Source organism: Hyperoodon ampullatus, assembly GCF_949752795.1.
Source record: "Hyperoodon ampullatus genome assembly, chromosome: 3".
Taxonomy (NCBI): Eukaryota; Metazoa; Chordata; class Mammalia; order Artiodactyla; family Ziphiidae; genus Hyperoodon; species Hyperoodon ampullatus.
In genome coordinates, this window is record NC_136916.1 from 177,066,375 (window position 1) to 177,208,176 (window position 141,802).

The 141,802-nt window shown below is 51.3% G+C and overlaps 2 protein-coding genes and 1 pseudogene across 3 annotated transcripts; 2 read left to right on the forward strand and 1 right to left on the reverse strand.

The window, feature by feature from the left end:
* Positions 1-12,534: 12,534 nt before the first annotated feature.
* On the forward strand, positions 12,535-94,371 carry TECPR2 (tectonin beta-propeller repeat containing 2; the record flags this gene model as incomplete). Its single annotated transcript, XM_079700367.1, has 19 exons — positions 12,535-12,753; positions 21,982-22,110; positions 22,492-22,623; positions 26,684-26,841; positions 35,491-35,803; positions 37,277-37,409; positions 40,343-40,648; positions 41,566-42,539; positions 44,555-44,738; positions 47,062-47,235; positions 50,842-51,022; positions 52,215-52,356; positions 55,787-56,027; positions 56,698-56,787; positions 58,323-58,556; positions 68,934-69,082; positions 93,247-93,388; positions 93,750-93,899; positions 94,220-94,371. The coding sequence occupies 19 exons, from the start codon at positions 12,535-12,537 to the stop codon at positions 94,369-94,371; spliced, it is 4,203 nt and encodes a 1,400-aa protein (XP_079556493.1).
* LOC307051031 (mitochondrial import inner membrane translocase subunit TIM14-like) lies at positions 34,290-34,625 on the forward strand (annotated as a pseudogene). The gene has a single exon. The product of its transcript is annotated as a mitochondrial import inner membrane translocase subunit TIM14-like (transcript).
* Positions 94,372-101,611: 7,240 nt separating the features above from the next.
* Positions 101,612-104,462, reverse strand: ANKRD9 (ankyrin repeat domain 9). Its single transcript, XM_079699969.1, has 3 exons — positions 104,307-104,462; positions 103,263-103,337; positions 101,612-102,692 (listed from the first exon to the last, which is right to left on the reverse strand). The coding sequence occupies exon 3, from the start codon at positions 102,643-102,645 to the stop codon at positions 101,701-101,703; it is 945 nt and encodes a 314-aa protein (XP_079556095.1). The 5' UTR covers positions 102,646-102,692; positions 103,263-103,337; positions 104,307-104,462; the 3' UTR covers positions 101,612-101,700.
* Between the last annotated feature and the right edge of the window lie 37,340 nt (positions 104,463-141,802).

Below are 141,802 nucleotides of genomic sequence, written 5' to 3' on the forward strand. Positions count from 1 at the left end.
GTCTTTTTCAATAGAAGATTGGCTCCTACTGGATTTGTTTTCAGTTTTCTCTTAGAGAAATTACACTTCAAGTTTGAGGAAGGTCTCATTTCACATTAGCTTCTATGTAGTTTGAACAAAATGGCTCCTGGAACTTAACGAGGAAAAATGGAAGGAAACAGGCGTCAGGCAGAGCAGTTCATTAAACTTAGAATAAGTGAAGAACAGATGAGGAAACAGCTACACACATAATGAAGACAAGCTTCAGAGTCAAGCATGGAGAGATTTCTAGATATAGTGGAGCTCAAGGAGCTTGGTAGAATCCTGAGGGAGTAGTTGACGGCTCTGTGAACTGCTGAGGTGGAAGTGAACTGTTGTTCAAAGTGTGTCTCAATTTTAAATGAACGTATTCTTTGGATCCAGACATAAGAGACCAGTGAATTTTTGCATAATGATGGACGTAACTGAGGTAGAGTGGCTTTATATTTTGTTCTGTCATACTTGGGGAATTCTGGCACAGTGTTTTGAGGGAGATTAATTCAACAAATATGTGTTGAGCGTTGATTGTACCACACTCCCTATTGGTCTTTTGAAGCGCTGCAAATTTGTGGATGAACAGGATGTAGATGAAGACTAGAAAGAAGCCATTGAGGAAGATAGAGAACAAATCATGATGGTGCCGTGTGATAACTGCCCTCATAGCGGTCTGTGAAAGAGGGAGGCTGAAGGCTTCCTGTGGAGAACTTGTTCTTACAAGATGTGTATGGGGAATGGGGAAGGAACGAAAGGGACTTTGCAAAGACACACAGGTCATGGTGTGTTCGGGGACTGTGGTGGGAAGCTCACTGTGGCTGCAGTGTGGAGTATGTGGATGGAAGAGTGGCCTGGGATGAAGCTGGATGCAGACCGGTTTGCTGAACTGCTCAACTTCATGCTGTCATCAGGCTTTAGACTCTGAGCACTGGCTAGCCAGCGGGCTTGGGATCAGAAAAGTGACAAAACTTCATCTGGAAGATAAATGACTGCGTCCATCTCATTATGTTCAGCCATAAGATTTTAACATTTGAAAGAACAGTGGATGTTGTAGCCAGACTTTAAAAATAGACTGTATGGGAGGAAGGCGCAAGAGGATGTGGATGATTTAGACTATGTGTTATTAGTCCTAGCTCCAGTTTTTAAAAACTGCCCATCAGGCATTCGGGTGCTATCAGTCGGCGTGAAGGTCAGCTCCCACCTTCCCAGTGTATGGGATTGTGGTGTTAATGGGGAGAGAATTATCCTGCCTCAAAGAAGAATGTTTTGATGTTTTATATTTTTAATGGAAATATTCAGGACCAGGGAAGCATTCTTGATTTTAAAGATTGGATTGAGAATATTCTTTTGCAGTAAGACCTGAAGTTAACATTTTATTTATTCATTCAACAAATCTTTACTGAACATCTCCTCCGTGCCAAAGATATTGTTACCTATGAGGCTTTTCATTGGTAAACAAGAGAGGGTTTATGTTGCTTACATTCTCATGAGAGAGATGATCATTAAACTGTTTATCAAATAAAGTAATTAAAGGTTGTGATGAGAATTATGAAGGACATAAGCAAGATGATATGTTAGAAGGAAGAGGGGACTGATGGATAGTGTAAGTGATCTGATCAGGGAAGGCCTTTCTGCAGCCTGGTGTGTGGAGAGAGATGAACGATCGGAGGGGGCGTAGTCAGTTCTGAAGCCTGAGGAGGGGAGAGGGGACCAGTGGAGCTAGAGCTTGGGGCATGAGTGGAGAGAGGTGGAGGTGTTATGGGGGAGCCAGGAAGGGGTCAGACCACACAGCCTGTAGGCCACAGAAAGGTGTTTGGTTATTCTCGGAGCACTGGGGAACCACTGTAGAATGTTGGATAGGGTGAGTGGTATGAGATCCACCCACTTCTCTTTCAAAGAACTTTTTTTTTTTTTAAACACTTTTTTTCAGAGCAGTTTTAGGTTCACAGCAAAACTGAGGGGAAGCTACAGAGATTTCCCGTATAGTCCCTGCCCCACCCGCATGCATAGCCTCCCCCTTGATCAGCATCTGCCACCGGAGCGGGGCGTTTGTTACAACTGATGAACCTGCACTGATACAGCATAATCACCCAGAGTCCGTCGTTCACGTTAGGGTTGGTGTTGTGTGTTCTGTAGGACTGGGCAAATGTATATGGTGTCAGTATTTTTATTGCCCTAAAAATCCTCGGTGCTCTGCCTACTTATCCCTTCCCCTCCCCCACACAAACCCTGGCAACCACTGATCTTTTTGCTGTCTCCATAGCTTTGCCTTTTCCAGAAGGTTACAGAGTTGGAATTATACAGCATGCAGCCTTTTCAGATTGCCTTCTTTCACTTAGTAATGTGCACTTCAAGTTCCTCCATGTCTTTTCATGGTTTGATAGCCCATTTCTTTGTAGTGCTGAATAATATTCTAGTGCCTGGATGTACCAAAGTTTATTTATTCATTCACTTACTAAAGTGCTAGTTGCTTCCAGATTTTTACAATTATGAATAAAGATGTTGTAAACATTCTGGTGAAGATTTTGTGTGGGCATAAGTTTTGAACTCCTTTAGATAAGTACCAAGAGCTGCAACTGCTGGATCATATGATAAGATTATGTTTACTTTTGTAAGAAACCTTCAAATTGTCTTCCTAAGCAGCTGTACCATTTTGCATCCCCACCAGCAATGAATGAGAGTTCCTGTTGCTCCACATTCTTACCAGCATTTGGTGTTGTCAGTGTTCTAGATTTTGGCCATTCTACTAGGTGTGTGGTGGTATCTCGTTTTAATTTGCATTCTCCTGATAGGTGATGTGGAGCATCTTTTCATAGACTTATTTGACATCTGTATGTCTTCTTTGGTGAGGTGTTTATTAAGATCTTTGGCCTGTTTTTTTGTTTTTTGTTTTTGCGGTACGCGGGCCTCTCACCGCTGTGGCCTCTCCCGTTGCGGAGCACAGGCTCCGGACGCGCAGGCTCAGCGGCCATGGCTCACGGGCTCAGCCGCTCCGCAGCATGTGGGATCTTCCTGGACCGGGGCACGAACCCGTGTCCCCTGCATCGGCAGGCGGACTCTCAACCACTGCACCACCCCCTGGCCTGTATTTTAATTGGGTTGTTGAGTTTTAAAAGTTCTTTGTATATTTTGGATAACAGCCCTTTATCAGATAGGTATGTTTTGCAGTTTTTCTCCTAATCTGTGGCGTGTCTTCTCCTTCATTTGACATTGTCTTTTGTAGAGCAGAAGTTTTAAATTTTAATAAAGTCTAGCTTATCAGTTACTTCTTTCGTGGATCATGCCTTTGGTGATATTATTTAAAATGTCATCACCATACCCAAGGTCATCTAGGTTTTCTCCTTATTGCCTTCTAGAAGTTTTATAGCTTTTGTGCTGTACATTTAGGTCTGTGATCCTTTTTTTTTGGCTGTGTTTGGTTTTCGTTGCTGCACGCGGGCTTTCTCTAGTTGCTGAGCGGGGCCTGCTCTTCATTGTGGTGCTTGGGCTTCTCATTGTGGTGGCTTCTCTTGTTGTGGAGGACGGGCTCTAGGCGCGTGGGCTTCAGTAGTTGTGGCTCACGGGCTTAGTTACTCCGTGGCATGTGGGATCTTCCCGGACCAGGGATGGAGCCCGTGTCCCCTGCATTGGCTGGTGGATTCTTAACCACTGTGCCACCAGGAAAGTCCCTGTGATCCATTTTTAATTTTTGGGAAAAGTCTATGCCTATATTCACTTTTTTACATGTGTATGTCCAGTTGTTCCAGCACCATTTGTTGAAAAGGCTGTCTTTGCTCCATTGTATTGCCTTTGCTCCATTGTCAGAGATCAGCTGGCTGTATTTATGTGGGTCTATATCTGGGCTTTCTCTTCTGTTCTGTTGATCCATTTGTTCTTTTGCCAGTACCACACTGTCTTGATAACTGATGCTTTATAATAAGTTTTGCAGTTGGGTAGTATCAGTCCTCTAACTTTGTTTTTCTCCTTCAACATTGTGTTGGCTATTTGGGGTCTTTTGTCTCTCTATACAAACTTTAGAGTTAGTTTGTTGGTATCCACAAAATAACTTCTTAGGATTACACTGAATCTGTACATTCAGTTGGGAAGAATTGACATCTGAACAATATTGAATTTTCTTATCTGTGAACATGGGATATCTCTCTATTTATTTAGTTGTTCTTTGATTTTGTTCATGTGAGTTTTATACTTTTCCTTGTATAGCTCTTTACATATTTTGTTAGATTTATACCTAAGTGTTTTGTTTGGGGGCATGCAAATGTAAATGATACTGTGTTTTTAATTTAAAATTCCACTTGTTCATAGCTGGTATATAGGGAAGTGATTGACTTTTGTATATTAATCTTGTATCCTGAAACCTTGCTATAATTGCCTATTAGTTTCAGGAGTTTTTTTTATTGATTCTTTCAGATTTTCTGCATAGATGAACATGTCATCCACAAACATAGTTTTATTTCTTCCTTCCCAATCTGTATACCTTTTATTTCCTTGTCTTATTGCATTAGCTGGAACTTCCAGTAAATGTTGAAAAGGAGTGGAGAGAGGGGGACATCCTTGCTTTGTACCTGATCTTAGTTGGGGAAGCTTTTTTTTTTTTTAATTTATTTACTTATTTATTTTTTATTTTTGGCTGCATTGGGTCTTCGTTGCTATGCGCGGGCTTTCTCTAGTTGCGTTGAGCAGGGGCTACTCTTCATTTCGGTGCATGGGCTTCTCATTGCGGTGCCTTCTCGTTGCGGAGCACGGGTTCTAGGCGCATGGGCTTCAGTAGTTGTGATACATGGGCTCTAGAGTGCAGGCTCAGCAGTTTTGGCACATGGGCTTAGTTGCTCCGCGGCATGTGGGATCTTCCTGTACCAGGGCTCGAACCCGTGTCCCTGCATTGGCAGGTGGATTCTTAACCACTGCACCACCAGGGAAGCCCAGTTGGGGAAGCTCTGGGTTTCTCAACATTAAGTATGATGTTAGTTGTTAGGTTTTTTTTTTGTAGGTATTCCTTATCAGGTTGAGGAAGTTCCCCTCTGTTTCTGGTTTACTGAAGTTTTTGTCATGAATGCATGTTGGAGAGCTGATTCTTCTTTTTTTTTGGGGGGGGCGGTTTGGTGTGTTTTTTTGGGGTAATAGCTTCATTGAGATTTCATATACCATGTATATTAACCATTCAAGGTGTGCAATTCAGTGTTTTTTAGTATATTCATAGAGTTATGCAACAATCAGTTTTAGGACATACCACCCTAAAAAGAAACACCATACCCTTTAGCAGTCATCCCCACCCCCACTCTCTTCTCTCGGCTTCAGGCAATCATTGCTGTGCTTTCTGTCTATAGATTTGCTTATTCTGGCCATTTGCTATTTCATATAAATGGAGTCATGCAAATGTGTGATCTTTCGTGTCTGGCTTCTTTCACTTAGCATAATGTTTTCAAGGTTCATCATATTGTGGCATATATCAGTACTTCATTCCTTTTTATTGCTGAATAATCGTCAGTTGCATGGATATACCATGTTTTGTTTATCCATTCATCAGTCGATGGACAGTTGGGTTGTTTTACTTTTTGGCTTTTATGAATAGTAATATGAAATTCTGTATACAAGTTTTTGTGTAGACATATGTTTTCATTTCTCTTAGGTATATAACTAGGAGTAGAATTGCTGGGTCATATGGTAGCTGTATGTTTAACCTTTTGAGGAACTGCCAGTGACTGCCGCAGTTTATTTTCTGCCAACAATGTATGAGGGTTCCAGTTTCTCCACATCCTTGTTAACACTTATCTTTCTTTTTGGTTATAGCCATCCTAGTGAGTGTGAATGATATCTCGTGGTTTTGTTTTGCATTTTCCCTGATGATTAACAATATTGAGCATCTTTTCATGTGCTTATTGGCCATTTGTATGTCTTCTGGGGAGAAATGTCTATTCAGATCTGTTGCCCACTTAAAAATTACCTTTTAATTATTAAGTTTTAAGCATTTCTCATATATTCTGGATACAAGTCCTTTGTCAGATGTATGATTAACAAGTATTTTCTCTCATTCTGTGGGTTGTCTTTTTACTTTTCTTGATGATGTCCTTCGGAGCACAAAAGTTTTTAATTTTGTTGAAGTCAGAGAGCTTGTTCTGACTGCTCTGTATGAATCTGGATTCCAGGGACAGGTGTGGAAGCAGGAGAACAGTTGTTACAAGAACAATGCAGGGGTCCAGGTGAGAGGTGTACTGGATTTATCTCAGACACGGCCACGGAGCTGGTGAGAAGGGGCCAGCTGTGAGGCAGGTTAGTACATAGAGCTGATGGAACAAGGTGAGGGGTTACTGTGGGGGTGAGGGAGAGGGAGAAACCATGGATGAATGCTAGGGTTTCAGCCTAAATAATTTTGATCCAAAATTTGATTATGCTGTCTGTTACCTGCTACAGAATTGTGATCGTTTTTAATGGAGTTTGGCCAGCGAGTCCTGCACTCCCTTCTTACACATTCGAAGTTGCTTTTGGTTGTATGATCACTGATTGTGCCAAGGAGATGGTTCCAGAGACTCTGACCTTCCATATTATCCTCTAATACTGCCTAAGCCAACTCAAATAAACGTATTTTCTAAGTGAGGCTAGTGTGCCTGCTTTACAAGTGCAGTTTTGAGGCAAGTCCACTGCCCCCTTCTAACCAGACTGCAGCCTCAAAGCCCCGTCTGTGTAGAGATTATGGAACTCTCCGTGAATAGTATCAGTTCAAGGGAATGAGCTTTTGAAATCTGAATGTCATAATTTGACAGGGCTACTTTGAGGAAAAAGACTTTTAAAGGAGGAATTAATATCAGCTGACATTTGTGAAGTGCTTAGTACTTCTGCTTGCTTCCTAAGAGATCTCATCAGCTAAAGTGGAAGTTAAAACACTTTGAGAAAATCTTGGTTTATGAATATAGCATGTTCTCTTGGTTTATGACTATAACGTGTTCTCGGCAGTTTTTTTATATGGTCACTAAAAATCTTATTCTAGGGAAGTATTTAATGACATGGCAAATGCTCATGATTTATTAAGTGAAAAACTTTGTGTGTTTACACACATATATATGTAACATGTGTCTATGATGGGATTATGAGTGCCATTTATTTCATTCTTTGTACTTTTCTATATTGCAACATTTAGCGAACATTTATAAAAATAAAATTTTATTTTAAAAACATCACGTAAATTATGGCACATCAGTGTTTGTGTGCACACACCCATCAAGGAAATACATCTTTTCCTGCTCCTGTGATGCCCTTCTGCTTGAAGGTGGAGAGGAAATGTTGAAGTGAGAACATTTCTCACCTGTAAAGTGGAGATAACAGTGGTGCCAACCTCCTGAGGTTTTTTGTGAGGATTTAATGAGTTCGTGCGCTAAAACAGTTTCCGTTAAGTAATAGTGTTCACTATTACCATTGTTGCTATTTTCATTGTTATTTTGGCTTTAGTGTCCTCCTTAAAATGGTCTATGTGCTTTCCCAAGGTGTCTGACTGTGGCTGTTCTCGCTTGTGTTTGCCTGATAGCCGTTTCATTTTCATTTGATTTCGGGGTCATGTGGGTTTTGCCCACCTCTCTGGAGTACTTGTACAAACCAAAGATTGGGGAGCATGGATATCTTTTAGCCAAGACAGTCTTGACCTTACAGAGTTGTAAATTTATGAAGTATGCTGCTGTATGGACAGGATCAACATTTACCGTCAAAATTTCACTTAAAACTATATGACCCTGGGCAAATTTCTGAACCTCCCAGAGCTTCAACTTCTGCTAAAAGAGGGTATATTAATGTTCTTAACCATCATAGAGGGACTTATTACTGTTTACTTACCTTTAGGAAAGCTGTTTGTAAGTTACCCTGCCTGCTTCACTGTTTGTATTGTCTATTGTGACTGTCAAATGAAATAGGAGTCTGAAAATGATCTAGAGGATTTTTATTCCGGCATTGAACTGGGGCCTTATTGGAGAAAAGATGAAATTTTGTTTCTTTTCCATTCTTCAACTCACTCCTTCCTTGCAGATTTTCCTCTTTTATAACTCATTCATTTATTCAATGTATACTTAGTGTGGGACTTCCCTGGTGGCACAGTGGTTGAGAGTCCGCCTGCCAAGGTAGGGGACACGGGTTCGAGCCCTGGTCCAGGAGGATCCCACATGCTGCGGAGCAACTAGGCCCATGCGCCACAACTGCTGAGCCTGTGCTCTAGAACCCGCGAGCCACAACTACTGAGCCCGCACATTGCAACTACTGAAGCCCGCACACCTAGAGCCCGTGCTCCACAAAAAAAGAAGCCACTGCAGTGAGAAGCCCGCGCACTGCAACGAAGAGTAGCCCCTGCTCGCCGCAGTTAGAGAAAGCCTGCGCACAGCAATGAAGTCCCAATGTAGCCGAAAATACATAAATAAATAAAATAAATAAATTTATTAAAAAATTAATTAATACTTAGTGCCTCCGATGTGCCTGAGCCTTTTCTAGGTTCCAGGGGCTAGAGGGGTAATGAGGTGGATGTGGCCTCTGCTCTTGGGCTTACAGACCAGTGGTGGAGGGTACCAGGCAGAGATGGCCATCAACAGGAGAGGAAGAGGATGTGTGGAGAAAGAGAAGCAGGGGGTGGGGATGTGATAGAGAGTCCTTTGGAAAGGGCTGAGGACTTGAAGGGCAACGGTCTAGATTCAGGTCTTGCCCGTGTGGTCTCGAGCAAGTCTTGTGACCCTCTGGCCCTCAGTAGCTTATGTAAAAGTTTTTTTTTATTTTAATTAGAATATAATTGCTTTACAACGTTGTGTTAGTTTCTGCTGTACAATGAAGTGAATCAGCTATATGTATACATATATCCCCTCCCTCTTGGACCTCCCTCCCACCCCCTCCCAACCCACCCACCTAGGTCATCACAGAGCACCGAGCTGAGCTTCCTGTGCTTTATAGCAAGTTCCTACTAGGCTATCTGTTTTACGCATGTTAGTGTATTTATGTCAATTCTAATCTCCCAGTTCATCCCACCCACCCCTTCCCCTCCTGTGTCCACATGTCCATTCTGTACGTCTGCGTCTCTATTCCTGCCCTGCAAATAGGTTCATCTGTACCATTTTTCTAGATTCCACATATATGCGTTAATAAACAATATTTGTTTTTCTCTTTCTGGCTTACTTCACTCTGTATAACAGACTCTAGGTCCATCTACATCTCTACAAATGACCCAACTTCATTCCTTTTTATGGCTGAGTGACATTCCATTGTATATATGTACCACATCATCTTTATTCATTCATCTGTCTTTGGACATTTAGGTTGTTTCCATATCCTGGCTATTATAAACAGTGCTGCAATGAACCGGTTGGGGTACATGTGTCCTTTTGAGTTATGGTTTTCTCAGGGTATATGCTCAGTAGTGGGATTGCTGGGTCATATGGTAGTTCTATTTCTAGTTTTTTAGGGAATCTCCATACTGTTCTCCACAGTGGCTGTATCAATTTACATTCTCGCCAACAGTGCAAGAGGGTTCCCTTTGCTCCACACCCTCTCCAGCATTTATTGTTTGTAGACTTTTAAAAAATAAATTTATTTATTTTATTTATTTATTTTGGGCCGAGTTGGGTCTTTGCTGCTGCCCACGGGCTTTCTCCGGTTGCGGCGAGCAGGGCTGCTCTTTGTTGCTGTGTGCGGGCTTCTCATTGTGGTGGCTTGTCTTGTGGAGCACGGGCTGTAGGTGTGCGGGCTTCAGTAGTTGTGGCTTGCAGGCTCTAGAGTGCAGGCTCAGTAGTTGTGGCGCATGAGCTTAGTTGCTCTGCAGCATGTGAGATCTTCCTGGACCAAGGATCGAACCCGTGTCGCCTGCATTGGCAGACGGACTCTTAACCACTGCGCCGCCAGAGAAGCCCTGTAGATTTTTTGATGATGGCCATTCTGACCGGTGTGAGGTGATACCTCACTGTAGTTGTTTTTTGTTTGTTTGTTGGCTGAGTTGGGTCTTTGTTGCTGCTAACGGGCTTTCTCTAGTTGCCAAGTGGGGACTACTCTTTGTTGTGGTGTGTGGGCTTCTCATTGCGGTGGTTTCTCTTGCTGTGGAGCATGGGCTCTAGGCACACCGGCTCAGTAGTTCAGTTCGTGGGCTCTAGGGCGTGCAGGCTTCAGTAGTTGTGGCACGTGGGCTCTAGAGTGCAGTGCCCAACTAAGCACATGGGCTTAGTTGCTCCGTGGCATGTGGGATCTTCCAGAACCAGGGATCGAGCCTGTGTCCCCTGCATTGGCAGGTGGATTCTTAGCCACTGTGCCACCAGGGAAGACCCTCATTGTAGTTTTGATTTGCATTTCACTAATAATTAGTGACGTTGAGCATCCTTTCATGTGCCCCTTGGCCATCTGTATGTCCTCCTTGGAGAGATAGATGTCTGTTTAGTTCTGCCCGTTTTTCAACTGGGTTGTTTGTTTTCTTGATATTGAGCTCCATGAGCTGTTTGTGTATTTTGGAGATTAATCCTTTGTTCCTTTGTTTGCAAATATTTTCTCCCATTCTGAGGGTTTTCTTTTCATCTTGTTTATGGTTTCCTTTGCTGGGCAAAAGCTTTTAAATTTAATTAAGTCCCATTTGTTTATTTTTGTTTTTATTTCGTTTAGGAGGTGGATAAAAAAAGATCTTGCTGTGGTTTATGTCAAAGTGTGTTTTTCCTATGTTTTCGTCTAAGAGTTTTATACTGTTTGGTCTTACATTTAGGTCTTTAATCCATTTGGAGTTTATTTTTGTGTATGGTGTTAGGTAGTGTTCTAGTTTCATTCTTTTACATGTAGCTGTGCAGTTTTCCCAGCACCACTTATTGAAGAGGCTGTCTTTTCTCCACTGTATGTTCTTGCCTCCTTTGTCCTAAATTAGGTGACCATATGTGTGTGGGTTTATCTCTGGGCTTTCTATCCTGTACCATTGATCTATATTTCTGTTTTTGTGCCAGGACCATACTGTACTGTAGCTTTGTAGTATAGTCTGAAGTCTGGGAGCCTGATTCCTCTAGCTCCGTTTTTCTTTCTCAAGATTGCTTTGGCTATTCAGGGTCTTCTGTGTCTCCATACAAATTGTAAAATTTTTTGTTCTAATTCTGTGAAGAATGCCATTGGTAGTTTGATAGGGATTGCATTGAATCTGTAGATTGCTTTGGGTAGTATAGTCATTATCACAATATTGATTCTTCCAATCCAAGAACATGGTGTATTTCTCCATCTGTTTACATCATCTTTGATTTCTTTCATCAGTGTTTTATAGTTTTCTGAGTACAGGTCTTTTGTCTCCTTAGGTAGGTTTATTCCCAGGTATATTATTCTTTTTGTTGTGATGGTAAATGGGGTTCTTCCCTCAATTTCTCTTTCTGATCTTTCATTGTTAGTGCATAGGAATGAAAGAGATTTCTGAGCATTAATTTTGTATCCTGCAACCTTACCAGATTCATTGATTAGTTCTAGTAGTTTTCTGGTGTCATCTTTAGGATTTTCTATGTATAGTCTCATGTCATCTGCAGATGGTGACAGTTTTACTTCTTTTCCAATTTGTATTCCTTTTATTTCTTTTTCTTCTCTGATTGCTGTGGCTGGGACTTCCAAACCCATGTAAAAGTTTGTAGGGTAAGGATTAAATGGGTGAATGAACGCTTCATAAAGTATAACACGCTGTGTGATGATATATAACACGCTTCCCTTTATTGGAAGCTTTGAATCCAAATTTTCAAGAGGTGTGAGTGTCAGTGCAGAACAGATAGGAGGTGTTGTGTAGCCTGAGGTTCTGAGTGCTGTGGAGGCTGCGGCTATCCAGCGGGGGGACATGTTTCTCCACCACCTCGGCACAGTGAGCTTATTCCTACGTCTGGATTGGTCCACTGTTCTCCTAGTACAGTGTCTTTACTGTTTCTTTTCCACTCGCTTTTTTTTTTTTTTTTGGCCGTGCAGCTTGCGGGATCTTTGTTCCCCGACCAGGGATCGAACCCGTGCCCCCTGCAGTGGAAGTGCAGACTGCCGGGGAATTCCTCTTTTCCACATTCTGTCCTTCCTGGTGGGCTTCAGAATTCTGGATGTTTCTGGTGAAGCTTTCTCCACTCTCTAGTCCACACTGCTCTCTCCCTCTTCTCATTGAGACCCACAGATTAGCACCTAATCACATCTGGTTTTATGTCTCTTCAGTTTCTTTTGCCTCCCTAACTAGATCATAAGCTACTTGAGATTAAGAACTGTTTTTAATATTCTTTCTACCCCTTCCCCTCCATAGCATTTATCACAATCTAAATTACAGGGGCCAGCACATATTGAAGTGAGTTTTGAATTAAAATGCCCAAAGGTGATCTTAATGACACTTGGTTACTTTCTCTGTTTAATTCAGCTCTGACTATAATCCATACCCATCTGAAAGTTCCTCGTTCCCACTATTATACCTGACTTCTCTTTGCATGACTAGATGTTGAAAGCATTATAATGCCTTGTTCTTTAGCCCCCAGGTTTCCCTAGATGCCAGTTAAAATTCCTTGTCCTGCTTGAAGATCATCTGTGGAAACGTTGGCCATGGCATCCGTATCAGAGTCTATTACATTCAGAGAGTTCTGCCCTTTGTACTATCTCCTCAATGCCATTCCCACAAAGATCCAGAAGGGTTTCCGCTCCATAGTGGTCTACCTCACGGCCCTGGACGCCAACGGGGACTACATTGCCGTGGGCAGTAGCATTGGCATGCTCTACCTGTACTGCCGGCACTTGAACCAGATGAAGAAGTACAACTTAGAGGTGAGTCTTGCTTGTCCTCACCTAAGCATGTGTGAGCCCTGGCTAATGTTTAACATGCTTGTGAGTTCCAGGATGGGGTAATTTACTTCTGATTTGCTAGAATATGGCCTGAGTGCCCTTCCCAAACAATATTTTACGACTTTTTTTTTTTTTTTTGCGGTACGTGGGCCTCTCACTGTTGTGGCCTCTCCTGTTGCGGAGCACAGGCTCCCGACGTGCAGGCTCAGCAGCCATGTCTCACAGGCCCAGCCACTCCGCAGCATGTGGGATCTTCCCGGACCGGGGCACGAACGCGTGTCCCCTGCATCGGCAGGCGGACTGTCAACCATTGCGCCACCAGGAAAGCCCTGACCATTCTTAATTGAGGTGGAGTACAGCTAAAAGTGTTGATTTTTTTTTTTTTTTTTTTTTTGCAGTACGCGGGCCTCTCACTGTTGTGGCCTCTCCTGTTGCGGAGCACAGGCTCCGGATGTGCAGGCTCAGTGGCCATGGCTCACGGGCCTAGCCGCTCCGTGGCATGTGGGATCTTCCCGGACCAGGGCACGAACCTGTGTCCTCTGCATTGGCAGGCAGACTCTCAACCACTGCGCCACCAGGGAAGCCCCAAAATGTTGATGTTTTAACTTTTTTTCCTGCCTCCAAAAATCCAGAGTTACTTTAAAAGAGAACATTATAGTGTTTAACACTTAATAGAAAACTTTGAAAGTAGGCATGTTTTTCTAAGTGTTTTCTTTTTTGTTTTGGTTTTTTTTTTTTTTTTTGGCTGCACCATGCGATATGCAAGATCTTAGTTCATCGACCAGGGATCGAACCTGGTCCCCCTGCAGTGGGAGCATGGACTCTTAGCCACTGGACCACCAGGGAAGTCCCTCTAAGTGTTTTCTAAGTGTTTTGTTTCTCAAAATACCTTACCTGACTCACTCAAATAATCACTAGCTATTCTGGTGAAATTATTGTGAAAAAAGGATCAGGATCAGTGTTGGCTAGCTGCCAGAACACGTACGTCTTAAATGAGGTCACTTCTGTACAACACTGCCAGTGGGGTCCTGACCGACCTCTGTTCTGTGTTGGTTGAATCAGGCATCTCTGTGTATTGTAGTTATTGGGGAGGTGGACTGAATTCACCCGCTGAGTTGATATCTGTGATTTATGAGTGCTCGGGTTTTGTGAGAGACTCAAGGGTGACTGAGTTGTGGCTCCTGCGTCACAGCCTCATGGGGTTCTACTCCGCCTGTGGTTAGTGGACTTTGACCGCCTAAGACAAGGCTTTTTTTGTTTAAGAGAAGTATTTACAAGTATCTATATTTTAATCAATATTCAACTTACATTAAAGTTTAACTTAAAAAGTTCGTTTTTGTTAAGCCTCTATACTCAATTTAAAATAACACAAATGGGGCTTCCCTGGTGGTGCAGTGGTTGAGAATCTGCCTGCTAATGCAGGGGACACGGGTTTGAGCCCTGGTCTGGGAGGATCCCACATGCCACGGAGCAACTGAGCCCGTGAGCCACAACTACTGAGCCTGTGTGTCTGGAGCCTGTGCTCCGCAACAAGAGAGGCCATGATAGTGAGAGGCCCGCGCACCGCAATGAAGAGTGGCCCCCGTTTGCCACAACTAGAGAAAGCCCTCGCACAGAAACGAAGACCCAACACAGCAAAAATAAATAAATTGATTAATAAACTCCTACCCCCAACATCTTAAAAAAAAACACACACACACAAATGGTTAACATGCATATAGCACTTACTGTGTGCCAGGCATTATTGTAAACCTTTATATATATTAACGCATTTCATCCTCACAAGACTCTGTGAAGTAGATGATGTTTTCTCATCCCCGTTTTACCAGGGAGACAACTGAGGTACAGAGAGGTTGAGTGACTTGTGAGGTGGTTAGGAAGTGGTGGCACCATTGTCTGAACTTGGGCAGATTTGCTCTAGAGTTTACATTTGTATTTTTTGTATGAAAATGAAAACTATTGCTATTTCTTTTCTTTATTTAACAGCTCATGGATTTGACTGCTCAAATTCCCCACACATTTAAAACCATTACATAATTAATCTTTAAAACTATGGTTATGGATTAATATATCTGAGATCTCTCAAATACTTCAGCACTTAACAAAAAAGACTTATGAATCCAGCAGTGAACCCCTAACAGGATAGACCAAAGAAACCCATGCCCAGACATATCCTAATCAGACTTCTAAAAACTAAAGACAAAGAGAAATCTTAAAAGTAGCCAGAGAATGACACGTTACCTGTAAGGGACAATGATTTGAAGGACCGCAAATTTATCATCAGGAACTATGGAGACTAGAAGACAGTGGTACAACATTTATAAAGTTTTGAAAGAAAAGAATGGTCAGCTCAGAATTTTTACCCAAGAAACATATCTATTAGGAAAGAAGGTGAAATAAAAGTATTCTCAGATGAAGGGAAACTAGGGGGATTCATTGCCAGCAGACCTGCTCTAAATAATTGCTTCAGGAAGTTCTTTAGGCAAACGAGAAACGATACCAGAAGGAAACTTGGAACATCAGGAAGGAAGGAAGAATAATAGTAAATACAGTAGACTGTTTCTCTCCTCTTGAGTTCTTTAAGATATACTTGACAGCAAAAATTATAAGACTGATCGAGTTTTCAGTGTGTATACATGCAGTAATATATAAGATAACTATAAGAGGGGAGAGTAGGGGACCTATATGGTAGTAAGGTTTCTACATTCTTTTTTTTTAATATGTATAATTTTATTTATTTATTTATTTATGGCTGTGTTGGGTCTTCGTTGCTGTGCACGGGCTTTCTCTAGTTGCAGTGAGCGGGGGCTACTCTTCGTTGCGGTGCGTGGGCTTCTCATCGCCGTGGCTTCTCTTGTTGCGGAGCACGGGCTCTAGGTGTGTAGGCTTCAGTAGTTTTGGCACGTGGGCTCAGTAGTAGTGGCTTGTGGGCTCTAGAGCGCAGACTCAGTAGTTGTGGCGCACGGGCTTAGTTGCTCTTTGGCATGTGGGATCTTCCCGGACCAGGGCATGAACCCATGTCCCCTGTGTTGGCAGGCGGATTCTTAACCCCTGGGCCACCAGGGAAGCCTGGGTTTTCTACGTAGATGATCCTGCTTGCCTCTGAAGAAAGAGTTTTACCTCATCTTTTCCAGTCTGTATGCCTTTAATTTTTTACTTGACTTACTGTGCTGGCCAAGACCTCAGTATGGTGTCTGCAGTGAGAATAGATATCTTTGCCTTAGCCTTGGTCTTCACCATTACATTAGCTATAGATTCCTCACGGATGCTGTTTATTTCTGTTTCTTTCTATCCTAGTTTTCTGAGAGTTTTTATCATGAATGAGTATTGAAGTTTGTCAAATACTCACTTGAATCTGTTGTGATGATATGATTTCCTTCTTTATTTATATGTTATGTTACATGAATTGAGTTTTGATTATTATTCCAACTGTGCATTAATCTTTTAAACCCCATTTTGTCATGATATATTATCCTTTTTTTTTTGGCCTCGTGGCACAGCTTGTGGGATCTTAGTTCCCTGAACAGGGATTGAACCCAGGCCCTGGCAGTGAAAGCACCAAGTCCTAACCACTGGACCACCAGGGAATTCCATATTATCCTTTTTCTTTTTAAAAATCTTGCTGTATTCCTTTTAGTAATATTTTGTTCAGATTTTTTGTGTCTGTATTCATGGAGGAATATTGGTCTGTAGCTTTTTTATGATGTTTCTGTCTGGCCTTTCTTATTATACACATAACTATCTAGTGTTTTCATTCTATATTTAACTACTCAAGTTGGACATTATTATTCTTATAGTTTATAGTCACTGTTTAGATTCCCTCACAGTTTTGCCAACGTCTTTACTCACCATCCCTTGTTACATCTCAGTTCTTCCCTTTGCAGCCATTTTGCTTCTTGCTGGACTACATCCTTTTTTTTTTTTTGGCTGCGTTGGGTCTTCGTTGCTGTGCGTGGGCTTTCTCTAGTTGCGGTGAGCGGGGGCTGCTCTTCATTGCGGTGTGCAGACTTCTCATTGTGGTGGCTTCTTTTGTTGCAGAGTGCAGGCTCTAGGTGCATGGGCTTCAGTAGTTGCGGCTCACGGGCTCTAGAGCGCAGGCTCAGTAGTTGTGGCACACGGGATTAGCTGCTCCACGGCATGTGGGATCTTCCCTGACCAGGGCTTGAACCCGTGTCCCCTGCATTGGCAGGCGGATTCTTAACCACTGCGCCACCAGGGAAGTCCTGGAGTACATCCTTTAGTAGTTCTTGTGTTGAAGTCTTTTGGTGGTAAGTACTCTTGATTTTTTGTTTGAATGTCTCTCTGTCTTTGAATTGTTTAGAGGTATACTATTCAAGGCTAACAGTTTTTTCCTCTTAGCACTTTGAGGATGATACATCTCAACATCCATTGTTGAGATGTCTTTTGTTAATTATTGTTCATATTTAGTTATTTCCCTTTTTTCTCTGACATATTAATATCTTCTCATTGCCTTTGAGGTTTTACTGTTTCACTACAATATGTGTATGTGTGTATTTCTTTTCATAAGTCTTGATCAAGGCTTGTGCTCCTGAGGATATAGGTCTTTCATCAGTTTTGGATAATTTTTAGCCCTTATCTCTGAAGATGTTTCCTTCTCTTATCCTCTGTTTTCTTTCCTTCTGGAATCCCAATTACATGTAGGCTGGACCTTCATATTCTATTCTCTGTGACTCTTAACTTATCTGTCATATTTTTTATCTTTCCTTTGCCGCACAGATCTGTCATCTAGTTCAGTAATTTTCTTTCATCTGTGACTAGGCTGCTATTCAGTCTACCCCTGAGATTTTACATTCTTTTGATTCTTTTTCATTTCTATTATTTCTGATAATAGTTTGGTCTTATGTTTCGATTTCTTTTTACATTTCTTTAACATTTTTAAGCATATTTCTTTTTTATTACTGAAGCATAGTTGATTTATAGTGTTTCAGGTGTATAGCAAAGTGATTCAGTTATATATTCTTTTTCAGATTCTTTTCCATCATGGGTTATTACAATATTGAATAGAGTTCCCTGTGCTATACAGTAGGTCTTGGTTGTTTATTTTATATATAGTCGTGTGTATCTGTTAATCCCCAGTTCCCAATCTTTCCCTCCCCTTAAGCATATTTCTTTTATGTTCTGGGTCTCCTCACTCTAAGTGAAATACTTGAGTCGGGATGAGGAGTTGTCCAATTCTGTTCTTGCTTTCTTTAGTTGATTCTTCTTGAGGGGACCTGTTTCCCTGTGGTCATGTCTAATTGTGAGGTATGTGGCTGATCCTAATATGTGAGAGTGCTGAGGGGCCTGGGTTGAGACTGTGTCCACAGATGGGGTTGATGGTCACTCTGCCAGCCACCTTGGAGTGCTACAAACACGGAAGCATGTCAGGTGAAGTGCCTGCCATGAAGGTTCTTTTCAGTGGGAAGGGAGAATAAATTCAAACTCTGGTGCTGGATACGGCAGCTTTGTGATTACAGAGTCTTAGGAACCATTCTTTTTTATTCACTCCAGTCAACGCCTGAGATAAGACAAAGATCCTTGTCAGCTTCATTTCCCAGCAAATTGATTTTTCCCTAGTTTACACTTTCACTGAGAGTTAGGTCTTCAGGGATTCTGGCTTTAGCAGGGGATATCAGTTCCAGCTCCCCACCTCACCTGGCCTGAAGCCTTGTCCTCATTAACCACGCTCACCTCAGAAAGTCAGGGGTCTAGGTGTTGGCCAGATTGCCCCCTGTAGCCTGTAGCTTCAGGGCTGGCTTCTGTTCTAGTTTGACAGTATTCTTTTTGTTTTTGGCTCTTGTAGATTTTCTTTACTTTCTAGAGATCAGCTATGCATTTAAAAGAATGTTTTATGTATCTTATTCAACATTTCTAGGTGTTTGGAGAGGAATGTTTTTCAGAATAGCTAGAGAGTGTTTTTTAAATAGCATTTAAAAGAATGTTTTATGCATCTTATTCAACATTTCTAGGTGTTTGGAGAGGAATGTTTTTCAGAATAGCTAGAGTGTTATACTGTGAGAAGTTGAAACTTCATATTTTGTTTCTGTCTGAAGTATAGTTAGATATTGATAAGCTGATTCTTCGGATGTTTTGGTTCTTAAGTCAAGAACCAAATCTATTTAATAATCATATTAAATAACGTTAAGTCAAGTTTAGTACATTGGTTTATTAAAAGCACGTGTACAAGCATTGCATATAAATATTCAGGCTTCCAGCCCAGCTGAGCAATGATTTTTATTTTGAAACCATTCATTCAGAAAAATTACACAACCGTTTTGATTTTGTGCTGTGATGTGGCAAGATCTCCAATAAGTGATTTTGGTTCCTGATGTAGTAGCAGTTTTTATAATTACAGATTCCCAGGAAAAATATTCTCTCTTTAACATTCTGTTGCCATGTCAGACGATACACATCTAAAGCATGTTACGTCACTTTCTTCCCTCAAAGCAGAGATGGAACCATCACTCACATTCCCGCACTCTCCTTTTCCACAGCCGACCACACCTTCCACCTCCACGGCCGTGGATCTGCTCAGAAGGCATAGGGCAGCGAGGCAGCACAGGGCCTCTGTAGGGTCACACTCGGGCGTGAGTCCTGACTATCGATCGTCTCTAGCTTTGTGACCTGAGACAAATCACTTCACCTTTGTAAAATGAGGATAACTCCAGCACCTGCCCTCTTGGTAATTTGAGGACCCCAGGAGATAATGCCTGTGAAGCACTGAACAGGGTGCCCAGCACAGGACACGCGCGACTGAGAGAGCGTCCCTTTACAGAGAGAGTCGATGTGCTCTGTTCATCACTGCTGCCCTCCTTCTGACCGGGTCTTCATACTCTTCTTTCCTCGTCAGGGTTTACTGCCCTTGCACCTGTTCAGTGTGCCACTTCCCTTGACCGGGCGCGTACTACCTCCACCTGAACTATCGCAGGAGGCTCCCAGCTGGTCCTCCTGCCTGGTTCCACGCCTTCCTCCTTCCATCCTGTTCCTCACGGGGTTACCAGAAACACCTCTGACTGATACACCTGCAAAAGCAGGCATCTTCAAGGGTCCCCCTTTTCCTTCCTGTAGCTTAAGATCCAGGTCCCTTACCCTGTATCACGACGTGGCACCAAGTGTATTTATAGCCCATGAACATACGCTGCAAGCTGTAAAGTGACAGATGAAAGTGAGCTCAGTCACTGCCACCCCCACTCGGCGGGGGGCAGCTCTTCATGTGCACGTCTCATTGCTACAGCTCAGCTGTGAGAGGGCGGGCCTGCGCCCTACTGTGTATTACCATAGCAGCTGACTCAGTACCCTGAATGCAGAGGGGATGCTTGCGTATTTGACAGATTGATTACCATCTAAGTTACTGCAGCCGGGATCAAGATGGCTTATTGAAGATCTTGCCATGTGTCTTAGCGAGGTCGAAATGGTTGTGTAATTTTTCTGAATGAGTGGTTTCAAAATGAAAAATGATCATTCAGATGCTCTGGAAGCCCGAATATCTGTATTCAGTGCTTGACTTGTGCTTTTTAATAAACCAATGTATTAAGCTTGAGTTAGTGTTATTTAATGTGATTATTGATCTGAGAACCAAACCACGCCAGGAATCAGTTTATAAAGCACTCTCAAATGTATTGTCTCATTGATCCTCAAGCCAGCCTGTGTGGCAGGTACACACCATGGACTACAGTCGGTGGATGACTTGTCCACGTTGAGAGAGAAGAAAGGAGAGCTTGCGACTGGGATGTGGCTCTTCTGACTCCGGACTCCAGCTTTGAGGGGAGCTACCTCTCTTATCCAAGTTCCTTAGAACTCTCTTGATAAGAGCTCAGTGTATTCATACTTGATTGATCAGTATTTCCTTTCTCAGAAATGCAGTTTTAAAATTTTGTCATTTCAGGGACTTCCTTGGTGGTCCCAGTGGTTAAGACTCTGCACTTCCAGTGCAGGGGATACAGGTTCAAATCCTGGTCGGGGAACTAAGATCCCACATGCTGGGATTGTCATTTCCAAGATAAAAAACCTGGAAAGAAAAAGAGATTAATTATCTTTCTGAACTGTATACATTTTCAATCAGGAATATATATAGGCTGCAGTCCAATGAGGTTTTCCATTCCATTGGTAGGTAATGTTTCATAGTCTGAAAGCTGGCCTGGTGACAGGCCCATTTGTTTTGTTTTTTTGTTTGTTTTTTTAACATCTTTATTGGAGTATAATTGCTTTACAATGTTGTGTTAGTTTCTGCTGTATAACAAAGTGAATCAGCTATGCGTACACATATATCCCCATATCCCCTCCCTCTTGCATCTCCCTCCTACCCTCCCTATGCCACCCCTCCAGGGGAGCACAAGGCACCTAGCTGATCTCCCTGTGCTATGCGGCTGCTTCCCACTAGCTATCTATTTTACATTTGGTAGTGTATATATGTCCATGCCACTCTCTCACTTCATCCCAGATTACCCTTCCCCTTCCCTGTGTCCTCAAGTCCATTCTCTACGTCTGCATCTTTATTCCTGTCCTGCCCCTAGGTTCTTCAGAACCTTTTTTTTTTTTTAGATTCCATACATATGTGTTAGCATACGGTATTTGTTTTTCTCTTTCTAACTTACTTCACTCTGCATGACAGACTCTAGGTTCACCTACCTAACTACAGATAACTCAATTTCGTTTATTTTTATGGCTGAGTAATATTCCATTGTATATACGTGCCACATCTTGTTTACATCTTCTTTTTCTAAAATATTTATTTATTTATTTTTGGCTGCATTGGGTCTTTGCTGTGCTCTGGCTTTCTCTAGTTGTGGCGAGCGGGGGTTGCTTTTCATTGCAGTGCGTGGGCTTCTCATTGTAGTGGCTTCTCTTGTTGTAGAACACAGGCTCTAGGCACATGGGCTTCAGTAGTTGTGGCATATGAGCTCAGTAGTTGTGGCTCGCAGGCTCTAGAGCACAGGCTCAGTAGTTGTGGCACATGGGCTTAGTTGCTCTGCGGCATGTGGGATCTTCCCGGACCAGAGGTTGAACGCGTGTCCCCTGCACTGGCAGGCAGATTCTTAACCACTGCGCCACCAGGGAAGCCCGTGCCACATCTTCTTTATCCATTCATCTGTTAATGGACATTTAGGTTGCTTCCATGTCCTGGCTATTGTAAATAGTGCTGCAATGAACATTGTGGTACATGACTCTTTGAATTATGGCCCATTTGTTTTTGAACGTTTCCTCTTTCAGGGGAAAACGGAATCCATCACTGTGGTGAAACTGCTGAGCTGCTTCGATGACCTGGTGGCTGCAGGCACAGCCTCTGGGAGGGTTGCAGTCTTTCAACTCGTATCCTCGTTGCCAGGGAGAAATAGACAGGTAAGTACTAATCATTTTAGCATTTCTTAACTTCTTGGCAAATTCCTCATGTCTTTTAAAATGAGGAGTCGTCATCTGCCAAGAAAATACTTGCTCCGAAAAGCCTCACTCTGTGCTCTTTATAATCAGATGACATTTTTGTTCCTGGTAGGACACTTGGCAAAAAGCATATATGGGTAATTTTGCTTAATATTCTCTGGCTCTTCTCTGTCAGTTTTAAAGGTAAATAGACAGGTGGACCCTTGTGCAGGTTTTTGCATGGAAACAACTTGGGAACACCAGCTTTTCCATAAACAGGAGGGATTGCGTACCACCTTGTTCACATCTCACAGCGTTTATCCTTGTCTTTTTCTTGTGTGTATTTTCATCGTTTATTCATAGCTTCGGAGATTTGACGTCACTGGTATTCACAAGAATAGCATAACAGCTCTGGCTTGGAGCCCCAATGGAATGAAATTGTTCTCTGGAGATGACAAAGGGAAAATTGTCTATTCTTCTCTGGATCTAGATCAGGTAAAATTATTTTCAGAAATACTGGTTGTCTTATATTTGGAGAAATTATAGTAGTTGGTCAACTTGAATTCTTGATTATTGTCCCTATTTTTTTTTTTTTTTTTTGTCTGCCATGCCGGTTGGCCTGTGGGATCTCAGTTCCCCAACCAGGGATTGAAGCCAGGCCACAGCAGTGAAAGTGTGGAATCCTAACCTCTAGGGCACCAGGAACTCCCTGTCGTCCCTTTCTAATCTCAACTGTTGTTTGTAACATTTTCTTTCAAGGGCTTTTCTAATGCTTTATAAGCTCCTACTTCTGTATCTAAAGAATTGGCCTTTGTTTCTTCTGGAACATACACTTTTTTCATTCTCCTGTTTTCTATTGCTACCAATTAGAAAAGTAGCCACTATCAAACCTGTTTCCTTGGAGAGTTTGTAGGAGTATGTGAAGCATTTCACAGTCATGACTATTGTCGACTGAAAAAAAAAAAAAAGCACAACCTAAAAGTCGAGAATTTTTATCCCTTGGACTTACTGAGGACTTAAGCCTGATAGACAGTCTCTCACATGACTCTGAGGGACTGCTCCAAAGAGATAAGGGAAGAGCCGGGATATATAGGAGTTTTGCAAAAACAAACCAGGTAGTTGAACATCAAGATTTCTGCTAATTAAAGAAAAAACAAACATCTCAAGTTAATGACTTTAGCGCTTTTCTATGTATGGGAAGGTACCAGAGTCTGGGCTCATTGAAATCATTCCTCTGCTACACACCTTAACTGTCTAGGGCCAGTCAGTATCCTGTTCTTTTCCGTCTTGAACCCCTCCAGCTGCACTGTTGGGGGAGGCTGCAGTGGCTGATAGCTGCATCATCCTTTGTTCATCTGTATGGCGGGCAGCATTCTTTGTCCACATTGTGGACAGAGGTCAGTGCTTCCCGTGGGTGGTGAGCTCGCCCCAGCCAAGCTCTCTGGTTGTGTGGGAGAGAGTGGTGGGAAAGGAGGAGGGTTGGGGGCAGCAGGGAACCTAGCCCCCACCTCGTATTTGTCATTTTATTTAAGCCTCACGACAGAGCCCTAAGCTGTGTGTGCTGATCTTCAGTCGGTAGATAAGAAACCCAGGCTCCAAGGGATCCAGTTGTGAGCTGATGCCTGGCCGAGCTCAACTTCAAACCTAGGGTGTGCTCCTACTGCACATGTGGCTTTATGCCTGCCTGTGCTTTGTTCTGTCGTACCTCTGCTCGGTTAGAATGAACCCCTTGGCGGCACAGTCCTGTCGTTTTCTTATTTGTAGCCATCATGCCTAGTGCATGTAGGAGTTCAGCAATTACTGGCTGGATGACTTTTAGTCCCTCTGATCCAAGACTGACCTGTCTTCTACGAATATTCTCTAGCAGTAGTTCTCAAACATTTTGGTCCCAAGACCCCTTTACACTTTACACTCTTAAAAACAGGATTCCAAAGAGGTTTTGTTTGTATGGGTTTTATATCTACTGAGTGTACTATGTTAGAAATTAAAACTGAGAAATTAAAATTTTTTTATTAATTTTATTTTGAAATAATGAACTCATTATATGTTAACATAAATAACATACTTTTGTGAAAATAACTATTTTCAAAACTACTGCTGAGAATTCCCTGGTGGTCCAGTGGTTAGGACTCCACACTCTTACTACCGAGGGCCTGGGTTCAATCCCTGGTCAGGGAACTAAGATCCCACAAGCTGTATGGCGTGGCTGAAAAAAACAAAACAAAGCAAAACAAAACTTCTACTGCTGTTTGCAAGAGTAGCATGGGTTTACATTTTTGCAAATCTCTTTAATGTCTACCTTAATAGAAGACAGCTGGATTCTGCATTTAGTCTGTCACAATACATTGTTTTGGTTAGAGTATGTAAAGAAAATCTGGCCTCACACAGACATGCAGTGGGAAACAGGAGGAGTATTTTAATAGCCCTTCCAGAGGATTGTGGGTATTCTTTAATCACACCCCCAAATTGACTAATGGTAGTTTCTTTAAAGGTTGGTTACAACGTGGAATCTGAAAGCACATACATGAGTTTTTCTCACTCTGTTACAGTGAAATCCATTGGTCTGTCTTGCACTTAGAATGGCTCCTTGACCCACGTGTGATTTTGTAACATCTTGCATTGATCACTTGGAAAATATTGATCTACTGAGTGATGCACATCTTCCAAATGTTGAAACATTTAATCATATAATATCAAAGAAAGCACCTTTGTTAATATTGCCATCATTCTGATGAGAAAGGTTCAGGTTCACAAGGGTGGATACAAGTTTTCAAATTCTAATCTTCACTTGTAAACTTGCATTTTATTATCAGCAACAAACACTATCACTTATTTTCCCTGAATTGACAGGCTTACTTTGTTCTTTCTGAGAAAATGCCTGCCAAATACCCAAGTTTGAATAATTACAGTATTTCAAGTAAAAATGTATTTTGTGAAAAAAAGCAGCCGGTTGAGCTCACAGCTCATACAATCGCACAAGTGCTTCCTCCTTGAGAGAATCGAAGTATTTCAGCATCAGCAGGAGGGCTGCGTGCATGCCCTGTTTTGTCACACAGAATACAAAGATAGGCGTACACAAGGGTCAAGATAAGATGGAATTATCATTTTCCTGCATCAAAGACCTTCTGAAGTGAAATTCATGTTTTTGCTGCAAGTGCACAGTGGCTAAGGGCACCGTGGCAACTACCGGATTTTGGTGCCCTGCTCATCTTGGGCCCATTTGAGCTTTCAGTAGCTCTACCAACTATCAGTACAAACCACAGCTTGGTGGAAAAGGCAAATAAAACCTAGTATTATAATGAAAATGGTCTTGACCTCGAGAGGTCCTAGGGACCCTCAGGGACCGTGGACCACACTTTGAGAACTGCTACTCTCCAGGAAAACATTTTGTTAAGGTTTTAAGGGTCCCCATATTTGTACTTTCCTCCTGTCACTCCCCCAGCCTGAGTTGCACCAAGGGGACACTGCTCATGCATGATGTCAGAAAATGGAGAGAAAAATCAGATGCAGAAAGCACTATCCTTAGCTTACTGATCATTTTTTTCCCAGCTTTATTGAGGTTCTGATCATTTTTTTTAGAGACACAGGTATTTCATGAGATTTGCAAAAGAGACGTGTGTTTTTGCACAATATGGTACAATAAAATTCCATTACAAGCTAAGTCAAAAATTGAAAAGCTACAGTCTGCATAACTACAAAGGTGGGAGGGAAATCTGGCTTGATGTCCTTGATGTTTGCGGGGTAGTGGGGATTTCCCTGTCTTGATTGTGCTGGTGGTTACATAACTGAATGCATTGGTCAAAATGCATAGAATTGTATATCTAAAAAGGGTGAATTTTACTGTATGTAAATCTTACCAATGGATCTGATTGCTGCTCCCTCTTTCCCTGCAAAGGTCTATGACATTGCATCAGTATTTCTAAGCAATTAAAGAAACGGGTTCAGGAGAAGGGTGGCTTATAGGAGCAGATATCTGACACCAAGAAGTATAGTTTGTGTTAGCAGTAAAATGCCTTCTAGAACTTTACTTTGTTCTTCAGTATACTTAATACCATTTTAATTTCTTTCTAACCTGTTTCCTCTGACCCTTTCAGTAGGTGAGGGTATCATGTCCCCACCATTGCTTTGAACTCTTTGTGGAGGAGGAGTGCGATATGGACTTGGACCGTTGTCACAATAATATTATAGAAAGTCCCATTGTGTTCTGTTGGAATTAATAATACACATGGCACAACATATTTCTGCTTAATCTTTATGGATTCTTCTTTGAATCGTGTACTGAGAACATTTAAAAAAAATTATACAGAATTTTTAAGTGTTTCTTGGCCAACTTGATGTAGCCTGACATAGATGGTAACCCTGGCTATTTTCTCATTAGCGAGGACTTTTGCAGATAGTTTCATTGCCGTGGGTTGACATTGACTCCGGTGAGAATTAAAGCATTCCTTTTAAGGTAGACATAGACCAAAATGCAGGCCCAGGAGGGACGCGGGGTCGCTGTAGCCTGCCGCGCTGCGCGCCTCCGCTGTGGGCCTCACCCGGCGTCCCTCCACAGGGCGTGTGTCACTCCCTCCTGGTGCTGCAGGAGCCGGCTTCCGTCGCGCAGCTGGACTACAGCCAGAAGGTGCTGCTCGTCTCGACCTCACAGAGAAGTCTGCTCTTCCACACTGAGGAGAAGGCTGTCAAGCAAATCGGAACACAGCCAAGGAAAAGGTGGGCATCACTGGTGTCGAGGCTCGTGGTGACGGGCTTCCAGGCAGGTCCCCAGCCCGCCCGCCACATGTGGCTGCTCCAGTCCGCTCCCTGCGGGCCCCCTCCTCCGCGGCCCGGGTAGGAGGTCAGGGGTCAGGCTCAGGGTCGGGTGGGAGCTTGCCCCTCACTCCTTCCGCGCACCGCGCCATCGTGAAAACGGAGTGACCTCGGCAGGGGAGGTGCTACTGGTTGTGTCACTTGCTGTGGAGCCGAGTGCGGGGCGCGGGAAGAGTTCACACGGGCTGTAGCCCGGCCTGGGGCCGGGAGGCGTCCTGAGGGAGGGGATGGCTCTGGAAGGGGTCAGGGCTCCCGGCTGGGAGAGGGCCCCTCCCTTGACCTACTCCCTGGACGAACAGCGGCGAGCAGGGTCAGTCCAGTGCCAGCCCGCCCGGGGGAGAGGCGGAGGGGCCGGGGGCACGCGGGGGCTGGGTGGCGTGGTGGTGGAGAGTGGGGAACAGGCGGCTAGGAGGCGGGCGGGCGTCAGTGAGGGCCGGCTGGTGGTGCTGGGGGTGCCAGCCTCCGGTCCTCTTGGTGTCCGTTGTGCTGTGTCCCGGGCTTTGCAGCAGCACAGTGCAAGTTTATTCTTTTTCTGCGTGGCGGTCCATGGCTATTAATAGACACTCGTGCTTCCCCTTCGGTGTCTACTTTCCAGGCTGAATACCCCCTTAATTCCACCAACAATTTGCTGTTCTTATAACAGTAATCTCCCTATCGGCCCCTGGGACACCCAGCAGAATTTGTAACTTGGGCTTAGTGGCTTTGCAGCACTTGGTCGTGACTTTCCCTCTGCCAGGGCCCCACTCTTCTGCTTGACGTCTCGTCCTGGCTTGTCTGTCGGTGTCTTACTGCCTTGTGTCTTTTTGGAAGGAAGGTGGAGTGTAAAAAGAGAGATTTAAAAACCAATTACCTCCACGTGGATCGTATACCCAACAGTCTTTCTCTTCAAACCTGGCCTTCTAACCTCCTGTGTGAAACCTGAGCAACTTTGCGTGAACCTCTCCTGGTGCGTTTGTGTAGCCAAGTCTTTTGGCAGCTTCCTTTAGAAGCCTACTCTTGGGCCAGGCACCGTTTCAGGATGCAGAAACAGATAAACGGGGCCCGTTTCTCCTAGGGAGCTGTATTAGAGAAGTGAGGGGTGACAGAATGAACGGAAACGTTTTTAACTTCTGTGTCCTGAAGGCTTGTGTCTGTCGTGTGCCGGGTTAGGTTGTGGTTAGAAAAGGACGTCGGCCGTGTCTGCCTCCTGGAAGTGGTGCTCCATGCAGCCGTGTCCCTCTGGGTGGCACACGGTGGGACAGCGGTGAGCCAGGGGACGGGCCTCTGCCCTCAAGTAAGATAAAGGTCTAGGCTGCGGTCAGTGCTATAGAGGCAACGTCAGGGTGAGGTGTCGGCTGGGGGCAGGGCCTCTCTTAGACAGAATGGTCAGGAAAGGCCTCTGGGGAAGAGATCTGTGGGCTGAAGCCTAAAGCGTAGGAAGAGCATTCTGGTCTCAGGGGACAGCAGATGCCAAGGCCCTGGATCGGGCCAGGGCCTGGAACGTTCGAGGAGCCAGAAGGAGGCTGGGGTGGCTGCGGAGCAGTGGGCCGGGTGCTGGAAAGGAGGGCCTGAGCCAGCGCAGGGCGAGGGATGCTGCCAACCGCGTTATTCTAGGCGAGACGGAAAACCAGTGTAGGGGGGGCTTCAGGCAGGAGAAGGACTGTCTGGGCTACCCTGGATCTGCCTGGAGACTTCGCTGGAGACGGGCAGGCAGGGCACAGTGAGGAGGCTGCTGCAGGAGCCCAGGAGTGGCACGGAGGCCTCGCCTGGGTGCCCGGCCGAGAGGAGAGGGGAGGGGGATGGAGGGTAATGGGGTGAATCGGACGCAGGGGCCAACGGGGAGAAAGGAACAATAAGAAGGGGTTTCCGTGCCCTTGGCTAAAGCAACTAGACAGATGGTGAAGCCATTTAACTGAGATGGGAAGACCAGGGTTCAGGTCTAGGCTTCAGGAATTCTGTCCTGGGGCTGTTGCATCTGAGATGCCTGTTAGGTAACTAAGCAGGAATCACAGTCCAGCGTAACATATACAGGTTGGAAACTCAGGGAAGGGGTTTCGGCCAGAAATGAAAATGAGGTCATCAGATGCAGGTGACATGGAGACCTCTGGCCTTGGATGAGGTCACCCAGGGGGAGTGTTTATTCATTCAACATTGGAAAATCCTTACTGAGTCTCTGCTGTGTGCCGGGCGCCCTTCTTAGTCTGGGGATAAATGGGTATGGAGCTAGCGAGGATGCCTGCCTTAGCAGGTGTGTGTTTAGGGCAGGCAGGCGGGTGGAGCCTGAGCAGACTCCTGAGGGAGGATGGGGGGGCGGCAGAAGCACTGCCTGTACGAAGGGTCGAGGAGCACAGGCCAGGTGCTGGGGGGCAGGGGCGCTGGGGGCGGCCCATCCTGTGGGCCCTGCTCAGGGGCTGCTTTATGCCAGTGCCATCAAGAGTCACGAGCGGCCGTGACCCCGGGGAGTCAGTCCTGCTGCTGCGTGAGGGGGGCAAGGGCAGCTGCTCAGGGAGGCTGGCGGGGGCTCCCGGGCGAGTCAGGTGAGAGCAGGGCCTCACGCCAGGCCGGGGTGGTGGGGGCACTTTGAAGGCAGAGCCGACGGGTGTGTTGGCTCCGGGGTGTGAGAGAGAGGATCCCTCGGAGACGGTGGCCTGAGCACTTGGCCAGGCGGGGCTGCCGGATACTGGTGTCGAGAAGGCTGGCGGAGGAGCCGCGGCCGAGCTCGGGAAGCAGGTGGGGCCGCAGCTGTGCACGCGGGGGCGTTAGCCGTTAGACAGTGTTCAAAGCTCTGGGACAGAGGAGCTCACCTGGGGAGTGAGTGTCACTAGGGAACAGGGAGGCCTCGCATTCCGGGGCACTCCATTGCTTACGTGTCAGGGAGAGCCGTGTCGGAGCCGCTGATCAGCCCCGAGAGGTGGACTGAGCCGGACCTTTGGCTCTGGCAACGTGGCGGTCGCGCGTGCCCGCCCTCGTGGGGCACAGGCCATGGCATTGGAGGGGCTGAGGGAGGGCGAGTGGGCAGTGAGTGTAGGCAGGACTCTTTCTGTGTAGATGGGAGCGCAGAACTAGGGGGTGCCTGGAGGGGACCGCGCGGGCTGGCGAGAGGTTGGATGGAGCGTGTGGCGGCATGTTGGGTGGCTGCTGTGGGCGAACGGGGAAGCCGGGCTCGGGGACAGGCGCAGGGAGTGCCGGGAGACAAGGTCGTCCTCTCCTGACCCAGTCTGCGAACCGCCTCAGGCTGGACAGAACAGCGTGTATGTTTCTCCCAGAAAATCTCAAAGTCCCCAGCCATCCCCCGAGGTGTGTTCCGTCTCGGTTCTCTTCTGTGTGTATGTTGGCGCCCTCCCCATGCCAGTCGCCGTGTCCCGCGGTCCAGTCGGGAGGACCGTCCTGGGTCGACAGCGCCTGCGTGTTGCAGTCCGGGCCGGGTGTGGGGTGTGGAGCCTGCGCCCCCGCCAGAGCCACGTCGTGCCCGTCTGGTGGCCTTTGGGCATTTGGCTGTGGAGACGATTGTCCCGCCTGTGGCTCGTTCTCCCGTTTCAGGCTCTCTGTCTGTGCTCAGTATTATTATACATAAGTTAGAAAACACCATTTGCTGGTTAGAATTTGATCACTGGCAGCACTTCTTTCATATTAATGTGGCTCATAAAGGGAATTAAGGTGTCTTTTAAAGTCACCAGTGGTTTTTCTAGAAATCATCTCCACCAAAATTAAGAAACTAAGTTAATGGGTTTATGATTTTAGAATCCTGCAGTGCTTAGACCTTAAAAGCTGGAGTTTTTTGGGCTTCCCTGGTGACGCAGTGGTTCAGAGTCCGCCTGCCGATGCAGGGGACACGGGTTCATGCCCTGGTCCGGGAAGATCCCACATGCCATGGAGCGGCTGGGCCCGTGAGCCATGGCCCCTGAGCCTGCGCGTCCGGAGCCTGTGCTCTGCAACGGGAGAGGCCACAGCAGTGAGAGGCCTGCGTACCGCAAAAAAAAAAAAAAAAAAAAAAGTTGGAGTTTTTGTGTCTGATTCAGAATGACAACAGCAAGTGTTGCAGAATCACCCTGCAGGCAGGTGGTGGCCGAGTCTGGGGTGGAGGACAGTTTGCACCCGGCTGTAGCTAGTTATCCCCAACTTAACTGCCTTCCCCCAACCCGCTCCCGACACATTTCAGCAGCTCCTCAGAGGCAGCCCCACGCCAGGCCCCTGCTCAGCCTGTCCTTCCCTGGAGTGCCCACTCCCCTTTCTCAATCTGGTCATTGTCCACTCAGTGACCGAGGTGTAGCCTTTGATGCCCAGGTCAAAACGTGTCCCCTTTGTCTGTAGTCCTCGAGCAGCCCTCTGAGCCTCAGAGATGGCACCTCGCAGATGTACATCTGCTGCAGGGCGTTCTAAGACAGGGCCGAGACCTTCCTTTTCTGCATCCTTCACGTTGCCTGCAGCGTATAGTCTCTTACATGGTTCAGGAGCTCACTAAATGTTTGTTAAAATGAACGCTTTAGTCACCTAAGGTGAAGTGACAGGAGATTTTTTTTTTAATAAATAAATAAATCTTTATTTATTTATTTATGGCTGTGTTGGCGTCTGCACGCGTGCGTTCTCTAGTTGCGGCAAGCGGGGGCTACTCTTGGTTGCGGTGCGCGGGCGTCTCATTGCAGTGGCTTCTCTTGTTGCAGAGTGCGGGCTCTAGGGCGCAGGCTCAGTAGTTGTGGCACACGGGCTTAGTTGCTCCGCGGCATGTGAGATCTTTCCAGACTGGAGCTCGAACCTGTGTCCCCTGCATTGGCAGGTGGATTCTTTACCACTGTGCCACCAGGGAAGTCCGACAAGAGATTTTTAAGAGGACTTATTAGTAGAAGGAAAATAGATTTGAAAATTGGATCACCAAATAGAAATTGATTTGACAGGAAAGGCAGGAGGAAGAGGTTATAGGCTACCGTGCCAGAGCTCCTTTGGGTGTCTCTATTTAGAGAAGCTTTGCAGAACAGATCACTAAAGAAAATAATCAGAACAGGATGCTGATTACGGAGCTGTCCATGAACGGTCTACAGTGTTCGGTTAGTCTAACGATCTCCATTCTTGTTTAGTCTAACAATTTTCAATTCAAAGCTGAATTGGATATTCAGTGTCCTCCTTGGACCCTGTCTGGAAGGATTTAGTTACTGAGGTGCCAAAGGGGTGTAGTGAGACGCTGAAGTGCAGGGAAACACCCAGATAACTTTATCTGCGTGCCTTTGTGAGATGGGCCCTGTGGATGCCTCCCTGGGGGTCGGGCGTGCTGTGTGTGCAGTGAGGGTGAGGAGAGGGCTCAGCACCCACGGGAGACACAATGGTAACAGGGGGGAATTAGAGGCAGTTGAGCATTTGTGGGGACTTACAGTGTCACAAGCATTGCTTTCTTGTGTCTTCATAGATTGTCATTCAATCCTCACATCAACCTTTGAGATGGGAATTATTATCCCTGGTTTACAGACTAGGAAACTGAGATCCATACCACGTAGCTATTAAATGTCAGGGCTGGAAATTGAGCCCAGGTGTCGACCTAAAGCCAGTCCTCTTTCTACTGTTCAAAATCAGAGAAATACTTTGGAGAGAGAATCAGCAGGACTTAGGGTTAAACTGAAACTCTTCTTTAAATCAATCAATCAATTTATTTATTTATTTATTTTTGGCTGCATTGGGTCTTCGTTGCTGTGTGGGCTTTCTCTAGTTGCAGTGAGCGGGGGCTACTCTTCGTTGCGGTGCGTGGGTTTCTCATTGTTGTGGCTTCTCTTGTTGCAGAGCACATGCTCTAGAGCACAGGCTCAGTAGTTATGGCACACGGACTCAGTAGTTGTGGCACACGGGATCAGTAGTTGTGGCACACGGGCTCAGTAGTTGTGTCTCATGGGCTCTAGAGTGCAGGCTCAGTAGTTGTGGCACATGGGCTTAGTTGCTCCACCGCGTGTGGGATCTTCCTGGGCCAGGGCTCGAACCCATGTCCCCTGCATTGGCAGGCGGATTCTTAACCATTGCGCCGCCAGGGAAGCCCCCAAACTGAAACTCTTAATATTTGAATTCTGGTGGACGTCTGAGATTTGGCAAAGATGTGGAGCAATGAGAACTCATAGATTGCTGATGAGAGTATAGGCTGGTGTAAACACATTGGAAGAAGTTTGAAGTTGTCTTCCAAACTTGAATCTGCTTTTACTCAACAGCCCAGCAGTTACCCAACAATCCAGCAGTTCCACTTCTGAAGTATCCTTGACAAACTCTTAGCCTGTGTCCTCGGAGGTTATTTGCAGAAATGCTCATAATGAGCACTATTCAAAGCGAAGAAGTGGAAATAATTCAAATACCCTTCAACAAGAGGGGGAATAAATTGTGGAACGCTTTATAGCAGTGGAAATGAATAAGCTACAGCTTTTTTTTTAATCAACAAGGATAAATCTTAGAAATATTATGTTAAGTTAAAAGCAGTTGCAAAAGGATGCAAATAGCATCGTACTATTATTTTTATACAAATGGAAGGCAAACAGTACTAAATTATGTAGTGTTTAGGAGTACGTAGGTATGTGGTTAAACTATCGATAAACGCAAGGGAATAATGAACACAAAATTCAGGGCTCACAGGGCTTCCCTGGTGGCACAGTGGTTGAGAGTCCGCCTGCCGAGGCAGGGGACACGGGTTCGTGCCCCGATCCGGGAAGATCCCACATGCCGTGGAGCGGCTGGGCCCGTGAGCCATGGCCGCTGAGCCTGCGCGTCCGGAGCCTGTGCTCTGCAACGGGAGAAGCCACAGCAGTGAGAGGCCCGCGTACCGCAAAAAAAAAAAAAAAAAAAAAATGTAGGGCTCACACATGGGGAACGGAGTGGGCAGGGACTCTTGGAGCCAGAGAGCATCAGCGATGTGACTACCGATTTATTTCCAAAGTTGAGGGATGGGTTCCTGGGTGTATATTTCATTATTAGGCTTCAAAGCACATATATTCTTTTGTTTGTGTTAGATATTTCATGATATTAAAAATAGAAGGAAAAAAAACCCAAGCCGGAGGATCAGAATGGAGACTGGTCCCTCTGACGGGTTTAAGAGAAATTCTGAAAGTGCTGCCCCAATTCTGGACATAAAGCTCATTCACTGGGATGTTGGGATGAGCACAGCAGTCAGATGTTAGAAGGAACAGAATTTCAGAGCAGGGAGAGGATGGTCAGGCCTGGGTCTGTCACTTCTGCCTCCGTTTCCTCTTCTCTGAAATGGGAGTCGTGATACTTCCCTCACAGGGCTGTGTTGAGGATTAAAGGAGAGTGGAGATAAAGCACTGTGTGCAGGGTAGAGGCATAGAGTTGGTGGGTTGGGATGAGCCACGCTCCAGGTGGAGCCGGGGAGCTGAGCGGGAACCACGGCCAGTACAGTGGTAGCGGTTGGACTGACCATTGCTGCTGCAGGATTTGCCTGGGGTTACGCTTTGCAAGCCATGAAGCACATGGAACCTCAAGTAAAACAAGTTGTTCAAAGTTTACCGAAATCTGCCTTCAGTCGTGGCTATTACAGAGGTGGGTTTGAACCCAAAATGACAAAATGGGAAGCATCATTAATACTAGGTGTAAGCCCTACTGCCAATAAGGGAAACATAAGAGGTGCTCATTGACAAATTATGCTTTTAAATCACCCAGACACAGGAGGATCTCCTTATATAGCAGCCAAAATCAATGAAGATTTACTAGAAGGCCAAGCTAAAAAATGAAGTAAATATGTGATAAATGTTAAGTTCTTACTCATTTATGTATGTGAGTACCAGCTTTTTATAATAAAACGCCTCAAAGCTACACATTTTAAAAATTAGCATAAGCTAAATGAAAGCCTTGGTATAAATTTGAGGATTTAAAATCGGATTATAGAATATTTGTAGGTTAATACTCAGCAATTATGGATAAATGCATGCCATTTGAAGTGTTGTTCATTACCCATTTGTCAAATAATTTGGTACCTATTTCAAGACAAAGTGAACAAGGTAGTCTCTCCCTGAAGGAATCCCCAATCTGATGGGAGACTGATAAAGTGATAATTAAAGTACAGTGTGATAAATATGATGGAATTAGCACAGGTTGTTATCGTAGGGGCTCATCTCATCGGGGCAGGAGGCTGTTCAAGGCACAGAGGACTCCGCCAGTCACTTAGAACCTTGAACTTAAAAGTGAATTTAGCCACAACTTAACCTCAGAAACTGATCTAGGTATGTATTTATCACTGTGTCAGTGATAAATCTAAATTGTTTCAGATTTCATACATTAAAAACTATAACAGCATGATTTAAAAAAAAAGAAAAAAGTACTGTGTGCAGTAACTGGAACGTGTGCTCAGCGGGGTGCACACTTCTGAGGATGCTGTAGGGAGTGCAAGACAGAGACCGGGTCCTCTGTGGCCTCAGGGTTGGCCAGGCGGTTCAGTTAACTAAAAAATACACTGTAGAAAAGGGTTCGAAAAAGAATCGATCTTGTTTTGGCTTAGTCCAGAAATTCTTGTTCGAGTTTATACGGGGGTTGACAGCTAGCACTTTAAATCAGTCCATTCTCTTTCTTTCTTTCCTCCTTTTTTTCTTGTAATTTCAGCACTGGGAAATTTGGTGCTTGTTTTATACCAGGACTTTGTAAGCAAAGTGATCTAACCTTGTACGCATCACGGCCTGGGCTCCGGCTGTGGAAGGCTGACATCCATGGGACCGTTCAGGCCACGTTTATCTTAAAAGATGTCTTTGCTGGAGGAGTCAAGCCTTTCGAGCTTTACCCGCGCCTGGAATCCTCTGACGGGGGAAGTTGCAGCTCACCCGAGAAACACCTGGGGCTTGTTTCATGTTTCTTTCAAGAAGGCTGGGTGTTGAGTTGGAATGAATATAGTATTTACCTTCTAGACACCGTCAACCAGGTAAGTAAAGTGATTGTACCACATCTTTGGTGTCTAGAGGCAAGAGAATGTTTATGGACTATTCTGCTTCATTTCTCAGATGATAGAAGGAGTGGTGTTGATTCTGATGCTTTGCTTTTTCCATTGGGCCCGTCAAGGAATCCAAGTGAAGGTTTGGTTGTTTTTGTAGATTTGAAAAAATATTTGGTTTAAATATTCATAGTCCTGTCCCCTGCTAAGAAAGTGTGTGTGTTTTTTATTTAAGCACAAAATTAAACTTGTTCTTTATAATTTCTTTGGATCACGTGTTTTCTGCCTACCAAATTACTGTGAGCGTATTAAATGAAAACTCAAACATGACGGAAACAGTAAGATAGGGACTCATTCCCCAAGGCCTCCGCAGGGCAACGCTGAGTTGGGCAGGGGGCTCTTTCTCTAGCTTTCTTTCCACCCTGTTCTTTTACCCTTATTTCTCCTACCCAAATGGAGCCACATTGTTTTGCCATTTTTTTCCCCACTTTACTTAATGATGTATTTGGACAACTTTCCAGTGTTATTTTTTTCCCCAGCATTATTAAATCATGGTAGAAAACATTTTCTGTTTAAATCAGGATGGTAAGAGGTTATTGCCAACAGAGGTGGAATTAGGAATTTAAAAAAACCAAAACTGTGTAGTTTCAGTTTATTCTTAAGAGCAGAGCTCTTGCTGTTTGTACGTCATCTCTTCACCCCACATTCCACCCCCATCCTACTCTCACGTTCTTCCTTCTTGAAGTCAGCAGGCCTCTAACAGACGCCCTTTTCTTTATAAGCAGAGCTTCACTCTGCTTAGAAATCAAAGGGTTTTCTTAGTTGTGTGAACAGAAAATGAAATTCATCTGCAAGGCTTCTTAATGATTGTTATCAGCCATGCCTGGTACTACTGGTTTAGTAGAAAGAAAAACTGACCTTCTTCTTCCTGGGAGCACACATTCCAGCCCAGGAGAGATGTGCCAGGTGGGGGTTTGTGTAAAGTGCTGTGAGCTCTGAAGAGTCCTGGGCATTGCTGAGGAGGGTGAGCTTGTCAGGGACGCTTCCTAAGGAGGTGGCCTCTGAATCAAGTTGGAACTCTCCCAGTGAGCAAGGGTCAGGAAAACAATTCAAGCAGAGCGTGTGACGTGGAGGAACAGGGCTGGGGTTTGGACAGGCCAGTTGATGCACCTGAAGCCAGACGAGGGCGACCAGGGAGCGGGGAGCAAGGCGGGGACCGGTTCAGAGGGTGGCTGAGAGGCGGGGAGAGACGGCTCGCTCAGTCTCATAAATTTCCTGGCAGGGGGTACAACTCAGTCACACATCCGTCAGATATTACCTAACTTTGGATTGAATTACCCTAAGTTTCAGAAGTCATGATAACGAAGAGCACTTGTTGGACTTCCTTGGATTCCTACACACACTTGTACGATTTGAACTGTTACTATTGCCTGGTTTTGTGATTTTTTTTTTTTTTTTGGACAGGCCACAATTGCTGGTTTGGAAGGATCAGGTGATATCGTGTCTGTTTCCTGCACAGAAGATGAAATATTTTTCTTAAAGGGAGACAGGAACATTATAAGAATTTCAAGCAGGCCTGAAGGACTAGCATCAATAGGTTTGTATTTGTTGTAAAATGTTATAAAATGTATTTGTTATAAAATGTATGTAATTACAGTTTGTGATGTATAAAATGTACCATTTTTTTGCTCGTTAAATGATTGTAGCTTTTTCGAAACACGGAGGTGTTCAGAGGGCTTCCTTTGATTCTGAAAAGACGGTTTGTGAGACTTTTCTTGAAGGTTACTTGCTTTCAGGCTTACATCAGCCAGGGTTTCACATTTGGTGGCGTTGCTTCTGTGGGTCTGGAGGTCAGGGAGGTTGGGTGAGTAGGCAGGAGAACTCGGCGCCCACCTGTCTGATCTCCGTCCGACACTCTGAGACAGCCTGTGGGATTGATGCATAAGATTTTAGAACATTTCAGTCTGTCACCTGGGACATGTTTTTTTACCTTTAACATAGTTCTTCCTTATAGTATTGATTATTCTCTGTGCTTTTGACTTTTTTTTGGTAATTCATATTTAAGCCCAAATTCTAATGAGCAAAGAACCTTTCTCTGTGTTGTCGTGCACGCACACGGCCATGGTACTTTATGTATTTGTTCCTGGTGGTCGCAACAACAGCTGTGTGGCCCCTGCCCCACTGCCCCTCCCCATCTTGTCATTACTGAGTTGTGCTCACCGTCTTCCAGAGACTCTGCTAAGCACTTAACATTCACAATTTCGTCCAGTCCTCCGAACAGCCCTGTGCGGGAGGGCCCGATGCCCGAGGTGAGGGCAGTGCCCACAGATGCCAGCACCTCGTGGGGCCTCTGAAGTTCACCGGGCAGTTGCACAGGCGTCCTGCCCCCGCCTTTCCCTAACCAGGCCGCCTTCCTCCCTGGGGCTGGAGCGGCCTTGGCCCTTCCTCGCTCGCTGTGCCCCTGTCCTGACACTGCTGCTGGGGTCTCCCCGACGAGGCCTGCCCTCCTCGGGTGCTGCCCTCTGCACCCCTCCCCCTCATCATTCAAGGCTCGGTCGATATCGCCGCGCTTTTGATAACTTCTTCCAGTCGCCTTAGTTGAGTCAGTCTCTCCTCACCGTGTTCCTGGGGCCCTTTTCCTGCTGCTCCTTGACTGCAGAGTCATTGACTTACCACTTACCTTACGAAAGAATAGATTTTTGATTGCAAGGCTCTCGTGACTCACCTTGTGGCCCTAACGCAGCACATGGTTTGAAGAAGGCCCTAGCACGTTAGTCAGTGGTGTCCTCCTCTCTCAGATTAGAAAACTGAGGATTGGGGTAGTGCGTGACAAGCCCCAAGTCACCGTCCAGATTTCCGCTTCAGCCGCTGTCTCCCCTGCCTCGCCAGGTTAGTCAGGAGGGCCCGCCCTGTGCCATGGCTGTGGGCATGCCACCGCTTCCCTTGGGTCTCTTGGACACAGGGCCATCCTCGGTGTTTCTCCTCTGACCAGCGTCAGCTAATGTCTGAGTGACCGCAAGAGAGGCAGCGGGGATCCTGGGCAGGAAGTGGGGCTCCCTCCCTCCAGCACGGGAGGGAGCGGCCTGCCTGGGACACGGCTATAGAGTTTGTCTTTTAAACGTTAGAATACGAGGTTTGGCTGCTGGGAGAATATAAAAAACAGCCTCACTTTAGCCAGATATTTAGCCTCAAAAAGACGAAAATGAAGTACTAGCTGTCTCTGTCCTGAATTTATAATCTGCCAAGAGATGGCAGGAAGAGAGTGAATTACCTCTTAAGTCACAGAGCGCAAGTTGGGGCGAACATCATTCCAGGGCCGTAACTTTCATAGAAAGGGACTGAGCTCTACTCTTGAGCCTGTGAGCTGGGGGCCTTAACAGTGTCACCAAGGGGCAGTGCCACTTACAGGGGAGAAGTGACCAGGAGCCACGAGGCCAGTAGACTTCCTGCAGGCATGAAGATGCTCTGTAACTGCACTGCCCACACGTGGCTGCCGAGTACTCGAAATGTGCTGAGTGCAACTGAGGAACTGGATTTTAAGTTTTGTTTCATGTCAATGAATCTGAATTTAAGTAGCTACATGGCTGGTGGCTACTGTACTGGACGGTGCAGCTCCAGACCAAGATCTGCCTGTGTAATCTTGTGTGACCTTCTGCAAGTCACTTCCCTGCCCTGCTCGTCCCCACTGTGTGCTCCGGAGCCTGCAGGCTGCCCTTGTGGCCCCCGGCCGAGGCAGGAATGCCCGCCCGTCTGGGTAAGGACCGTGTCTCCATGCCTAGAACGCGTCTGGCACGCAGTAGGTACTCGGTAACAAAAGGATGGCTGGATGGATCAAAATGGGCCCCAGTCCTGCGCTGAGGGTCCTGTGGCTGGAACCTCCTGGTGTCGTGTTGAGAGGAGGACGTGTCCATGGAGGTGGGGGCAGAGCGCCAGGACCCACCACCCCACGGCCAGTCCTGCTCTGCGCTCTCTCCTCTTCACACATGACTCCTTTAATGAACTCCTCTGTTTTGAGTTTGCACTAGTGAAAAATTACCTTTCCCTCCTTGAACTTTGAGAATTTTTATTATAGGTACATGTGTGTTTTTCAAAGGCCCCTGGAGTAGTTGTTTTTTGGCTGCACCACGGGGGCCCCGGCAGTGAAAGCACCGAGTCCTAACCACCGCACCACCAGGGAATTCCCTCTAAGCCCTTTTTACTTCCTTATTATTTTTTTTTTCTAAGCCCTTTTTTAATAGGCATCTCACCTTTATATATTATTTGTGAGTTGAAGTGAGAAATGCTCTACCTTATGATAGTCCCTTACTTTGAGTTATTTACAAAAGACAGCTACTGCGAGTTATTTTACTGATTTTGATACATGAACTTCCTGGAGAACAAAAACCATGTGTTGGAACCTGTTGTACAATCCTTTTAGTTTTGCTGGTTTCTCTGAATTTAGCAGGCTGGTATTTAGGGCTGGCAAACCTTAATAAGAGCACTCGATCTTTCCCTCCAGTAACCATGGTAAAACTGACTCTTCTTTCTCAGTGCGGGACGGTCTGGAGACGTCAGGATGCCCAGAGCAAGTCCATGGGCAGCGTGCGGAGAAGCCGCCGGGGGCCACGCCTTCCGAGACGAGGCTCAGAGGCTCCTCCGTGGCCAGCGAGCCCAGAAGCAGGAGCAGCTCGTTCAACTCCACCGACAGCGGCTCCGGGCCGCAGGCGGCTCCCGAGCTGGGCAGGAGTGGCCAGCTCACCTCGAAGAGGTTCAGTGTGATCAGCTCGGAGGACTTCGACCAAGAGCTCATTGTGAAGCCCCTCAAAGTGAAAAAGAAGAAGAGGAAGAAGAAGACAGGTACCATCCACGGCAGAGCACACACAACCTCCTTCCGCCCCCGTGGGGCCTTTTACCAAACTCTGGGAAGGCTGCTGCTTGCTGAGTGAGCACTGCCCGTTCGATGGAAAGCACAGCAAGCGAATGTCTTTCTTCCTCGAAGGAGTTTTCCTGTGAAATAGTTATACATTATACACACACATAAAGCATTAAACTATAATGTAACATACCACCCTGCTTAACAGGTCTGGGTGTTACACTTTTCAATATTTAAGTAAAAATTTCAGTTTATTCATGTACATCATTTATTAGACCAGAGATTCTATAAACCTGGAAGGAAGGTCATGGAAATCTTTAGATGGATCAATTTATGTTCAGTGTAGGGTATGTCATCAGATACGGGCTTTTTTTTCTCTTTTCTTTTTTTTTTTTTTTTTTTAGGCCGCACTGCATGGCTTGTAGGATCGTAGTTCCCCAACCAGGGATTGAACCTGGGCCCTTGGCAGTGGAAGCATGGAGTCCTAACCACTGGACCGCCAGGGAATTCCCAGATATGGGATTTAACACTGAGTTTTAAAAAATTTTTTACTCCTTGGTGCCTGTTGAGCCTCTCTAGCTAAAGATCACTGCGATGTTGAAGGAAAATGTTACCAGATCCCTTAGCATTTTAATAATTAAAAGAAATTGGTCTGTGATCCATTTGTTCCTTTGTTTTTCTTAGTTAACATTTCTTGAAGGAGGCCTCAGAGCCCATCAGTGTGTACAATATTTGCATCCATTTAAAACATCCCTGCATTGGGATAATTTGTACTTAAGAGTATTCTTCACCTATTAGATATCCTTCATTTAAAATGCTTTTATCTTAGGCCCAAATTTTGTTTTTTAGTTAGTGTCTTACTAGATTCGTACCTAATCTTAAACGTTCTTCTTTTAAACAGAAGGTGGAAGCGGGACTACCTGCCCCAGTTCCCTTGAATCGACTCCCTGCTGGGAGTGTCCTGGTGATAGCCCCCAGTCCTCGAACACGGACCTGCTGTCCACGACCTCGAGTTTGGGCAGCATCGTGGATCAGTCCAGCACAGGGTCTCCTGACCAGGAGTGCAGTCTCAGTGGTGAGGCCAACAGTGTCCTGCCAGAATATAGCGACCCCGAAACGTTTAGTGTCTTGGAGGCGCCCCTCCCCGCCCCTGACTCACTGAATGAAGAAGGTGACGGAAGAACCAAAATCCCGCTATGTGACGGCACAGGCGAGATGCAGCCGCCTGGCGGGGTGTTGAGTTCACCCTGGCATCCGAGGGAGGACGCGGAAGGGAGTGATGACGTCACGGAGCTCGAAGAGGAGTCCTGCCCCGTGGGCGGTGGGCCAGGGAGCACACAGTCACCCTGCCGAGAGCGGGGCAGCTCAGTGGAGGCCCGGGAGGCGGGGGGCACGGAGCCTGCTGAGCCCCAGAGCACTTTTCCGGAAGCCCCACTCCCGGGCTCCCCCCCGGTGCCTTCCAGCCTCAGCTGGGCGCCCAGTGCTGAGCAGTGGCTTCCAGGGACCAGAGCTGAGGAGCCCAGTGAAGAGCAGGGCTTCCGGAGGCACCTGGGGGCCCCAGGCCACCTCGGCTCGAGTCCGCAGCACGCTGCTGCTGACGATGACACAGGGCAGAAAGCAGTGGCTGCTTCCGAATGTGACTTGGGGAGTGCAGGAGGACGACGGCCTCGCAGGGTCTCTGCCTCGGTGGCCAGCGCCCGTGAGCAGCCCTCTCGGGACCAGGCGTTGACGTCCAGTGACGAGGAGGACATCTATGCCCACGGGCTGCCCTCTTCTTCCTCAGAGACGAGCGTGACAGAGCTGGCAGGGAGCCGCTCCCTGCAGGACCTGCGCCCGCCGGGCACAGACGAGCCCGGGCTGCTGAAGTCAGAGGAGGTATGTGCGCTCCTTTCTTAAGGGAAATCATTGGCAAACTGATTATATTTTTCTGTTTATGCAAAGAAATTATATTCCTACTGTAAAACCCATATGCCAGAGGTATTTGGAAGTCTGGCTTTGGGGGATTTCCAGCGCAGGGATCTAGAATGGCTTGGACTCCTGCTGACCTGTCACCCCTGCTCAGTTACCCACTTTACCAACAAAAGCAGCCTCTCCTTGTTGATTCCGGCGGGGCCGGCCTAGCACGGGCAGCTAGTGCTAGTCATCCCAGAGGACGGCTGGACTGGCCTGGGGGCCGCTCCCAGGAACCAGTGGCGAGAGGCCCGTCCACTTGTGGAGGGGAAGGCTCTGCCCCTCAGACACGCGTCTCGAGGAGCCGTGTCTCCCTGACCTCCAAACAGTGGCGCCAGGGCTCCCCTGCAGGCTGTGCAGAAACCAGGTTTCGAGTGTCCAGTTTCCTGGGTCGGGTTCTACCTAGCCTATGCAATTAAGAGACGATTATTAGCTATTCTTGGTCATTTTATATAAAAAAGTGGCTTTTAAAAAGTGCTTGTTTTCCTTAACAAGTAATTATTATTTAGATGTATTTGGTTTCAAAACTAACTGTGTATTGTAACCCTTCCTGCTAAGTGGATGTGAGGTGTGGATTATGCTTGTGAACTTACAGCCACGTGTGCTTTCCCCAGATGTGCCTCTGGATTCTCTCCATCCTAATGATGTGTGGCATTGGGGCAGCTCTCACCATGTGCCAGGTGCCACGCTAAGCACTTTACAAGTTTAACTCATATACTTCTCTAAAAACAAAACCCACGAACTAGGTGCTCCCGTTTCACAGGAGGACGTGGAGACTCAGACAGTTAAGTGGCTTCTCAGCAGGTCGCATGGCAGGTGGGGCCAGGGCCGTCTCTCCCAAACCTCTGTGCTGTCTGTCCTACCTCGAAAGTGAAACGTCCTGCTTATTTGTTTTAAGACAGAATGCCCTTTCACTCAGTCTTCCGCGCATTCACCCTTTCGTGAGTGCCTTCGGCTGCCAGACTGTGTCGGGCGCTGGGGACACTGCAGTGCCCGTGACAGGCAGTCGTGGATCTCAAGAGTCCTGGACATGTGTGCAGATCCTCCCAGTTGAGTGGAACTGGGCGATGGTGATGAGCAAAGTGCAGGCGGGGCACGGCGCCCACAAACCATGGCAGGGGCCAAGCAGCTGAGGCCAAGTGTGTGGGCAGTTGGCATTCTAGACCAGAACTTTAGAAAAGTCCTAGGTGAGAGGGCACCTGGTACTTTGAGGACCTCCCCCAGCCTTCACCACTCCCCCGCTTGTCCCCCTCCAGAGAGCTGGAAAGCCATCTTTTGTTGCGTTGGGGGTGGGTAAGGCGTGTCCTGGTGAGCCAGGGCCAGATCGAGAGGGGTTGGGTGCCATACTCTGCGAAGCAGTGAACGTCCATGTGTGGGTGATTGTGCAAATACATGGGTTTCTTTTGCAGTTTTGGAAAGCTGTTAAAGTACACACTTTATTTAGCTTTGATTTTTAAAAGAACCCTAACATCTAAACCTTAGTCTACAAGATTCAGTCAGGCAGTGTCTTGGCTAGATTTCCATCAGCCACATGATGTGCCACGTGTCCAATGATCGGATCAGCGCTTAAAAAAATATGGTGAAAAAAACAAAGATAGTGGTAATGCCATTTCTCCTAACACATCTGTAATGATTAGCTGTGCAAAAAATCAATTTGCATACAAGTGGGAAGTGAGGTATCCCTGTAGAATAAAACCAGATCCTTTGAATGTAAGCATTAGGTGAGGGAAGAGGCTGTAGTATCTGTGACAGAGTGTTATCCAGGAACGTTATGGGGTCTTTGTAGGGGACAGCTGCTCCCACTTCACTGTGTTTCTCTTAGAGGTGGTCCAGAGATAGAGGGCCGACTTGAGTGATTGCACACTTTTCTTATTGACGACAGTACGACACATGCAGCTGTGTCCTCTGCCGCAGAACTCAGCAGGCTCTGTCCTTGTTAGTTTGCAGAAAGCTGGATGGGTTACTCCGGGCCGGGCTACGGCATTCTCAGCTTGGCGGTCTCCGAGAAGTACATTTGGTGCCTGGACTACAAAGGCGGCCTGTTCTGCAGCGCGTTGCCGGGCGCTGGGCTGCGCTGGCAGAAGTTTGAAGATGCCGTCCAGCAGGTGGCAGTCTCGCCCTCAGGTTCGCCTCCCAGCTCCCTACTTCTTGCCCCAGGTGTAGACGCCCGAGCACACAGGGACCAGTCCATTCAGCAGACTTGCCTTTTCCCTGCAGGTTTGAGGGGTTTTCTCCAAAGAACGCGGATTGCTGCATTTGACATCAACTGAAAATAGTGTAATTGCAGTTCAGTTTTTGGTTTTTTATTAATTGCAGTGGTAACACATGAACATGTGTTTTAAGTTATACAAATAGCTTGCATTTTTGAGGGTTTTTTATTGCTTTTTTTTTTTTTTGCGGTACGCGGGCTTCTCACTGTCGTGGCCTCTCCCGTTGCGGAGCACAGGCTCTGGACGCGCAGGCTCAGCAGCCATGGCTCACGGGCCCAGCCTCTCCGCGGCATGTGGGATCTTCCCAGACCGGGGCACGAACCCGTGTTCCCTGCATCGGCAGGCGGACTCTCAACCACTGCGCCACCAGGGAAGCCCTGAGGGTTTTTTAAAGAAATATTAACATACAAATGCCTTATAAAAATAAATCTGTTTCTGTTTCTTAGTGTTGTTGTTTTAAAACTTATTTGTTTATTTATTTTTGGCTACATTGGGTCTTTGTTGCGGTGCACGGGCTTCTTGCGGTGGCTTCTCTTGTTGGGGAGCACAGGCTCTAGGTGCGCGGGCCTCAGTAGTTGTGTCACGTGGGCTCAGTAGTTGTGGCTCCTGCGCTCTAGAGCACAGGCTTAGTAGTTGTGGCGCACAGGCTTAGTTGCTCCGCGGCATGTGGGATCTTCCTGGACCAGGGCTCGAACCCGTGTCCCCTGCACTGGCAGGTGGATTCTGAACCACTGCGCCACCAGGGAAGTCCCTTAGTGTTGCTTTAAAGCAACTGAACTAATGAAGATGGGCCCGTGGTTGTGTTGGATAAGTTTGGATTGTTTGGTTTCTTTCTTAGAAATTATTCTGTAATGAGCTATATATATGCTTTGGGTGAATAATCTACTCCCTGACTGTGAAAAGAAAATGCCTTCCTTCCTTCATGCCATGATCAGGCCATTTTCAGTGAGCTGGAGCAGACGCTTCCTGGATGAGGTTCCACCCCCTCATCTGTACAGAATAATTTGCTTCTTTGTCACAATGTTGGCCGCTTTACCTATTTGGGGGATGGCGAGTGGAACAGAAGTGTGTATGTGTATCGTAGCTGGTTTACTGTTAGGACGTTGGAATGCAAGGCAGACAACACTGAGCCTGTGACCTCTCCTCGCCCTCTGTGCTTTGAGATGGATTTCCTCTAACTCTCCTGGTCTTTGTCACTATGTAAAATACCAGTTTGTTCAGGGTTGTTTTGTTCTCTTTACCTCTTTGAACAATATTTTTCCTTAGAGACTAAGATAATAGCCTGTCCCATTAGCTGGCTTTATATAATTATGGGTTTTAATTCTTTTCCTCTCATTTACCTTTGGGTCCATCTCCCCAGCCATTTATCAACTTTGTTTTTTTCCTGATTATATGAATTAACTGTGTGTTTCCAAACCGTTCAGTCTCGCGCTGCTCTAGCAGGAGCTCTGTCTCCACCAGGGTTGGTGCTCTGGCTGAGCGGTCCTGCAGGGCCCCGTCCAGCGTGGGCACCCCAGGGGCCGCGGGCTTGGCCGCCGCCTCGCTTCCCACGCCTCCCTCGGCACCTCGCGCCGGACCCTCTAGTCCAGCCCTCCGTGCTCTTGGTGACTCTGGTGGTTTCTTAGACGCCACCTGCCTCTCCATAGACGGCCCTGCTGTCTGCCCTTCCCCTTCCCTCCCCTTCTTCTGTGTATCACAGCCCCTTTCTGAGTGAAAAAAGGGACAGCCCAGCTCAAGTGCTTCCTTTCCGTCTGCACCTTATCCGTTTGGCTGGTCCAGAATTGACCCACTCCCTTTGAGTCCCTGTAGGACTTTCAGACTTTCCCAGGACACTAACTGTGCCTCCTGAAGGTCGTTCTGGGTCCTCACCGGGCACACCTAGCAGTGCTGGTGCTGCCTCTCTTCCGTGTGATGAGTGCCAGCTCTGTGTGCTGTGTCCTTGATACAGTCTCACCTGCAGCCTTCCTAGCAGCCTGTACGGGGCACACGATCCCATTTCACAGATGAGGAAATGAGGCTTGGAGACACTGAGTGACATGACGCCCGAGCCACACGGTGGGGGTGGGGCGGTGGCAGGGGTTCAGACCTCGGCGCCGCAGGCTCTGTCCCCATTCGGGGTAGAAGCAAAAGGGGGGGTGTTGTAGAAATTTCTCTTCCCCACAGCACCCAGAATGGACTTTTGGGGGTGAAAATTCTCAGTATTTATTGGTCAGTGAATATAATTTTTACTTCCACAGGAGCCCTTCTCTGGAAGATTGAACAGAAATCTAACCGAGCCTTTGCTTGTGGAAAAGTGACCATCAAGGGGAAGCGTCACTGGTACGAAGCTCTGCCCCAGGCGGTGTTTGTGGCCCTGAGCGATGACACGGCCTGGATCATCAGGACAAATGGGGACCTGTACCTACAGACAGGTAGCTGCAGGCGGCGCCCCAGCACCCGTGGGAGCTGGTGTGATTGTGCTTTGGTAGCGACGTGCTTAGAGACAGTGACCAAGAAGCTAGAAGTCAATTTAAATGAAAACACTTCTGGAAAGAGAGTATTTGCCGTTGGAATCTATTAGCAGTTTTCTGCTACTGACTCACATTCAACCCAGGACAAATTTAGGGCAGGAATTAATAGAATTATTTAGCGAGGCACAGAAACAGAATCTTATTCTCCTTACGGCTCACCATGGCGTATCCCTTATCCTGCAATATCAGATCTGAAGAGGAAAGGATAACGGAGAAATGGCCTTAGAATCATTGTTGCCTTTAACTTATGGCTGGATTTTTCAGCCAGGTCAAAGCCCTGCTGCTATACGCTTATTTACACGTGGGTCAGGAAAAAACAATGAGAAATAATTTGCTCTAAATAGCAGTTTATCTCATCCCAGGAAACTGCCCTGAGCGGGGGGACCTTTAGCAGCTGGAAGAGACACAGTGGGACTTGTTTTTTAAAAATAAACTGTAATGAGAGTCAGTGTTTACGTACTGTCAGCAGAATGAGATACGGGTTTCCAAAAGCAATGTGATTCACCAGTACCTGGAAACGATTACGGGGCAGGAGCTCTTTTTCGGATGTCAAGAGGCCGTATTAGATTTATGTAAATATCAGTCTTTTAACCATTTAATATTGCTGATTCCAAGAAAAGGTTTTTTCTTTTTTTAATAGATTTTATTTATTTATTTATTTATTTATTGGCTGCATTGGGTCTTCATTGCTGTGCGCAGGTTTTCTCTGGTTGCGGTGAGCGGGGTCTACTCTTGGTTGGGATGTGAGGGCTTCTGATTGTTGCAGAGCACGGGCTCTAGGCGTAAGGCTTCAGTAGTTGTGGCATATGGGCTTCAGTAGTTGTGGTTCATGGGCTCTAGGGCACAGGCTCAGTAGTTGCGGCGCACGGGCTTAGTTGTTCCATGGCATGTGGGATCTTCCCGGACCAGGGCTCAAACCCGTGTCCCCTGTGTTGGCAGGTGGATTCTTAACCACTGCACCACCAGGGAAGCCCCCCAAGAGAAGGTTTTAATCTCTGTTATGAACTGTCAGCCAGACACGATTCTCTGAGATTTTTTTTAACATCTTTTATTAGAGTATAATTGCTTTACAATGGTGTGTTAATTTCTGCTTTATAACAAAGTGAATCAACTACACATTTACATACGTCCCCATATCTCCTCCCTCTTGCGTCTCCCTCCCACCCTCCCTATCCCACTCCTATAGGTGGTCACCAAGCACTGAGCTGATCTCCCTGTGCTATGCGGCTGCTTCCCACTAGCTACCTGTTTTACATTTGGTAGTGTATATATGTCCATGCCACTCTCTCACTTCGTCCCAGCTTATGCTTCCCCCTCCCCGTGTCCTCAGGTCCATTCTCTACGTCTGTGTCTTTATTCCTGTCTTGCCCCTAGGTTCTTCAGAACCTTTTTTTTTTTTTTTTAGATTCCATATATATGTGTTAGCATACGGTATTTGTTTTTCTCCTTCTGACTTCACTCTGTTATGACAGACTCTAGGTCCATCCACCTTACTACAAATAACTCAATTTTGTTTATTTTTATGGCTGAGTAATATTCCATTGTATATATGTGCCACATCTTCTTTATCCATTCATCTGTTGATGGACACTTAGGTTGCTTCCGTGTCCTGGCTATTGTAAATAGAGCTGCAGTGAACATTTTGGTACATGATTCTTTTTGAATTATGGTTTTCTCAGGGTATATGCCCAGTAGTGGGGTTGCTGGGTCGTATGGTAGTTCTATTTGTAGTTTTTTAAGGAACCTCCATACTGTTCTCCATAGTGTCTGTACCAATTTACATTCCCACCAACAGTGCAAGAGGGTTCCCTTTTCTCCACACCCTCTCCAGCACTTACTGTTTGTAGATTTTTTTTTTTTTTTTTTTTTTTTGCGGTACGCGGGCCTCTCACTGTTGTGGTCTCTCCCGTTGCGGAGCACAGGCTCCGGATGCGCAGGCTCAGCGGCCATGGCTCACGGGCCCAGCCGCTCCGCGGCATATGGGATCCTCCCAGACCGGGGCACGAACCCGTATCCCCTGCATCGGCAGGCGGACTCTCAACCACTGCGCCACCAGGGAGGCCCTGTAGATTTTTTGATGATGGCCATTCTGACTGGTGTGAGGTGATACCTCATTGTAGTTTTGATTTGCATTTCTCTAATGATTAATGATGTTGAGCATCCTTTCATGTGTTTGTTGGCAGTCTGTATATCTTCCTTGGAGAAATGTCTATTTAGGTCTTCTGCCCATTTTTGGATTGGGTTGTTTGTTTTTTTGGTATTGAGCTGCATGGGCTGCTTGTAGATTTTTTTGGAGATTAATCCTTTGTCAGTTGCTTCGTTTGCAAATATTCGATTCTCTGAGATTGAAAGCCCTTGAACATCTGGCTCGCTCTCAGATGTGGGAGAGCCGGCATCCTAGCAGCTCCTGCTTGAGCCCAGAGGGCAGCCTGGCCAGCTCTGGGCCACATGCTGGCCCTGGTCTCTCCAGCCTTGTTCCTATGTCTCCCTTGAAAGTGAAAAATAGCTGGAAAAACATATGCATGTCCAACTTCCAGTGGCATCTGAGTTTCGTTCCTGCTGGGGAAACAGGGTACTTCTGGCCTGGGGGTGAGGAGGGCCTTAGGAGTCACCTGGGCAGTGGTTGCAGACAAGCTCAGACCACCCAGAGTTACTGGGTTAGAGTCTCCAGGGTTGTCCTGAGGGTTTACAGTGTAAGAAGTCCAGGAGGTGATTCCTACCTAGCTGAGTTTGAGGAAATGCAGCCCAAGGACTGTGATACCGTAGGGTGCTGTTGTGATCAGGCAGGAAGCATGCTGAGTTCCGAGACCTGACTGCAGGCTGAGGCTGCGGAATAATACGGGGCCTTAGGTAACAGCTGTTGTGCCAGCTCCCTTGGGAGTGGCCTTGAAGCTCGTTAGACAGAGGTTGCAGAGAGGCGGGGGAAGAGCCCTGGATGGGGAGTCGGGGACCCTGAGCTCTGGCCCTCACCTTCCATCTAGGAAATTCGGGGTTTTCATTTTAGTAGTGGAAACCCCACGTACCACATACAAAGCAGGGGGAGGGGAACCACCCTGTTGGAGGTGCCCTGCAGAGGATGCCTGGACCCCTCAGATCCCTGTGGGTCCAGTGGCAGCTGAGGCTCCGAGGGGCGTGGCCACAGAAGACGTCTCTCGGTACTGGCTCCTCTCGGCCTGGGCCCTCCTGGCTCCAGAGCTGGCTGCTCTCCCGCACTGGGCTTTCACGTTCTTTTGGAACATTTTTAGCTACTCTGGGACACCAGAGGATTCGGAATTGTTATTCCTCCAGTTTTCAAAGAGCGTCTGAAAACAGTTCAGGTGGATATTATATTTAAGCACAATCTAACTATTTTATGTTGACTAGACCTTAAAAAGAGAAAGTACTTATTATGGATATATTAAGGATATAGCAAAATACCAAAAAAGAAAAATAAGCAAACGGAATGAAAATGAGGTGTGAAGTCCTGATTGTGTGTCTTTGGGGGCTTTCTGTCCTTCTCCCCGGCAGGTCTCAGCGTGGATCGCCCCTGTGCCAGAGCCGTAAAGGTTGACTGTCCATACCCACTGTCCCAGGTCGCAGCCCGAAACAGCGTGGTGTGGGCGCTGACGGAGCAGAGGGTCCTCCTGTACCGGGAGGGTGTAAGCAGCTTCTGTCCCGAAGGGGAGCGCTGGAAGTGTGACATCGTCAGGTATCGGGGAGGAGCACACCCAGTTGCAGCGTCCTGTTTGTCCCACTGTCTGTTCTTTGTCAACTTGACTCCTCTTAAGCGACCCATGTGAGCCTCTCCTGGGCAGAGCTGGTTCCCTGAAGGTTTTCAAGGTCGTGGTGTTCCCTGGGATTGCCAGAGCCAATTTCAGCAGCCTGACCTTGAAGACACTCTGTGCCTCCTTCTGACTGACTGGCAGACTGGACATTGGGTCAGAGCTCAGTTTTAAAAATGTTACTGCCCTCATGTGTAACCTCAAGCCCCACACGGTCACAAGTCTCTCGTGATGGTCTTTCTAGAGAACTGCCCAGTGTCAGACAGTTTCTGTTTAGAGTCTCAGATGACTTAGGGCCAAATATTTTTCTTTATTATCCTCCTAGTCAGTTGAAATTAATCTCTGAATTGCAGTTTATTTGGTTACTTTCTACCAGTCAAAATTTTAATTAAAGAATTACTGTCAGATCATTTTGCTGGTGTGAAATTATCAGTAGTCTTTAGAAAAATTAGATTAGGATACTCTCGGTTTGAATTGAGCAACCCAGTAAACTTGAGGGAACACCTGTTGTGAGCGCTGAGTGAATGTGACCCTGCCCTGCCCTCGACAAGCTCCCCATCTGGGGCAACCAACGCCAGTTAGTGTAGATGGTCCTGAGCCGGAGACGGACGCACAGCGCCGAGGACGCCTCGGCTCCCCCTGCAGAGGTCAGGCAGGCACCGCGCGGAGTGGACCCTTAGCTCAGCCTCGAAGCTGGCGGGGACGTCACCGGCTGGGTGGGAGGAGGGCATTGCCCGCAGAGTGAGCAGCATCTGCCAGGCTGCAGCTGCCCAACACAGCCTGGCACGCTGCGGAGTTTCTGTTCACTTAATTGGTGAAGGCAGGGGTTGGGCCGCTCGGGGCCTGGAATCCCTCACGCGCCTGCTCTCTTCTTCCCTGGGTTAGTTTCCCTTAAGAGCTCCCCCTACCGTCCTGGGCCTTCAGGGAATCTTTCGGACACCCCCTCGCTTCGGAACAGTATATGTCGCACAGTCGTTTAACTCGAAACTCGAGCTTCCTTCCTCGGATCTTGTCTCTTGTCCCTCACTGAGCCCCCCAGGATGCTTGATGCCGGCATCCTAGACACACTGGGGGCCATGGATGCGGGTGCTGACTCCACGCTCTCTTCCTCGTTTCCAGTGAAAGGCAGGCTTTGGAACCTGTCTGTATCACTCTCGGCGACCAACAGACCCTGTGGGCCCTGGACATCCGAGGACACCTGTGGTTCAGAACTGGCGTCGTTTCCAAGAAGCCCCAAGGGGATGACGACCACTGGTGGCAAGTAGGTGTTGAGCTCCCGGGCCACGTGCCTGGGCGCCTCCCTGAGTCGGGGGCTCTGCTCTCCCTCTTACAGCCCCTCTCTTTTCCCTAAAGAGATCGGGGGCTTGGAGTAAATAAACAGTGTTCGCTTTTACTATTGGATGAGTTAGACTTTGCTGTATTTGAGCACACGAGAAATATCAGGGCACAACAAGGCTCTACTGTATTCCATATCCTATGATAAACCGTAATGGAAAAGAATATTAAAAGAAAAAGAATGTATACATATGTATACCTGAATCACTTTACTGTACAGCAGTAACTAACACAACATTGTAAATTAGCTATACTTCATTTAAAAAAAAAAAGAATTATCAGGGATTTCATCACAGGAGGTAACTTGTGAAGCTCTCTTTGCTTAAATATGTAGGCTTTGTTTATTTATTTTTTAATTTTGGTGTTATTTAGAAATTTGTCATTATATGCCAAATAAATCCAGTGATAGCCATTTGAAGACCTAGATAATAATAATGATTAATTCTGGAGGAATGTACTAAGAAGAAAAGAGATTAGATAATAGATGTGAAAAACCCAACCCACAATTAAAATTCACTATCTCTGCTTGTACGAAAGGCCTCGTAAGTAAATGGTATTTCAACAAAGGAAGGGGAATTTTCCCACATGCCCCCAGAAAAGTAAACACTTTGAGAAATAGTAAGTTAGGGGCTTCCCTGGTGGCACAGTGGTTAAGAATCCACCTGCCAATGCAGGGGACATGGGTTCAAGCCCTGGTCCAGGAAGATCCCACATGCCGCGGAACAACTAAGCCCATGCACCACAACTACTGAGCCTTCACTCTAGAGCCTGCGACCCACAACTACTGAAGCCCGCACGCCTAGAGCCCGTGTTCCACAACAAGAGAAGCCACTGCAGTGAGAAGCCCGCGCACCGCAACCAAGAGTAGCCCTTTTCCGCATGGGGGCCCGGTGCGCAATGGCTGCAAACAGCAGCCTCCTCAGTAGTGTATGCAGCCTGTTGCCTGTGTGGGTTGCCCTAAGGGACCTTGGAGACAGCCCTTTCCAGTGGACATTAATGACTGGCATGCTGTCCCCAATCTAGGCTCCAGACAGGTATGCATGGTGCCTTTGGAAAGCCCCAGGGCACAGTGGCCAGGGTCCGCATTGGCCAGCTCATAGTGTCCATCCGCACCAAGCTGCAGAACAAGGAGCATGTGATTGAGGCCCTCCGCAGGGCCAAGTTCAAGTTCCCTGGCCGCCAGAAGATCCACATCTCCAAGAAGTGGGGATTTACTAAGTTTAATGCAGATGAATTTGAAAACATGGTGGCAGAAAAATGGCTCATCCCATATGGCTGTGGGGTCAAATACATCCCTAATCGTGGCCCCCTGGACAAATGGCGGGCCCTGCACTCGTGAGAGCCTTGGCGCGGCCCCCTCCCTACCCACGCCCACCCATAAACCCTACTTTCTTGTCAAAAAGAAAAAAAAAGAGTAGCCCTGCTCGCCACAACTAGAGAAAGCCCGCGCGCAGCAACGAAGACTCAACGAAATCGAAAATAAATAAATAAAATAAACAAAAAGAAATTAAAAAAAGAAAGAAGTAGTAAGGTATAATCAAGCTAACTTTTGCCCTTTTGGCACCATTCAGTGTAAATAAACGTAGCGCCCGTGGTCCCCCAGCGTGGCAGGTAAGGCTGTGCTGGCATCGGCGGCTGTGGGGTGCACAGCAGCTCTTGAGTGTTCTGTCTCCATTGATGGGTTCAGGTGTTATTGTCGCCTTAGACTTGCCTCATCGAGGGCAGGTCTTCCAGTGGCTGCTCGCAGGTCTTTCAGATGAGGATGTGGAAAAGCAAGTTGTGTTTGCTCTTTGATGAGTATGTGTGTATATACACAGTCTCGAATTTAATATGCCAGATACTATTTGAAAAGTTATACAGTTGATTCAAATTTATCCTCCCTGTATTTGTAACCATGTTATATGGTTTTATACACACACACACACACTCAAGTGTAGTATGTGTACTAAATTCTGTCTTAAGTAGCCTAAAGAAAACTAGTTAGCATTTTAATCATAATGTTCAGAACACTGTCTTCAGAGAAATTTGACAGAATCATCTCTGAAGTGTTTGGAAACAGAGTTATTTTATTTACTATAAGATTGATTTCTCTGTAGTGCTAGAGCCAGCACTATGTTTGGCTGTTAAACCTTTCTTTTCTTTTTGTTAATTTGCATCCTGCTTATCTGCCAATCCTGGGTGCTGGGACCGAGCCTGTCACAGACTTTCTGTGTGGCCTGGCGTCATACACCCCGAGGAAGGGCAGAGCTCCCGGGCCGTCACACGGCAGCGTGGCACTGGTCCCCAGGTGCCTGCCCAGCGTCCTGTGGTCTCTGATGGGGTCCGCCTAGCCAGGCTGGCACGTGCTCTGCTCTTCAAGGGAAGCGGGGCCGCGGGCTCCGCAGCAGGGCCTTGGGGCTGACGTGCTGACACCGTTTGCTGAAGCCTCAGTGCAGGCAGGAGCTCACAGTCAGTGCGAGCCCTTTCACAGAAAAGAAGGGCCGCATCGCACATGGACTACAGTGCTGGGTTTTAGGATAGTTTCCTTTCTGTGTGTTTTATTATACGTTAAGTTCCCTATCCTAAGTGATGTCACTTTCACTCCGCACTTCGCTGTGCGTGACCTGGGAGTGTGGCCTGCACGAGGCTGTCCTAGGCGTAGGGCGGTGACGTTCTCTGTAACCCGACCCGGCAGGGCAGAAGTACGTGGAAAGTCTCGCAGAGTCAGAGACCTTTCTGACAGCCAGAGCTGGCCGGCAAGGGAGAGGATTCCTTAGAGGGCAGCACCCTGGAGAAAGATCTCTTGCAGGAACGTGAGAGCAGCGTGTCTCGAATCTGAGCCCGGGTGCGTTCTGCACGTCCAGGACAGGCCCTGTCTGTGCTGCTGTTCTGGCCTGATTGTTAACAGTCCCATTTGGGTCATGGATTGCTTCATCACCCTACTTATTACTCGACCTTTTTAAACCCGTATTATGATCCTAAGTATCATACACTTGTCCATTAGAAATTCCTAAATTTTAAAAACAAAATAATCCTTTCTCACTGATTAGAATAAAAGACTTATAGGGTACGAGGGGGTGATAATCCTAAAAGTAATACATGCTCTTTGTAACAGGTCCATGTAATAGAAAAGTGTATAAAATAAAAGGTGAACGTTTTCTTCCGTCCCTCTGAATCCACCCCTCAGAAGTAATCACAGTCAGCAGTGGGGGGTGTCCTGCCACACTCCTCTCCAGTCCTCACACAAACGTGCACGTGCACGTGGGTATCTGGGTGTTTGACAGGTGGGGGCCGGGCCCTTACCTCTCAGGCAGCGAGTGTGCAGAAGGCGTTTGTAGCTGCGCTGAGAGCAGGGTGTCTGCCTGTCTCCCCTCCAGGCGAGCATCACAGACTACGTGGTGTTTGACCAGTGCAGCTTGTTCCAGACCATAATCCATGCCACACACTCGGTGGCCACAGCGGCCCAGGTGCCTGTTGAGAAGGTGGCGGATAAACTGCGCATGGCGTTGTGGTCTCAGCAGCTCCAGTGCCAGCCGAGCCTTCTAGGGGTCAACAGCAGCGGCGTCTGGATCTCCTCGGGCAAGAATGAAATCCACGTCTCTAGAGGAAGTCTCATCGGTGGGTGAATCCCTTCATTGCCACGCCGGCTTGATAGGCAGCTCCTCTTTAGAGCCAGCATTTAAGGAAAAGCTTTATGATCTCAAGTGGAAAAGATAATTTAGTGCCGAGGTATGAGGTGTCTGGAAGGGAGGCCTCCCCTCTGCTTTCTATCAGTTCCCTCCTTTTAGTCTGTCATTCCTGTGACTTGGATACCAGTGTCTGCATGGTGTGCGATCAGTTTCCATTAGGAACCTATTAGGCTGTAAGAAGAGCACATGGAGCTCATTTTTATGTTAATAATTTCCAGCTAAATGAAATATCCTCCCATTCCTAAAGAGCCTAGTAGAAAAAATTATCGCACTGTTGAAAATGCAAGGCTCTGGCCAGATCCGTAAACGTAGGTGTAAATCCACATTTACCCACTGGGGCTTCATTTCTGTGAGTGAACCCTGCTTTGTGAATTTTCTCCAGCTCTTCTCCCCCTGCGTGGCCTCCCCCGACCCTGGGCTAGACGGTGCTCTGCTTGTCGGGCCGGCTCTTGCAGTGCTGGCTTGGGCCTCCTACTTTGAGGACACTCTAGAACCAGCTGTAAGGGGTTTTGAAGGCCAGTTGGTCTAGAACTGAAGCTCTGAAGTATGTGTGGTCTTTCTTTCTTCTTTCTTTAATGTACTCTTCCCATTATTTCTAGGCACTTACTGGAACAATGTCGTTCCCCGGGGGACAGCTTCGGCCACAAAGTGGGCCTTCGTGTTGGCTTCCACTGCTCCCACAAAGGAAGGTTGGTTGGGGAGTGCAGTGCACAGGTTGGCAGCTGAACAGTTAAAACCATGGTCTGACGTGGCCTAGTTGGGGCGGGAGCATGGCCGTGGGGCCCTCAGGGACTGGATGCGGTGGTATCACAGGCCAGCAGCCCTCGTTGGCTGAGCCGAGGGCTCCCGAAGCTGGATAGGCCTGCCCAGGAGAGAAGGATCTGGTGTGGTGGTCTGAGTGGGTCTGGAGGCGAGCTGTCCTTCTGAAGGAGGGGAGTGTACAGTGTGACCGCTGAGGCCAGCAGCTGCTGACTTCAGCGACATGCCTCAGGGCCATAGCACAGGGCCAGTAGGCACCAGGCTTCTCTGGGTGCCTGGCCATTTCCCCTGTGAATTCTGTCACCTCCTCACAGGCTGGTTTACAGCCTCAGGCTGGCCTAAGTCCCACTGTCATGCCCCTGGTAGGGCAGACCTCCCAAAGCCCTGACCACAGCTCGGGCTTTGGAGCCAGGAGAGGCAGTGCAGCTACCCCAGGAGCCGGGAGCTGGGGCAGTCGGGTGGCCCAGGATCGCGCTGAGGGTCAGATGAGAAGATGTCGGGGGTCTCTGCAGTTGGTGAGTTCGAGCCCGTAGTCCCACTAGGATGTGCAGAACTTGGTCAGTACAATAAAATGCTTCCTCCCCAGATTGTTCTGACCGCAGTTGTGCAATAAGTAAGCTCTGCAAACCATAGGTTCTCTCCCAAGCTTGGCATAAATCATTCGGCAGCAAAACCTGACCTGAGCTGATGGGAGGCTCCTTACAGCGTCCGTCTGTCCTGCTGACTGTGACTGTGGCGCGTTTTGTTGCAGGAACGTTGCTGCACTTCGTTGTGCGGGGGTGGCGGGGGGCTACTGCCTGGCTCCCGGGCTGTTCCGTAAACATCGGCATACCCATTACCTTACGTTTTCAAGGTCCAAAGTAATTTTGAATTCCAGACCATAACTGGTCCCAAGTTTTCGATATACTTTAGATAATATATTCTGACTGAGGTTTTAATTTCCCCAAGTGTGGTTTGCATTTTAAAGTGAATTAAACCTGAAGGACTCTAAAAACGGGGGAGAGAATGAAAGCATGTAATTTTGAGGTGAGGATGGGAGGAGAAGGCTTTCCAGCTTTCCGGCCTTTTCCAGCAGCCTCCGCCCCGCCAGACCTCCCCTCACCCTGCCACCAGGACAGGGGAGGTTCCTCGGTGCCGTCCTTCCGGGGCATTGCCGGCCTTGCTCCCTCTAGGACGCTGGTTGACACACCAACTTGAATGCTTCCCGGTCCATCATACAACGTCCAAGGTCCGGGCCTCTGAGGCAACGTCATGGGCCTCCTAAGGTCTCGTTAGCCCAGCTTCCTTTCATTTCTTTAAATGTGTTGGACTTGTTTCCTATGAACTGGCTGGTCCCGGTGCGTCCCCCTGAGTCCTGGCTGCTCCTTCCCCGAGGTGGGGAGTGAGGGTGGGAGCTGGTCGGCCAGCCTCTGAAGGCAAAGGCTGACCCGAGAGGCTCGCCGGTGACGCCATGACCTCTCCACAGGAAGCTCCCTGTGGCTCTGCCAGAGCAGCAAGGACCTGTGCCGCGTCAGCGCCCAGCATGCCCAGTCACGCCCGTCCACCGTGCAGCTGCCCCCCGACGCCGAGATGAAGGCCTACGCCGCCTGCCAAGACGCCCTGTGGGCCCTGGACAGCCTCGGCCAGGTGTTCATCCGGACGCTGTCCGCGAGCTGCCCCACGGGCATGCACTGGACGAGGCTGGACCTCTCGCAGCTAGGTATGCCCGCCCCCGCCGCCAGGCCCTGCCTTCCAGCCTCATCAGGAGGGGTGTCCCACCCGCTTCCCGGGGCCCTGTGTTCAGGTCTCGTGAGTTCTTGCAGGCCGCGTGGTCGGTTGCTGGGTCAGGAGGTCGATTAGCCGCTCTTGCAGGGTAACGGGCCTCTTAAGAATTTTGTGAAGAGCTTTTCTTTCCCACGCTTCACATGTCGCAGGGTTTTCAGAGCCCAGGAGGAGCATGAACTCAGAGAAAGCTGCCGTACGACACGCACGAGATGATACTGTGGATGCAGCTGCCTCTGCTGGTCTGTCTGGATGTGGCAGTTGCTTTGTGCCCTTTCCAACCCAGGGTCCGCCCCCACAGCCAGGAGAGTGCCCAGCCCTCCCTCCGCTGGAGGGGTGTGTGCCGCCTCCCTTCTCCGAGTCTCCCCTACAGGGCTGCAGGGTAGCCAAGCAGCGTGAGGCCATTTATAAATAATTCATTCCTGTTCCAAGGAATACGATGATAGAATGAGCCCACACCCTTAGGTTATCCTCTGGGCAGATGGGCAGCTGTGGCTGTCAGAAGGTGCAGGCTGCGCCCGGCAGCTCCGGAGTCCATGCGAGCCTTAGGGATACTTCCCTGCCCAGCGGTTTCCCGGTTTGGTGAACTGATAACCAGTATTTTGTTTGTTAGGTGGTAGAATTGAATTTTACAAGCATTTAACATTTGAGAATTCAACCACATGTACTCGTTTGAAAAAAAAAAAAAAGGACAAAGAAGGCAAGAAGGGAAGGGAGGACGTCTTGTCCACCTCCCACCCTGGCAGCCCCTGGCTGCGTCTCCAGCTGACGGGCCTCTCACCGTCCCATGATGTGCAGAGGTATCGTCATTCTTTTGTCCCACGAGGCCCCCAAATACAACCCAGCTTAGCTAAAGAAGCAGGTTGGTTCTCCACTAAAGAAGTAAGCTTTGTTCCAAAGCTAGGAATTTTCCAGGGTCATTTTGATTATGCTTTTGGCCTCACTCACACCCTGTGTTTTGAACCTAATCCCAGCCCCAAGGCCGGTCACAGTCCAGCTTCTGAGAGTGCCTGCCAGCCGCCATCGTCAATGGTGATGGACCAGAGAGGCTGCAGCTGGCCGTGGCTCTGCCTGCCAGTGCAGGGCTGCCTTCCCGCCTGCCCCGGGGAGCCTTTCCTTGGTTCAGAGATCCTGTGGGCCTGAGCCATCCTCCTCTGGCCCCCAAGCAGAGCAGTTTGGGAGTTTCTGGAGGTAAAAAGGCCAGGGCGAGGTTGGTATCCTCCTTGCTACAGGATCCTGGGAGCACTGGGGGCCCTGCCCTTGTCCCCCCGGGGCAGAAGCAGAGCTCTGCCCGGCACCACCGCTCAGAGGAAGCCGCTGTGCCACAGCACGTGCCGAGAGAACGGCCTCGAGCGCGGCTTGGCCTCCGGGCTCTGGCCCACAGCTCACGCCTCCCTTCCCGTTCAGTCCAGTCCTCCCGCGCTGGCACGCTGGCCAGAGTGTTACAGGCCTCTGAGGCGGCTGGCTGGGTTTCCCTGGGGTCGGTGGCCGTTCTTTCAAGGGGAGTGACTCAGCTTTGGTGGTATTGAGTCTCACTTTCAGAGTGGGAGGGGCCAGACAGGGCCACCCTGAGTCCAGGTTGTGCTTTGGCTTTCCCTGCGTGCTGGGGGCAGGGGTGCAGGAGCCGATAACGGCAGGCTTTCACAGAGCCGCCCTGCCTCTTGCCCGCAGAATCATCCGCAGTCCGGCCAGGCCTGGAGTGGGTCACACAGACTGCAGGTGAGGTGGTTGGGCCCAGGAGCGGGGCTCCCGGCAGAGGCAGGGCGGCAGCGGGAGCGGTGCTAGCCGAGTGCAGAGCCGGGCCCGGGCTGGCTGCCGGGTTACCTTGAGACCTCAGTCCTCACCTTTCTGATGGTAACGGCAATCCCCGCCCGAGAGATGGTGCAAGTAAGCATCATGTGCAAACGCAACCTGTCTCAGGCCGGTGTGACGGCCTAAAAGCCACCCAGCTCCTCAAGCTGCTGGGGGAGGGGTGGTGCTCCCTCAGGTCTCGCGCTGTGCATGACGGGGGCTGAGTCCAGGAAGCTCTCTGCCTTGTTTAGTCTTTTTCCTGCCCTGAGCTCTGGATTTTGTTTATCTGGGTTACTGGCCGATGCTGAGAGGATGGATAAAGACTTCTTTTACCGTTTTCTGAACATCCTGGGAGAACGAAGCAAGTCCAGAGTTGGTAGGCAGGGGAGGCGTGCAGGGAACAGCAGGAGGGGTGCTGGCCTTCCGCGTGCCTGGGTTGGGGGGCAGTGAAAAGCAGGTCAGGGCCACCAGCTACTCTGTTGTTTGGCTCTTTCCAGGGATGGTCTGTGTAGCCTGTGGGACAAACCGGTGAATCAGGGTTTCTAAAAAAAAGTATTATTTATATTAGGGGATGCAGATTTTGAGTTCAGGTGTGTGCTCCCTGCCAGTGTCCGTGGCAGGCCGTCATCCAGATCCAGCAACACTCATTGGAGAGTAGTGAACGGAGTGTAGTAACGCAGGTAACGTTCATGCTGCCTTGCTTACTTGCCTGCGGTTACCTGGGGTGCTTCATTGTTCTTTTAAAAGTTGGCCATGGTGGTGCTCACAGCAGTGAAAGGAGCACAGCCTTTTTCAAGACTGTGGTTCTACCTGTGAGGATTCTGTTCAGTAGCAAACTTCTCTTTCCCAGATGCACTTTTTTTTTTTGGAAGTATAGTTGACATACAATATTAGCTTCAGGTGTACAATATAGTGATTCGATATTTTTATAGATTACACACTATACAAAGTTATTATTATTGTTTATATTTCCTGTGCTGTATGTTACATCTTTGTAATTAATTTGCTTTTTTTTAATTAAAATTAAAAAAAATTTTTTTATAAATCTATTTCATTTTTGGCTGCATTGGGTCTTCGTTGCTGTGCACGGGCTTTCTCTAGTTGCGGCGAGCAGGGGTTACTCTTCATTGCGGTGTGCGGGCTTCTCATTGCGGTGGCTTCTCTTGTTGCGAAGCATGGGCTCTAGGCGCACGGGCTTCAGTAGTCGTGGCGCGTGGGCTTCAGTAGTTGTGGCGTGTGGGCTCAGTTGTTGTGGCTCGTGGACTCTAGAGCACAGGCTCAGTAGTTGTGGCGCACGGGCTTAGTTGCTCCGCAGCATGTGGGATCTTCCTGGACTGGGACTCGAATCCATGTCCCCTGCATTGGCAGGCAGACTCTTAACCACTGCACCACCAGGGAAGTCCTTAATTTGCTTTTTAAATGGTAGTTTGTATCCCTTAATCCCCTTCATCTGTTTTGCCCCTCCTCCCTTCCTACTGCCCTCTGGTAACCACTAGTTTGTTTTCTGAATCTGTGAGTCTATTTCTGTTTTGTTGTATTTATTTGTTCATTTATTTTGTTTTTTTAGATTCCACATATAAGTGAAACATACAGTATTTGTCTTTCTCTGTCTGACATTTCACTAGGTCCAGATCAATCCACATTGTTGCAGATGGCAACAATCTTTTTTAAGGCTGAGTAATATTCCATTGTGTGTTTGTGTGTGCGTGTCTGTGTGTGTGTGTGTACACACACACACATACACCCCACATCTTCTTTATCCATTCATTTGTTGATGGACACTTACGTTGCTTGCATATCTTGCCTATTGTAAATAATGCTGCAGTGAACAGCATGCTGGGGTGCATATATCTTTCCAAATTAGTGTTTTCATTTTTTTCAGATGAATACCCAGGAGTGGAATTGCTGGATCATATGATGGTCCTATTTTTAATTTTTTGAGGAACCTCCATAATGTTTTCCATAGTGGCTGCACCAGTTTACATTCCCACCATCAGGGTTCCCTTTCATCCACATTCTTGTCAACACTTGTTACTTGTTGTCTTTTTAAATCTTTTTTTTTTTTTTTTGGCTGCACCAGGTCTTAGCTGCAGCATGCAGGATCTTTGTTGCCACGTGCGGGACCTTCATCATGGCATGCAGGATCTTTAGTTGGTGCAATGCATGTGGGATCTAGTTCCCTGACCAGGATCGAACCTGGGCCCCCAGCACTGGGAGCTCGGAGTCTTAGCCACTGGACCACCAGGGAAGTCCCTTGTTGTCTTTTGATGATGGCCATCCGGATAGGTGTGAGGTGCTATCTCATGTGGTTTTGATTTGCGTTTCCCTGATCATTAGTGATGTTGAGCGTCTTTTCACGTGCCTGCTGACCATCTGTATGTGTTCTTTGGAAAAATGCCTATTCAGGCCCTTTGCCCATTTTTTAATTGGATTGTTTGTTTATTTGATATTGATTTGTCTGAGTTCTTTACAGAGTTTGGATATTAACCCTTATCAGACATACTATTTGCAAACACTTTTTCCCATCCAGTAGCTGCCTTTTCATTTTGTTGATGGTCCAAAATGTACTCTTTTTCCTGACTTCACTCCCCTGTTCCATTAAATTCTGCTGGAAAGGGCAGAATTCTCTCTGGCTGTTTTTGCTTCTCTGCCAGCCATTGTGGTTGGCAGTGTCTCTTCCACCTACCCCAGAAGATCTGGGCTGTCTTACCCTCCGCTTCCCTCCCGCCACTGCCCGGGTTAGAGCTCCCCCTCCACACCTGCACTGCTGTAGCCGCCTCATGGCTCCAGGTGTGCCCACCTCCTGCCATGGTTGCCCGAGCTCTCCTCCTAAAACACGGCTCCTGGGCTGTGCCCTCGACACCCTGCAATCAAGTTCCAGTCTTCGGGGTAGCACCTGGCGCCCTGGCAGCCTGCCCCGGCCTGCCTTTTGAGGGCCTCGTGCAGCGGGGCTCCAGCCACCCGCCATCGCTCTTCCCTGTGCGCCAGGCCCGTCTAGGCCCCTGGGGTCGCCTCTCTTCCCATGGCCTAGGATGTCCTCCCTGCTCTGGCCTACTTCAGTCAGCATCCCCATCCTGGGGCTTTTCCCTGAGCATCCTGCTCCTGCTCTGTCCCAACAGTCATTTCGGTCTGACCTGCGAGGAGTTTCCACGTGGAGGTGGAGGGGCTCTGCCGGCAGGGGCCTTGTGCATGGCCACATCCACGCACAGCAGGAAATTGGACTGTCAGGGCAATCCGTCGTTGTTTGTAACTCCATTTCTAGCTGATTCTGGGATATGAGTTTTGATTCCTTGTTACTGATAATCACAGATAAAACTGTCTTAACAGCAAGTACAAGATGTCTTCACCTGAATTCATCAGTCCAGCTCCAGGTTGCCATCTGCCTGCCCAGGGCATGAGGTAGGAGATGCTGGCTTTGTCAGAGCTGTTCAGAGATGTGCTTTACCTGGTTCCCTTTCAGTCCTGGCCTCTGCAAGCATTCTGACACTGAAAACAAGAAACAAAAGCCCATCTTCCCAGTGCCGAAAACGTGATCCAGACTACCTCATACTGGCACTGACCTCGGGCAGCTCCAGGTCATTGTAAAGTCTGGAATGTCACCAGTCTCTACATTGCAAGCAGACATTTCAATTTCAAGCATGACTTTAGCAAAGTATCAAGTCATGAACATGATTTCTGCCTTTAATTTCTTTTTTTAAGATGTAGCATCTCTTTTTTCTGCTCCTATACAAATTACCAAGTCAGTTGCTACTCTGGGATTAGATTAGGAGAATTCTTTTTCTCTCTTTTTTTTTTTTTTAATTGAAGTGTAGTTGATTTACAGTGTTGTGTTAATTACTGCTGTACAGCAAAGTGATTCAGTTATATATACATTCTCTTGTTTAGCATTTTAATTTTTTTAAATTTATTTATTTTATTTATTTATCTACTTTTGGCTGCGTTGGGTCTTTGTTGCCGCACGTGGGCTTCTCTAGTTGCGGCACGTGGGCTTCTCTAGTTGCGGCGAGCGGGGGCTACTCGTCGTTGCGGTGCAGTGGCTTCTCATTGTTGCAGAGCACAGGCTCTAGGCATGTGGGCTTCAGTAGCTGTGGCACATGGGCTCAGTAGTTGTGGCTCGCGGGCTCTAGAGCACAGGCTCAGTAGTTGTGGCTCACGGGCTAGTTGCTCCACGGCATGTGGGATCTTCCCGGACCAAGGCTCGAACCCGTGTCCCCTGCATTAGCACACGGATTCTTAAGCACTGCACCACCAGGGAAGCCCTACATTCATTTTTAAATATTCTTTTCCATTACTTTATCACAGGATATTGAATATAGTTCTCTGTGCTCTACAGTAGGACCTTGTTGTCCATCCAGTCTATATATAATAGTTTACATCTGCTAGCCCAACCTCCCACTCCATCCGTCTGTTCTCTACGTCCGTGATTCTGTTTTTGTTTCATAGATAGGTTCATTTGTGTCATATTTTAGATTCCACGTATAAGTGATATCATATGGTATTTGTCTTTTTCTGACTTCACTTAGTATGATAATCTCTAGTTGCATCCGTGTTGCTGCAAATGGCATTATTTTGTCTTTTTATGGCTGGATAGTAGTCCATTATATATATATATACCACATCTTCTTTATCCATTCATCTGTCGATGGACATTTAGGTTGTTTCCATGTCTTGGCTATTGTGAATAGTGCTGCTGTGAACATAGAGGTGCATGTATCTTTTTGTTGTTATTTTGTTGTTGTTGTTTTATTCTGCATGTATCTTTTTGAATTACAATTTTGTCTGGATATATGCCCAGGAGTGGGATTGCTGGATCATATGGTAGCTCTATTTTTAGTTTTCTGAGGAACCTCCATACTGTTCTCCATAGCGGCTGCACCAACTTACATTCCCACCGGCAGTGTAGGAGGGTTCCCTTTTCTCCACATCCTTTCCAGCATTTGTTATTTGTGGATTTTTTTTTGTAGATTTTTTTTAATCATGGCCATTCTGACTGGTGTGAGGTGGTACCTCATTGTAGTTTTGATTTCCATTTCTTAGATTAAGAGAATTCTTCAATTAAATGTCTAGCTACTGAACCCAGTTATGGAGACTGAATGTGGAATTTTATGATTTATGACAATCCTAGTTTTTGGAAGAAAATTTGCATCATTTAGCAGATATTTAAGATGCTCATAACGTTTGATTTCCCAGTACACATAAATATGCATATGTCAGGCACTGGAATGTTTAGCAAACTAATGCAATTTGTAAGTGAATACATCTGGTCACAGCATTTAATGAAGAAATATTCAGTGTCAGTTCGTGCCTTTAGGGAACAAATAGGATTATATTATATAGTAATTTATGCAGAAAAGTGTCTTATAAATAGTAAAACACCAAGTAAATGCCACTTTTTCTTCTAAAATATACGTTTAAAAAGTAATCCTAAAGGGAAAATGTCTCATCTGTTGAATAAAGTAATTAAAACTTTTTTTTTTAATGGGAGGGAAAAAAATAGGGGGAAGACAGGAAAATCGCAGCATGTCTGTGTTGGTCGGACTGATATTGTTGCAGTAACGAGTCCCAAATGCCAGTGATGTAACACAGGGAAGGCTGCTTTCTGCTCCTGCGAAGTTGGCTCTCGACCTGTCAGTCTTTCGATGGTTGTGGTAGTGGTTCCCAGGTGGTGGCTTACTGACCCCCTGCGGTGCTCTGTGTCTCTGCCCCTCTGGTCACTGCGGCAGGGGACAGCTGAAGGGCAAGGCCCTCTTGCCAGCTCTTTTATGGTTCAGTTCAGAAGTGACAGATCCCTTCTGCTCACAGCCCATTGTCCAGAACCAGTGATGGGGCCCCGCTTAACTCCAAGGGACACTGACGAGCCAGGGAGTGCTGGGGAGGCCAGTGTTCTCTGCCACCTGCCCTGACCTCATACACCTGCACCCAGGCAGCCTGGGAGACCCTCTGTGAAGTAGGAGACTACGGAAAAGCCTTCAATTAAACATTTTCTTCTTTGACCTGTCTCTTCAATTCAGAATAAGCTGATTTATACACTGAAGTGTATATTCTAGCAACCTTTTATGTTTGTTTTAGAAGAACGCCTGCCTTGTAATATGAACTCTGTGTTTCACTGGTGGTGGTGTTATTCGCTGCTAATTCTGAGATGCTGACCCAGTGTGTTTTTGTAACCATGTAACTCTCTTCGCATGAGCAGCTACCACCTGTAATTCCTGTTAGGGCAGGTTGATGACTCCAACATAAAATTATTTTTTAATTAACATTTTAAAATTAGAATTTGTTTCTCGGCCATTTCTGGAATTTACTGCTGAAAGTACTTTATTTGGATCACTACCAATCTTTTCATGGGTAATGTTAGAGCTCTAGGATGTGTATTTTAACTCCCCGGTAAGACATTCTATAAAAGATTTTAAAAATACAGCTAATTTCAGTATAAGAGAAATCATCATCTTCAGGAATGTACAAAGGGGTACTAAGAATTTTTTCAGTAGTAGTTGGTTGACACTTTTAAGCTAAACACATGTGACGAGATTTCCCCATAGCAGGATCCGTGCCTGTACGTTTTGGTGTGGACACATGGGCTGTCATCTGATACCGGTGACAACTGTGTGAGGTGGCCAAGAGCAGCACTGCCAGTGAATGTAGCTGTACCACCTTTTTCCCCTGCTTTACAGTCAAAATGAGTCATCCTCTAACTTAGTCATCAGAAGACAAACCATTCAACTTGAAAAAACAGGCAAAAGACTTGACAGATGCTTCACAAGAGAAGATATACAGATGCCCCCCATAAGCACATTAAAAGATTCTCAACATCACTAGTTACCAGGGAAATGCAAATAAAACCATGACAAGATGCCACTTTACACCTGCTAGAATGGCTGACAGAGGTGCCAGAAGTGGATGCTGGTGAGGGTGTGGGCCACCAGCACACACCACTGGTGGGCGTGTAAAATGGGAAGACTGGTGGTCTCTTTCCACGTTAAACAGATATCTACCCTATAGCCCGGAGCTCCACTCCTAGGTGTTATTCAAGAAAAACAACACATGTTCACAAAAAAAAGTCTTCTGCAGAAATGATGATAGCAGCTTTACTCCTAATAGCAAAAAGTGGAAATGGCCCAAATGCCCATCAGTAGGATACGCCACTAACTCTGGCGTTTACATGCAGTGGACTCATACTCATCAGTAAAAAGGAGTGACTGGATGAATGTCATGAACAGAACATCACACTGAGTGAAAGAAGCCAGGCCCAGGGAGTGCATACCTGTGATTCTGTTTTGACAGTCATCTAGACCAGACCGAACAGATACACGACGATGGAAATCAGAAGAGTGGCTGCCTCGGGGCAGAGGGGCAGAACTTCCTTGAGGAGGGGGCTTGAGGGAACCTTCTGGGGCAGTGAAAACATTCCATAACTCGATAAGCCGTGGGTTACCCAGGCATGTGCATCTGTCAAAAGCGAGGGAACTGACCGTGTAAGATCTGTGTGTTCACGGGATGTGAGGCCCCAGAGGTCAGAGGTGGCTGGCGGGGAGGGTCAGGTAGGCCTGGGTTCAAGCCGCGGCCTGCCCTTTGCCTCCCGGCTTCTCCACGTTCTCTTCCGGGGTCTGCGTCCTGACGGCCTCACGCATGAGCTGGGGCGGCAAGAGCCGTGCGTCACTGTCGCCCAGGCTGGTAACTGGGCTGCTGCTCTTTCTGCCAGATAAACTGTTAATCAGATTTCTCTTTGAAGACTCCTCCCATTTCCTTTCCTCTTAAAATTGGTTTAATAAACAAGGAGAAATGTAAAAAGAAAAATGAAGATCCTGGGATGCTTAGTTAGTTAATTTTAATTCTAATTAGGATCAAGATTACCTGAAAGAGGGACGTCCCTGGTGGTCCAGGGGTAAAGAATCCGCCTGCCACTGCAGGGGACACGGGTTCTATACCTGGTTGGGGAACTAAGATCCCACATGCCACGGGGCAACTAAGCCCGCGCGCCACAACTATTGATCTCTCGCGCCTCAGCGAGAGAGCCCGCGTGCCCTGGAGCCTGCACGGCACAGCCAAAGAGAGAAAACCCACACGCTGCAACTAGAGAGAAGCCCGCGCACCACAATGAAGATCCCGCGTGTTGCCACTAAGACCCTACGCAGCCAAAAAAAAAAAAAAAGATTACCTAAAAGATGAATTCCCTTGCCCCAAATCCAGAATTTGCTGGTAACAGTCACGTATCTGATGAAGCTAATGACAGGGCCCACACTGAAATATTAATTCCCAGGCTTGGTGGCTCAGGGCACTGTCCGGATGACATCTTGATTATTTTGCCCGTGGTGTGCAAGGGCTGCTCTGTGGCACGGGGCAGGTGCCGGGGCAGCCAGAGGCGTTGGTGACTCCCGTGCACTGTAATGTTCTCAAGCAACAGAGTTCACCTGCAAAGGCAGCATCATCTCTTTCTTTGAAGTTTAAATCAAAGTTCATAGATTAAATGAAACATGAGTCATCTTACAAGAGTAATTAATGTGTGTACTTTTTCTCTATTTGTCTATAGGAGCTGTAAAACTGATGAGCCTGGCATGTGGAAATCAGCACGTCTGGGCCTGTGATTCCAGGGGTGGAGTTTACTTCCGCGTGGGTACCCAGCCTCTGAATCCCAGTCTGATGCTTCCAGCCTGGATAATGATTGAACCGCCTGTCCAGGTAAGCAAAAGTTAACTGATACCAACTTGCTCGTCAGTTCGCTGCTCGGGTGCTGGTGTTGGGGAGAGGACCACGCCTGCTAGTGTGGCCTCCCAGCAACTGGGGGAGGAGGGGCGTGTCAGGGAGCCTGGGGACTAAGGTGTGCCCCAGGTCAATGCACGCTCATTCACTGGCATCCCACACCTGGGATCTGATATTTGTGAAGTTTAGGGCCGAACAGATTAACGATTATCTGAGCCAATGCTGCTTTTTTTCTTTCTCAAAATAAAAGTGTTTCGCTTCTGACTTTTTACAGAATGAACATTATTTTTGAAAACATCAAACAATATCCAAAAGTATAGAGAAGAAAGTAAAAGTCATTTTAAAATCTTGTCATGGAGATAAGTGAGTGCCTTTCCTGGTTTGTTGAAGAAATTCTTCTCCTCGTGTGCCCCGTCCCTTCCCCTGACCCCAGCCATATTTCAGTTTACCATGTATCCTAAATGTTTTTCCTTTTCTTTTGACTGTTCCACCACTCGAATCAGAAGTGGGAGTCTGATTTTAGTGTACTATTTAGTTACCCTTAAATACCTGATGGGCCTGGTTGCTATGTTAAATATATTTCTGCTAAAATTTATAAATGGGGGGCTGTGATTTAATGAGAGTTATTTGCTCTAACTGTTGCTAGTCCCCACTTCGTGACTTTGTTGGGGAAAAGAATGAAGTTGCCATATGCAGAGGTGGCAGTGTGGCAGGAGTGGTTAGTCCTTGAACAAAAAGTGCTTAAACGGGGACAAGAAGGAAATCAGGTGTTTGGGTGAATGCCTGTGTTCATGACTGTCTACGTTTTGGGCATCGTGAACCCTCAGGGGTGGGGCAGCTGAGGTCAAGGTGCAGGGCTGGTTATGAGGACCACCAGTCCTGCCCATGGGACACGGGGCCTGTGCTGGGAGACCCTACAGTTGGACAGGAGTCAGGTCCCGAGTTCTTTCAGGCCATTGGTCAGCGCTCATGGCCACGGGGAGGCTGGCTCCGCGTGGATCTTCCTCCTCACAGGGTCCTGCTAAGAGCGAGTAGAATCGCGTCTGTGAATTAGAAAGCGCTGTGCAGACGCCCGGTCCACATTCGTCTGCACACGGCGGTGCGCTGACAGCCACGGTCAGGCGGCAGGGGAAGGTGTTGTCGCCGGCGCTGTGGGCTCTGCTGGTGCGCAGCCAGGGTGAAGGCAAGCCGACCTCTAGCTGGTTTCATTGCTGATCTGGAGCCCCCTTAGACAAGGCACCCTCTTGTTGCCTGCTCCTGTGGTATGTCGTTGTCAGCCTCTGACAGCTTTATGTTATTTCTTAAAGAGTTATAATTCACTGTTTTACAGCATACAACTGAGTGTTTTTTAGTGTATTCGAAAAGTTGTGCAACCGTCACTGCTGTCCAATCCTAGAACTTTTTCACCACCCCGAAAAGAAGCCCCCTGCCCATTGGTAGACACTCCCTTTTCTTCTGGAACCCGTGTCTCCTCAGCCCCTGGCAGCCACTAATCTGCTTTGTGTTTCTATGCACTTGCCTATTCTGGATTTTCCTTTTTCATATAAATGGAATTGTATAATATGTGGCCTTTTCATCTGCCTTCTTCCACTTGGCTTCATGTTTTCAAAGTTCATCCATGTTGTAACATGTGTCAGTACTTTATTCCTTTTTATGACTGAATAATATTCCATTGTATGCGTAGACCACATTTTGCTTATCCTTTCATCAGCTGATTGACATTTGGGTTGTTCCTACCTTTTGGCTACTATGAATAATGCTGCTGTGTACAAGACTATGTGGACATGCGTTTTCAGTTCTTCTGGGTGTACCACTTTTAAGTGGACTTGTGGGGTCATATGGTGATTGTCTGTTTACCTTCTTAAGGAACTGCCTGTTTGCCACAGTGGCTGCACCATTCTACCCTCTACCAGCAATGTATGAGGAGTCCAGTTCCTGTACATCCTCACTGCGAAATTTCTCTGGCCAACTTAATAGTTGTAAAATGGTATCTCATTGTGGGTGTCTTTTTAAAAACAGGGTAAAAAAGTTTATTGAAACAGGAAAAATTAATTTTTATATTGTGTGGGTTACTGAATGTTCTGATTTATATTAAAACAGACCTGTAGAGAAAGGAAAGCTGATCTGATCCAACTTGGCACATTTTGTTACAATTCATTTGGTTTTTCTTGTTTGTTTGTTTTTTTAACATTTTTTTGATGTGGACCATTTTTGAAGTCTTTATTGAATTTGTTACAATACTGCTTCTGTTTTGTTTTGGTTTTTTGGCCACAAGGAATGTGGGATCTTAGGTCCCTGACCAGGGCTCGAACCCAAGTCCCCTGAATTGGAAGGAGGGTTCTTAACCATTGGACCGCCAGGGAAGTCCCTCAATAGGGTTTTTAAAAATTTAGATATAATTGACGTATGGCATTGTGTTAGTTTCACATGTACAACATAATGATTCAGTATTTGTATATCTTGCAAAATAATCACCACAATTAGTCTAGTAAACATCTGTCATGATACGTAGTTATAAATTTTTTTTCTTGTGATGAGAACTTTGACGATCTACTCTCTTAGCAGCTTTCAGATATGCAATACAGTATTAACTATAGTCACCATACTGTACATTACATCCCCATGTCCTTGTGATTTTGATTTGCATTTCCCTAACGACTAATGAGCATCTTTTCATGTGCTTATTGGTCATTTGTATATCTTATTTGGAGAACTAAAATATTCAGATACTTTGCTCATTTTGTAATTGGGTTGTCTTTTTATTATTGAGTTGTAAGACTTCTTTATATATTCTGGATACTAAACCCTTTTAAGAATTATGATTTACAAATGTTTTCTCCCATTCTCTGGATTGTCTTTTCACTTTCTTTATGGTGTCCTTTGATGCACAAAAGTTTTTTATTTTGATGAAGTCCATTTTATCTCCGTTTTCCTTTAGTTGCTTGTGCTTTTGGTGTCACATCAAGGACTGCATGAAACTGCGAATTCGTCTTCCTTTCAACGTTTAGATTCTAGAATAACCTCTAGGAAGCAAAGCTAAAACTGGGGGAAGAAAGCTTTACTTGCAGTGCTCTATTGACTGTGGTGATCTACAGCTTTGCCCAGGAAAATGGCCAAAATAGAACAAATTCACATGAAAGGGCCTCAAAGCTGTGCTTTGAATAAAGTAGTGATTGCTAAATAGGCTGTTAAACATTAACTATTTCAAGTAGTTCCGCCAAATGAGACCACATTTTCTTACTCAGTAGCTTCAGTGTGCTGTAGAAGAAATGCACTTGGCCGTGGAATTTGTAGATAGAGAGTTGGTTCCTGTGGGGACAAAAAACAGGCCTTACATTTGCACAGGCCCTTTGCTGTGCTTTTCCAAGACCTGCTGAGGACCAGGGCCTGGGCCAGCCATTGTCTGCCGGAGCTGCGATGGAACACTGTGTCCAGGCAGCGTGTCACATGCTCAGTGGCCTCACACTCAGTGTTTTAGGACAAAGCCTACCTTTAAATTGAATTTCAAATTAACCTTAAAGTTGCAGAGGGTCCTGAGAAGACTAGTCCAGTGGCGGGGTGGGGGTGGGGTGGGATGAGGCCTTGTTAAAAGATTTAGAAAGGGGCTTCCCTGGTGGCGCAGTGATTAAGAATCCGCCTGCCAATGCAGGGGACATGGGTTCGAGCCCTGGTCCGGGAAGATCCCACATGCCGCGGAGCAGCTAAGCCCATGTGCCACAACTACTGAGCCTGGACTCTAGAGCCTGTGAGCCACAACTGCTGACCCCGTGCGCCACAACTACTGAAGCCTGCGCACCTAGAGCCCATGCTCTGCAACAAGGGAAGCCACCGCAATGGGAAGCCCACGCACCACAACAAAGAGTATCCCCTGCTAGCCACAACTAGAGAAAGCCCACGCGCAGCAACGAAGACCCAATGCAGCCAAAAGTAAATAAATTTATTTTAAAAAAAGATTTAGAAAATCAGGACAGTTTGGTTGAATTCAAGTATCAGAATGTATAATGGGGTTTCCATGTTTTGATCATAATCGACCTCTTTTTTTTAAATTTATTTATTAATTAATTATTTTTGGCTGCTTCAGGTCTTCGTTGCTATGCACGGGCTTTCTCTAGTTGCGGCGAGGGGGGTACTCTGCGTTGTGGTGTGCAGGTTTCTCATTGCGGTGGCTTCTCTTGTTGCGGAGCGCAGGCTTCAGTAGTTGTGGCGCATGGGCTCAGTAGTTGTGGCGCATGGGCTTAGTTCTCCGTGGCATGTGAGATCTTCCCGGACCAGGGCTCGAACCCGTGTCTGCTGCATTGGCAGGTGGACTCTTCACCACTGCACCACCAGGGAAGTCCTCGACCTCTTTCTAGTTTGTTTTATTTCTTCTTGGACATGCACATCCTGGTCTACAAGTAGGATGTGTGCAGCTGAAGCAAACGGAAGCGGTAACAGATGCTAAAGGGCACAGAGAGGTGAAACCACAGGGATCTTCTGAAATTAGCAGCGGTTTCTCTATTTCTGTGTCCCTTTCTCTTCTCTGGTAAAACATCCCTCCTGTAGGAGTTTTGGGGTGAAGTTTTAACAAAGTACTGAAAACGAATGACTCAGTTTTCAGACTTGCTAACGTTTGGAAGGATTGGAGAAAATATTTATAGTTGTGTTTAGCATCTTTTCTTTGGAGTTTGCTGCTTCAGTGGGAGAATTTTCTGTCCGTGGTAGAGGTATGTGTAAAGCGAGCGCAGTTGATGCTGTGATTTCGCTGCACTGGGGGCACTGTGTGCCCGAGGGGACGAGGCTCGTCCAGCTAGCCCCACCCGCCCTGGCCCCGCCTCTTCCTTCAGAGGACCCTCTCTGCCCTTCCTTTGCCCCCTCTGCCTCCAGAGCAGCCCCTGCTCTTCCCTAGCCCGCCCAGTCTCCTGGCCTCCCATAGGGGAGCCTCCAGCTGCCTCTTCCTGTGTGGACTGGCCCATCTGGTCTCCGGGGTCGTTTACTCTGCCTGGATTATAGCTTTTCCTGGAAAAGAGAGAAACTAGGAAAACTAAGACTAATATGACTGGTAAATGGCCAAACGAACACTTAAAAACTTACTTTAAACTCAGCTGCTTTGGGTATTTTTAGCTATATGAACAGAAAAAAAACCAAAATAGGGCTTCCCTGGTGGCGCAGTGGTTGAGAGTCCGCCTGCCGATGCAGGGGACACGGGTTCGTGCCCCGGTCCGGGAGGATCCCACATGCCACGGAGCGGCTGGGCCCATGAGCCATGGCCGCTGAGCCTGCGCGTCCGGAGCCTGTGCTCCGCAACAGGAGAGGCCACAACAGTGAGAGGCCCGCGTACCGCAAAAAAAAAAAAAAAACCAAAATAAATATGCAAACATGGTAACAGGTAATCCCATGAGAATGCCATGCTCGCAGATGCTGCCAGCGGGCACAGAACTTGATGCTGCTTTACACATCCAGATCTTTAGAGAAGTTCACAGCTAGCGTCAGGAAGGCTTGCGCTGGAGAGGCGTTAGGGTTAGAGAAGTCCCCCACCCCTGCTGGGCCTTCCATTGACTCGTCTCAGGACACCAGCAGCGCGCAGGGCTCAGGGAGAGCTGCTGTCACTCTCTGCTCCCGTCCAGGGCGGCTCTGGGTGACCCTGGATGCTGCTCATACTTCCTCCTCGGCTGGCGTAGGTCACAGACACAGGGGATGGAGATGGCAGAAGGAGTGGGGCACCCACACCCCGAAGCCCAGCTCCGCAGGTCCAACCAGCCGCCTGCTTCTAAGAATTTTGGGGTGTTCTGAAGACCGTGCTCCCTCCTGACATAAAGTACCAGACCTCGGGGGCAGTTAAACCACCTTCCTCTCCCTGCATTCGGGGCACCACATCCCTCCCCACATCCTGGTGAGCGAGACCACACGGAGACGCGACACGGCACCCGGGACAGGGAGCTCAGAGCTCCGTGTGCCACACGTGAGACACAGTCGCGTCTGACAGTCCCGGTTCTTTAATAAGAGAAAGAGAACAGCGTTGCCAGTTACACGCTTAGTGTCTAGGAGGTCCCTGCTCCTGAGGATGTTGCCAGGGGTTCATGCTGAGGCCCAAGTTGAGTTCTGCAGGATGCGTGCAGCACAGGCAGCGACATCCCCTCCACGATGCTTCCCAAAGGAGGTTTTCTTCCCATGGAGAATAAAAATGTCAGTTACCAAGTATGTCTGATGATTCTGTTTATGTTTAAAAAAAAAGTAAAATTATGTTCGGGACTTCCGTGGTGGTCCAATGGTTAAGAATCCGCCTTCCAGTGCGGGGGACGTGGGTTTGATCCCTGGTCAGGGAACTAAGATCCCACATGCCATGGGGCAAGTGGGCCTGTGTGCCACAACTATGGAGCCTGCGGGCCACAACTAGAGAGCCTGTGTGCTGCAACTACAGAGCCCACGTGCTCTGGATCCTGCGTGCCGCAACAAAGAGCCCACGTGCCACAACAGAAGATCCCATGTGCCGCAAGTAAGACCCGACACAGCCAAAAATAAGTAAATATTTTTTTAAAATTGTGTGTACATTGAAAAAAATCTATAAAGATATACAGCAAAATGATAGCCGTGGTTATAGCTGTGTGGTGCTGTTGTGGCTGATTGTTTTTCTTCCTTTAATTCACTTCTATTTTGTGAATATCTTGCAATGAACTTATATTACTTATGGAGTAAGTTCATAACTGAATGATCTAATAAGAATCAGTCTTGGGAAATAATCAGAAATGTTCCCAAAGCTCTTTGTTTGTATGCTGTTTATGACAGTGGAAGCTTGACTGTGTCCAGTTCAGACAGTGAGGCTGCATAGGGGAGTGAAGCAGGGGTGGCACCCGCCCTTATGAAGAGTCTGCTTAGCAGATTATCACAATGACGGTTATTATAATAATCACGGCTGGGGACTTCCCTGGCGGTCCAGGGGTTAAGACTTGGTGCTTTCATTGCCAAGGGCCCGGATTCAATCCCTGGTTGGGGAGCTAAGATCCGGCAAGCCACACGGCGCGGCCAAAAAATAAATAAATAAATGAAATGCATAGGCAGGGCATTACAACAGTTGTTATGGCTTTATCCTTTATGTTCTAGAAGCTGGGGCAAGATGGCACACGTTAGGTAGAAAAATGGGAGCCATAAAAAAGACCCAAATCAAACTTTCAGGGATAAAAGTTGTAATCCCTGAGATGCAAATACCCTGGATGAGATCAGCGGCAGTGTAGACACTGCAGGAGAAAAGAGTGGTGAGCTCAAAGACACAGTGATAAAAAGCTTCCAAACTGAAACAGGGAGAAAAGAGACTGGAAAAAACATGCAGGGCATGAGTGAGCACAGGACAACTTCCCGTGGCCTAATATAAATGTAGTCAGAGTTCCAAAGAAGAGAGGGGGAGGTGACAGGAAAAATACTTGAGGAAATATGGCTGAAAATATCCAGAACTTGATGAAATAATTGTGTTGAGTGAAGAAGTCAGGTGGAAAAATAATACATATTATAATGATTAATTTACATGAGATTTAGAGAACGCTGACTCATCTGTAGTTCCAGAGAGCAGTGGTTGCTCGGGGACCTCTGAGGGCAGCAGGATTGGAAGGGGTCACGAAGGAGGGTGCGGGGTGGTGTCAGCAGTGCAGACATATGGCAGCGAGGATCAAATTGTACCCCCCCTCCCTTTTTTTTTGGCTGCGCCACGCGGTTTGTAGGATCTTAGTTCCCCAGCCAGGGATTGAACCCAGGTCCCAGCAGTGAAAATGCCGAGTTCTAACCACTGGACCGCCAGGGAGTTCCCACAAATTGTACGCTTTAAATGTGTGTGTTTTATTATATGTGAGTCATAGCCCTGTAGAGCTGTTGAAAATGTATCAGACAGTAAAAAAGTTTAAAGGAATGCGAGAGTGCACGGGGCTGTGCTGGGCGCTGCAGGGAAGCAGGGGTGAGGGAGGCCGTCCCTGGAGGGAGATGAAGGAAGCCAGGAAGGAAACCCAGGTCACCAGGGGTTGCCAGCTCTGGCTCCCGTGGACGATGTAGTCCTTGAACTGGGCCTGGCAGACCCAGTGGGCACTTCCACTGGCCAGCAAATAATTCATTTGGCCCAGTGTTTCTGAGTAGGGAAAAGTGCTGCTCCGTGGTGCTTTGGGCAGGACAGTTCGTTGTTGGGGACAGTCCATTCTTGGGGACCATCCCGAGCCTGGTGAGACATCAGTTTCTTGTGCCTCTCGGCTCTAAATCCTAGTCGTACCCGGCAAGACCCTCTGGGAGGGTAGGATGCAGGACGGGCATCATGTGACAGGGGAGACTCAAGAGGTCCTTGGGCTCAGGTTCTGGGGGGGTTGGCCCTTGGCCTGGAGAGTTTGCCGTTGACTCCAGGGGCAGTGGGTGTCCCCAACGGCTGGGGCGCGACAGGCTCTAGGTGAGGAAGGCCTGCAGTGAGCCGTGAAACTCTTCGGCCTGGCTCCCTGGATCCAGAGTGCACGTCTGTGAGACGCAGGGCTGGGGTGGCAGGTGAGTGGGGACCCCGACGCCAAATGTTTGGGGCACAGGAAGCCAGTGTGTGTTGGGGTCCAGGCCTTCTCTCGGTGACGAGACCGGCTGCCCCCGTTGTGCCTGCCAGCTCTGTTGCTGACCCGTCAGGTCTCGCTGACATGGCGGGAAGGTGTGGTGGCATTTCCCCCTCAGCAGCAGGGGACAGTGCTCGGGGCCACAGCGGCCTCTGGGGCTCTGCCAGCCAGGACCTCCAGTGTCAGAGTCTGCTATTTGAAGTCAAAAGAACCTGAACTAAGTTATTTTTTTCCATTTGAGACCAAATGACCTTGGGCAAGTTGTCCAAACTCACTGGCCCTTCATCTCCTGACCAGTAAAGTGAAGAATCCACATCCACCTGGGGACCGGCTGAGGTTCCTGCTGAGAATGTCCAGGCCTGGGTCCCTCCCCTGGAGATCAGCTCAGCGGGATGGGGCTCAGGCATCTTGGTTGGTTGGTTCTTATTTTAATCAGAGTCACACACGTAACTACACAGGTTGCACGTCAGCTGGTTCTACAGGTGTGCTACAGGAAACGCGTCTCCCCGCCCCTCTTCTCCCGTCTAGAGAACTCCTTTCTTTTGGCGTCATCTCCCTGAGTAACTTCCTAGGGAGCTGCGTCTCTATCCTTCTAGCTCTAGGGGTTTTCGGTTGACTCCTGCTGGAAGGGAAGGGTGCCTGTCCCCCCAGCCGTGCGCCCGTCTCCCTGCCTCCATCCTCGGGAGCTGCGGTGCTGTGATGGGGAGCACGCCCTTCAGAGCTGAGCCGGGCAGTAAACTGCACTCCGTTTGCTTGTCCGCACGACTCTCTGTTTTCCCTGGGCTCGATCGTTGTCTTTTTTTCCCATCTGGTTTTCTGTGTTTTACATATTCAACCCCAGACTCTCCCTGCTAGCTGTGCCCGTTTCCCTTCCGTACACTTGGACATGTGGGCTCCATCCCATTCTTCTTGGAGTCATCTGTCCTGGATGCTTTGGCCGGCCCTCTGGCCTGATCACTCTGTCTTCCTGGGCTCCCTTTGCCTTGCTCGTGCTTTGGATCCCTTCTCTCCTGGATCCTGTGTCTTCCTCTTTCTGTCTCTTTTTTTGGTGGAGTTTATCCTCCGGTCGGTTCCTGAGAAGGGTTTATAGAGGTAACTTTTGGACGCATTGTGTGTCTGAAAGTCTTTGCCCACATCCATCCTTGACCTTGTATGAGTATAGCAGTCTAGGTTGGAAATAGACTTCCTTTAGAATTTTAAGGTCTTCTTCTGTCATCTCCTGGTGTCCAGTATTGCTGTTGAGAAGTCTGAAGCCATTCTGATACCTGATCCTTGATACTTGACCTGCTTTTTCTCTCTGGAAGTTTGTAAGATCTGTTTGTTCCCAGCGTTCTGAGAGCAGAGTGATGTGTGCCTGGGGGAGCCTGTTTTATCCTCGTGCCAGGAGCCCTTTCAGCCTGGAGCTCACGGCGTTTGTCTTGGGATGTGTCCTGTTCCCATGCTGGCAGTCACCTTCTGGCCTCTGCCCCTCCCATCTCTGTGTGCTCTTTCTGGGCGTCCTGCTTTCGTACTGTGGACTTCCTAAAGTGGCCTCTACTTTTCTTACCTTTTCTCTCCTATTTCCTTTCTCTTTATGTTTTTATCTTCTTTATCCTGCAATCCCGCTATTGGGTTATTTCTATAAAAATATACACACACACGTACATACACACACACACACACACACACAAACATACACTTTTTTTTGGCCACACTGTGAGGCTTGTGGGATCTTAGTTCCCTGACCAGGGGTTGAACCCAGGCCCTCGGGAGTGAGAGCATGGAGTCCTCATCACTGGACCGCCAGGGAATTCCTCTGTGATTATATTTTAAATTTCTGGACGCTCCTTTTGCTGTTTCACAGTGGTCGAGTCTTCTCTTGCCCTCAAGGATGTTTTTGAAGTTTCTTCCCATGCGTGGTCTCCGTGTCCCTTGAGTTGCCTGCTTTCTGTCTCTCCGCTGTCTTCTCCACGCAGAGACTTTCCGTAGACGTTGGTGACCTTGGTGTAAGCGGGGGGCCCACAAGCATGGCTGGGGCCCCTGAGCGTGCGTGAGACTTGCTGGCTGTGGTCTCTGCATGGCGATCGGGCTGCGTGGTTTGCTGGGGGGTCCCTGCTCTCAGCTGCTGAGTCCTTTCCTGCTCATTCTCCACTTTCCAGCCTCCAAAGTTGTGTGGCACTTTTCTCCTCTTGTCATTATCCTTGTGAGATTTGAACTTAAACAAACAAAAAAAAACCTCTTCCACTCTCGCTGTAGTGTTGTTTCTTTCAGAAGGGACTGCAAGGATAGATGCGTGTGTTCCTTCTGTTATCATTGCCCAGGAGGCTGTGGGCTTTTCAAAGTTCTGCAGGTGATTCAGACACACACCCAGTGCTGAGAGCCATGGTGCAGGTCCTCCCTTCCAGCTCCACACTCATGGTGGTAGGGCTCCTCAGAGGATGCCCCCTCCCTCCTGTCCATTTCCCTTTGATCCTCTGCGCGTCTCTGAGTGGTGTCGAGTTGTCGGTGGAGCTCTCTGTTACACACTGAGTCGTTGACGAACACAGTGGTGCTGCCTGCAGGTGAGGGAGAAGACCTCCAAAAACGGAGTCTAACGCTGTTGGACGGAGCGGCCCCACTTTGAGGGCAATTGGTTTTCTGCCACTTCTTTACTTTTCTCCCCACGTCGCCTTTTTTCCCATGGCTCCGTTTGAACACCTGTTGTTTTGAGCTTTCATCCCCTCAAGCCCTGTTCCTAAGAAACATTAGCCTTCCCTGGGGTATTTGACCCTAAACCTTTCTTCTCATTCCGGAAGGCTGTGACCCCCAGTCCAGGGCCGCCAGGGTACAGATGGGCCTCCCCAGCCCTGCAGCAGTCCGCTCACCAGTCTCTAACACCCGATGACCCAGAGGTTAAAACAAACACCCAGGGATCTGTCCCAGCTGACAGGTGTGTGCGAGTACCAGGAAGGGTCTGCATGCGGTCCCAGGGGAGCAAACCACAGGGTCACCTCCAGGGACTTTTCCCTTCTGGGCTTTGCTGCTCTGGATGGCCAGCCCCAGGCTGCCTGGGCAGCAGCCGGTGAGCAGGGCCTCAGCACCAGGCATTCAGTTGAGCAGCTGAATGTGAGAAGCTCTTGGAGGCACCTGCGCCGTGGGATAGAGTTTCTGCAGACCTCGTATCACAGCAACGCTGGAGCCCTGCTGCTGACCACAGGCACAGTCGTCCAGGCTGGGGTCCGCTCCCCGGTGGTGAACAGAAAGAGCGATCACGGCCGACCTCACCAGCCCCTGCTCAGGAAGAACGGAACGGAACAGCTGCCCGGGAAACCTGTTTCTGAGTGTTTTTCTTTAGCACATCCCCCTGCAATTAGCAGATGCTGTGTCTTGCTGGATTCAGACCAGATGCGGGGGCCGAGGAGATTGCAGGAGCCGGCGCAGGAATCCCCAGGGGGGAGGTCCTCTGGCTTTGCAGTCGGCCAACTAGAGGAAGAAAGCAGCAGAGGAACTTTGCTCCCATCCAGAGCCCGGCATCTGGTGGCCTCACTCAGCTGGGTCAGCAGTTTTAGCAGTGCAACTCATTCTCCAGATAAAATCCTATACTTCAGCCAAACGTGTTCCACCAGTACTAGCAGAGCTGCTCCCGTGCACCTGCCCTGGGTGCCTGCCACAGGGGTCCAAGGCAGCGCGCAGAGCGGGGCTCGCAGGCCTCGGGGGAGACCACTGGGCGGCACGGCAGGCCCAGGGCAGCCAGAACTGCTGTGTCCCAGACTCAGAGCGTGAAAACCTGGTAGGGGAGCCTCGCAGGTCACCTGCTCGTCCTCCAGAGCCCAAGGAGGAGGGGATCTGCCCCGGGTCACACGCTGAGTTGAAGGCCGAAGTGTCTGAGAGCCTGCTGGTACTTTAAATACAGGCTGTTAGCACTGGTGTCCAGGATTGAAGCTTATGTGAAACGAGAAGGAATAGACCAGAGGCAGCTCGAGGACCCCCTACAGGAGGAAGCGCGGAAGAACTAAAACGACCAGACGGACCTCAGGAAGGGCAACAGCTCTGGGGCCACATGCCCAGGGACGGCCTGAGGGCTTCCCTACAGCAGCCTCGGGGTGCTCGGCCCAGACCCCAGATCCTCGAGGAAAGGCAGAGTTCACGGCGTGACACAAATGTTAGGTGGATTCAGGGTTCATTAGGACAGAAGGAGGGCACAGCCTGGAGGGGGAGGGAGGGGATCAGGAAAGCGCGGCTGGCCACCGCGGGGGGGTTAGGGCTTCTCTCCAGGAGGCATCTTCGCGGTGGGGTCTGTGCTGCTCTGCAGGCTCTCCGATTCATCCACCTTGGTGTTCCTGAAACATTCCTGCTGAATTTTATCGAAGGTCACATAAAGTCCATACCAGAAGGATCTGTCTAGATAAACATTACCTTTGGCTGCAAAATTTTCAATTTTTTTTCTTTTCTCCTGGATTTATTCACATTCTGGCTGAGGGAAGTGTGTGTGTGTGTGTGTGTGTGTGTGTGTGTGTGTGTGTGTTCCTTGGGACAAAGGCTTAGTCTGCTACAAGTCTGGAGAACTCTGGTCTGAGCCCCAGAGCCATGGGCAGGACCCTCACTTCTCAGCCTGAGTTTTGTCAGTTTTCTCACCCAGGATACGAGGGGGTTGGGCTTAGCCCGTCTCCTGCATCCCTTCCAGCCCCAAATCGGTTTTGGTGAGCCCTTGATTCAGAAAAGCCAGAGCTTTTTAGTAAGAGGCTGTGTTTTCTCTTGAGCTGGAGTTGGTTGTGCTGCCCTCCCTCTCCTCACGTGGGGTTCCTGAGCCTTGCTGCCCCCGATATGCCAGTTGCATGAGGGTTTCTTGAGCAGAGGCTCTGTGAGACTAGCCACACTTGGAGCTTTGCGGGCTGTGAAAATGGAAAAGCGTGACGGATTCCGAGTCTGCCCAGCCCCTGGGGGAGTGGGGTATGGGGGGCACACTGGGGAAGGCCTGGTGGGATGAGCCTGGATGGGGCCCCTTCAGGCTGGGAGATGGGGCAGGGGGTCCTTCAGGAGGCCAGTGAAGCAGGCAGTTTGTGAGCAGGGAGGGTTTTAGCAGCAGCCTTGCCAAGGGGAATCCAGAGGTGGGGTGCAAAGTCCTGTTTGCTTAGAGCCAAAGCCCAGCGCTGTTGGGCCTGGCCAACCGTGAGGCCAGAAAGGGGGTGCTGCTGGGAGAGGGTGCAGGGCTATGGGGCGCGGGGGTTACCCTGCAGGTAGCAGGGACCATGGCCAATGGTGCAAGACAGTTACATGCCCAGTGCAGATTATCCTGCAGCCCCAGGTAGGATGGAGACCAGTTCAGAGGCCCCTGAAGCAATTGAGGCCACACACCACAGGGGCCAAGCTTGCAGTCTCACGAAATTGGGTAGAAAACCAATGTTAGTGAAAATAGCTGAGGGAGGGGTGGACGACCTCTGGGTTGCACACTTCTGCCTGCCTCAGCTGCCACCAGTGGAGGGGCGGGTGACCGGTGACCAGAGCCATCAGCTGTATCTCTCCATTGTCTGTGATTACCAGAGTCATTTATCCTATGAGTGTGTGGTCTTTTTTTTTTTTTTATTGGAGTGTAGTTGATTTACAATGCTGTGTGTTAGTTTCTGCTGTACAGCAAAGTGAATCAGTTATACATACACATATATCCACTCTTTTTTAGATTCTGTTCCCATATAGGCCATTACAGAGTACTGAGTAGAGTTCCCTGGGCTATACAGTAGGTTCTTATTAGTTATCTATTTTATATATAGTAGTGTGTATGTGTCCATCCCAATCTCCCATTTATTCCTCCCCCCATCCCCTGGTAACCACAAGTTTGTTTTCTACATCTGTGACTCTGTTTCTATTTTGTAATTAAGTTCATGTGCATCCTTTTTTTAGATTCCACATATAAGTGATATCATATGATATTTGTCTTTCTGTGTCTGACATACTTCACTCAGTATGACAATCTCTAGGTCCATCCATGTTGCTGCAAATGACATTATTTTGTTCTTTTTTTATGGCTGAGTAACATTCCATTGTATATATGTACCACATCTTCTTTATCCATTTCTCTGTCAATGGACAGAGAAATTTAGGTTGCTTCCATGTCCTGACTATTATAAATAGTGCTGCAGTGAACACTGGGGTGCATGCATCCTTTCAAATTATGGTTTTCTCCAGATATGCCTAGGAGTGGGATTGCTGGGTCATATGGTAGTTCTGCTTTTAGTTTTCTGAGGAACCTCCATACGGTTCTCCATAGTGGCTGCACCAATTTACATTCCCACCAACAGTGTAGGAGGGTTCCCTTTTCTCCACACCTTCTCCAGCATTTATTGTTTGTAGACTTTTTGATGATGGCCATTCTGACCGGTGTGAGGTGATACCTCATAGTCATGTTGATTTGCATTTCTCTAATAATTAGTGATTTTTAGCATCTTTTCATGTGCTTTTTGGCCATCTGTATGTGTGGTCTTCAGAGCGTGTGGTCTTACCACAGCTAACTTAGTGACTGTAGTCCAAATTCTTGGGGGAATATACGAGACAACTTGGAGTCAGAGTTAACAAGTACTGCATGTACCTCGAAAACAAGCTTGTCTTGATTCCAGGAAACACAGAACCTGTCACATTTCCAGTTCATGTTATCTAAACTCAGCTGTATTTTCGCTGCATCTGGCAGCTAAGATGAATCCCTTAACCTGAGAACGGTCACTCTGGGCCCCCAGGCCGGTGCGCACAGCAGCAGAGCCTTTGGAGTCCCGGTTTGGGAGCAGCCCATCCCGTGGAAACTTCACCCCTTAACTTCAACATCTCAGTTTGTAAATTGTGGAGAGTCTCTCAGTTAATGGGAGAGAGTAATGGTGTGTCCTGTAACACTGGTGTTACTTGTTCATAATAATGAGTAACAAGTGCTTATCTTTTGAGAACATGGGGTGTTTACAGTCACGAGCAGCCCCTTTGATTTGTAAATATCAAAGCAGGTTGGTGGCTGTGATCTGAGTGCTTCCAGAAAGGGGGTGTGGCTCCCTCCCCATCACCCGCACTGCAGCTCATCTTTAAAGGACACTTAAAAATAAGCAGAGGGGGCTTCCCTGGTGGCGCAGTGGTTGAGAGTCCGCCTGCCGATGCAGGAGACACGGGTTCGTGCCCTGGTCCGGGAAGATCCCACATGCCGCGGAGCGGCTGGGCCCGTGAGCCATGGCCGCTGAGCCTGCACGTCCGGAGCCTGTGCTCCGCAACGGGAGAGGCCACAGCAGTGAGAGGCCCATGTACTGCAAAAAAAAAAAAAAAAAAATAAGCAGAAACAGGCGCACACCCACACACACTCACACACTTGCACACGTACACACACACATACTGTCTCACAGACTTTGGAAGCACACCAAGATTATACATAATTTTTTAGCATTTCCAAATGATTTTAAATCTTAAATTCCTTATTTATTCCATTTTACAAATTGCATCCTTCTTTCTTTTTTTCATTTTTATGAAGTTTTGAATATGAATAAACCAAAATTCTAGGCTGCCTGCTTTTTTTTCTCATTGAGATTTTTATTGTGAAAACTGCAGATTCACATGCATTTGTAGGAAATAATAGAGACCCTGTGTACCAGTCTCCCCCAGTGATGACATCTTGCAAAACGATAGTACATTGTCACAACCAAGGCCTGTCTACTTTTTGTTTTTTAAAAAATTGTGGTAGGGGCTTCCCTGGTGGCGCAGTGGTTAAGAATCCACCTGCCGATGCTGGGGACACGGGTTCAAGCCCTGGTCTGGGAAGATCCCACATGCCGTGGAGCAGCTAAGCCTGTGCTCCACAACTACTGAGCCTGCACTCTAGAGCCCATGAGCCACAACTACTGAGCCTGCATGCCACAACTACTGAGCCCGCATGCCACAACTACTGAGCCCACACACCTAGAGCCCGTGCTCTGCAATAAGAGGAGCCACCGCAGTGAGAAGCCCACGCACCGCAACAAAGAGTAGTCCCCACTCGTGGCAATTAGAGAAAGTCCAGCACAGCAACGAAGACCCAACACAGCCAAAAATAAATAAGTAAATAAATTTATTTAAAAGAAAAAAAATGTGATAAAATACACATACATAAAATTTACCATCAGTGGCATTCAGGGCATTCACAACGTTGTGTAACTTTTATCACTGTGTGATTGCAGAGCAGTTTCATCATCCCAGAAGGAAGCCCTGCACCCAGTAGCAGTCCCTCTCCGTTCCTCCCGCCCCCCCAACCCCTGGCAACCACTAATCTGCCTTCTTTCTGTATGGATTTTTCTCTCCTGGATGTTTCATATAAATGGAGTCACACAATATGTGGCCTCTTGTGATTGGCTTCATTCACTGAGCATCATTTTTTTTTTAAATATTTATTTATTTATTTATTGGCTGCGTCGGGTCTTAGTTGTGGCACATGGGATCTTTCGTTGGCTCTCTAGTTGAGAGGCATGGACTTAGTTGCCTTACGGCATGTGGGATCTTAGTTCCCCAACCAGGGATTGTACCAGCGTCCCCTGTATTGCAAGACATTCTTAACCACTAGGCCACCAGGGAAGCCCTGAGCATCATGTTTTTGAGGTTCATCCATGTTGTATCAGTATCAGTACTTCATTCCTTTTTTTTTTTTTTTTTTTTTTAATTCCTGTACGCGGGCCTCTCACTGTTGTGGCCTCTCCCGTTGCGGAGCACAGGCTCCGGACGCGCAGGCTCAGCGGCCATGGCTCACGGGCCCAGCCACTGCGCGGCATGTGGGATCTTCCCGGACCAGGGCACGAACTCGCGTCCCCTGCATCGGCAGGCGGACTCTCAACCACTGCGACACCAGGGAAGCCCCTCATTCCTTTTTATTGCTGAATGCTATTCCATTGTATGGATAAGACCACATTTTGTTTACCCACTCATCAGTTGGTGGACATTTGGGTGGTTTCCGCTTTTTGGCTGTTGTTAAGAGTGTTGTCATGAACATTCTGTAGCTTCTGTTTGAACATCTCTTCCAGTTCCTTAGGTATATATCTAGGAGTGGGATTTCTGGGTTGTATGGTAATTCTATGTTTAACCTTGGAGGAACTGCCAAACTGTTTTCCACAACAGCTGCACCATTTGACACCCACAGCAGCATATATGAGAATTCCTGTTTCTCCATATCCTTACCAATACATGTTTTCCATTTTCTTTTTTTAGCCATCCTAGTGGGTGTGAAATGATGCCTCACTGTGGTTTTCATTTATATCTCCCTAAATGACTAATGACGTCGAATATCTTTTCATATGTTTGTTGGCCATGTGTACATCTTCAGAGAAATGTCCATTCAAGTCCTTTGACCTTTTTAAAGTTCAGTTGTCTTTGTTTTTTTTTTTTGTTTTTTTTTTTTTGCGGTATGCGGGCCTCTCACTGTTGTGGCCTCTCCCGCCGCGGAGCACAGGCTCCGGACGCGCAGGCTCAGCGGCCATGGCTCACGGGCCCAGCCGCTCCACGGCATGTGGGATCTTCCCGGACCGGGGCACGAACCCGTGTCCCCTGCATAGGCAGGCAGACTCTCAACCACTGTGCCACCAGAGAAGCCCCTAAAGAGTTTTTAATTCTAGATACTAGACCTTTATCAGATGTATGATTTGGAGATATTTTCTCCTATTCTATGGGTTTTTTCACTTTCTTTATGGTGTCCTTTGATGTACAAAACTTTTTAATTTTGATGAGGTCCAATTTATCTTTTTTGTTATTGGTGCCATATCTAAGAAACCATTGCCAGATTTAGCTCTTATATTAATTAATTTATTTACTTATTTATTTACTGGCTGCATTTTTGGTTTTCGTTGCTGCGCATGAGCTTTCTCTAGTTGTGGCGAGCGGGAGCTACTCTTTGTTGCGGTGTGCGGGCTTCTCATTGTGGTGGCTTCTCTTGTTGCAGAGCACGGACTCTAGGCGCTTGGGCTTCAGTAGTTGTGGCACGTGGGCTCAGTAGTTGTGGCTCGTGGCCTCTAGAGTGCAGGCTCAGTAGTTGTGGCGCACGGGCTTAGTTGCTCCGTGGCATGTGGGATCTTCCCGGACCAGGACTCGAACCCATGTCCCCTGCATTGGCAGACGGATTCTTAACCACTGTGCCATCAAGGAAGCCCTTACGTTTATTTTTGATCCATATCAAGTTAATTTTATATACCGTGTGAGTTAAGGGTCCAGCCTCATTCCCTTATGTGTGTGCTGTCCAGTTTTCCTAGCACCATTTGTTGAAGACTACCCTTTTCTCATTGAATGATCTTGGCAACCTTGTCAAAAATTACTTGGCTGTATAGATTTTTTTCTGAACTCTCAATTCTATTCCACTGATTTACATGTCTATCCTTATGTCAGTATCACACTGTTTGATTACTGTAGCTTTATAATAGTTTTGAAATCAGGCAGTGTGAGTCTTCCAACTGTTTTTTTTTTTTTTTTGCGGTATGTGGGCCTCTCACTGTTGTGGCCTCTCCCGTTGCGGAGCACAGGCTCCGGACGCGCAGGCTCAACGGCCATGGCTCATAGGCCCAGCCGCTCCGCGGCATGTGGGATCTTCCCAGACCAGGGCATGAACCCGTGTCCCCTGCATCGGCAGGCGGACTCTCAACCACTGCGCCACCAGGGAAGCCCCCAACTGTGTTTTTTTTTTCAAGATTGTTTTGGCTGTTCAGGGTCCCTTGTAATTCCATACAAATTTTAGGATCAGCTCTTCCGTTTCTGTAAGAATACCAGGTGGGATTTTGGTAGGGATTTCACTGAGATCTGTAGACCGCGTTGGGTAGTACTGCCTTGTCTACTTCACAGTGTGGAGCACTGTCTTACAGCAGGTAGCGCACAGAGGAGGGCTTGTTTAGTCACTTCTGGGCTCCAGCCCTGAAGTCTGATGTGGAAGGTCTGGCCCCAAGCCCAGGAATGTGCCAGTTTAACAAGGTCCCCCACGAGTCCCAGGGACTCCAAGGTTTGAGAACCACTCTGGCCTTACCCACCCATCTTCCCTAGGGAGGGGTCTGAGGTTCAGCAGGAGCGAGTTTCGTAGTTTGAAAATGGCCAGTTTGTGGGCAGGAGTGGTCTTCACAGCTACTTCCTGTTCAGCCCCTCTTGGCATTTTGGCCCTGCTTGACCTCTGGGAGTAAGGTCATTGGAATTTGTTCCAGGTGACTTTTGTGAAGCAGCATTTCTTGGGCCGAGTTCAGGAGCTCTCGCGGTGGCAGAGGATGGGTGACGTTTATGGAATCTCCCTGTCTTTTCCATACTGCCTCCGCCTTAACCCCTTTTCTCCCAGAGGCCAGGGTGTGTGCCTGTCTGACCTGCACTGAGTCCTCCATTCGGCTGGGAGGTCCTCTTGTTCATTGCGTCCTGTTTCTTGCCATCAGACCTCGGATGGATACATTTCCAAACCTCTCTCTGTCTGAACACCTCTGCTCTCCGAGCCCTGGGGCCCAGCAGGCCTTGCTGGATCTACTGAGGAGGCAGACCTTGCAGGTGGTGGCCGGCCCTGCCCTACCGCTCCAGCCTCGGCCCTTCAGGCCGCGCTCTCTCCTGTGCATACGCCCTTGCTCCCCGGCACACGCCTCCCTGCCCTTTTCTCCTGGTTCTTTCCTGGTCATCCTTCAGGCTCACCTCGCCGGCAGCTCCCAGGGCAGCCCTGCCTGCCCGCCTGTCTGACCCCAGGTACGGGCTCTCGGAGCGCCACGTTCTTCACCTCTGTAGCTCCCCTTACCTGTGGCAGCCTTACATGTCCTCGTGTGACTTTGATTAATGACGTGTCTCTCGCCAGACTTGAAGATCCAGGAGTCAAGAAGATTGATCCCCAGCACCCAGCACAGTGCCTGGCACGGGGCAGGCGCTCAGCCAAACACCTGCTGGATGGTTGGGGTTGGTGGGAGGTCGGTGGAGGCATGAGTGGGCGGGTACGGTGATGGGTGGGTAGGGTGAGCAGTGACCGGTCGATGATGGCTGAGTGGCTGGCTGGCTGGCTGGCGGGCGGGCGGGGAAGCACCAGTCAGTGAGTTTCCAGAACCTCCTTCCTCTCCACTTTATCAGACAAACACTCCTTGGGACCTGCTGTTTGACTGTCCTTCAGGACACACAGGTGACTGAGACACCTGGAAAAGACGCAGAACATCGCCAGGGCCGTGAGCCAGTGTCCCAGAGGATGGTGGCAGCGTGTGGGGCGGGCGGGGGCGCTGCCAGCTCTTCTGTGCCGCCTCCCGCCCTCCCGGGACAAGGCCTGTCTCTGAGGGAGAAGTTCTCTGCTCCTCTCCCCGCCCCCCACCCCCCAGCGGCCCCTCCTCCCACCCTGGGACCTTAACAGCCGGCCTCCCTGCGTCCCTCCCTCCCCAGCGAGCTGACTTGTCCAGGTAGCACCCAGCAGCCTCGTCCTGCCCTGTGGCCCTTCTCCTCTTAACCCTTTGCAGTCTGGCTCAACGGCCCCGGCTGTGCCCTCCACCGCCCCTCTGCAGGCCTCCAGGGGCTGCTGATGGGCTCATTTTGTGTTCCTCCTGACCTCTGAGTAACACTTGCTACCACTGCCCAGCCCGTCCCGCCGCTTCTTTATTATCCTGTTAGTTAAAGTGTTTTCAAAGAGCCCCGCCCCCGCCTGCCCACCCCCACTGGACACCAGAGCGACCAGGGGCATTTCACATGCCGAGGCCTGGGCCCTCAGGGTGGTTGGCGTGAGCAGCCCGTGCTGAGAATCAGAGCGGGGACAGCGGCTCCTGGGTCCTGCCCAGCGCGCCCAGCCGAGCTGTCTCTCGCCTGGATGATTCCACCAGCTTCCAGCACGGGACTCGCTCCTTCCAGCTCCCCTGAGGGCGGTCCTCGCAGCAGCGGTGTCCGCTCACGTCACTCCTCTCTCCACGCCTCCCTTAGCACGGAGTCTGCTGCCTTCTCGCCTCTCCCTCCTCACTCACCGGCCTCCAGGCTGGCGCGCCCCCGCCGGGGCGGCAGGGTCAAGGACCAGCCCCGCACCCCATTGCCGCGGTGTTCCCCTGGCCCCTCTCTTCCCGTCACACGACGCAGCCCTGGTGTGTTTGCCTGGCCCACCCCAGTGGAATGCAGGCTCCGTGAGGACAGGCGCGTGGTTTGTCTGCAGGGGAGGTTTCCCCGGCGCCCAGCGTCCGAGGTGCTCAGCGTTTGCTGAGCAAACGACCGCGTGGCTTCACGGGGAGGTGTGTGTCCAGGAAGCAGCCGATCCGAGAGCTGCGGGGGTGGCACGGTGTTCCGCGGAACCCGGCCTGGGAAATGCTGCAGCATGACACCCCTCGTAGGGTGTGTCCATACGGGTGCCTTGCTCATCCTCGTAATGTGCAGTCAGCAACGTCCCTGCTTTTATTCCAGCTGCTCCTGCTCTCCTGTCCTTTGAGAACTGGCTTAGGTCCTTGCCCCTCCCACCGCCTCCCATGGGAGCGAGGTTCAAGTCCCGTCCTGACATCATCGAGTTTGGGGGCGGGGGTGGGGGGGAGCGGCTGCCGCTCATGCCCTGAAAGCCCGCCGAGCTGTACACTTAGGATTTCTGTTGTTTTTTAAAGGTATGTGACCCTTCGGTAAAAAGCTATCCTTTTATTGGATGAGAACAAGTGAAGGGCTGGGCTCAGGCACCGTCTCAGAGGGAAGCAGGGAGCCTCGCGTCCATGCCCCCAGCACTCTGGGATCCAGGGAGCTCAGCCCGGGCAGGTGTAGCTCCCCTGGCCAGGAGCTGTGTGGGGTTGTGCAGGGTGGGTTGCAACCTGCCCTGTACACGAGGGCGTGTGGGGGAAGGGCAGGCCGGCCGAGGCCCCGAGAAGGCAGGGGCGTCACGCCGAGGAGTTCCCGCTGTACTCTGGGCAGTCGGGAGACGTGGCAGCGAGGCAGGCAGGCAGGCAGGAGGGGTCCCACAGTGTCTGGGCAGCCTGGTGACTGGCGGGTGGCAGGCAGGACCGTGCCCAAACCGGGCAGTGGGACCGGGGGGCCAAGGGGGTCCAGGTTCAGAGCTGTCCAGGAGATGATGGGAACCCGAGGAGGGAGAGGAGAGAGAAGGGGCACCGGCCCGCCCTGGCCGCCCAGTGGCGGTTCTCCTCCGGCCCTCCTCCTCCTCCTCCTCCGAGGGCTTCTCCCCGCCCGCCGGCTCTTCCCTGCCTCCACATCACAGCGTCTTCTCTGTCTTCCCACTGCTCCACTGCCTGGAAAGTTCGTGGCTTCGAGCAGCGCTTTACTCCTCGTACCTCTCAGGACTCTGGGGCTGGGATGCGGGCGGAGTCCAGCATGGACCGCTCCTCTCTGCTTCACCGCGGCGGGGCCTCTGGGCCGCGCACACCTCTCTCCCCTCCGCGGGGCCTCCGCACCACAGACTTCTCCACGCCGGCTGAGCTCTGAGGGGAGAAGCTGACGCTGCCTGCTCCTCGAGACCAGGCTCGGCCCTGCCAGTGGGATGCTTCTGCCATGTTGTTTTGGTCAAAGAAGTGAGAGGCCGGATTCCAGGGGAGGGGCACAGACCCCCGTCTCCGTAGAGCCGAAGAAGTCACAGCCACACCAGTCATGGGAAAGCAAAGAGCGCTTTCAGTATTTATGTTCTTGCCTGAAAAGCATTTAGGATGCTCCTCAGCTGAGAGAGCCCACGAGCTCTGATTGCATCTCCCACAGGCACACAGGGCGCTGTCAGCCGCGTCTGTGCCCAGCATGGTGTGCCGATCGATCGCAGGGCCTCCATCCGCTCCCCGCAGCCCCTCGTCCTCTCTGAAGCAGTGTGGGGAGTGGGGGGGATGCTGGGCCTAGGGCGCCCCTCCCCGAAAGCAAGGCTGAGCAGGCTCACTGGCCTCCTCGCCTGCCGGTTCCTGTTTCCTGCGGAGCTTGTGGCAGCTGTGCACAGTCGGCCTGGCTCTCGGCCTGGCCCTGTCTGTATGACAAGCAGAGCAGAAGAGGGGGGCTCGGGGGCATGAGTGGGGAGACCCATGTCCACAGACACCCGCCTCGACCCTCCGCAGGCTGCCCAGCCGCCCCTGATCGAGCCCCCGGGCTGGTCCACACGCCTCCCCCCCGCGGACCCTCTGTCCCAGCGCTCTCAATGGCAACTGCAGTTTTTGGTGTCTTTTACCTTTATAATTTATAAAATTTAACTTTTCATTTTGAAAACCTTTAGACCAACGGAAAACTTGCAGATTTCAGTAACTCCCATAGCCCCAGGTCCACCCAGAGTCCCCCACTGCCAACACTGGGCCATGTTTGCTTTCTCTCCGAGCATGAAGCTGTGAATAGGGGCTTGTGAGGACCCTCAGAGGCCAGGCCCCGGCCTCCTCCCTTTCCCCTGCGGCACCTGCCGTCTGTCGCTGCCCGTTAACGCAGCCCGGCCCTCCTGGCCCGGCGTCCCGCAGGTCTTCCCCCCGTGTCTTTTCCTTCTCCTGTCACCTGGCCCATCTTTGTTCCCCAGGACATGCAGCACTGAAGAGTTGGGCTCCCTGCTTGGTGGGAGGTCCCTCGGCCTGGGTCTTCGGGGCGTTTCTGTCCCTGTGAGGCTGCGCTCTGGGGACAGGCCTGGTCTCCCCATGCCCTTGCCCGCTGCTCCTGCCGTGCTGGGCTGCCCTGGGCGGTGCGGGACCTGCCCTCCCCAATCATGTGCGCCCACCTCCTTCCCTGAGGAAAGGCTCTTCCTGCTTCCAGCCCGCCGGTGTCGCCCTGGTCAGCGTCCACTCCAGCCCCAGCGACCAGATGCTGTGGGCCCTAGACAGCAGGTGGAACGTGCATGTCCGAGTTGGGATCACCGAGGAGATGCCGGTGGGGACCGACTGGGAGCACGTGCCAGGTAGGGGCGCTGGGTGGGCGGTGGCCACTGCGGCCACACTGGGGCCTGGTTTGTTTCCGAGGCTCTGCTGAGGCAGGTGACAGCAAGCGTCTACCTCAGTGTTCCCCAGCATGGGCACCCCACAAGCAGAGTGCCAGCCCGTGTCCTTGGGGTTCCTTGTCGGATGACCGTTTCCGGACCGCCTGGGCTCTGGTCCTTGGGTCTTGGGCTCTTGCGGCCTTCCCGGCCCTGCAGACAGGGCGTCCTTTCCCTGGGCTTCCGCTCGGTGCCCAGCCAGGAGGAGAGCAGGCTTGCGGGGAGGGTCGGTCCGTCCCTTCCGCGGCCGGGGCCAAGGGCAGACAGATGCTCCGTTTGCCTGCAGGGTTGCAGGCCTGCCAGCTGGCCCTGAGCGCCAGGACTGTGTGGGCCCGCTGCCCCAACGGGGATCTCGCCCGACGGTACGGCGTCACCGACAGAAACCCTGCCGGAGACTACTGGAAGAAGATTCCCGGGCACGTGACGTGTTTCACAGGCAGGTGCCAGGGCGCCGGGGCTCCCGTGGATGACGTCAGTGGGGCTCTGGTGGGGGGCTGGGGCGGTGCTGCTCCCACGGGGCTGGTTCACCCAAACGGGAGCCCATCCCAGGGTCACACCTGCCGGGGGCCACGCAGCGTCCAGACTCTGCCAGGGTCTCCCGGGAAGAGGACGGGGCGCCGGGCCACCCCCTTGAAGGCTGAGGAAGCCTAGGCACCGGTTGGGGGGTGCCCGGGGCCCCACCGCTAGGCAGCGCGCGTGCAGTTGTGGAGCCAGGCTGGGGAGTAACGGGCGTGCGGCTGGCTCTTGTCCCCGCAGTGACCTTGTCAGATGAGCTGTGGGCAGTGGGCCCCCCCGGCTCCCTCCTGCAGCGGCTGACTAGGACTTTCAGCCACTCCTGCGGCGCCCCGAGCAGCCAGGCCACCACCCCCCACCCCGAGGACCTGGACGACGAGTGGGAGGTCATCTGAAGGGGCTCTCGGCGGGGAGGCCGCCGAGACTCGTGTGGCGGACACGGGCGGTTTAGAGTCACTCGCCCTTGGACACACCTCGCCCGCTCTCGTCAGACACGTCTAGCCAGGTCGGACGCCCCGCTCTTGCTTTCCTCCGTGTTTGTTTCCGTCTCGTTCCAGAACCCACAGCCTCGGCCGAGAGGTCCGGAGCCGTTGCTGTAGCAGCAGTGCCTCTGAACTCCCGCTGAGGCCGTCCCCAAGTGGGACGGTGGCTGCTCCAGTTGCATGCACTACGGTTACCGCTGTCTGCTGCGGTCACCTTCCCATCACTGACCACTCCCAGGCCCGTGGAGCCCAAGGTCAGTGCCGTCCACCTGCCGAATGTGTTCCTGGGATGGCTTCGTCTCCACCACAGGGTCCCCCCACCTCCTCTCTGAGACACAGGTCCCAGCGCCCATTCCCTGCTGGCCACACCAGACGGGAAGCCAGCTGTGCCAGGATGGGGACACACACATAGCAACATGCACACGCCACGCACGCCCTCCCTGCCCGCTCCCAGGGGGCTGGGCTCGCCTCCAGCAGAACAGTAAAGGCCAGTGGGTGACCTGGAATATGGAAGTGTGCGTGTGTACCCGAGGCAGGTGTGGTGGGACGTGGGAACCTTAGCCATGTTAGTGACATAGGAATGTCTTAGGGTGACACTCAGCCCTGCTGCTGGTGACGTCGTGAAAACCAGAAGCACCTTCAGAGGATGAATCTACTAATTCTTGCCTTTTTTGTTTGTTGTATTACAAACCTACATAAGATACCTCACTTGAAATCAGATCTTACAAATTTAGAAGAGAAATGTATTTTCTGAAACCAGGGGAAGGCTTTTGATTCCTTCCCCTGGTTTATCCTGAGCCTGCACTGTTCTCGGCTGCAGCTTCAGAGGATGGACACCGCCCCGCATGTCCTCGATGTGTGGGGCAGCCACGGGACCTGCCTGCTGGCTGCAAGTGGCAACCAGACACTGTCAGCGGGCATCTGGGTGGGTGCCCAACAAGGTTGAAACTGGGGCCTGCGTGGCCACGTCAGACTTCAGTCCATGGGCTCGGCCTGCAGTGCCCACCCTCGTCGCTGGCATCGGAGCTGTAGGACTCGGCAGCCCAGCCAGGCATCCGCCCTGAGCCCGCCACCCCTCCCTCTTGGAGGCAGCCCCACGGAAGGACTCCAGCCTGGCTGCTTTTTTTAGCCTGCCCTTGGCCCGGGGCCCAGTTACTCAATGCCTGTTTTCTACTAAGCAAGTGTGTCCGGGAGCCCCCAGGCCACAGGTGAAGAGCGATAAGATTTGTTCTCTGACAGGACGCAGCCAGCCATGAGGATGGAGGTTTTCCAGGTCTAAATGAGGACAAGATGCTGAAATCCCAGACCTTACTTACTACTTCACTTTTATAGAACCCTTTTTTTTTTCAGAAGTCTGGTGACAGCAGAGGGAGCCCAGGCTGGCTGAGGCTCCTCTTCTGCGTATGTTGTGCCTTGCCCGGCTCCTCAGATGGCAGAGCTCTCCTGAACCCACGGGACTTTAGTGCAATTAAACCCCAGTCTAGTTAGTTTGATACTTTTAAACTACTAGTAGCCTCAGTGCTTTGTACAGTTTTCTTTCTTTTTTTTTTCTTTAGTTGTGCTTTGAGACAGTGCAATAAACTAGACTTTTCCGAGCCTAGTCGAGTCTGATGTCTGAGTGGTGAGAAGGTGCCCTGAGCAGGCACTCAGGAAGGCTGTTCCCACTGGTGCCGCGAAGAATCTGCTGCTGGTGTTGCTAGCCCAGCCCCACGGCCAGCAGGGTGTGGGCAGATGTCATTTCATGACCAGTTTGCCCGGGGGCTGTCCTGGGGGGGTGCCACTGCAGAGGTGGCCCTGGGGAGGACGCCGTACCGAGAGGCAGGGAGCAGTGCCGCTGTGGGCAGGCTCTGGGGGCTCAAGACCCTGGGCCTGAGTCTCCACCCAGGACACAAAACCAGATACCAGAAGTGCCCTAGTGGAAACCAGCACGTGGAAAAAGGTCACGTTCATGACAGCAGCGGGATGCGTCATGTGCCAGGAAACACCCTGAACAAGAAATGCCAGACTCTGTCGAGAGCTGGCCAAGCTTTACTGAAGACTTCAAGAGAGCCTGGACTGGGATGGCAGTCGGCATTCCTGATGGACGACCACAGCCGTTGTGCAAAGAAAGACACCAGTCCTTTCCAAAGGCATTTATGGCTTTCACTCAATTTGTCAAAATCCCCACTGGGATTTTCTTTGTTGGGGGAGGCAGAGAAGAATCCATAAAACAATGTTCATAGCCACAGACACACCCCTTGACTGTGCCAGATACGCAGCGAGGCTCTCATGCGTGCAGCTTCACGTCCTCAGTAGGGCCCTGAGAGGTAACTACCATTAGCCCCAGTGAGACTCAGAGAGGCGAAGTAACTTGCTTAAGTGAACACAAGGAGCGCTGGGACTCCAGACCTGTGCTGTGTGACGCCACCTCGTCTTGAGAAGAAGAAACAGATGAGGATTGCCAGGAGTGATGACGGGGGCCAGCCAACGAAGTAGGACGTGGACGGAAGGGCCAGTGACGTCGGGCAGCCCAGCGAGGCCCACGGGGAGCTGACGGGGTGAGGGCGGCACGCGGGTGAGAGGGCGGGACGGTGACTTCACCGTTAACTGGTGCGGCCCGCTACTGAACCATTCAGACAAAATAAACATTACGTGGATTAAAGAATCTTAAAACTAGGGGGCAAAAAACAGTATCTGACTTCTGGATGGCAAGCACTTTCTAAACTCAAAAGTAGTGGGAAAAGTCAGAGGAAAATACTATATAGATTTGATCTCTTCAAAATATAAAGATGCTGTGAATTAAAAACCCTGCATAAAATTAGAAGGGGAAATAATCGCAACAAGTCGGAGGAACGCCGAAGACACACGTGTGGACAAAGATGAAAGGGCCCTGCTTAGTGAGCGCCCAGGGCGGGGGTGCACATGGAGCAAGCAGGGGCCCCCCGTGGGCACAGCCCTTCTGGGAAAGCCACCGACAGTCCAGCAGCAGCCTCAAAACCCTCAAGCCCCGGAACTCCTACTTCTGGAAGCCTGTCCTCAAGAACAAATCCGAAGTCAGGGTTAAACATACAGCGCGGCATCGTTTGTAATTGTGAAACACTAAAAACACCTGACCTTCGGGAGCATTCCTCTCATGCAACAGTATATGCGGCTGTTACAAAGCATGTGTGTTCCCGGGGGATATGTGTTCTGAGCAGTCTGTCATGCAGTTTTATCATAGCAGCGTTAAATCTCTTGGGCGTGGTAATGATCATGTGAGTTTGCAGGAGATCGTACATACAGGGAGAGGTAGGTGATGCCAGTGGACACTCTTGTAACTTTCGGTGGGTTTGAAATCCTTGTCATCATTCCAAGGCGCAGGGGAGGGGCAGAAGGACACCACACGAGCAGCTGGTCCTGGTGGTCACCTGTAGCGCGTACCTTTTTGTATTGTTTGAATTTGAGCCATGTAAATGTGTTATTTATTCCAAAAATAAATAAAATTCACATTTTAGAGACTCAGTTCTCTCTAACATCAACTCTTTATCATATCAGCGCTAGCTGAATCAAATAGCACAAAGTAAACACCAAAGGCTTCTCAAAAAATCGTATTTACACAGTGTTTTACAGTATATGGAAATGCTTACTCTACAGTAAGTTTTTAAATACTAGATTTGATCTGATGTCATGTGAAAAAGTATGCATAGAAAAAAAATTTGAACATATGTATATATGTGCATAGAGGAAAAACATAAGAAAATACACCAAAATGCTAGTAGCAGTGGTTGTCTGGGTGGTGGGATGCTGCCAGGCAGGCGGGCAGCCTCTTTATCTGGGAGCTGCGTGGAGGGGGCCCCGCCACATCCTGCCCTGGATTTCTCTGCACAATCCGAGTGTTGTACCATGAGCATGCATTCTATCAGCAGAAATTCTTTATAAAAGTCACTGGAGATGTGGGAATTCCCTGGCGGTCCAGCAGTTAGGACTCCTCGCTTTCACTGCCTGGGCCCCGGATTCAGTCCCTGGTCGGGGAACTAAGATCTCGCAAGCCGCACAGTGTGGCTAAAAAAAAAAAAAAAATCACTGAGGATAGAAATCTCTTCTCTTCAACCTCTGCCTTGGTTGGGATGGTTACACGTGTGTTGACATCGGTCATGACCCCTCAAACCACACACTTAAAGTCTGGGCATTTATGATGTCAAGTATGCCTCAACTTTAAACTGTAGCAGGACAAAACCAGTCACCGTGGAGCAGGGGTGCTTCACACCCACTCACTTCTGGAGCAGAAGCCTTCCCCAACCGTGCCTGTTTCCCCTCCGTCCCGACCTCAGGAAGCACCCTTGTTCTGAACAGGATTCCAGGTAACTTAGGAAACTGCTCTCAATACAGTATTTTAAAGTTGAAGAAATTGACAGGAAAGGAAGTCAGTGGGAATATCGAGGTAGTAATGGGGTAAGTTAGCACACAAAGGAGGCACAGTCATGCCACCACGGCCAAAGTGGGGGCAGAGCGGGGGCCTTGTGGCCACAGGCCATCACAGGGCTGTGTGTCCCTCTCGGGCTCCAGGCACAGGGTCACAGTGCCTTGGGGAGGAGCAGCCCATCCTCCATCCTCCCCGACAGGTGTCTGGGCTGCAGAGATTCTGGCCCCTGACCTCTCCGGAGTTGGAAGTTCACTGGGCCCCTGGGTGGGCATGGCGGGGGCAGTACTGGCAGGAGTGGGGTTTTTCCTTAGACAAGGTTCATGGAATGAAGGAAGTGAACAAACGAACCAAGGCGCTTTGCCCCAGACACGTGGGCCTTGTCCCAGGCAGAGCCATTGCCTTTGAGAAGCCATCAAGGCCACCTGCCAACAGCCAAGAGCTGAGTCTTCTGGCTGACACTGGCCCTCCCCAGGCCTCCCTGCTCATCGCCAGGGGGACAGTGGTGACGGGGGTTGCTGGAGGGCCCAGGGGAGCGATAAGGCCAGTGCTGAGGCCCGCCCGCCCGCCCTCACTCGGCCGGCAGCAGCGGCCAGATAACCCTGAGGCTTCGCCCTGCACTGTCGCTCTGGGTTCTCTGCTCCCATGGACGCCTGGGGTGCCCTGAGCCAGGCGTCCCCAGTGGGACTCAGTGGGAGCTGTGCCAGGAATCAGGCCCCGCTCTGCTGCCACAGGGCTTCGTCAGCCTTCCCTGTGGCTCTCTGTCGCACCCAGCCGCGGCCAGGACACCCGGGGCTGACACCCCCACTGCCCTCTTGCCCTGCACCCCTCCAAGCTATGAAGCTGTGCTCCAGCTGGGCCCCCTGCTGTGGTGCCCAGAACAACTCCTGCCCGTATCCTGCCCTGCATGCCAGGACCAGCCCAGGGGCTGCCTCCTGCTCCCCAGACAATGGGTTCTGTGGGGTCCCCGGCAGGGAGCCCCCCCAACCTTGCATCACCCCATCCCCAGCCCATGGGGCTCAAAGGAGTTCGTCACCAAAGGGGCAGCTGTAGGTCTAGCAGGGAAGCGGATGGGGGCCTAGCCCTGTGCCTTGGGCCAGGAGGGCTGACCCCACAGAGGACAGAGCTGGGACCGGGGAGACATGAGGGGAAGTCCGCACGCCCAGGTCCTCCGTCAGGTGCCCAGGCTCTTTCCAGGCAGAAGCTGCTTCGGCACGAGGGCGTCGAGAGTTCCCAAAGCCCAGAAGCCACTGCGACCTGCTGCTCTGGTCTGCGCTTTCCGCCTCCTCCAGAGGAACGCACCCTCCCCCAGCAACGCATCCCTGGTAAGAACCAGGGGACTCCTGATGTCCCAAGGTTTAAGCTAGAAGAGATGCTAGTATCCACTGCCCCCAAGTGTCAAGGTTCAGAAAAGCTATTTAACTGGGCCAGGACACACAGCAGGAGGGGAGAAGCCCTCGCTCCCACCCAGAATCTAGGATCAGCACTGGGCCGTACACCCCTCCATCCCCCACCCCTCCCCACCAGGGCTGTGTGCCCACCCACCCTACGCTTCGCTTCCCAGGAACGGGGGTCACATCCTTTCCAGGGCAGGTAGGGAGCTTGGAGATGCTCCAAAACCCCTTTGTAAACAGTGGGGGACACTGAAGCCCAAGGCAGGGGTTTATCCAAGGTCACCCTCAGAGTGGGTGGCAGGTGCAGACCAGAACCAGGCCCCCTGACAGAGCTTCCCGCTGCCCAGGCCCCTTCCACAGCCCCCCTCCGACGGCCCACCACCCTGGACTCTGCCACCACCACCCAAAGCCCCTTCGGCCCCCAGGCATGCCCCCCCCCCCGGGGACACTGGGGGCAGGGTGGGCAGTGGGTGCCCCCAGCCGGGCGGTCACTGTCCATCGGGCAGATCGTTAGCCCTCTGCTCCTGGCAGAACATCGTGGCCCTCCAGCCCATGCCGGCGCGGGTTGAATTTCACGGCCCAGCAGAATTCCCAGGCAGGACGGCCTGGTCATCCCTGATCCCAAGGCTCCTTGGGGCACGGACCCAGCTTCTCAGCCAGGGTCCCTTTGTCCTGAAGGGTCAACCAGTCTCCATCTTCAAACCCTTCCTGCGGAAACCAGCTCTACTGGCTGAGGCTGGAGGGCCCGCCCACGGGGTTACGCAGCCACCCCCATCAGGAGCCCCAGGATTAGGTACCTGCTAGTCTCCAGAGGAGAGAGCCAAAGGGGCGACCGTGACAAGTCCAGGCCTGGGCTTCTTTGGGGAGGGGGCGGTCCCAGTGACAGCCAAGGAGGAGGCAGGTGGCCAGTACGGGACGGGGGCAAACAGGAGGCACAGCCTGGGTCCTGCCCTCCACAGCTCGGGACCTGAGGCCCAGCCCCACAGGGGAGTGGTCGAGGCCCCAGCTGCTGACGGGGCAGAGAACCTCCACCCAGCACCCACGGGCGGTTCCCTTGGCCTCCAAGCCTTTGCACACGCCGTCCCCCTGCCTGGACACGTCAGTCCACCCCCCTGCACCTGCCCAGCTCAGCTGTCTCTCCCTCTGGGACACCTTCCCAGAGGCTCTAAATCAAGATGGGAGGCCGCTCCTCAGGGTCTGGGTAGTTAGAGCTGAGGGCAGGGCCCGGCTCTCAGGCGTCGCCTGACCCTGCAGCCCAGCTCCACGCACGGAGGTGGGGAGCTGAGCACGGCCGGATCCAGAAGACCTGCAGCTCCGGGTCCGCCTGCCCGTCCTGGCCAAGCCCCCAAAGCACGCTACACACAAAGCAGAGATTCTGCTGTCCAGAGAACAATATATGTAAAGTGCCGGGTACAACGCTCTGAAAAATAGTATTCTCCAAAAATCCAGCACCCGGGGTGCCCCCGCGGTCTAGCCCTTGCCCGTGAGGTCCAACGGCTGCAGGAAGGGCGGCAGCGGCAGCTCGTCCAGGGCCTCGGGGAAGCGGCCGGGCGAGATGGCGGTGACCAGCACCTGCATGGCGCGCGCGAAGAGCGAGGGTGGCGCCAGGCCCGCCAGCCACTGGAACTTGTCCTCGCCCAGTAGCCGCTGCCAGCGCGGCCGGTCGCCCAGCAGCTCGCGGCGGGCCGGGCCGGTGGCGTCCGCAGGTGTGTACAGTGCCAGTAAGTCGAGCAGCAGCAGGCGGCGCTGGCGCGGTTCCCCGGGTGCAGGCGCCCCGACGGCGGGGGCGGCCCCGGCGTCACGGCCCAGCTGACGTAGCAGCAGCTCGAGCGGCGTGAGGCCGCCGCCATCGCGCAGGCCAGGCGAGGCGCCGTGGCCGAGCAGCAGGAAGAGGCACTCGGGGCGCGCCAGCTCGCAGGCCACGTGCAGCGACGTGCCACCGCCCTCCACGCGGCTACAGCCTCGCCGGTCGAGCAGGCGCGCGCGCTCCTCGGCCGGGAAGTCGCGCACAGTGCGCAGGATGCGGCGCAGGATGCCCACGCGGTTGTAGCGCACGGCCAGCGCCACGTGTGGCCCGGGCGCCGCGCAGCAGCGGAAGCCGGCGCTGGGCGGCGCGAGCGCGCACCGCGGGAACGTGGCCAGCAGGTAGTGCGCGTACGCCTGGTGGTCGTGCACGAGTGCGTAGAGCAGCGCCTCCGACGGCGAGTAGGCGGCGGCGCGCCCGCGCTCGTCCCAGTGGAAGGCCTCGCTGGCGCGCATGTCCTCCAGCAGCCACACGGGCAGCAGGTCGCGCACGGCCTGGTAGAAAGCGAACGACGACTTGCGGCACTGCTTCTGCGCCCGGGAGCGCGCTGCGCCCGCGCCCTCGGGCCCGCCGTCCGCGCCGCCCCCCGGCCGCCGCGCGTCCCACGGCATGCTGGCGGCGCCTCCCTGTCTCACGGCATGGGCCTGGGGCCGACCACCTGCGGGCAGAGGGAAGCGCAGTGAGGGTTGAGGATCCGGGCGGAGAGGGGTCTCCCGTCCAATCCTCACACAGCCCCACCTGTCCGGGCCTCTCTCGTACCTGCCCCCAGCCTCCGACCGGCCCTCCCAGTCACTCCTCACAGCTTCCCTTCTCTCCTAGGCCCTGAACCACCTCCCACATCCTTGATCTAGCTGCGCCTGCTCGCCCTCCCCAAAACTGTCTTGTTCTCCGGTACCTCTGCTAAAGATGCCCTTCCCTGTCCCTGCCCTCACAGCCCCAGCTACCGTCAAGGCCACACAGAAACCCCACATCCCGTCCAGCCCAGGGACCCACTGGAAGAGTTCCTGCTCCCACCTGTGGCAGCTGCATCCAACTCCAGTCAAGGGAAAAGCCAGGTAGGGGACTAGGAAAGCTGCATCCCACATCTCAAGCTGAGCCAAATCTTTTCTGTAGCCCAAGCTCCCTATCCCCAACCCCATCTAACCTTGACCCTGTCGTCTGACCCCCGACTGCGGTCGGGGTCCCTACCCCAGGCCAGGCAGGGTCAGAGCTCTAGACTCAGACCTACCTGGCTAGCGCACCGCGATTACCTAGTTCTGTGTAGGTGAGTGTATTACTGTTCCCTGAGCCTCAGCTTCTTCATCTGTAAGAAAGAGGGAAGGCAGTCTGTGAGCCACAGCAGGAAGTGGGGGCCTGTAGCCTTCCACCCAAACATGGTGTTTACTAGATGTCACCGCCCCTAGCTCCTGGGAGGAGGCAAGAGGATGAAATCAGCCTAGAAACTGGCGTGTACACTCTTCACAGCCTGTAAATCCCCTCCAGGTCTGCTAGCGCCCTGAGTCTTCCCAAAGACTAGAAGCAGGTACTGTCATCCCATTTTCCAGTAAGGGACAAACTTGTCCGAGGTCAGTCGGCAAGTCATGGTAGAGACAGGCCTGGAACCCAGATCTCCTAACTCCTATTTCGGGCTCACTCCAGAAGTGGGAGGACCCCCAACCCACAGGGAACCCAGCTTGAGCCCTAACCTTGCCCTCTGAGCCCCCTGCGCCAACCTGAGCCCTGACCTCCAACCCCTGGCCCTGGCCCAAGCTCCCCACTGCGTTTTCTCAAGGGTAAGCCCTTGGTCACAAGGGACCTAGGTCAGCGGATAAGCTGCATCCACACACACTGGGTAACTAAGTTACAGAGACGGGCACAGGGGTTGGGGGATGGAGCCACAGCACCCTTTTGGGGGACACCGTGACTGGAGCAACCCCCCACGCCTGGGTCTCCGCGCCCCGGGTGTACCCTGTGTGGACACTGGGAGCGGGGCAGGTTACGTAAAGTTGAGCCGCCCCACGTCACCGGGCAGCGAGTCACGGTCGCGGCTCAGTGAATGGGGGGTTGGGCCACCGAGGGCAAGGCCGCGCGCCCAGGGCCGCCCGCCAGTTCCTCCCCGTCCCCTACTGGCGGCACGGCCGGACCCCGGGTGGCCGCGGGTCGCGGGTCGAGGCCAGAGTGTCTGCGGGCCGGTGTCCGGCGCAGCGAGGGCTGCACCTGCGTGCGCGTGTGTCTGGGGGGGATGAGGGGGGCGGCGGCTACACGCCGAGCCGACCGAGGAAGGGGGACTCACCTTGGGGGTCGGAGGGGCCGCTGGCCTGGCGTCCCCGCCCCCGCTGCGGGCCGGAAAGCTTGCTGTCCCCCCGCGGGTCGGCGCGCAGGCGAAGCTCCCAGGACAGACGGACGGGAGGGTGCCGCCGCCGCCCGCGCCCGCCGCAGCCGCGCTCTGAGCCGCCGCGGCCAGATCGCTGGGCGGCGGTGCCGGCGCCGGCGGCGGGCGGGCGGGCGGGCGGGCGGCGGGCGGCGCAGTGCGGCCCCGGCCGGGCAGGACCGCGGGGCCGCCCGCCGCCGCCATTGGCCCGCGCTGCCGGCTCCCGCCGCCACCCATTGGCCGCCGCGCTGCACCATTGTTACGTCACCGGTCGGCGGGCGGGGCGCCCAGGGGGACCCGCGGAAAAGTTGGGAGAAACTTGAGGGCGCGCGGGGGGCGGGGCCGGGATGGGGAGTGAGTGGGGCGGGGCTCGCGGAAACCCGAGTGGCCGGCGAGGAAAGGCTCCGGGCTTGGAGCTCCCGGCGGCGGGAGACCCGCGCCGGGAAGGGCCCCTGGGCCCCGCCTGCTGTGACCCGGCTCAGTGAGAGACTGGGCGCGCACTTAGGCGCTCCGGCTCCGCCGAGCGTGCCTTTCTTCGGCACCCCACGAGTCGTACTCCACGTCCCCTTTACGCTGACCCTCTGTGACCTTGGGGATGACCTCCTCCGAGACTGTTTTCCGGGACTGTACGTGGAGGTGTCGGGGCCTAGGAACTGTGACCCCTAAGGGCCCTGGCCGCTTTCTGCCCGGGAGGGTCGGGGCGTCTCGAGCCCCTGCTCCAAGCTGACTTTCCCAGGGAACGAATGGATGAACGGATGGAGACAGCCATTTATGAGGGCCTAGTGTGTACCAATCTCTGTGCTAAACATACTTGATTTCAATTCATTTTCGCAACTGGTAGCCGTGGGAATTATGACCCCTAATTCACCGGCCAGGAAATCGGGGCTCACTGGGAGGTGACCTCCAAGTGAGGAGCAGCCAAAAGGGAAGCTGGGCGCTTCCGCTTCTTTCCTTCAGACATCTGTGGCGGATGGGGCCCTGACCACCCCGGCCTCTCCACAAGCGGGCCAAAGTGTGGAGCGCACACGTGCCGGAGACCCACCCGATACCCCCACCCAAAATGCCACCCACCTCAGTGCAACATGGCCCTGCAGGCCCTACCGTACCTCTCAGGGGGTCCATGATCACCACCAGATTTACAGAAAACGATCATGGGCCGGGTGGGGGGGTACAGGGAACACTGGGCTGGGAGTCCAGCCTCTGCCTCTGCTCCACCTCACCTGTCTTCTCCTCCCTGCGTTGGTCCTCAGTCTCCCTACAATTTCTCCCAGCTGTCCTGTTCCAGACATCTCTGATGGGTGGGGCAAAGTGAATGGAAATCCTGGGGTTGCACGGTTGACATTGGCCTTCTGGAGCCCCCGGACCCTGGGAGACAACACCTCCCTGTGTTGTCTCCCAGGGTCCGGGGGCTCCAGAAGGTTAACTACCACAGGTTAACTACCTGTGGCTCAGGACGCTGGCTGCCCTGATCCCACGTCCCCATTCTATTCTTCAAGGGCTGGAGGTGAGACCTCACACCGTCTCCATGGCTACCGGTGGAATGAGGGTGACAGGGTGCAGCTGGCCTCGGGGTGGAGGTGGAAGTGCCTGGTGTGCAGCTGGCCTCGGGGCAGGTCTCTCTCCACCCCTCGAACCCTCCTCGCCACCCCCTTTGACGTGCCCTCCTCACTCTTCGCTGGGTTTCCCGAAGGCCTCTCTCAAAATCAAGTCCGACCCTGAAACAGGAGGGAAGGGGGCAGGGCACAACCTTTAGAAGAATGGCACAGCCCGAGGACACGACATAAACTGATTAGGACCAAAGAGGTCGAGATGGTGAACGAGTCAACTTCCACTAGACCTTGAGCCTCAGTATACGCTCCTTGTAATATATTAGCATATGCTAAATGACACACCCACATGACAGTTCCAAGGCCAACCATGAAGGTCTAAAAGTGGGCGGTGGCTCAATTCCTGGAAATCTCGCCCCTTCCCTAAAATAGCTGGACTACTCCTCCCACTCATTAGCCTGTGAAACTACCCACCCCTGTAAGAACTGACAACCCTGTACCCTGGGGCCACTCTCTCCTTCTGAGATGGCCCACACTCTGTGGAGTGTGTTTCTCTCTAAATAAATCCACTTCTTACCTATCACTTTGTCTCTCACTGAATTCTTTCTGTGATGAGACATCAAGAACCTGAGCTTCATTAAGTCCTGAAACCAGATGTGTGATCTCAGTTAAAAGACCATGGGTTCAAGTCCCAGCCTGTGGGTCCAAGTCCCAATCTAAGTTGCACGGTTTCAACCCCATTTCTCTACTACTTAGAAAGCTTCCCATGGACATGGACTTAGCCAGAAAGACCAAGTGGGGCAGAGGAAAGGCATTCCTGGCCCGGACACAGCCGGAGCAAAGGTCTGGAAGGGGCAGAGGAAGGCTCCAGAGGTCAGTTGGGAGGGGCCGGGAAGCATAGGGCCTTGAATGGCTAGACAAGGAGCTTGGGTTTGTCCAAGGACCTGGAGGTTTGGATGTTAGTGGATTATTTCAGGCATACAAAATGATAATATAACTTTGAAATGCCTGGGAGCCCATGAGCCAGTTTAAGAACTAACACGTGGGGAAATCTGAAGGCCTGCGTGCCTGTCCTGCCGCCCAGTCCCAGCGCCGGCGCTTTCCCACGGTGGCAGCTGACACTGTAACCCTCTCCATCACGCTGTCAGCGCTCCCGCTCAGCAGCTTGCCTTTTTCTCCCACGGTCACTTTTAGACTCACCCTCTGGGGTACGCGCCGCTCTGGGTCACACGTCATCTCTGTTGAGTCTTCTGCTGGTGAAAGCTGTCCCCTGTGCCCAGCACTGCTGTGCTGCTGTGAACACCCTGCCCGCGCCTCCGTGGGGCTGTGGCCGAGTGTGGGGCGGCGATGGGGGGAAGTGCTCCCCCTAAGGAAGCAGCGTCCTCCGCCCCCTGAGGCTGCGAACGGGGTTGGGGGGGAGGGGGCGGAGGCGGGGCGGAGGGCTCAATTCCCAGAGAGACTAAGGGGGCCTGGGGCTGGGAGGACTGCCCGGCTCAGGCCTGGCTCACCTGCACAGCCTTCTGAGTGTGGCTTTGACCTCTGACCCTGTCATGCTCCCCTCTCTCCTGGGAGAGCTTGTCCCGCCCCCCCGCAGGCTGGCGGCGTCTGTGTGCGGCCAGGTCGGAGGGGTAGTGGGCGAGGCTGCAAACACAGACGGACCCCGAGGTCAGTGGGAGGACTTCGGGGGAGCCAGGGCTCTGAGCAGGGGCTGCCTCGGGTTTTCTCAGGCTCCCTCTCGCCGCGGGGAGCAGACCCCAGGAGGAGAGGGTGGAAGCCCCAGTAGCCGACTGGCCTGGGAAGGGGTGGCGGGGCGAGCGGCATGGAGGGCGCTGGGACAAGCAGCGAATTCGGTGTGGACTCTGACCAACTGGGGTGGGCGTGAGAAGGAGAGAACAGTCTAGAATGCCGCCTGGGTCGGGGAGGAGCAGGGGGTGGGGTGTCCCTGAAGATGCCTGTCAGCCACCTTGGCGTGTCCGTGGTAACGGGAGGTGGAGGGAGAAGCCCCGCTGGGGGCATACAGCTGGGGGTCACAGGAGAGAGAAGGCACTGAAAGCATGACACCTGGAGTGAAGGCTCGGGGACTTCCCTGGTGGTCCAGGGGCTAAGACTCTGCGCTCCCAATGCAGGGGGCACAGGTTCGATCCTTGGTCAGGGAACTAAGATCCCCCATGCTGCAACTAAGACCTGGTGCAACCTCAATAAATAAATAATTTTTTAAAAAAACGAGCCACGTGTGTGTGTGCATGCAGGCACGTGTGCATCTGTGCACATGCCTGGCATGCTATGCATGCATGTGTATACACGTGTCCGTGTGCAGTGTGCTGCATCTTGCACATGTGTGCATGTGTGCTCATGTGTGCAGCACACTGATGCGCCAAAACACTGATGCAGGAAGGACCTATGGAGCCATGACCTGGAGGCCAGCAGGGACTGGGCTGCCACGAGTGGAAGGAAGGCCCCTGCCACAGGCATGGACAGTTTTTCCTGTGGGGCAAAGGGCTGGGCATGGATGCCAGTGAGAGCACAGGTGAAGGTGAGTCGGAGAAGTCTACTCAGATGGGTTCTATTTTCAAGGTCATTCGCTTAGAGTGACAAGGGGTGGAGGGCAGTGCTTGAGGAGAGGGGTTCACTGACCACAGGGAGATCCTCCCTGACCTGAGCCCCAGCTGCCCCCAGCAAGCCCAGCAGAGCCTGTCATCAGAGCAGGGGGGATCTGGCAGGTGGCCCAGGACTGGGAGCACAGCTTGGGGTTTGTGCTGCAGGTAGAGAGGAGGGAGGGCAGATTCCTGGGGGAGGAGGCTGGTGCCAGACAAGCTGGGTTCTAATCGCTACTCACCAGCTGTGGGACTTGGGCTGCGTAACTGCACCTGTCTGAGTGCCAGTCTCTATCTGTGACTTGAGTCAAGTAGATTTTCGGATCTCAAAAGGAAGTTGTTCCAGGGGACAGGATTGGCCAAGGCCAGTATGGGAAGTGGCCAAGACCAGGGGAGGAGGGAGGGGTATCCCTCACCCACCCCCACCTCTCCTGGGTCCTGCACTACCGCTACCTGGCTGGGCTGGGCCAAAGCCCACCTGGCCTCCAAGGATCTGCATTCAGAATGTATAAGGAGCTCCTGCAACCTGTTAGAAAGATAAACCCAGGAAAATGGGCAAGAGGTATGAATAGGCAATTCACAGGTTGGCCAATAAACCCATGAAGATGTTCAGCTCTGTAAGAAATGGGCAAACGTACAAGCTCTTGTTTTGCCTATTGGCAAAAACAGGATACTGAAAACAGCCTGTACTGACAAGGTCAGGAATCAAGCCCTCACTCTCATGCAGAGGAGGGGAGGGCACCTTGGAAGGCGCCACCAGCAGGGAAAATGCTCGTGCTCTTGGGTCCACCAATTTCTTTTGTAGGTATCTTATCCCAGATAAATACTGGCCCAAGTGCCAAATTCCATGTACGATGCTCACGGCTATGGTTTTGTTCACTTGTTTAATTCTTTACAGTTTTATGAAAGAATTCAACCTTAATTTTACAGGCAGACCTCAGAGGTATTGCAGGTCCTGTTCCAGACCACCACAATAAAGCAAATATTGTAATAAAGCGAGTCACACAATTTTGTGGTTTCCCTGGACATATAAAAGTATATTCATTCTATACTGTAGTCTATTAAGTGTGCAATAGCACTATGTCTAAAAAAACAAGGCACATACCTTAATTTAAAAAAAAACTTTATTGGTAAAAATACTAAGTATTATCTGGGCCTTCAGTGAGTTGTCGTGGTAACATCAAAGATCACTGATCATACATCATCATAACAAATATAATAACAATGAAAAGATTCGAAATATTGTAAGAATTACCAGAACGTGACACAGAGACAGGAAGTGAGCAAATGCAGTTGGAAATATGGAGGTAACAGACTTGCTCGACGTAGGGTTGCCAGAAACCTTCAATTTGAGAAAAACATAATATCTGTGGAGCACAGTAAAGTGCAGTAAAGTGAGGTCTGCCTGCATATCTTATTTCTAACTATTTCAGAGTAAAACCTTTGAAGAGAATACAGGTTAACTACCAACTGTTAAGGAGGTACAGTCCCTGCTGTGTTTTTAATAATAAAAAACTGGAAATCTGGGACTTCCCTGGTGGTCCAGTGGTAAAGAATCCACCTGCCAATGCAGGGGACATGCGTTCGATCCCTGGTTAGGGAACTAAGATCCCACATGCCACGGAGTAACTAAGCCCGTACGCCACAATTACTGAGCTCGTGCGCCTCAACTAGAGAGCCCGTGTGCCGCAAACTACAGGGCCCATGCACTCTGGAGCCTGCGCACCACAACTAGAGAAGAGAAAACCCACACGCCACAACTAGAGAGAAGCCCGCACACCGCAACGAAGAGCCCCTGCGCTGTAATGAAAGATCCCGCGTGCCGCAACTAAGACCCAATGCAGCCAAAAATAAATAATAAAATAAATAAATAATATAATAAAATCTTAAAAAAAAAAAAAGGAAACCTCCTAGGTGACCATCCAAAGGGGAACACCAAAAATAATCATGATGCATCTGTCCCAGCTAGGATTTTTGCATCCTTCCCAGCTGGGCACTGCTCCTCTCCTGGCTCTTGGGGAGGACCTTGTGTCGGCCTGGAGCCTAGGGAGCATCTCCCTCAAATCCGCCCCCACCACCAACCCAATGTGAGACTCTCGCTGGTGTCTCTGGGTCCATGTAGGATCCCTGGAAAGAGCCATGCCTGAGGACTCAGGCTTCCTCATTAAATGAGCCAGTTGAGTTTTTTATTTTTTAATTTAATATTTAATTAATTAAACAAATGTTTTATTTAATATTTATATTAAAGTATATTTAGTCTTTAATAATTTTATTTAATATTTTATTTAATATTTAAATAATCCAGTTTTTGGATTACGCCAATTGGGGACAGGGGTTTATCACTTGAAAATTTCCTGACTCCTTAGAGTATTTGCTCAGGACAGTCCTTGTCATCCCAGCATAATTATAATAGTGTCCCCCTCACTCTCCACAGGTCCTGGTTTAGGAGGTAAAACCTACAGCTGCCACGTGACTAACTAACGCACAGCCCAGGTATCATGCAGCCACAGGCGGCAATAAAGAGCCTGAGTTTCCTCATCTGTCAAGAGGAGATAAGATAGTCTTCCTGAGAGGTCACTGAGTTCTTGCAGGACACGGCAGTAACAGAGCTCCTAGGATGAATTTTCAATATTTCAACATAAAAATGTTAAAAGACCCGTGCCCCTTGTGTTGGGAGCGCAGTGTCTTAACCACTGGACCTCCAGGGAAGTCCCCATATTGTTTGAAAAATACTGGAAGCCACACACTGATCTGTGGATGGCAGGGCCTCCTGGGGAGAGCGTGGTGGCGGGGAGGAGGGCAGGAAGGGGGGAGGAGGAGGAAGGAGCTCTTAGTTTTTCTTCTCTGTACCTTCTTTATGGTTTGAGTCATTCACAAGGGGCACATATTCAAATATTATTTGCATAATTAAGGTAAGTTTTTAAAGAGGCGGGTCCCGCGGGCAAAATGTTCTCTCAGCTGTCATCTCACGGGCTCGCAGGGGAGGTAGGCTGGATTGTCAGCCCACTTTACAGGTAGGGAAACGAGCTCAGAGAAGGGACAGGGCTTTGCCCACAGGGCTGGAGCAAATAAGCCTCGTCCGGGCCTAGGAAGGGAAGGCTTTGGTTTCGTGAGTTCCCAACCCCTTGTGAAATCTGAGGAAAGTTCTGCTAGAAATGTCCCCCACTCACAGGATGGAGGGGCCTCAGACGCAGGTTGGGATGGTGGGCTGGGGCCCCTCCATCCCTCGCCAGGGGACTCAGATGGTCAGCCAGCCCTTTGGAGCAGCTTAACTCAGTAATTCAACTAACAAGCCCCTGCAGCCTGCCCTGAGGACCACAGGTGAGTGAGCAGGAGAGGCTTCCTGGAGGAGGAGGCTGCCTGAGACGAAGAGGAGTCACCTGCACCCCTCACATCATCCCCTGGACTCTGTGTCCAAATCCCCCGCCCCGCCCCCCTCGCTACTCCATCCCACCTCCCAGGGCCAGGCTGCCCTGGACTCTCCAGGCTCCAGCTTCAGCCCCAGCCTCTTGAAGCCTGAGGGGATCCCGTCAAATCCAAGTCAACTCAGCCCTTCTGCTGGGAGCCCTCCCTGCTCAGAGATGCCGCCCACCCGAGTCGAAAATGCCTGCTCTGCCACAGGACCAGACCCCTTCACATTCCACGAGAACCTTGGCCTTCAGGCCTCGGGGCCTCGGGCCCTTGCTCATGCCATCCCCCCGCCTGGACTGCCCACCCCCAGAAGTCCACACGGACTCACCTCAGGTGCCAGCTGGCTAAAGGAGCTCGTCCAGCCTCTCGGGGCTCCACCACAGCGTCCTACACTCCCGGGGGTTTCTCCTCTGCCCCCAGCCTGTCCCTGCGGGAGGGTGGTAGGTGCCCCATAAATGCTGAGGACTAAGTGCAGGAGTCGATCAGGCTGGGGGTCACTCTCTCGGGAGTGCGGGCCGGTCCCTGGAGGGCGGGGAGCAGGAAGTACATGATTCATCTCTTTTGCACCAGAGTCCCAGACACCAGGAGCCCTGAGCACAAGGGGGGCTCGGCCGTGGCCCAGCCCAGGTTCCGGCACACCCAGGCAGGAGCCCGCAGAGCTCAGACTTGGCTTCTCCTGGGGGAGGCCAGCTCTGGCAGGGGCAGGACGCTGGCGGGGCAGGCCGGCTGGCCCTCTCCCTGAGCCTCCCAGCACGCAGGGGCTGGATGCCGGCCTGGCTGTGTCACCTTGAGCGCATCGCTGCTCCCTCGGGGCTCCACGCCCAGGCCTGGGGCTGCCCTGGGGAGAGCGGGCAGCACCCCGTCCCTGGGTGCTGAGGGAGCACAGCCGAGGTGGGCCGGGCCAAGGGCAGCCCCCCACTTCGTTGCACCTCCCGCTTTCTTTTCCACTGTCCCCTTCGGTAAATAGTTGTGGTTTGCAGTGAGGAGAGTCAGCAGGGGAAACTAAGGCCTGGCCCTGGTCACACAGCTCGGATGAGTCCTAAGGATAACAGCGGCCCCGCCTGCCAGCCGCGCACGGGAACCTCCCGCTTCCCGAGACCCCCCGAGCAGTCGGGCCTGGATCCCCGCGTCTCACTATCACTTTCTCTCAGGTGACACGAGGGGAAACTGAGGTCCGGGGAGGCGGAGCCCCTCAGCAAGGGGTTGGAGCGGGCGTGGGGGGAGGGGGACGTCAGCTAGGCTTATGGGACTCATCGGGTCCGGGGCTTGGGGAGGGAGGTCCCCTTATCGGATCCCGCCGTGCGGCCCCACGGAGGAGGGGGCGAGGCCCTGGCTGGAGCCACTGTGGGCCGGGCCTCAGTTTCTCCATCCGCTCAGAACTGGAAGCGGTGTCCTGTCCCACCGCCCGGCGCGGGCCGACACCGCCCCCTGGCGGCCGTGCGCGTCGTCGCGGCCCTCAGCCCGGCACGGGGCTCAGCGAGGGAGCGGGGCCGGGGCGCCCCACGTCACTAGCGGACAGGGGACAACGGAGTGCCTTGCCCCAGCGGCGGGATTCGCGGGTTTGGGTCTCCACCCACGAACAGCCCACCCCGCTCTCCACTCGCCACGTGGCCGCCGCAGGCCCCTTTCCGTTCTGGGTCTCAGTCTCCGCCGTGAAAGAGCGACAATCGTGCCCAGGCCACGCCTGTAGCCACTCGGCCGCTCCCTCGGGCTCCTCGAGCCTCGCTTTCCTCACCCACGCCGGGTCCCCCGGGGTTAGCGGCCCCTCCCTTTCCTCGTGGGCGGGATCACTGCCCCGATAGGCCAATCCGAAGTCCGGGGGCGTGACGGGGTTGTCCGATGGGGAGGGCGCGAAAAGCGAGGGGGCGTCCCCGCTCTGCGTTTCCCCCTCCCCTCGCGTCTCTTCCTGGGGCGCCCCCTTCCAGGGAGTCCTTGAACCCCGGCAGGGCGCAGGGTGCGGAGGGCAGCTCTCCGGGAGTGGAAGAGGCCGAGGGGTGCTTCTGTTTCCCGTCTTCGAAGTGAGGACGATCGCTGCCCCCCTGGTCCCCGTAGGTAGACAGCCACAAGGCCCCCAACCCCGCCTCTGCCCTCCAGCGCTTGCAGCGGCCTACGGGCCACAGTGGCCCCCGGTGACCCGCTCTGCCCGAGTGCTTCGCCCAGCCCTACCTCTCCCCCAGGGAACAGAACTTCCTGCTAGCTGTTCCTTCGCTTGGAATGCCGTCCACCCAGCTGAGCCTGCTGCTTCTGCAAGTGGCCTAACTGCTCCTCTCCAGGGGAGAGTTCATCGTACCCTGGCCCATTTTACAGAAGGCTGACACTGAGAGCAGAGTGTTCAGAGAAACCGGCCACAAGGTGCCCAGCTGGGAGGTGGTTCAGAGGGAACCGAGCTGTCGGTTGTGACCCACTCCTGGGCCACCCACCCCCATGTCACTGCGTCCCAAGCCTGTCCTCTGCTCCCACTCCAGGGAGCAATGGACGGGACATGCCTAGCGGAGCCCACTGAGGGTCCAGTGCAGTCTGGTTGGGAGGGTCAGGGATCCTCGCGGTGTGGCCCCTCACTCTGCCACCCCTTGTCCAATGGGGCGCTGAGGTCCTAGAGGGGCAGGGAGGGCCTTACCAGGTGTCGCTAAGGTCCTAAGCTTTCCTGATGACTACTGTGGAGGGCGCACAGAACTGGGCAGGTGAGGAGACAGGTCAGTAAGGCCTGGGAGGGGCTTCCCAGCTCCAAGGAGGGGGAGCATTAGGCAAACTGCCAAACTCCAAGAGCAATGAACAGGAAAGTGGGAAGGAGGGTTGGATGGGTAGGTGGGCTGCAGTTATTATGCCAATGAGCCCTGAGAGACAAAGGAGACTTCCACAGGTGTATCAGTTACCTACTGCTGTGTAACAAACAACCCCACAACTGTGGCTTGAAACAACAATGATTTTTTATTTCTCACCATCCTCTGGATTGACTGGACAGTTCTTCTGCTTCATATTTTGTCCTCTGGGATCATTCATACAGCTGCAATTAGCTGAGGGCTCAACTGGGGTGAAACGTCCAAGGTGGCTTCACACACATGGCTGCAGTTGATGTTAACTGTCAGCTTGGGAACTCAGCTGGCTGCCAGCGTGGGCTGTCATCTCAGGTACAGTGGCCCTCTATATCCACAGATTCCACATTCCTGGATTTAACCAATCAAGGATCGAAAATATTTGGGAAAAATAATCCAAAAAGCAAAACCTGAATTTGCCTGGTGCCAGCAAGGATTTACACAGCATTTACCTTGTCTTAGGTATTATATGCAATCTGGAGATGATTAAAAATACAGAGGAGGGGGTGCCTAGGTTATCTGCAAATACTATGCCATTTTATGTAAGGTATTTGAGCATCCTTGGATATTGGTATTTGCGGGGGTCTTGGAACCAATCCCCCGTGGATACCAAGGGATGACTGCACTTTGGTTCTCCTCTACTTGGCCTCTACACAGGGCTAACTTGGGCTTCTTCACAGCATGGCACTACGTTCCACTGAGAACAATCCTCAATATGCAAGAGAGCATCAAACTTCTACTTCCGTCATATTTGCTAATATTTCATTGGCCAGAACAAGTGACATGGCCGAGCTCAGCAACAATGTGGAATGAGACCTCCCCAGGACATGAATACCAGGAAGCATGGTCCATTGTGGGGCACCAACTTTACAGCTTACTGCAGTGGGAAAGGAAGGAAGACAGACAGGAGACAGGAAAGCTTTAGTGGCCGGAATAACCAAGGAAGCCTCCTGAAGGAGGAAGGGCTTGGCTAAAGAGGGCCTGGGAGCTCTGTTCTCCTCCCTGCTCCCATCTTGGGACCCATGGAGGATGGAGGATAACCATCCACTAAGTAAATATATATAAACTGGGAAAATATCTGGAGATAAGTGCTCTGTGGACAATGAAAATAGGGTGGTGATAGCGTGATGGGCAGGTGGGACAGCTGTTTTAGATGAGGTGGTCAGGGAAGGCTTCTCAGAGGAGGTGATGTTTAGGCTGAGTTCATACTGACAAAAGGAGCCAGGCCTGGGGAACGCAGAGGGAAGTGAAGTGCAGGCAGAGGGAACAGCTGAAGCAAAGGCCCTGAGATGGGAATGAGCTTGACACCTTTGAGGATTAGAGGGAAGATCGGGGAGGTAGGGCAAGGGGGCAGGGTGGGTACGGTTGGATTGTGTTGGATCTTGTAGGCCCGGACAGTGAGGCTGGCCTTTTCTCCAAGTGCAATGCAGTGCCTCCCGAGGAACAATATGACTCAACCCAAAGTGCATCTGCTGAGCACCTACTGTATGCCAGGCATTGTTCTAGGCACTTGGGACTCATTGGTGAACAAAACAGAGGAACATCCCTGCCCTTGTGGAGTGTGATCTGATTTGGGGATTTTTTTAAAAATCGCTGCTGAAAAGGAACAAAAGGAGGTGGCTGAGTGCAAAGAGAAAAAAACGGAGGAGGTGGAACTGTCAGGCCTAGGAAGTGTGGGGGTGAGGGATAAAAAGATAAATTTAAGGGGCTTCCCTGGTGGCACAGTGGTTGGGAGTCCGCCTGCCGATGCAGGGGACACGGGTTCGTGCCTCTGTCCGGGAGGATCCCGCATGCCCCGGGGTGGCTGGGCCCATGAGCCATGGTCGCTGAGCCTGTGCGTCCGGAGCCTGTGCTCCGCAGAGGGAGAGGCCACAACAGTGAGAGGCCCACATACCGCAAAAAAAAAAAAAAAGATAAATTTAAGAATGAGCTTGGGAGATCATCTTCATGACCTTGGGTTAGACAAAGAGGTCTTAGATTTTTTTCCTATAAAACAAACAAACAAAAATGATAAATTAGACCTTATCAAAATTGAAAACATTTGCACTTCAAAAGATACCATTGATAAAATGACAAGATAAGCCACAGACTGAGGTAAAGTATTTGCAAATCACATATCCAGACTATATCAAGAATTCTTTGAACTAATAATAAGAGACACAACCCAGTTTTTTTTGGGGGGGGGGTTTGGCCGTGCTGCGCAGCCCTCAGCAGTGAAAGCGCAGAGTCCTAACCACTGGACTGCCAGGGAATTCCCACAATCCAGTTTTTTTTTTTAATGTGCTCTAGTTTATTTATTTATTTATTTATTTATTTATTTATTTATTTATTTAGGCTGCGCTAGGTCTTAGTTGCAGCGTGTGGGATCTTTTAGTTGCGGCAAGTGGACTTCTTAGTTGCCCCATGTGAACTCTTAGTTGCGGCCTGCGGGCAGGATCTAGTTCCCCGACCAGGGATCGAACCCGGGCCCCCTGCACTGAGAGCATGGAGTCTTACCCACTGGACCACCAGGGAAGTCCCCCACAACCCAGTTTTTAAAGGGGGCAAAAAATTTGAGCAGACACTTCACCGAGGAAGATATATACAGATGGCCAGTGAGCATATGAAAACATGTTCATCATCGTTAGTCATTAAGGAAATGTAAGGTACAGCACAATGAAATACCACCACACACCTATTAGAATGTCTAAAACGAAAAAGATGGACCATATCAACTGTTGACAAGGATGTGGAGCAACTGGAATTCTCACACATTGGGAGTGGGGTGCAGCCACTTTGGAAAACAATTTGGCAATTTCTTAAACTTACCGTATGACCCAGCAATTCCACTCCCAGGTATCCATCCAAGAGAAATGAAAATCTATGTCCCCACAAAGACCTGTACATGAACATTCACAGCAGATTCGTTCGTAATAGCCAAAAGGTGGAAGCACATGTCCACATACCATTAACTGGTGAATAGACCAAGGAATTGTGGTCTATCCATACAACGGGAAATTATTCAGCAATAAAAAGGAACAAACTCTGATATATGCCACAACAAGGAGGAACCTCAAAAACATGATGCGAAGTGAAAGAAATCAAACACACCCATGGTCAACAAGAATGTATTGCACACTTAAAACTGTGTTAGGATGGTAGATCTTATCACCATAAAATACAACTTGACAGCGCTATTTACAATAGCCAGGACATGGAAGCAACCTAATTGTCCATTGACAGATGAATGGCTAAAGAAGATGTAGCACATATATACAATGGAATATCACTCAGCCACAAAAACAAACGAAATTGAGTTATTTGTAGTGAGGTGGATGGACCTAGAGTCTGTCATACAGGTGAAGTAAGTCAGAAAAACAAATACTGAATGCTAACACATATATATGGAATCTAAAAAAAAAAAAAAAAATAGTTCTGACGAACCCAGGGGCAGGACAGGAATAAAGACGCAGACGTAGAGAATGGACTTGAGGACACAGGGAGGGGGAAGGGTAAGCTGTGACAAAGTGAGAGAGTGGCATGGACATATACACACTACCAAATGTAAAACAGATAGCTAGTGGGAAGCAGCCGCATAGCACAGGGAGATCAGCTCGGTGTTTTGTGTCCACCTAGAGGGGTGGGATAGGGACGGTGGGAGGGAGACGCAAGAGGGAAGAGATATGGGGATATATGTAAAAAAAAAAAAAAAAACTTAAAAAAAGAGAAAGGAACCAAACACAAAAGACTATGTATTGTATGATTCTATTTTCATGAAGTGTACAGAAAAGGCAAGTACAGTATACAGATACGGGAGCAGGTCGGTGCTTGCCTGGGGCTGGGGGTGGGAGCAGGGATTAACTTCAAAGAGGCTCAGAGAATTCTGTCGGAGGGTGGAAATGATCTAAAACTAGATTGTGGTGATGGTTGCACAATTCTATAAATGTACTAAAAATCATTGAATTATGCCCTTTCAACTCCAGAAATTTCATGGTATATAAGTTATACATCAATAAAGCTCTTGAGAGAACAAGAAACCAGGGCTAGGCCTTCAGAGTGGGCTGGGGCTCAGCTGAGGGCCCACCAGTGCTGGAGACAGCCCTGAGCCTTCCAGGTTTCAGATCCCAAACCCTTGGGAGCCTGTGTAGTGTTGCAGTGCCCTAGGGTGCCACCCCTTGTCCCTTAGGCCAGGAACCCCCGCTGGGTAGGAGCCCAGATGATGTGGGGATACCTTCTAAGTTGTTTACAGAAAACCCTCCATAAGGGAATGAGGCCTGTTTTGAATGATAAACGCTACAAACCAGAAGAAGTTACCCCCCACCACCACCCAAGTCTGAATTCTCCCCGTCTGGAGAAATGCGTTTCCTCCCAGTAACAAGCTCCAGGCCCAGCGGAGGCCCCGCCCAGCTGCACAGGTGACGTGGCAATTAGTACCGGGCAATTAGGGACGCTCCTCTCTTGGGATGCGGGGCCTGGCTCCCCTGGGCACACTTCGGGGAGGGGAGATCCGCTGGGAGTAGACAGAGAGTGTGCCTGGCGGAGAGAGCGGCACACACACCACTCCTCCCCCGAGCCCCGTGGTCTGGAACCCACAGACCGCTGTGCTCAGAGACTCGCTGAAGAGCCGGTGCAGAGGGTCCCACCTCCCAGCAGGACACCCTAGGGCCTGGGTTTTTCTGATCTAGGCAAGGCCGACAAAGCACAGGAGCTGAAGTCCTCACTGTCGCGCTCCCTGAGTGAGAAAAGGGGCGCTGGCAGGAAGGCACGGCTGCCCAGGAGAGCAAGGCGGCATCTGGGGAGCCCCTAGGCCCCCCTCCTCCACCCACACAGCTGCAGCAACCAGCTCCCCAAACACCAAGACCCGGGTGCCTCGTTAGGAGAAGGGGCGCCGGCGGGTCTCAACCGAGCAGCAGGACTCCCCATCACTCCTCCCGCCCTTGTTTATCGGCAGGCTTGGGGTTCAGGGGCAGTCAGCTCAGACCCTGACCCTCAGCCTCCCGCCTGCAGGGGATCCTCCAGGGCCCACCTCGGAGGAGCCACGGGAGCTGGGATTCTGGGGGCAGTGCGGGCCGCCAGGAGAACCACAGCTCCCCAGGCAGCCCCACGTGAGCCCGCTCTCCCCACCACTGATTGGACCAGGCAGAGCACCTGACCACGGAGAGCCCACCCATAGGCTGACCAGTGACCTATCAGGGTGGCCTGGTGAGAGCACAGCTAATCACATGCCTTCTGGGATTTCGAGCCAGGAGAGACGGAGAGGGAAACGCTGGGCGGTGGCTGGCCTCCCGTCTTGGTCTGGGCAGGGCTGACGAGAGAGAGGAGGGCCTTGGAGAGGGAGAGACAAGGAGAGAGGCCTGGGCTTGGCCTCCGCTTGACGGGGCTCCGACTTTCTCAAAACCTAGTGGTACCCAAGGCATGCGGGGCCTTTCACTCCTCCAGCGTCATTCTTGGATGTTTATCCTTAAATCACCATCATTTTGGCGGCGCCCTAAGCATTCATGTCTGTGAAGTGTGGTGTACTTGTCATTTGCTCCAGTATGTGTTCAAGTGAATTCGCCACCATCAAAAAAAATCTACCTCATTTGCACACCCATGTTCAGAGCTGCATTCTTCACAGTAGCTGAAAGGTAGGAAAAAAACAAGTGTCCATGGATGGATGGATGAATGGATAAAAAACAATGGAACCTATACAGACAATGGAGTATTAGCCATAAAAAGGAAGGAAATTCTGGCACCTGCTACAACATGGATGAACCCTGAGGACACTATGCAGCGTCAAAAACGACAAATGCTGCATGATCCTTCTCAGATGAGGTACCAAGAGCCGTCAAGTTCGTAGAGACAGAAAGTAGAAACGGGTGGTTGCCGGGGACTGGAGAGGAGAGGGGAGGGATCCTTGTCTAATGGAAACAGTTTCGATTTTGCAAGAAGAAAACAGTTCTGCGGATGGATGGGGGTGAGAGCTGCACAGCAATGTGAACGTATGTAATACCACTGAACGGTACACTTAAAAATGGTTATGGTGAGGGGGCTTCCCTGGTGGCGCAGTGGTTGAGAGTCCGCCTGCCGATGCAGGGGACACGGGTTCGTGCCCCGGACCGGGAAGATCCCACATGCCGCGGAGCGGCTGGGCCCGTGAGCCATGGCCGCTGAGCCTGCGCGTCCGGAGCCTGTGCTCCGCAACGGGAGAGGCCACAACAGTGAGAGGCCCGCGTACCGCAAAAAAAAAAAAAAAAAAAAAAAAGGTTAAGGTGGTCCATTTTACGTAATTTGTATTTTATCACGATTTTTAAAAATGAAATTCCTCCAGGCACCCAAGAGCTCCTCCTACCCTCGGATCCACCCACTGAGCGAACCTGGAGGGCCTCTATGCTGTACAACCAGAAGTATTTGGCTCCTGAGTGGACTTGCTGTGGGCCCGGCCAGGGCAGAGCAGCCAAGCCAGAACACCCTCACCCAGCCAGGCCTTGAGACGGAAGAGTGAAATCTGGGCATTTCACCCACCCGCAAGGAGACATCACAGTTGCCAGTGGGAAAACTCGGATCCTAGTGGCCGGGCAGGCTCTCTGCTGCACCATCAGTCCTAAGTGGACTCAGGAGCCTGGCGTCAGGGGAGTCAGTTACAGGCGTCAGCTGGGTCTGTTCCATGTGGCCCGCCTGGAGAGAAGCCTCACAGCAAGGCAGGAAGCCCTCATGAAGCTCCTCTTCCTGGAAGCGGTGGACGGAGGACAGGCACTGCTCACAGCGGCCTCAGTAACTCCGCATCTTCAGTCTCCTGAGTCTGCCCAAGACAGCTTCTGATGGACCCGGTCTCCCTGTACGGAGTGAAGCCCTCCACGGAGCCCCTTTAAAGTTCTTGGGGACCTGCTCTGTGCCAGAAAAGAAAACAGCATCCTGACTACCACCCCACCTACCTCCATCCCCACACTGGCCTCGCTGGGGAGTGAAAGCAGAGAGGAAATGGAGGCTCAGAGAGGTTAGGTGACATGGCCAGGGTCACACAGCTGACGGCCTCAGAGCCACAACTGGAAACCAGTCACTCTGACTGCAAAACTCATGCTCTCCTAAAACTTTGATTCTCAGCTAGGAGTGTGAGTGAGTGTGTGTGTGTGTGTGTGTGTGTGTGTGGCGTGGGGTGTGGGGGAATAGCCATGGATAGACACGGATCAGCTTCCAGAGCATCAGGTTTAGTCAGGCATTTGGGGTGAGAAGCGGGAAATTGAGTGACTGCATAAAACTTAACTCTTGTTACTGAAGCATTCCCAGCTTAAAGGGAAAGAGCCCAACCCCACATGAATGTTTCCATAAACCAAGGGATTCTGTGCTAGCAGCAGGTCCCATCCTCTGAGCTCACTGGCCTCCACAATTAAGGAAATGTTGGTGGAGAACTTTGCGAAGCTTGTGTTCCATCTGCCACTTTGGGGAGAAAGCACCACCCTGTCTCATGACACGCTTCGTGATGACTCATCAAACAGAAGGATGGGTCCCCTGGAACGCAAGGGTCAGCAAGGGTGTCGTTTGCGGCTGCCTCCCAGGCCCCCTAGGTTGGCAACGTGCACGCCAGCCCCTCACCCCAGAGTCCTGCTCGTCTCTTCTCTCTGAGTCACAGAGAGAGGCAGGCAGGGCAAGGTGCCATGTGCCCACTTGACAGAAGGTAGCACTGACGCCCAGAGAGGCCAGGGGCCCATACACACAGGAGGAGAGGTGGAGAAGTGCTGAAGGGGTCTGGTGGGGGGGCTGTGGCCCCAGCCCCTCGTGCTTCTCTGGGCTTGACCCTGATTCCAGCTGCCCAGCCATTGCCAGGCAGTATCTTGGAGGGGGCGGGGGGGCTGCTGCTTCTCTCACCTGTCTCAGCAGGATGAGGAGGGCTCAGGGAGGGGTGCAGCTACACCCTGAATTCGTGGAGCCCATGACCGGCCGCAGGGGGTAATGGTTGTTTGCACCTCCAGGCTAGTCAGTCTGTTTGTCAATAAGGGGGAGCAGGCAGGTGCTTCTGAGAACAGAGCCTGGGCAGGTGCTGGGTGGGCTCAGGGGCTTTGGGGCCCGTGAGGGGAGGCTGAGTGAGGGGCTCTCACCCCATTCCTTTCAACTGGAGCTTCTCGACTTTTTTTTTTTTTTTCTGCGGTACGCGGGCCTCTCACTGTTGTGGCCTCTCCCGTTGCGGAGCACAGGCTCCGGACGCGCAGGCTCAGCGGCCATGGCTCACGGGCCCAGCCGCTCCGCGGCATGTGGGATCTTCCCGGACCGGGGCACGAACCCGCGTCCCCTGCATCGGCAGGCGGACTCTCAACCACTGCGCCGCCAGGGAAGCCTGAGCTTTCTCGGCTTTAAGAAGAGATTTTGTTGTTGTTCTTGGGCCTCTGAGTAAGATTTCCTTCCTTGGGGGTTAAGCTACTAAAACAACATTAGGGGCCCCTGCACTCCCATGAGGCGTCAAGTCACGAGCCCCAGGGTCTGCTCTGCACCAAGACCTGCTTGTTCCCTGTGGGGCCTCCTTAGAGAAGACACCCTGGGAGAGGAAACAGACCCAGCTGGCAACGCAAACTACCAGTGGCTACCATACGATGGAAGTTTAGTTTTCTCTCAGCAGGAGCCTGGGCTTCTTCTATACGTGGCTCTGCCATGCACACTTTTCGTTCCAAAGATCACCTTGGGCTCCAGGGTGGCTCCCGAAGCCCCTGCCATTATATCTGCATTACAGGCAGCAGGAAGGAGAAAGGGAAACAGGGCGTGCCTTGTCCTTTAAGGACCCTTCCTGAAATTAAACACTATTTACATCTAGGCCAAAACTTAGTCATATGGCCACACCTAGGTGTAAGAGGGCCTGGGAAGTATCTTAACTCCAGGCAGCAAATGGCCAGATAAACCTTCAGAGGTTCTATTTCCTTGGACAGTGGAGGTGGTGGGGTGGGAACAAGAACCTGAGGGGCGGTGAGAGGCCTCTGCCCCAACCACCGGCAAGCTGTGTGCCCTTGGGCAAGTCCCTTCACCTCTCTGAGCTCCTGCGTGTCTCTGTGAAATGGGGGTGTAGGAAGATTGTCTCCAAGGCCCTTTCCTGCCCTGACATTTCGTGACCCTGCAGCAGAGAGCCCACGGAGGCCAAAACCAAGGGTAGAACAGCTCCTGTTTAAAAGGTGCGTGTTCCAAGGCTTACAGATTCGCAGCAACCTAAAACTTGATTACTGATTTTCAACCTGCAACCTGATTAACGCAGACAGGGAGACCATTGTGGGGTGGGGGGAGGGAAGGCCCCCCAGGGTCATCCTGAGACAGGAGGGATCTGAGGGGACAGAGGACGGCTGGGCATCATATCTCTTAGGGTCACAGAGGTGGCAGGGGAAGAGAGGACCAAGACTGGGGATGGGGGCCATGGGGGAGGGACTCGGGGGCTGGTGAAGAGGGACGGGGGGAGGGAGGAGGTCACCACCAGGCGCTGACATGGCTCTCTGGGGGCGGGCGGGTAGGCGAGAAATCATGGGTGCCTTTCCTCCCAGGCCTTTCTCTAGCTCCCTTTTCTCTTAACCTCACCCCTTGTACTACTGCGACGACAAATATTAAAGAGCTCTAGGGAATTCCCTGGCGGTCCAGTGGTTAGGACTCTGCGCTTTCACTGCCGGTCCCATGTTCAATCCCCGGTCGGGAAACTAAGATCTCACAAGCAAAAAAAAATTGAAGTAAGGCAAAGCCATCTGGCCTGCTGGGGAGCCAGGGCTCCGGGACACTCCACTTGCTGTTCTCAGGCCCCTGAGGGGCTGGCAGGCAGGGGTAGGGCCCTGGGGAACTGCAGGGGGTCTGCTATGACCCAGGCCTGGGGGTGGCTTGCGACATGTGTGTAATCGAAGGGCGATTCCGGGCAGCCAGGCCCTGGGAGCGGCCCCTCCCTCCTTCCTTCCTGTCCCCTGACCTCCATCTCTGTGGGGTGGCCCCAGCAGCCAGGCAGCCGGGAAGCACGTCCCTGTGACAGAGCAGATTTCCTAGTCTTTCTCCAGGCCTGAGCAAGGCCCAGGAGTGCCTGGACTTACTGTGGTTGGGGTGAGGGGTCCAGAGGGCCAAGAAGGACATTCTCCCTGGTCCAAGGTGGGGGCTCAAGCTGCTCAAGCTGTGTAATACAAAAGCCTTGTGACCGTGGGGGTTCAGAGCAGGGATTCTGGGCCAGACAACCTGGGTTCAAGTCCTGAGCCCTCCACGTACCAGCTGTGTGACCCCAGACAAGTTACATAGCTCTCTGTGCCTTACTTTCCTCATCTGCAAAATCAGGAGTTGTGAGGTTAGGTGAGATCCTCTACAGCAGCCCTCAGAGCAGCCTAAGTAAGTGCTTAGTGAAAGCTAATAGTATGACTGAGTACGGTCAATGACAATGACGGGAAACGTAGGGGACTGACCTGCCCCTGATGAACGTTGAGGACACTGGCCGCACCACAGCCTTGCAGATAAGCCAAATCCAACCTGGCCGGCCAGCTTCCCCTGGTGAGGCAGACAGGAGAGGGCGTGGAGATGAGGCTTGTTCAAAAGGCAGACGCCAGCCTCCTGCCCACCCTCACCCCCTGCACCCGCATCCCTGTCTGGACTCTCCATTGTAATTCGCTCCTGAGCAATTCCCACACAGACACTCTGAGGGCAACAGGGCTGGCAGAGGGCTTCTGGGGTCCCCCAAGCCCTCAGACCTGGACTGCTGTGGAGAGGTGACCTCCAAGGGGGCCCGGAGTAAGCAGTGGGCACCTTGACCATCAGGGATGCTCAGCACAGTCCTCTCCCTGGGCCTGCAAGGCCTGGGACCAGCTGCCCAGTCATGCCCGCAGCTAAGCCCCTGACCAAGGCCCTCAGGGGCTTGCGTGCTCTCGGAGGCCCCAGGCTGCGGCAAACCTGCTCTCTGGGTATCTGAGCCCCTCTCTCCGTGGGTCCCTGATGTGGAAAACTTCCTTCCTCAGGCAGGAAGCTTCCTCAGGTAGTTCCCCCTCCTCCCAGGGCAAGACCTGGAGTCTCCGTTCCTGTGTCTGTCAGCCCGACTGTGAGGGCCACAGTGTCTCCGCCTGCATCTTGTCAGGGGCCCAAGAGGCCAGTGCTGAAGGCTCACTGACCTGGCTTCAGATCAGCTTTGCCACTTCCAGGCTGTGTGGCTTCAGGCAAGCCACTTAACCTCTCTGAGCCCACTTCGTCCGTAAAATGGGGAAAACGTGAGATTCTTGTGAGGCTGTGAATAGCATCTGTTGATCTGTGTGTTTCTGTCATTCAGACTTTCCTACTTTCCACAGACATTTGCTCAGCAGCCCTTGGTGCTGTGTCCTTGGCTCCCAGAGCGGGAGATGCAGGCGCCTGCCCTGGGGGGTGCCCACTTCAGTGGGGGATAGGAGGTCAGGGCCCACCACGCTGGCTGATGTAAATAGCAGGAGCTGTGATAACATGGGAGGGGGGAATTAGTTCTGAGGACGGACAGATGGGGAGGGAAGGCAGAGCCTGGCCGGCAGGGCCATGGCATGAGCGAAGGCCTGAGGTGTGGACACTTAGGGCTGCAGGCAGGGTGACTAAGCAGCGTGCAGCACGGTGGGGGCAGACGGGGGAGCCTGGGCAGGCAGGGAGGTGCCATCTGTAGGGATGAGCTGCGGGGAGGGGCCGAGAGGAGCTCCAGGCCATCCGGGCCAGTGCGCTGCCCACCGCATGCCCCGGGGTGCCTACAGAGAAACAGGCCACGGACAGAATCTGCACTTGAGCCCAGCTGCCACCCTCCGGGGCCTGCACTGCCCGCCTGGCCTTCCAAGACTGGGGGTGGGAGGGTTGGGCCCCAAAGCCCTGCCCCAAAGTGGACCTGGAACTTGTAGGAGGTTCCAGGTGTTTAAAAACCAGCCTCCAGCCCCGCCCCTCCGAAGTTTTTGGCACTACTTCCAGGTTAATGGGGTGGGGCGGGGACAGGCAGCCTGGCCCGGGGCAGGCCATGTGCCAGGCTGGCACCTCCCCGGTGTCATTGGGTCCTCACCACAGCCCCTGAGATGGGGTTATTACTGTTCCACAGGCTGGACACTGAGAGGAGGGAAGCGTGAAATGCCAGGGCTTTACCTGGACCCCTGGGGGCTCAGATCCCCTCCTCTAGGCCTGGCCTCTGCCATGATTTGGGGCTCACTGAGGCTCTGTGGAGGTCCAAGGTCCGATTAGGACACCACTTGACGCTCTAGTCAAAGAAGCTCCGCCCAGGGCCTCCGGAGACACTCGGGGTGTGCCCACACCCCAGCCTGCGGTGGGCTCCGGGCATGTCCTCTGCGCCCATGACCAGGATGCTCCCGAGGCTGGGCACGTGCCAGCTCCCCGGCCGCCCAAGCAGGGGCGTGCAGGCCCCCGGCCAGGTTTCTCACACGGCCCCAAGCGGGGGAGGGGGGGATGCCTCGTTACATCAGCCCCCGAAGCCACTGAGCCCGAGAGGGCTGGAGCAGAGAGCACACTGGGAACTGAGACGCCGGAGGCTCCGGAGGCCCCGCCCCTGGGCCTCCTGGAGCCCCGCCCCATCCTGAGCAGCCACTGGGGCCAGGACCAGCAAGGCATCCTCAGGACGCTGCAGTGCTGTTCTGAGAAGGATGGGTGGGTTGGTGGGTGAGCTCCGCGGGGCGCTGGTTGCCTACTCCACAGATGTGGACATTGCTCCCTCCCGGTGACCCTGCAGGGCAATGACAGGAGCCTCCAGGATGGGGTTGAGCCTCAGTGGCAGAATTCACTCACCCAGGCTCGGAGACGGGGAGATTCCGGAGAAGAGCCCCAAGATTCTGCAGGAAGAGCTCCGTTCTGCCCGGCCTTGGACCTGGGAGACTGAATGAAAAGCACTAAGCTGCACGGAGGACAGTGAAGATCTTACACTCTACCCGCAGCCGCCCAAGCTCTGGAGCACGTTCTTGGTCCAGCATTCCCTGTGCTGGGGTTCTGGAGTCTGGGATCCCGGGAACTGGGCTTTGAGGCCCTGGGTTCTAGCACCTGGGGTCCACAGCCCCTCTAGTGATCTGGGAGGGAGGTGAACGTAGTGGGGTGGAGAGGGCAGCTCCCAAAGTCCTCGGGATCCACGTGCTCAGAGCCCGGCCCCGCCCAGGCAGCTGAATCGGAAGCCCCTCGTTGCACAGAAGTGGAGACTGAGGCCCGGGTCTTCGGAGACGGCCAGGGATCTGTCCCAGAGCGCTTTTGAGCCAGGGATCTTGGGGGTGGGGGGTATGGCCACCCATGACCCAAGACAACACCCGGGTCCCCTCCTCCGTCAGCAGGAGGCCACTGCCCTTTGGGGTCCAGCCTGTCTGGGTGGGGAGGATGGAGGCCCTTCCTAGGGAGCCCGGAGGCTGTGCTGCTCCTTCCCCCAGAGCTGGCAGCCTCCCACCCCCATCCGGTCTCCTCCTCCAGAGCCCGGGACTGGCTGGCTCCTGCCAAGAACGCCCACAGCCTGCCAGGCCGGGTGGGGAGCACACGCATGCCCGACCCCACCCTGTCCTCAGGGTTCCTCTAGGCTCTAGGTGGGTCTTCCTGGGAGAAACTGAGGCCCAGGGGGAGTCAGGGCACCCCGGCCCCTACCCAAGCTCCACAGAAGTTTCCAGACATACTTTGGAGGCTGTGCTTCCCTGGGGTCTCCCCACCCCCTCTTTTGAACCGTGAGAGTGGTAAAGGGCAGGCTGCCAGGCCTGGAGCCAGGGCGGTGGGGGGGCAGTGGAATGGGGAGTTGGCAGGGGTCCTGGCAGGAGGCCGGCAGGGAGAGAGCCCGGGGCCCCTGTTGGTGCTCCCTTCTGATGCCTGCCGCACCCCCTCCTCAGCCCCGCTTCCATAGCCCTCATCCCCCAGCAGGCTGCCCAGCAGGCTAGGAGGGGCCCCTGGGCCCAGAGGGGCTACAGGGCTGCGCTGGGAGGCCCTCTCCACCACACACACTCCCAGGCGGCACAGAGGAGGGTCCTGATGGGACCCAGGGCTGGGGCAGCTGGCCATGCACGGCCTCTCAGGAAGGGTACACGTCGCCCTTGCAGTTTGTCCTGGGGTGCTTGGCAGGGTGGTGTCTGAATTCAGAATGAAGGAGGCCAAACATTTTCTTCCGCCTGCTGTGTCACCTCCCAGGGTGGAAGTTATGCCTGCACGCGGCTTGAGCGTGTTGGGTGACAGCTGCTTAGGGGCATTTTTGTGTGTATGTGGTGGGGCTGTGGGCTGGGATGTGCCTGTAGGTGATAAATCTCTGTCTCTCTCTCTCTCTCTCTCACACACACACACACACACACACTCACACACACACACACACACTCACACACACACACACACACTCACACACACACACACACACACACACACACACACACACACACACACACGGGTATTGGGATATCCAGGGCAGACTTCCTGTTCCAAACACACCTCTGCCCCTCCATCAGCTTGTCTGGAATTCCTCCTGAGCATCTTCGAGGTAGAGTGCACGTTCCCTAAGACGGAGGGGCCACGCCCAAGCCTGGAAAACAGACAAGGCTTAACCTGCCTGAGTGGCAGCTTCCTCACCCGTAAGGCAGGCGAGTTACCTGCTTCCACCTCACAGGGGTTCAATGCAAACATGGCACGTGCTGACGCAGGAGAAGCGCTCAGACGACACGCCCAGGACGCTGGGAACGTGGATGGGATGTGGAGGGCTCCTGTCCCTCAGGGTGCTGTGCTCCTTCCTCCGGAGGGGACCCCAGCCAGGGCGGTGGAGCGCTGTCCACAGGCTCTAGTCCCCCCGCCTCTGTTTCGCCCGCTGGAGAAGGAGGAAAGAGTCTGTCCTGTCCAGAGGTTTCCTTGTGTCTGGTTCACCCTACTCCCTCCTCCTTTCTTTCCTTTCTCACTTTCTTGATCTTAATCCCTTTAAGCCCCATGAGGCCTGGACCTTGTCGGCCTCTCTTAAACTGCATCCCAAGTGCCAGAGCAGTGATCAGAGACCCCGCTGGGTGGGGGGATGGAGGAGCCCCCAGCCTAGCACCCAGGCTGCCTAGCTCACTCATTCCCACGCGGCTCATACAACCACACCCATGCTAGAGGCCAGGAAACTGAGGCTCACGATGTGAAAACCTTGCCCAGGGCCCGGGGCCATGCCTGACTCTCAGACACCCGAGGGACTTGGCCTTCCTGGGCGCCTTCCTCCACACAAAACAAATAACAAAAAACAAAAGTTCTATTTTATGACTGCATTCGTATAAAGAATATATTAACGATATATATTAGAACATTTTCTTCGCCCTAAAAGTTCCTTTTTTTTCTCCTTTCTGATTTTAAACAGAATTGAAACAATTCATGGGCCCCTAAAGGACTGTGGCCTCAGGCACTGTGTCTCTGTATCTGAGGAAGGGGAGTTGGCCTGGCAGCCTCCTCCCACTGGAAGCTGACTTGAACCCAGGTCTTGAATCCAGGTCTTCTGCACCCCCAACCTCTTCTGCCCACCGCCTGCCACTTGGGGAAGGACCTGGTGGATTTCTGCTGCTTTTTGGCATTTCTTACTAGCCATCCTATGGCTTTGAATGTCTTGTTTCTGAGTGCTTATAACAACAACGATAATTAATAATAATAATAGGGTGGGATGAATTGGGAGATTGGGATGGACATATACACACTACTATATATAAAATAGATAACTAATGAGAACCTACTGTATAGCACACAGAACTCTACTCAATGCTCTCTGGTGACCTAAAGGGTAAGGAAATCCAAAAAAGAGTGGATATATGTATATGTATAACTGATTCACTTTGCTGTACAGCAGAAACTAACACAACATTGTAAAGCAACTATACTCCAATAAAAAAAAAAATAAACTAAATAGGGCTTCCTTGGTGGCGCAGTGGTTGAGAGTCCACCTGCTGATGCAGGGGACACGGGTTCGTGCCCCGGTCCGGGAGGATCCCACATGCCGCGGAGCGGCTGGGTCCGTGAGCCATGGCCACTGAGCCTGCGCGTCTGGAGCCTGTGCTCCGCAACGGGAGAGGCCACGACAGTGAGAGGCCTGTGTACCGCAAAAAAAAAATAATAATGATAAAATAAAATAAAATAAAATAAATAAAATGTTAGCTGTAATCTAAAACAGAATAAAAAATAAAATAACAACAGCAATAATAATAACGGTAGTCCTTCACAAAGCCCTCGACACTTTTCAAGCCCTTTCATCTCTGTTATCTGATTCCCCCAACAATCTAGGGAAGCGCAAGGACAGCCACCGTTACTTCTGTTTTATAGCTGGGACGACTAGGACACAGAGGACAGATGAGTGGTCCCAGCTGGTAGGACCAGAGCCCCAGGCTCTTTGCACACCCTCTGTCTGCAGTTTGGTGAGCAGGTGGCAAGGAGGGGCCTCGGGGTGAGGTGGGAAGGTTGGACTTCAAAGGGCAGGAGGGGGAGCAGTGAAAGGAGGGGTGGGCAGGTGGGGCAGAGGATGGCTGGATGGCTGAAGGGGAGGAGCAGGCAGGGGTAAGCAGGGGAGTGAGAGGTAGCTTCTGGCTGCCCATGGGAGCAGGAAGGGCCCAGTGCAGCTTTCTGGAAGGAGCTGAACTGAGGGGGGCGGTGTGATTCCCGGGAGGAAGCCAAGGAGACCACGGGGATATCTGGGAGGCACAACCACTGAGCCTTGGTGACTGATGGGGTACAGAGGTAAATGTGGGGGTCGACAGAGATGTTCCCCAGATTTAAGCACTTAGAAGCCCCAGAAGCTGAAAAGGCCATAGCACGGTAGGTCATTAAACCATAACAACGCAGCAGAAGCTTTCTTAACCCAGCTGCACTTAACCAGCTCACTACACGGAGACACTCCACACCCTCTGTAAAGCACATGGGCAAAAACTGACATTTGCTACTGACCCTATCCAAAACCCACACACACCCATCGATGACAATAAAGTGGGTACACTTCCTAGGAGCTCCTGGAACCTTTAAGCCATCCTCCCACCCCAGCCAGGGTAGAAACCCCTGAGAGAGGCTGCTCCATGCCTACCCTAAGCTTCTGCCCTGCTCGTTGAGATCACTGCCTTGTTCCCCAACCTGTTTATACCCTGAAACACGTTAGTGTGAGTCCTTTAATTGAGTAATACACAAACTGCTGAAATAGAAGTGTGAAAAGAGAGTCACTGTGCCCGTGAAAACTAAGTTGGCAAGTTGGAAAGACCTGTTCATAGCAATTTAATTTTTAAAATTGCTATTGAATTAGGTATAGATGAGACAGTTGTAAAGACCAGGGGGAAATGTAAACTCTTAGAAGGACCCTGAGCATAGATCTGCTCCCAAGCTCCCCTATGGGAGGCTGGCGGCTTTAGGTGCTGGCGAAGGGGGCCTGGCCACAGGGCTGCTCAGGGCTTGGCACCCCATGCCCCCAGCAAGAGGGGGGAGACTGAGCACCCAAAACAGAAGTTAGGCTTTTTATAAACTAATCTCAGAAGTGACGATGCCATCAAGTCTGCTCTCTTCTATTGCCTGGAATAGGTCATTACTTTCCGCCCACACTGAAAGGGGCGGAGATTATGCCCAGCTGTAAATGCCAGACGCGGGCTCATTTGGGGTCTTCTTGAAGGCTGCCCGCCACAATCTCCCGGAGAAGATGTCCCTTTTGAGTGGGATGAGGGGTCTTCTTAGACTCTAACACCCTCGGAACGGAACCCTTATTGTGCCGAGAACTTTATGTGGACCCCTCTCTACCACCCTATGAGGTCAGCACTATTGTTACCCCCATTTTGGGGGGCACAGGGAGGGAAGTAGCTTGTTCTCAAATCCCACAGCCTGTAAGAGCTGGAGCAGGCTGGAATTCGAATCCACACGGCTTTCAGCCCGAGGAGGAAGTTGGGCCGGGCATGGTGTGTCTGAGTCTGTGGTACGTGGGCGCTAAGTTCCCCCAGGGCAGCCGTTATTTGGGTCTGAAGTTCAGGAAGAGGCAGGCTGGAGCTGGCACGGGGTGGGCGCCCTTAGGTGGGGGGTGGAGGTGGATGAATCCCAGGGAGGGGAGCTTCCCGCAGGAAGAGAGGGTGCAGACCTGACAGAAGAGGGCTCTGTGCCCCAGGGCGGCCAGGGAGGTGGACTCCTTAGGGGAGCAGAAGGCAGAGCGAGGGTGAGGGAGGCCACAAGGGAGGCGGCGGGCAGGAGGGGTGGATGCCTCTGGGGAGCAGCCTGGCTGTGGAAGGGCACAGAGGGCTGGACAGCTGTTGAGGAGGTGTAGGGTCAAGGGCTGAGGGGTTAAGGTTTCTGCTCGGGGTGGCCAGGTGCGGGGCTGGGGCCATGCCCTCTGCGCTCTCTACAGCGCGGGGCTGCCCCAGACCCCAAGCAGGGTGACACCCCCGGATGCGGCCTCTGAGGTCACCGGCCTCCAGGCAGGAGTGTGTCACAGGCGCCCCACCCAGAGGCTGTGCCCCCTCCCCAGCCGGTCCAACCAGCTTGCTGGGCGCCCTGTTGGCTGTCCTCTGCCCTCAGCCCCTGCTGCCCCTACCACCTTTCAGGGAGGAACCCACCACCTCAGACCAGGCTGTCACATTGCCAAGTGCCTCCTCCTCCGGGGAGCCCTCCTCCTCTGGGAATGGTTAGGCCTCCTAACCATTCCCAGACCTTTGGAGGGGTGCAGAGAGAGCTGCAAGAATCACCCCCCTCCCCCGGCAACAAACGCAGATATTTGGTGGTTTCTCCCCAGAACCAGCTTCCCAGCGCTCACCAGGTGAGACAGACCCGCAAGCCCTGTCTTCCTTCCCAGTGGCCCTCCCTGCCCCACTCCTGATCAGAGGCAAAATCTCTCCAGCAAACACTGGACAACCTCCTGGCTGCTCCCCTGATTCCATCTGACCGCCCGGCTCCTCAGATGCCCAGCTAAGCCTCAGTGCACTGGGGGCGGATGCCATCCAGCGTGCTGGGCCCTCGCCATCTGGCCCGACCTCGCTCATGGCTGGCTTCCACCCCTCTCTGTAGCCCCCTGCATCCTGGCCCACCTCCATGCCTTTGCCCAAGCTGTTCCCCTGCCTAACACCAACTCTCCCTTCTCCAGATGAACAGATCTCTCCCATCCTTCAAGGCTCGGCTCAAAGCTTGCCTGCTGAGCTTGAAAAAGCTACCTAACTTCCCTGGGCCTCAGTTTCCCCGGTCGTAACAGGAAGCTAAGTGGTCCCTCCCTTGGGGAGCTGGGAGGAGGGAAGAAAGCTCTGCTTGCATGGGGCCTGGCGTACAGGAGGGCCCCCCCACCGAGCCTCGCGGCCTTCTGGGCACATCCGCCCAGCCCGCTGTTCTCCTCATCCCGGCCAGGTGCTCACTAAGCCTTGCCAGTTGGTGACGAAAGCACGGGAGGCCCATCCCCATCCCCCAAGAACCAGCGAAGGGCCCCTAAAACGCGGCCCAGGAGGCCCAACGGGAGAACATCTGGAAGGAGCTGCTGGGAACGGGCGGCGGGATGAAACCCGAGAGCCCAGGGCTCCCCTCCCGGCCGCGCCACAACCGGGCGCACAGCCTGACCCGGGGCTGGGTTTTGTGTGTGTGTGTGCGCGTGCGTGTGCGTGTGCGTGTGACTGTTTCTGACCGCTCAGCCCCGGCTGAGCTCAGGGAGGACCCGGCCCCGCCCCCAGCCGTGTGCCTTGGCTTCCGCGACTGTAAAATGGGGAGATGGCACCGCCTCCAAGCCGTGCCCCTAACTGCGGGCCTCTTGGAGGACAGTTTATTGTCCAAGACCAACAGTAATGAACAGTCACTGGAAAAAAAAATCACAAAAAACTCAGAAAATAACTCCCCCCCCCCAAAAAAAACCCCCAAATATTTGTGAGCCGGGCTCCACCCCCAGAAATACCCTCGCAGCTGCCGGGAGCCACTAGAGGAGCGCTCGACTTCACGAGGCAGCTTTTATTATTATCCCACGTTTCGGGTGAGGAGAGGGAGGCACAAAAGGGGCTAGGTGGCCTCCAAGGTCTCAGGAGGGTGGGGTGTCGTCGAGATTTGAACTCCCGCCCCCACCCCATCAAGGGCTGCACGGTTTTCCTTGGTAAGGACGCGCCCCTGCCGCGTCACCTCCCCCAGCTCAGCCTAGGGGTCAGCACCGCGCGCCACCGCACGGCCCGGGGACCGAGCGGCCGCTTCGACACCCGCAGGGCTTGCGGACGGGGGTGTCGTGCGCGGACGCGCAGTCTGTGGACTTGGGGCTCCGCGCCTCCGGGGACCCGCGGGTGGGCGGCTCCCCCAGCCCAGTGCGCATGCACCCCTCCGCGTCACACCCGAGGAGATTAAGCTGGAACTTTAAACCCTGTCCCCAAGACCTGATGGGAAGAATTAATCCGATTGTTTTCAAACCCTGGCCTTGCAAACTCCCCCGCAGCCAGGCTGCCCGTCCCCTGTCTCGGGCTGGTCTGCAGTGCTCCCTGGCCTTGTACGGAGGGGGATCGTTGACCCATTTTACAGGCGGCAAATGGGGCAGGGCAGTGACTTGACCAGGGATTTGAGTCTTCCAGTGCCCTTTCCCGTGCGTGTGGACGCCTCCCTCCCCGCGCTGGAGGCCCACCTTATCCCGGAAGCCTTCTCTGCACTTAGTGACTCACCCGGCCCTCCCGCCCGGGATGGGTCCTTTGTTCAGTGCCCTGGGTGCCTGCTGGGGAGGGCATACATGTGACTGCTTCTTCCTCCAACTCGCCAGCCCTGCTGTCTGGGCTGGACCACTATGGGGTCTGGAGCAAAGTCATCCTGCAGCCTTGCAGTCCAGGCGCTCGGCTCCGTGACTGGGCTCACCCGGAGGGGTCCTCTGGCCAGCTTCCAATGCCTCCTTCTTCAGATAAGAGCACCCCGGGTTTCCAGGGGAACCCTACCCAGCCAACCTGCAGGCATATGGTATGGTGGGTGGCACCCCACCCTCCTAGTTCTGGGCCTGGCAACCAGCATTCTGCCCCATTGGTTTGGAGAAGGGCACCCAGCCCTGCAGGTAGGGAGGAAGCTGGTGACCTGATGCTGCCAAGGCTACCTCAGGCAGGGACCTCATCTGAGGGAGGGTGAGGGGCAGAGAGCATAGTTCTGGTGTCAGAGAGCCCTGGGCTCAGCTGAGGCTGAGGCTGGGTCCACACTGCCCTTGTCCGCTTGGCTTTTTGGCTTCAGGCTGCTTAGAGCACGTGCCCCTGACCCTGAGCACCCTCTGGACTTGGTTATCTGGGCACTCTAAGCTGCAAAGTGGGTTTTGCTGTCCTGAGTTCCATATTCCTGCATTCAACACCTTCTCCCTGAGATAGCCTTGGGACATGTCCTGAGTGACACAAGCACAGCCATGCCCCCCACGGCTCTTACAGCCTGGGGATGGTACAAGGTGGTCTGTGCCCCAGATCTACAGGGAGGGGGATGTCAGAGGGGCAGGGGCCCAGAGAGTCCCTGAGGAAGAGGCACTGAGAGACCTGCAGCGTGAGCTTGGAAATGAGTAGGGAAAGGTCTGGAGTTGGAGCGATAGAAAGGGCTCTAAGCAGCTGGCCCTGAGACTGGAGAAGACTCCTGGTCTCCCTTGAAAGAACAACGAGCTGGGGGCAGGGAACAGAGACGGCCCCGCGGAGCACTGTGGGCCACTCGCAGGCCTTTGGATTTTGGCCTAACAGCACAGAAGGGCCACAGATGTGTTGTAAGCAGGGGCGTAGTACAGCCAATTAGGGTTTTAATAAATCCCTCTGGCCTTGGTGCCTTCTCAGGGCTCTGACAGCTTGGGAAGAAAAGAATTTCTTGCTCCATCAGGCAACCCTGCAACCTCCTCGCCCTGGTCGGCTTTGTGGGAGGATGAGGGAAATGGATGGGATGCCCATTTTGCAGATGTTTGTCGATGCAAGATCCTGGACCACTTAGAGAAGACTTCCCAGGAGAGGGGCCCTAGCCTGCAGATGAGTAGGAATCACAGGAAGATATGCCAAGAGGCAGGGTGGGGGTGGAGGAGCACCAGAGAGGGAACAGCATGTGCAAAGGCACAGTGGCAGGAAAGAGCACAGTGCGCCCAGAAAACCCCCGAATTAGACCTTGAGTGCAAAGAATTTGCAGTGTGTCTGTGCAGGTGTCAGTGTCTCTCTCGGAGGCTGCGAAGGTGCAGGCAAGGAGCAGCAAGAGGCCTCTGAACTGGGTGGGCTGGTGGTTGCAGGAGGTGGGGTGGAGGATGGGCAGAGGGGGCAGGGAAGACCACATCAAAGCCAAGGCTGTCAGATGGGGGAGGGTTAGCGGGTGGATAGAGGGGGGAGGTTAAACCTGGAGAATAAATCTCATGCTTATCTCCGCTTCCTCTGGAAACTTTATAAAAACGATGGCAAAAAAGTTTAAAAAGGTATAAACACGAGAGAGGAGAGGACTGCAGATGAGAGGTCCAGCACATTTTAGGAAGATAGAACCTGACAGGACTCAGCAGAGAAGGGGGACAGCTACCTCTGTGCCTCCTTGAGGTGGTATATACCATAGGCCAGCACGCATAGACCAGCAGAGACTGGGGGGACTAGGCTGGGCACTGTGGAAGGTGGGGGTGGGTCTGATGACAGCCCTCATGGTGGACAGACCCTAATGTGACCCCGATGATTTCCTGTCCCCTGATGTTCACACCCCTGTGTAAATCCCTTCCCCGGAGTGCAGGCAGGACCTGTGACTTGCTTCTAACCAATAGAACATGGCACAGGTGATGGGACATCCCACCTCCGTCTACGCAGATGAGGGAGAGACTCTCCTGGTGGGCTGGATGAGGTAAGCAGCCATGTAGAGGAAGCCCAAGAGGCAAGGGACCGTGTGTGGCTTCCAGCTGCCAGCCCACAAGAAGCCAGGGCCCTCAGTCCCACAGCCACAAGGACAGAAATCCTGCCAGCAACCGACAGAATGAGCTTGGAAGCAGATTTTTTTCCCCCAGCCGACCCTCCAGATGAACACACAGTGAGTGGCACCTTAATTGCAGCCAAGTGAGACCCTGAGCAGAGGACCAGGTCACCCAGACCTCCAACCCCTGGGAAATGTGAAAGAATAAATGTGTGCTGCTTTCAGTTGTTCAGTCTGTGGTCATTTGTTACACAGCATAGAAAATGTGTACACTCCCAAGTCCTCCCGCAGCTGCTCACTGTCTACTTCCCTGTTTCCACCCACCCCACCCTACCCCCCTGCAGAAGACAAGATGCATCATCTCTGGAGAGAGATTCCAAAATCGGGGCATCAGGCATGGCAGAGGCAGGAATGAGCTTGGAGGTGAAAAAGATGCTTGAGTGACCACAGCTTCCCAATCCTTCCCTGCCCTGCTCCTGGAAGCCAGGAACCAAGCATGTGTCCCCAGGTGGGAGATCGGAGGGGTCTTCTGTGGAGACCCAAAAGCACCAGCACGGGAAGATTCCTGATCACTCACTGCCCCTTGCTGTAAAGGCCACGTGACCTGCTTTGGTGAATGAAGAGAGAGTGGAAGTGCCACGTTGCAGTTGCTGAAAACTTGAAGAGTCCTCCTGCGGTCCTGCCATTGCTCTTTTCCCTCTGCCAGAGAAGAGCGTGTCCTAGAAGGGGGCAGCTCCTTCAGCCCAGGTCCCAGGAGGAAAAGGACCCACGGAGCAGAGCTGCAGCAACCTGCAGACACCACATAACATGACAGAGAAAGAAACCTGTGCCGTTGTGTGTCCCTGAGAGTTGGGGGGTTGTTCGTTACTGTAGCATAACTGAGCAAAGCTGACTGATGCATCCACCAAGAAAGCTGTCTGGATGCCTGAAAATCCAACAGGGAGTCCTTCAACACACAGAGATGCCAACTGGCCTGTCCGTGCTCTACGGTAGTGTGAGTGGCAGCTGAGGATCACCAGGCATTAGAGGAAACCCTCCAATGGATGAACAGAGACCAAACCGAAGAGAGAACAGGAAGTAGGATGAAAAGAGAGGATTCAGGGGGCAGAAGAGAATGTCAAAATAAATCCTAATTCCTTAGAGAGGACATTAAACCAGAAGGATGTTATTTGTTTTAATGGAGCAAAGAGCTTGTAGACGTTTAAAAGACAATAGTCAAAATAAAGGGTGGAAGTAAACGTTAGGGAAATCCCCTAAAGAGTAGACCTAAGTGACAAAGAAATAGAAAATAGGAGAAGAGAAAAACAACAAAATTAGAGGATGAACTCAGGAGTGCTAAGTCCAAGCACAGGAGTCCCAGAAGGAGAGGTCTGCAGGGTACGCGTTCCCAGAGCACAGAGGCCTGCCCTGCACAATAATTGCACAAAGGCCACCCCACCCAGCCCCCCAGGCAGAGGGTTTCCAGAGCACCAGGGCTAAATCAAAGATCCTAAACAGTTCCAGAGAGGAAAAGCAAGTGTCCTGAAAGGATTGAGGGTCAGAGAGGCTATGGGCTTCTCAACAGCAGCACTGGGAGCTAAGAAGGCAATGGAGAAACGCCTTCAAAATGCTGGTAAAAATGATTTTCAATTTGAAATTCTATATCTAGCCAAGCTATCGCCAAGCATGCTGTTGGATGAAGACCTTTTCAGATGTGCAAGGATTATACTAATCAATCTTCCATGCACCTTTTCTCAGGAAGCTGCTGGAGACAAGGAAACCAAGAACAGGAAAGACGTGGGATCCGGGAAACAGGGATCCAACCCCAGAGAGAGGCAAAGGGGGATCCCAGGTCAACAGTAGCTGTGCTGAAGGCCCAGAGAGCAGCTAGCATGGATTGTTGCAGGAGGGGGGCTTCTGGGAGGGAAGCTGTGGGGTGGTGAGGAGGACAGACTTTGTGATAGGCAGGAGATAGTATTGAGAGGTCATTCGAGCATTGGGAAGATCTAGCGATGGATGCAAAGCTATCTATTAGTAATCTATTGCTGCATAACAAATTGTCACAAATTTATCTTACAGTTTCTGCGGAAGTCTGGGCATAATTTAGCTGGGTCCTCTGCTCAGGTGCTTGCTGGGACTGCAGACTCATCAGAGGCTCGACTGGGGAGGGATCCACTTCCAAGCTCACTGAAGTTGTGGCTGGAATTCATTTCCTTGCTGCGTAGGACTGAGGGCTTCAGTTTCTTGCTGACAGTTGACCAGCAGCTGCCTTCATCTCCTAGAGGCCACATAGAGTTACCATGGCCACACAATGTGGCAGCTTGCTTCTCTAAGCCAGCGAGGGCGCAAGAGACGCCAGCATGATGGGCTCTGCAATCTTATACTGTGTCACATCATCACGTATATCCTATCGCCTTTGCCATGTTCCACTGGTTAGAGTGAGTCACCGGTCACGCCTGCCCTCAAGGACAGAGGCTACAAAAGGGTGTGAACACCAGGTGGTGGGGATCTTTGGGAGCCACTTTTGAAGCAGACGAAACAAAGCTAATTATTAACTTCATGAAAAACTACAAGTTAAACCGGAAAGGAAATTCAACCATAGTGCATTACTTGACTCAGTAGCAAACAATGTTTATATAATCATTACGATGAAACAACTGAATATTGGTTGAACCAAAAATTGTTACATATTGGTAATGAGAAGTGACACAGGGAGAGTGTGTTGTGTGGGTGTGTTGGGGGGGGGTATGTGAGAAAGCTCAACCCTTGTCTTCTGTGAGAGGAAGTCACTAGATAATGGCTCAAATTGGTAAATCAAGTAACAGCAGCACAAGCATGTTGTTTATAAACATGGAGATAAAATCCAGAAGAAGCCAAAAGCTTTGACTGGGGTTGTTTCCGGGGAGGGATGGGGGTGGGGCAGTTGGGGAAGGGCTGCTGCTTTACATTATTGGCCTATTTATCTTTTAAAATTCTTTGCATGTCATGTGCATATACTTTAAACTATTGCATTACTTCGATAAAAATACACATTAATTAATAGAGAAAGAGATAAGGAGGAGGAAGGACATTCCCTGGTGTGAACAGTGAAGTCCCCAGGGGTCCTGAACAATTGAGCTTCTCCTTATTCTGGGGGAAGGAGCTCCACGGATCCAGGGGAGCACCCAATTGGCACATACACGAGGGAATATGGTAACCGGAGCTTCCACAGGGAGAATTCGGTAACAGCCTGGGGACGGGGAAGTTGTGGTGCTTGGAGGGTTTGGGAAGGCAGCGGGGAGGGGGGAATGGGGATCCCTCCCCTAGGGTGGGGGGAACCTCAGGCCCAGGGTGATATGCCCCCACCCTGGTAGTCCCCCTCTCCGTAGACATTTCTTGGGAAAACTCTGAAGGCTCCAATGAGGTTTAGCTTTGTTTTTCGTTCAGTAGATTTTGTATAATTTGTTTTTAACTAAGTAATAAATGTTTCTGGTAAAAACTCTGGGAAGCACAGGAAGGCTTGGAAAAGCACAGCCCAGCTCTGGTGCCCAGCAGGGTGACCGCTGTCAGGCTGTCTGGGTTTCCAGGTGTCCTCCGGTTCCTGTCGATGTCAGTCTCTCTCTTCCAGGCACACAGTGGTCTCTCCGTCCGCACCCATGGTCTGCACCCACTTTATTCACTTAGCCACCTGTCCAGGTGCTCTTTCCACGACAAGACCTCCAAAGAGGGCCATCTTACTCCTTTTACAGGCTCCTGTGCCAGGAGCGCCCATTTGTGCGCCCAGTCCCCAGTGGGGGTTGTTCAGGTTGATTTTGCTCTTAGTAACTCAGCTGTAGCTGGGACACCTCCACGCGGCCTGCCAGGGCTTCTTGCCCCCAAGGCCCCGGGAGTCTGGCTGGGAACACCTGTCACAGGCTGGAGTCCCAGGCCCCCACAACAGTGTGGCTGAACATCTGAGGAGGGTCTGGTACAAAGGAGCTGGGAAGAGAGGAATGGTGTGAAGGGTGGGAGGAGAAAGGGATTTCTGGGGGTGTCTGGCAACCACTCAGGGCACAGGGCCATGCTGGGCTGCCCACCTGCCAGGTGGGGCTGGGACTGGCAGAGACACCCCCTACCTGGAGCATAGTGGTAGGAGGGCAACTCTGGCTTCGCCACTCCCTCCCTGCACGTACTTTATTTTTTTTAATTAATTAATTTTTGGCTGCCTTGGGTCTTCGTTGCTGCGTGCGGGCTTTTCTCTAGTTGCGGCGAGCGGGGGCTACTCTTCGTTGCGGTGCGCGGGCTTCTCATTGCGGTGGCTTCTCTTGTTGCGGAGCACGGGCTCTAGGCGTGTGGGCTTCAGTAGTTGTGGTGCGCAGGCTCAGTCGTTGTGGCTCACAGGCTCTAGAGTGCAGGCTCAA

What these genes read in the sequence shown, in the direction of transcription:
- ANKRD9 (XM_079699969.1), bottom strand. Translation starts at nt 102,645, where the DNA reads ATGCCGTGGGACGCGCGGCGGCCGGGGGGCGGCGCGGACGGCGGGCCC.